At 46.3% G+C, this 144,179-nt stretch overlaps 3 protein-coding genes across 5 annotated transcripts; 1 reads left to right on the top strand and 2 right to left on the bottom strand.

Annotated features, from left to right (window-relative positions):
• Positions 1-9,100: 9,100 nt before the first annotated feature.
• On the bottom strand, positions 9,101-30,480 carry PTGS1 (prostaglandin-endoperoxide synthase 1). The gene is made up of 11 exons (XM_065879536.1): positions 30,387-30,480; positions 30,205-30,294; positions 23,635-23,751; positions 23,043-23,183; positions 22,567-22,710; positions 21,037-21,218; positions 20,842-20,925; positions 18,855-19,101; positions 16,490-16,776; positions 11,718-11,865; positions 9,101-10,232 (listed from the first exon to the last, which is right to left on the bottom strand). The coding sequence occupies exons 1-11, from the start codon at positions 30,391-30,393 to the stop codon at positions 9,877-9,879; spliced, it is 1,803 nt and encodes a 600-aa protein (XP_065735608.1). The 5' UTR covers positions 30,394-30,480; the 3' UTR covers positions 9,101-9,876.
• A 37,282-nt stretch (positions 30,481-67,762) lies between these two features.
• Positions 67,763-123,788, bottom strand: MRRF (mitochondrial ribosome recycling factor). 3 transcript variants are annotated; one of them, XM_065879108.1, is made up of 7 exons: positions 123,730-123,788; positions 118,787-118,998; positions 111,814-111,969; positions 107,567-107,685; positions 100,337-100,428; positions 77,640-77,799; positions 67,763-68,338 (listed from the first exon to the last, which is right to left on the bottom strand). In XM_065879108.1, the coding sequence occupies exons 2-7, from the start codon at positions 118,968-118,970 to the stop codon at positions 68,261-68,263; spliced, it is 789 nt and encodes a 262-aa protein (XP_065735180.1). In that variant the 5' UTR covers positions 118,971-118,998; positions 123,730-123,788; the 3' UTR covers positions 67,763-68,260. The 3 variants fall into 3 exon arrangements, with proteins under 3 accessions (XP_065735180.1, XP_065735181.1, XP_065735182.1); XM_065879109.1 differs by lacking the exons at positions 111,814-111,969; positions 123,730-123,788 and having other exon boundaries at positions 68,261-68,338; positions 118,787-118,970; XM_065879110.1 differs by lacking the exons at positions 67,763-68,338; positions 100,337-100,428; positions 123,730-123,788 and having other exon boundaries at positions 77,758-77,799; positions 118,787-118,970.
• A 63-nt stretch (positions 123,789-123,851) lies between these two features.
• On the top strand, positions 123,852-143,912 carry RBM18 (RNA binding motif protein 18). The gene is made up of 6 exons (XM_065879387.1): positions 123,852-123,947; positions 126,631-126,759; positions 134,011-134,137; positions 137,685-137,771; positions 139,471-139,556; positions 143,391-143,912. Exons 2-6 carry the CDS (start codon positions 126,647-126,649, stop codon positions 143,548-143,550), a joined length of 573 nt encoding a protein of 190 aa, XP_065735459.1. The 5' UTR covers positions 123,852-123,947; positions 126,631-126,646; the 3' UTR covers positions 143,551-143,912.
• Positions 143,913-144,179: the final 267 nt, after the last annotated feature.

The raw sequence follows: 144,179 nt of genomic DNA, 5'->3' as shown, positions 1-144,179 counted from the left end.
ACAGGAGAAGTCAATCTACGTTGTCCTGGGAACCAGGAGCCCAAGCTCTTGAAGAGAGATTCCTAAGTGACCAACAGACAAGAACTAGGCATCAGGCACTTGTTAGAGCCTTTCCCTTCATGGAACCCCTCAGCCTGGGGCACATTTGGAGTCCCTCCATTTCTTCTCATTCTGCTGCCTTGTGTGCTGTCCCAAGATTTGCAAAGGCAGCCAATAATGTCTTGGGTCACATTATCTGGGATCTTGCCACCGAGCTACTTCCCTTAAGCGAGCAACCCAGATCCTGGAAAATTCCTAAAGCATAAGTCATTTGTTTGAACATGTGCTTACTGCATTTTTTGTGACCGCTGACCTTCAGAATGCAAAGAATATGGGTTTAGGCGTCACTCAGACCTATGCCACGTTCGTCAGAGGAAAGGCCTCAGACCTTGGTCATCAGCAGGGGTTGGACACAGCACTTGGCTGTGGGTTCTGGTCCTGGTTCTGCCATTCACAGGCTTTATGACCTCACAGAAATCTCTTCTTTCTGAGCCTCAATCATTTCATCTGGAAACGCAAGGAAGAACCCCAATTTCACAGAGCTGCTTTCATGATAATTAATAAGATATTGTGTATGATGGGATTAGCACAATGCCAGGCATGTAGTGAGTGCACAAAACACTGTCAAACAGGGAGCAGATTTGCAAGGCAGAAATAGAGACACAGATGTAGAGAACAAAGGTACAGGACACCAAGGAGGGAAAGCGGAGGGGGTGGGGGTTGGATGAATTGGGAGATTGGGATTGACATGTATACACTAATATGTATGAAATAGATAACTAATAAAAACCTGCTGTATTAAAAAAAACAAAACAAAACAGGAAGCTGATTAACATTTGGCAGGGCGGGGTGGGGCGGAAGAGTAGGGAATGGAGAGTGACTACTTAATGGGTACAGGGTTTCCTTTGGGAAGATGAAAATGTTCTGGAGGTAAATATTGCACAACATTGTGAAGGCGCTAAATGCCACTCAGTAGAAACGGTTCAAGTGGTCAGCTTAATGTTCAAAAAAAAAACCACTGCCCGCCACCCCCCCCACACCCTTCTCCACCTCATAGAGTGAGTGGGGAGGAAGTAGAAACCAGGATCTGTCCTGAGTCCCTCCTACAGAGGCAAGAACTGAGCACCAAGACAAGAGCAGGCACTTGGGTATCCCTGTAGTGGGGGGAGGGAGGAGGGAGGGGTTGGAGCTTCACCCAATGTGGCCAGAGGTGGGGAGGAGGGAAGTCAGCAGCAGATGGGAGATATGTGGGCACGGCTTTTCAGACTTCAGGGAACCAGTTTTCAGTGAATATTATCATGGTGTGCAGAGGGCAAGTTACAGATCAGAAAGGAGATAGCAATCCTGGGAAATGTGAGTCACGGGGAGAAGAAAGAAAACGTCACTCATCTAAAGAGGAAATGAATGACCAAGAGGCAGCCCGATAGGGTGCACAGGTCTCCATCCAAGGCTTATTAACAGAATAATCTGGAAGTTTATTACCATCACCAACACCCACCACATCACCGCACCCTCCACCCTCCATCCCCCCCACCTTCCCTGCTGGGATCCTGGTTATGGAGGTCTTGAGCCTTGGGGCATGTGATGGAAATTGACCACACATTGGAATTTCACTGTTGCCGCCCACGACTTTCTAGCTGTACCACTCTGGACAAGTAACCTGATTTTTCTGCATCTTAGTGTAAGGCCAACTGGCCCGAGGCAGGGGAACACCATCAGATTCACAGTTTGCATCAGAACGAAATTCTCCGGACCACCCAGTTCCAGGAACTGCCCTGGAGACATTCCGGACCACCCAGTTCCAGGAACTGACCTGGGGACTTTGAACCCAGCCCAGGCTTCCCGCCTTTCGAGGGGCGGGACTAACGGTCCCCCAGGATGCCCGGAAAAGACCACCAAATAAGGAATACCCTGCGCCCTCCCAGATTCACCACACCCCTTTCCCTTCTTCCCCTATAAAATCTTGTCCAACCCTCGCCCGGGTGCGACTTCTCTGGCCCCCTTTCTCTCGGACCAGTGAACCTCGCCCGGGAGCGCTCCCTAATAAAGCTCACTTGAAGCTTTCCTGTGTTTCGTGATGCCGTTTGTTAAGATACGACCTTACAGTTAGTTTCCTTGTTTATGAAACAGGAAAATCTACGCATAGGCTGTTGGTAAGAGTTCATGAAATAGGTAAAGTACATGCCACAGAGTCGGCTCTTAATATTCATTCCCTTTCCCCTTCTCTAATGGTGCAAGTCACGCTCATGAATCCATCCTCTCTTTCCATCAGGCCATAAAGAAAAGAAGGAACAGCAGATTTTAAATAGAGAACAGGAACCAGTTCCTGTAATATATGTGTTTAAAAAATGACATTTTTTAAAGAGAGCCCTTGTGTAAGGGTTAAAATCAGCCCTAGAAGCAGCTTTATTCACAGTAGTCAAAAAAAAGAAGGAAAAAGAAAAGAAACAACCCAAATGTCCACGGACAATTGACTACATAAGTGGGGTATACATTAAATATTTACACAGCAATAAAGAATATAAAACAGCTGATACACACAGCAACATGGATGTCAGCAGACATGGTGAACAAAAAAGCCAGACACAAAAAAGTACATTCTGTATCATAGCAGTATTCTGTATACTGTGTGCCATATCTCTGCTCTTCTGTACTTCCATAATTTCACTTGTTAAGTTCTTTGCTTGCAGTTATATTGAGATGCTGCCAGGTCAACAGTTGTGCCATTGTGATGTTCTTTGCAGAGTTCTAGGGCTAGGGCCCTCAGGGGCAAAACAGAACTAAAAACTCAGATCCACCGAGGTGGACTGTCCCTGCTTCCCAGCCCTTTTGAACACCCTTCCCCGTGCGTGTATGGAGAATATCCCACACATTATGGGTCCCTCCTCCCCAAGGTACAAGCTGGAAAGCTTACTTACCCACCCTCTCTTGGAGCTGGAGTGCAGGCGTGTGAGCTAGGCTCTATGCATCAGACGTGAAATAAAAGTGACTTCAGGACTTCCCTGGTGGCGCAGTGGTTCAGAGTCCACCTGCCAATGCAGGGGACACGGGTTCAAACCCTGGTCCGGGAAGATCCCACATGCCGCGGAGCAACTAAGCCCGTGTACCACAACTACTGAGCCTGCGCTCTAGAGCCTGCGAGCCACAACTCCTGAAGTCCGCGCACCTAGAGCCCGTGCTCCGCAACAAGAGAAGCCACCGCAATGAGCAGCCTGAGCACCACAGAGAAGAGTAGCCTCTGTTCGCCGCAACTAGAGAAAGCCCGCATGCAGCAATGAAGACCCAATGCAGCCAAAAATAAATTTTAAAAAAAGTGACTTCAATTCTAAGTAGAGAAAACTGGGCAAGCAGGCACTGTGCAGAACGAATCCATTTTCTGGCAAGCGTGGCTGTAGAAGCTGCCGGCTTTCAGGGGCAGCAGTGATGGGGTTTTGTTAGCCGAGGTGCAATCTGAGACGCCTGTGTCTGATGGCTGCAGCAGAGACACCTCACTGGAGCAATAGCTGCTGTTCCTGGGCGTGAAGCCTCTGAGCCTGATTCTCTGGTCCAGCCAGTGTTTCCATGAGCTACACAATGTCCTTTAATAAATTCCTTCTTGCTGAAATGGGCTAGAGGAACCTATTCTGTTTCTCTGGAGAACCCCGACTGATACAGTGGGTGATCCACTCAGGGCTCTTAGCACAATAGGACATGTGTTTATGTATGCACATATGTATATGGGGGAGATAGATATAGATAAAGATATAAATAGCTTTAGTTTTAGGTGTTCGCTCCCACAATTGTCAGGGTTGGAGAGTGTAAAGTTAGTAGGGCCGGCCGGCAGGCTGGAAACTCAGGTAGGCGTTGATACTGTAGTCTTGAAGCAGAATTTAGGAGTTTGGGATTAACTGATACACACTACTATATATAAAATAGATAAACAACTAGGGCCTACTGTATAGCACAGGGAGCTATATTCAATATCTTGTAATAACCTATAATGGAAAAGAATCTGAAAAAGAATATATATATGTATGTATATATATAACTGAATCACTTTGCTGTACACCTGAAACTAACATAACGTTGCAAGTCAAATATACTACAATTTTTAAGATTAAAAAAAAAAAATTTCTTCTTCTCTCGGAAACCTCAGTCTTTGTTCTTAAGGCCTTTCACCTGATTAGATGAGGCACAGCCACATTATCAAGGGTTATCTCCTTTTCTAAAAGTCAACTGACTGTAGTGTTGACCATGTTTGCAAAATACCTTCACAGCCACACCCAGATTAGTGTTTGATTAAATAACTGTGGCCCAGCCAAGCTGACCCAGAAAACGAACCATCACACCCACCAAATTCCAGAAATGAGCATTCATATGATGAGCATTAAGATGCTTCACTCTGAAGAAGCCTTCATGGCACATTTGACATGGTTTCTATGTACAAAAGTTTCACACACAGTCGTCCATACGAAACAAAGTCCACCTAATCTAGGAACCTGCATTCAAGAGGAGACTATCTCTAGAATCCACCCCATCCCCCCATCCCCACAGCCCTTCACCTGGCACCCAGCTGCTATCCTCTCTCACCTGGACCACAGCCACAGCCTCATCACTGTTCTGCCACCCTCCAGATCTTCCTGCTCTACTCTGTCATCCACCCTCCCCGAGGGTACTCTTTCTAAATCTCTAAACTGATTGTGTCTCTGCTGATTCAAATTCCTTCCAGAGCCATCCTACTGCATCTGTCACCCCAGGTCAGCAGCTGTTAAGGTTTGGTGGCAAGCAGCAGATCCCCAAATCTGACCAATTTAAGTGACAGGGGAATCCATGGAGCATCCCTCCAGGATGGAAGTAAGAGTTAAAGTCTTGATTAAGAAGGTCAGGAATCCAGGTTTCCCTGGTGATCTTGGAAGCTAGAACTAATGGACAGTGTTTTCAGAGCCCAGCTGTGGGGATAAATCAGAGTCAGTCATCTCAATCTCCATGCAACTCTACTCGGGGAGCAGAGTATAGGAAGAGGGTGTTTAACCTTATTAACAAATTGAAGGAGAAAAACCATATGATCATCTCAATAGATGCAGAGAAAGCTTTTGACAAAATTCAACATCCATTTATGATAAAAACCCTGCAGAGAGTAGGCACAGAGGAAACTTTCCTCAACATATGAAAGGCCATATATGACAAATCCACAGCCAACATCGTCCTCAATGGTGAAAAACTGAAACAATTTCCACTAAGATCAGGAACAAGACAAGGTTGCCCACTATCACCACTATTATTCAACATAGTTTTGGAAGTTTTAGCCACAGCAATCAGAGAAGAAAAAGAAATAAAAGGAATCCAAATCAGAAAAGAAGGAGTAAAAATGTCACTGTTTGCAGATGACATGATACTATACATAGAGAATCCTAAAGATGCTACCAGAAAACTACTAGAGCTAATCAATGAATTTGGTAAAGTAGCAGGATACAAAATTAATGCACAGACATCTCTTGCATTCCTATACACTAATGATGAAAAATCTGAAAGTGAAATTAAGAAAACACTCCCATTAACCATTGCAACAAAAAGAATAAAATATCTAGGAATAAACCTACCTAGGGAGACAAAAGACCTGTATTCAGAAAACTATAAGACACTGATGAAAGAAATTAAAGATGATACAAATAGATGGAGAGATATACCATTGGATTGGAAGAATCAACATTGTGAAAGTGACTCTACTACCCAAAGAAATCTACAGATTCAATGCAATCCCTATCAAACTACCTCTGGCATTTTTCACAGAATTAGAACAAAAAATTTCACAATTTGTATGGAAACGCAGAAGACCCCGAATAGCCAAAGCTGTCTTGAGGGAAAAAAACAGACCTTCAAGAATCAGACTCCCTGACTTCAGACTATACTACAAAGCTACAGTAATCAAGACAATATGGTACTGGCACAAAAACAGAACTATAGATCAATGGAACAGGACAGAAAGCCCAGAGATAAACCCAAGCACATATGGTCACCTTATCTTTGATAAAGGAGGCAAGAATATACAATGGAGAAAAGACACCCTCTTCAATACGTGGTGCTGGGGAAACTGGACAGCTACATGTAAAAGAATGAAATTGGAACACTCCCTAACACCATACACAAAAATAAACTCAAAATGGATTAAAGACCTAAATGTAAGGTCAGACACTATCAAACTCTTAGAGGAAAACATAGGCAGAACACTCTATGACATAAATCACAGCAAGATCCTTTTGGACCCACCTCCTAGAGAAATGGAAATAAAAACAAAAATAAACAAACGGGACCTAATGAAACTTAAAAGCTTTTGCACAGCAAAGGGAACTATAAACAAGATGAAAAGACAACCTTCAGAATGGGAGAAAATATTAGCAAGTGAAGCAATTGACAAAGGACTAATCTCCAAAATTTACAAGCAGCTCATGCAGCTCAATATCAAAAAAACAAACAACCCAATCCAAAAATGTGCAGAAGACCTAAACAGGCATTTCTCCAAAGAACATATACAGATTGCCAACATACACATGAAAGAATGCTCAACATCATTAATCATTAGAGAATTGCAAATCAAAACTACAATGAGATATCATCTCACACCGGTCAGAATGGCCATCATCAAAAAATCTACAAACAATAAATGCTGGAGAGGGTGTGGAGAAAAGGAACCCTCTTGCACTGTTGGCGCGAATGTAAATTGATACAGCCACTATGGAGAACAGTATGGAGGTTCCTTAAAGAACTAAAAATAAAACTACCATACGACCCAGCAATCCCACTACTGGGCGTATACCCTGAGAAAACCATAATTCAAAACGAGTCATGTACCACAATGTTCATTGCAGCTCTGTTTACAATAGCCAGGACATGGAAGCAACCTAAGTGTCCATCAACCGATGAATGGATAAAGAAAATGTGGTATATATATACAATGGAATATTACTCAGCCATAAAAAGAAACCTAGAGTCTATCATACAGAATGAAGTAAGTCCGAAAGAGAAAAACAAATACCGTATGCTAACACATATATATGGAATCTAAGAAAAAAAAAAAAAGGTCATGAAGAACCTAGGGGCAAGATGAGAATAAAGATGCAGACCACTAGAGAATGGACTTGAGGACACGGGGAGGGGGAAGGGTAAGCTGGGACAAAGTGAGAGAGTGGCATGGACATATATACGCTACCAAACATAAAACAGACAGGTAGTGGGAAGCATTCGCATAGTACAGGGATCAGCTTGGTGCTTGGTGACCACCTAGAGGGGTGGGATAGGGAGGGTGGGAGGGAGGGAGACGCGAGAGGGAAGAGATATGGGAACATATGTATATGTATAACTGATTCACTTTGTTATAAAGCAGAAACTAACACACCATTGTAAAGCAATTATACTCCAATAAAGTTGTCAAAAAAAAAAAAAGAAGAAGAGGGTGTTTAATTGGCCAGGATTGATTCACAGGCCCACCTCTTGGCCAGGAAAGGGCCGCTGATGGAACCACCAAGACTAAAATTAACAAGAGAGGGAAGGATTCTCAGCAAAGTCGGCGTATTAACAGAAGAGAGGAAATAGAGACTGGTCCAGCAAGGACAAGACACAGCCACGCCATACCCACTTCTGTCACCGGAAGGATCCCTCCACATCAGCACAGTTAGGGGAGCAAGAAGGGATTGCATTCTCTGAATTCAACACGGCCAGGAAGGAATGATGGAAGTAGTCCCCAGCCAACTAAGGAGAAACAAGGGCTTTCTGGACCATAAGACAGTAGACACAGCCAGGGACCCTCAGCCTGGACCCCAATTTCCCCCGCTGTTTCTGTGCCATGGTTCTTCACAAGGAACTCTAAGCCTGGAGTCACTTAAGGAACTCTTTATGGGAGCATAAAGAACCTTTCCCAATCTCTTACCTTATCCCTCTGTCCTCTCCTCTCTCGTAGCTGGCTATTGGGATCTGTGTGGCTGGGCAAAGTGTCTCAGGGCTCTGCAGTCAAGCAGGGGAGGACAGAGCAGCATGAGTTAGAAGGGAGATCATACTTACCTGAGTTTCTCTCCTTTCATTGTTTTCTTCTTTATTGTCTGCTCTACCCCTACTGGAATGTGAGCTCCACGTGGGCAGAAGCCCATCTGTCTTTTTTGAGTTCGAACTCTATTGAAGATTTTTTTTATTGAGGTATAGTTGATTTACAATATTCGTTTCAGGTGTACAACAGAGTGATTCATTACTTTTATAGATTATACTATATTTGAAGTTTCTATAAAATATTGGCTACATTCCCCATGCTGTACAGTGTATGACATAAACTACAGCGATCTGTCGTGCAGCCGTATGGGTCTTGATCGCTCCCTGCTGTAGCCCCAAGCATATGACAGTAACTGGCATGTAGTAGGCAGCTAGGAATATAAATATTTGTGACTGAACAAATAGCCTGCAAGTAAGGCGGAGGCTACAGCCCACCTCTGCCTTTGAACCTGAGCTGGACAAGCAAGATTAGGCCTGGAAGTGAGTCAAACCAGGAAGCAAGAGGATGCTGGATGGAGAAAAACGCACAGCTCTAGATTCAGCCAGACCTGGGTCCTAACCTGGCTCTGGCACGTGTGGAGCACGTCTCTTAACCGCCCCGAGTCTCAGTATCCTTGGTTTTGAAACGTGGATTTACCACCTCTTTCACACTGTTGGGTTGAAAATAAATGAGAATGAAATGTGTAAAATTGGCACAGAGTAAATGCTCTCCGCCCCAGATGCCTTTCATCTCTGTTGTAAGCTCAGTAAGGGAGGAAGTTGTTTTAATCAGATGGTGGGAACTGAACACTACATTTCCTGGGGCTGGGGAGTTGTGCATTTTAGGAGAGCAGCCTGGAAAAAGCAATTCCTAACCCACAGGATCGGCGGTGGGGAGGAGGGAATGAAACATCAGCGGTGAAAGATCTAGACCACGACAGGCCCAGGGATCCCAGTGGAACATCTCCTGCTGCAAACCTCCAGCACATCTAGCCTGTGGCTAGGAGAAAGGTCATTTTCATGTTACCTCTGCTTCTGGGGATGGTATCAAAAGCGTAGCAGGCAATTTGGAAAAAGAACTTTATTAACTTCATGAAAAACAGCTGCCGTGAGTCAAGATCTGGACAAAGACAGAGCTCTGGTGGCTTCCAGTCAATGGCCTGGAAAAAGCCACTTGTTCTCTCTATAGCCTCAGACCAGGGTCTCAGTTGGGGTCCCAAGCAGAACACCCCACCTCCTTGCCTCCTCTGTGCAGGCACAGATTCAGGCAATGCATTCTCATTAGACATTAGATTCCCCTGCTCTGTGGATGTCTCACTGAACAGGAAAATGAATCATCAATGCTCCAGACATTCAGGACAGGACAGATCTATAGCACACCAGCTACTGTTCTGGATCAGCAACCAGGAACACCACATTCTGAATAACCAATCAGAAAGTCAACACTCCGGAGGACCACCCAGAATTCTAGAATGCAAAATAAGAACCCCTTAACTTTCTAGATGATTCCATCAGGAGTCCCATATTTTAGAATGCCTGTATTCTGGATCAGCCAGAAATCTGACATTCTAGGTGATCAACCGGGAAACCAGTGTTCTGGCATTCCGAAGGAGAACCACTCCTCACTTTCTAGATGGCTCACCAGGAATTCAGCATTCTAGATCGACAAACAAGACCACAGCGTTCCAGATCGTGGTGAGAGACCCAGAGTTCTAGACGTCCACCCTGATGCGCTCAACACCAAATCAGAAACCCAACGTTGAAGACTGTCAACCCTGGCCTCGGCGTTCTGGAATGATGAGCAGTAAGCTCTACCCTCCAGAATGCTGCCGCCCTGGCCCCTCAGAGCTCTGTGGATGGCCGCCCCACTCCAGGCCCGTCCTCCTGGCGGGGGTCCGGCACGTGGAAGGAGACGTAGGGACAAGTCTTGGTGTTGAGGCAAACCAGCTTCCTCAGCGTGGCCGTCTTGACAAGGTTGAAACCCATCTCACCACCAAATGTGCTCGACTTCCAGTACTCCGGAGAACAGATAGGATTCCCTAAGAGGCCCTTAAGGGAAAAAGGAGCCCCAATTTCTATCATACTCTCCCCAAAGATGGAGTTTGGAGGGCACTTCTCAAGAAGCAGCCCTGGGTAGAACTCCAAGGCATCGATGTCTCCATACAGCTCCTCCAACTCAGCTGCCATCTCCTTCTCTCCTACAAGGGGGAGAAGCCAAAGTCAGAATCATGATGCCATCCACTACGGTTCATCTGGGGAGGGAATCTTCTAGGTCCACCTTCTTCTGGGGAGGAGAATGGACTTCAGAAGAGCACCTTGAGCAGATGAGCACATGCCCTAAAATCTGGCCCGGCTGACCGACCCTGCTCCAGGGCTGCATCTAGGGAAGGAATTTGCTACTGCAGATGGAGTCAAGGGCCTGGATCTGCCACCAAACAGCGTGTGACCTTGGGCAACTCACCCCACTTCTCTGTGCCCTAATTACCTGATCATTACAACAGGCAGAAGCTACCTATCTTGTTTCCTTCACAGGCAGGTTTCAAGGGGCCTTATCCTGGTCCAAGACCCTGCGCTCTACCGGAGCTCAGAGATGCGATGTCATTTGTCCAAGATCACATAGAGACTTAGCGACAATGTTCTTTCTGTCTCTCTGGACTGTCATGGGAGACAGACATGGAGTGTCCCTACCTGTCTCCTCAAGTCCACCCTCCACAGGGTACCAGTACACAGTCAGGTGTCATGTCACACCCTGGTCAAAACCTTTCAGTGGCACCCCCATTGTCTGGGACAGGGGTCCCCAAACTTGGCTGCCCAACAACTGGGGATCTTGAACAACAAATATATATGACATATAGACATATATGTTACATATATTTATTATATATATTATACAATTTGTGTTTTATATATATATATATATACACTTACATATACATACGTATGTATATACATACACATACATATATGTATGGAGATATATATATATATATATATATATACACACATACAGATTCTTGGGTACCACCTAGGTCTACTGAATCAGAATCTCTGGAAGAGCCATCTCAGATTTGGTATTTTTAATTAGTTTTCTAAGTGATTCTCAGGTAGCTGGCCTATAAATGGGACTTAGGAACCACTAGACAGAATAAAACCCAAAATCTTAGCGTAGAATCCAAGATTCCACATAATCTGAGCCAGCCTCCTATCACTAACCTCCACCCAGCCACACCTAGGACTGTTTTCCTGAATAGGCTCACTTTTTTTTTCTTTTTTTTTTAGGCTCATTCTTTTTAACCCCTGTGTCTTTGTACTTTGTGTTCCTCCACCTAGAATGTTCTTCCCTCTATCCTTCACCTGGAAAATCCCTTTTTTTTTTTCTTTTTTGGCTGTGCCATGTCTGTGCCTCCTGCAGTGGAAGTGCAGAGTCTTAACCACTGGACCGCCAGGGAAGTCACGGAAAATCCCTTTTTATCCTTCAAACCCAGCTGAGAAGTCACCTTCCCTCCCCACGCAGAGTCATCTGCCATCCCTCGCCACCCCTGGCACTGTGCTCCCACACCCCTCAAATCCCACAGTCACAGTGCTGGCCATACGGATCACCCCGTTCTGTTTCCTCAATGTCTCCTTCACTTCAGCTCAAGTCCCTCGAGGGCAGGAGCCGTGGCCGGGAGACAGCTGCTCACCTGTGAGCTCCTGGAAAGAGGTGTAGGGCTTCATGCCAAACCTCTTGCGGTACTCATTGAAGGGCTGCAGCCGCAGCTCTCTCGATTCCTTGATGACTTCCACAGCCACGTATAGGACATGGTGGTCTGTGTTCCTACCCCCGCCGATCTGCCAAGAGATAAGCACAGCTGTGGTCTGAGAGCCAGGCCACATTGTCCTGGAGAAGAAATTCAGGTCAGGAGTCCTTTCTGAGCAGAAAGGATGGCTCAGCCTAGCAGCCACCAAGCTGGGAACCCGGCCCTAGGTCTGCACTGCCATGCTTTCTCAGGGACCCCCTCTGAGGCTCAGCTTCCTCATCTTTAGAGTGTGGAGTGGGCCAGGAGGACTTCTCTAGTCACTCACCAGACACACTGTTCCCCAGCCCTTTGAATTTAGGTGAGAACCCACAACATTCTGTTAAGGAAGGTTCTGGAACTATTAGGTTCAGCAACTAGGACTCTGCAGAGGAGATGGCCAGCACGGCCACAGTCCAGAACTCAAGCAGAGGGGACTGGCATTTCAGATCTGGAAATAAAAGGCAGAAAGGTTTCTGAGCTTTCAAGTGATGGAAACAGACGGATGGACAAATGTGGATTTGAGGGGCCAAAACTTTATGGCTTTCCTAGGATATTTTTTAAACTCTGCCTGGCAGAACTGACATGTGTCTGTCACTCTCCAAATCAGTTTTTATCATAGAACAAAGATGTTTAATCTTTTAATGGATTCTGCTAAGGAACCTATTTCTATTGCTTTCCATTCTCTATATCACAGAATTGAGATTAAATAAAATTTACTGAGCATCTAGTATTAAAAAGTGAAACCCAGGGACTTCCCTGGTGGCACAGTGGTTAAGAATCCGCCTGCCAATGCAGGGGACGTGGGTTCGAGCCCTGGTCCAGGAAGATCCCACATGCTGCGGAGCAGCTAAACCCTTGTGCCACAACTACTGAGCCTGCGCTTTAGAGCCCGCAAGCCACAACTACTGAGCCCACGTGCCACAGTTACTGAAGCCCATGTGCCTAGAGCCCGTGCTGCACAACAAGAGAAGCCACCGCAAAAAGAAGCCTGCGTACTGCAACAAAGAGTAGCCCCCACTCGTCTCAACTAGATAAAGCCCGCGCGCAGCAACAAAGACCCAACACAGCCAAAAATAAGTAAATAAACAAATAAAAAAAAAAAAGTGAACCCCTAGTAAACGGCCACCACTAGAAAAGAGAAACTGAGCTAGAAGGTAGGAACACAGAGTATCAAGTCACTCCATTCAGACCAGATAAAGCTACACACAGAGACAGGTGATAATATCTGTTTTTCTTTCTGTCAGGCCTCCTGGGAGAGGAATTGTTGTGAGCTAGCAGGGAGGGAACTAAAATCTTGCCATGAAAAGTGTAATATATACACACATTTAGTTTAACTAAACTTGTAGTTTTACTTTAAGACCAAGGTGGTGGCATAATATATCCTGTGAAGGGAGGGAAATAGGGTTCAAAGCCCAAGTAACCTGGTGAGATGAAGGCTCCAGAGGGAATTCCCTGGTAGCCCAGTGGTTAGGACTATGAGCCTTCACTGCCAAGGGCCCGGGTTCAATCCCTGGTCGGGGAACTAAGATCTCACAAGCCGCACAGCACAGCCAAAAAAAAAAATAAGGCTCCAGAAAAAAAAAAATCTGATTCATAACTGTTAAGGAGCATAGGTCTACTACTGTAGAGCACAGGGAACTCTGCTCAATACTATGTAACAACCTGAATGGGAAAAGCATTTGAAAAAGAATAGATACATGTATATGTATAACTGAATCACTGTGCTGTACCCCTGAAACTATCACAACATTGTTAATTGTCTCTACTCCAATATAAAATAAAAAGTTTAAAAAGATATTCTTAATGCAAAAGAATTTAAAAAAAAAAACCAAAAAGGAGCATACATCTAAAGAAAGATCTATTGCTCAGGGTGAATTGATAATGATAATGCTAAAGAAAGAGTTCTGTTTGGGTAGAACAAGGACAATTGGGTGAGAAAGAGGAAACGCATAGTTGGGTGAAGTTGTACACCCTGGGGCAAAGCCAGAGGAGGCTGGTGCCAATCTCAGCTGAACCATCTACAAGCTGTGGGGCCATTGTGGATTGACTTGCCTGTATCCGTGTTGGAGTCCTAACCCCCAGCACCTGTGAATGTGACCTTATTTGCAAATAAATATAATCAAGGTCATACTCCACTAGGGTGGCCCCAGATCCAATGACTGGCGTCCTGATAAAAAGAGGAAAGAGAGACACAGGGAGAGCACCACGTTGGAGTGATGCTTCTACAAGCCAAGGAACCCCAAGGATTGTCAGCCATCACCAGAAGCTGAGAGAAAGGGAGGGAACAGATTCTCCCCTGGAGCCTTCAGCAAGAGTATGGCCCTGCAGACACCTTTATTTTGGACTTCTAGCCTCCAGAACTGTGCAACAACAAATTTCTGATTGCTATTAATACCATCTGGGGGAGTTAACTACAAGGGCTTTCTAGAGAAATGTTTGAGGATTGATCTTTTTCATGGCCTAGATGTTAGTAATGTGTAGTAAATGTTTAATGGATGCTTGGATGGATCAGTGAATAAATGAATAAAAGGTGATACTTCTCAGGTGTAAGGTGGGAATATTTCTTTCTTTTTCTGGATGTTTCTTTGTCTATGGAGGAAACCCCAGTAGCCTAACACTCTTAGCATCTTTTGCCAACCTCTCCCCCTCCCTCCTTATTAGAAGCGGAGGAGTAACTTAGTATTATTGGTGAGCTTGAGTACAGTAACCAGGCATGCGTTGTTCAAGCTGTCCTCTCTGCCGCTCTTGAATTCAGTTGACACCAGGGCGTATGTTTTCTCTCATATTCCTTGTTCTGGGGGGACAGGAGGATGTTGGGAGAGACCTTCCTTGTTTCCATGCTTCCATGTCTTGGTAGCCAAGTTTGTCTATTTGGGGGTTTATTATTAAAAAGCCTGCTTTAGGTTTTCTAGAATCAGCTTTATCGGTAATAGAGGTGATATTTTGAACTTCCAAAAAAATAAAAAAGGAAAAGAATAAATGTCTGCTGCTTAAAGCCCCCTGGTCTGTGTTCCTTTTGCAGCCCTAGGAAACAAATACAGGGACTGCAGGCAAATGACTTATGCTAATCCTCTGTTTCTTCATCCGCAACAATGAGGAAGGTAGAAGCGTCAGTCTGATAACGCTTGTGAAATAAACATGTGGTGAAATAATCGAGATAAAGAATACAAAGCAGTTATCACAGCGTTGGTCACGCGGTAACCCCGAGATGGAACCATGGGTGGGGATTATCAGGGGAGGCCCTGTTTTATCACTTCTCACACTCTCTTTGATATCCTGAGAATCCACACATTTCTGTGACCCTTCTGCCTGGTACCAGGAAATACCAGGGCTTTTCACACACGTCACCAGGAACATTGCTTGAAAATTCTTTGGAAACCATGAAGCCCCGCACACGAGTTATTGTCTCTTTTCATGTCTGTGTCCCCACAAAGAACAGAGGCCGTAAACCAGCCAGCAGCCGCCCATTGGCGGCAGTATATGCTAATCGCAGTCAAATTACCAGGGGGAAACCTAAATCCATATAGTGCCACAGCTTCATGGTAGGGCTGAGGGGTAAGTATGAGAGAGAAGCAGGGGCTGAGGGGAGCTAGGGAAGGAGATGGGAGCTTCCAAACATGGGGAAGGGAAGATTTCGGAGGAAATTAGTTAGAAATTCCAGAGGGAAAGGCTGTATTATTTTGCTAGGGCTGCCATACCAAAGTGCAGAAATTTAAACAGCAGAAATTTATTTCCTCACAGCTCTGAAGGCTAGAAGTCCAAGATCAAGGTGTGGGCAGGGTTGGTTTCATTCTGAGGCCTCTCTCCTTGGCTTAGAGATGGCCAACTTTCCCCTATGTTTTCCCTCTATGCACATCTATATCCTAATCTCCTCTTCTTATAAGGACGCCAGTCAGAGTAGGGCTCACCCAATGACCCCATTTACCTTAATTAACTCTTTAAAGACCCTAGCTCCAAATACAGTCACATTCTGAGGTATTGGAGGTTAGGACTTCAACATGGGAATTTGGGGCAGGGGGCAATTCAGCCCATAACAGAGGCCTCTAATGTAATAAAGACCTACTATGTGCAGGCACTTTTGCATATATTGCCATACCCTGAATGTCTTCCTGGTCCTCAAATTGCCATGCCCTCTGACCTCTGGGCCCTTGCCACGCTGTCCCCTCCATCTGGAACACAGAGACCCCGGGCCACGAACGCTACCTCTTGCCCTGGGAGACCCCTATCCATTGTTTGGATCTCTGCTCAAACATCACTTCCTTATCCACAATCCCCAACTCTGGGCCAGAAGCCCCTCTCTGAGTTCCCAGAGCATGGTGGGCTTTCTATACTGTGGCTCTTAACATGCTCTTATAATTCTGAAAACATCAGAAAAGCCCTTGGTACAGTGCCTAACATGTAGTAAGTGCTCAAACGATGTTAGCTGTCACATGACTGTCGTTCCTTTCTAGGGTGTACGCACCAAAAATGCAAGGACCCAAGAATCACGTTGACCTGGTTCACCACTGTATCCCCAGCACCTGCAGTAATGCCTGGTATCGTTGAATGAACGAAAGAACGACAGAATGAATGATCATGATCTCCCAGTAAGGGGTGACACTCTCCCCTTTTCACAGAAAACTGGGGTTTGGATCCCAGAGCCCAGCGGTCCTCCCCAGCGCTCCTCTGAGGCTCACCTGGCCCGCGGGCTGGCGAGAGAAGGCGTCCACCAGGGCCTCGACCCCGTAGTCCACCAGCATGGAGGTGTTGAACAGGAACTGCTCATAGCTGTAGTTCTGGGGGCCCACCCGGAAGGAGTCGGGCATGAGCGGGTGCCAGTGGTAGAGGTGATTGAACTCCATGGCAATTCGGTTACGGTACTGGAACTGGGTGCCTGACAGCAGCTCTGGGTCAAACTTGAGCTGCAAGAAGTAGCCACTCAGCTGCTGCACGTACTCCTCGATCACAATCTTGATGGTCTCCCCTGGGACGAAGGATGGGGAATGGGGTCAACAGAGCACAGGGACTTGGCCACCAGGCTTGGGAAGTGGGCCAGTTCACGCAAAGGGCTTGGTTTGGCCTCTTTATCATCGTAATGGTTGTTTGATTTTATTTGGCCACTTTCACTTTGCCTTTTTGTCACGGGGTGTGAAAGTGGAACTTTCTGTCTCAGGACGCACTGATGTCCCAAGACAGGGGCCACCTGTTAGTCCCATGTTCCCTGGGGAGGTCACAGGCCGGGCTGAGCAGGACACGCAAAGGAAGTATCTGAGGATGGGTTTTGTGACCCTCTGGTGGCCACCTTCCCACAGCCCATTAAAAGAGGCTGGAGACACCACAAAAGGTGGGCACGTAGAGATTAACTTAGTGAGGGAATCTCAGCGTGCCTTAGATGATGGGGGTGAGGGGAGCTCCCAAGAGACCATTCTAAGAGCTGCAGCAGCAAACAGCAAACTGGAGACATAAGTGAATCTTGTCCCAAATATAACCCTCCTGTCTTCCTATGTATCAAATTCCTCTGCCCCCTCAGGGACAAGCTACAGAGCAAAGAGCCAGGGGAGACACAAAAGGAACATTCCATAACACAATGAAAACTGGTCAGCTAGATATCAGAAGAAACCGATATTTTGGCCAACTAACCACTAGACAAATTGACTTGTAGCAAATTGATCTGGAGCCACTGGAACTGCAATCAGCAGACCTGGGTTTAAATCTTGGCTTCACCATTTCTAGCCACCCGAGCTGGGGCTGTGCTACTTACTCTCTCTGAAGCTTACTCTCCTTATCTGTAAATGTGTGCTAGAACCATACCAGTATAACAATATTCACAGGGTTCCCGAGAGGAGTAGACAATGAATGCATCTGAACCGCTTGGCACAGGGCCTGGCATAACACGGAGGGTCAATACGTGTAGAAGTGGGAACACTACGTGGAGGTGTGAGGGGAGAATCCCCTCCCCATATGCACACATCACAAAAGAGTAGATTAAGACTCACACCCCGTCCCCACTCAGGAAAGCACTCCCCTCAAGATGTGGTGGAAGCAGCACAAACTCTGGTGGCAGCCAGACCTGGTTCAAGTCTCTCTGCACTGAATGGCCTTGGAGAATTCACTTACCCTCTCTGCCTCTTAATCTTCACAACAAAGGGTAATCCTATCTGGGTCATAAGGCTGTCGGGGAGGGTTGAATGAAGCACTGGAAGTGCAGGGCCCTAGGAGTCCCGCCTCTGGCCACAGCTTCATCACCAGTCAGTATGCTGGGCAGCCTGCAGACACAAACTTGCCCTCTCTGATCAAAGTCTCTATAATACTGGGACTTCTCCATTGTAAAGCAATTATACTCCAATAAAGATGTTAAGAAAAAAAAAAAAATACTGGGACTTCTGAACCAGCCCCTTCTCGTTCTTTAGGCCGTTCCTAACCCCAGTGCATGGCTCTTCCAGGCACCAATGAATCAGGCACTATAATTGGGAACAGTCACGCCCAGTGATGCTGAGGCGGGGGCAGAGGCTCACTGGTGACACAGAGTGAATATGGTCTGGACAGGGGTGTTGGGGGCCAAGCTCCCAGGCCAAAAACCATCTGACATTTTAGGCTGCAGGCTCACCCCTGTAGGGGACACAAAAATATCTTGTCCCTGAGGCACCCAGAAGCTACCAACCTCCGGGAAGGCAGATGCATGCTGGGCAGGAAACATAAGGATTCCCGAAGCCCAGGCAAGCTGGGGTATTTGCTGAGGATGTCCCTGAGTGCTCCTGGGATGATGGGGAAACTGAGATTTGGTGTGGCTAATCAGATTTGCTGCTAGTCACCCAGCTAATGATCAGCTACCACAGCCCTCCGTTTTCTGAAGGCCTACTATGTGCTAAGTACTTTCCCATTCATCATCTCAACAAGTCCTTACCACCATCATTATTCCCAATGTATAGATTTGGAAAGTGAGGCTCACACAGGGGAAGGACCCTGTTCAGAATTCGAATCTCTCTGTCCCCAAACCCTCCACTCCGCTTCTCAGGACAGAGGGCGTGACCTTCCAGGACAAGGCTGGCTTGGAGTCCTCACCGATGAGGATGAGGCGGGCCGTCTGGAAGAGCTGCTCATCGCCCCAGGTGGGGTGCTCAGCCTTCAGCAGGTCACACACTCGGTTGTGCTCACGCAACCAGAGTGTGGCGTAGAGCATGAGTCCCGGAAGCAGCCCGAACACCTCCTGGCCCACTGCCATCTGGCTCTGGGGTGGGATGCCCCGGGGGTAGTGCATCAGCACTGGTGCCTCTTCCACCGACGGCGGGTACATCTCTCCGTCCAGCACCTGCAGGATGGGGCCACCTGGTAACCTGGGGAGGGGCCGGGTGCCTGCATCTGCACAGCTGACAGCCTTCCACTCCTACTGACAGCTGCCCGTAACACGCAGGGTGGCCACCCGGACTCCCTGACCAAGGCCTGTGGATTCTACCTCCTAAAGTGAGTCCCTTTCTCTCTCCCCTCTGCCACCACCCTCTTCCAACCCACCCTCATCTTCCAGCCTGACTCCCCTTGTAAGTGGCTCCATCCCCCCAGACAGTCCGTTCTCGGCTCTGCAGCCAGAGCAAACACCCAAATCGAGCATCACACCCTGGCTTAAAACCCTTCCAACTCCTCTCTCTGCTCTTGGCAGAAATCAGAAATCCTTAACGCGACCCTCGCTCATCGGGACTCACTCAGGTGTCCAGCAGCATCTCCCTCATTTTCCTCCCTTGAATTCACTCAAGCTGACTTCCCCTCTCCAGCCTTGATGCCTCATAACCTGGCCTGTCCTGTGCCCTTCTTGGCCTCCCTAACTTCTCATCATCATTCATGCAACTCTTGGTTTATTCGTACTTCCTAAGGAAGCCTTCCCCATCCTCTGCACACTCCACTCTCGTGGCTTCTCCCTGGTGGCAGCTATCACAAGTGTAATTAATTATATGGCAGTGTCGTCATTCACTCAATGAATATCCACCGAGGACCTACCATATGCCAGATACTGTTCTTAGCCCAAAAGATTCAGCAATGAACTTTCTGTCTTGGTTTTTGTTTCGATTTGCATGGTCCAGTATGGTAGCCACTAGCTACGGGCAGCTACTAAGCTCTAGAAACGTGGTCGGTGTGAATGAGGAACTGGATTTTTAATTTTATTTTCTTTAGATTTAAATTTTAAAACAGATACCTCAGCTATTGGGAAGTCGTTATGATTAGAACAACTTGGACATGTGAATCTACTTTCTCAACTGTAAATTTTATGAAATCTAAATGCAGATCAGAATCTCCAACGAAAATCTGGCACCCAAATTGAGATGTGCTCTAAGTGTAAGATACAGGTCAGATTTTGAAGATTTAGCACAAACAGTGAGATATTTTATTGACAATATTTGTGTTGATTACATGTTGAAATGATAAGATTCTGGATATACTGGGTTAAATTAAAAATATATTATTAAAATCAATTTTGCCTGTTGCTTTTTACCTTTTTTAATGTGGCCACTAGAAAAATTCAGATAACTTAGATGTGGCTCACAGCAATGAAATAGGGCAAATGATACCTATTTTATGCAGTGGATTTGAGAAGTGCATGAGATAATTACCTATGTGGCTCTAGCACCGCTGAACAGTGTGAGTTCAGACGAAAAGTCCTCGTGGAACTAGCACCCTACTGTTTGTGTCTGTGGTCCCTGAGGAGCTTGAGGGTAGGGCCCATAACTATCACGGCCACTGCTCCCCTGTGCCAGGCACATCATAGTGCCCAATTAATATTGTAGAATAATTAAATGAATAAATGCAGGCTGGAAATGTTCATCTCCTGTGGAGCCCCAAAACCCACCTCCCAGGAGAACATGAGTGGCTATGTCTGCTCCTTGTCTGCGTCTCTTCCCTGGCACCCTTTCCCAGGGTTTGCTGTCTCTCCTCCGACCACACACCTCCAGCTTCTGCAGCTGGCCATCTCAGGACACCCTGGAGGCCCCCACCAACAGCTTCTGCCAGGGAAGACCGTGGAAGGTTCTTCCCAACGCCCCTTCCCAAGACCCAGTGCTACCTGGTACTTGAGTTTCCCATCCTTAAAGAGCCGCAGGTGATACTGACGTTCCAGATTGTCTCCATAAATGTGGCCAAGGTCGACCTGAAGACAGAGAGAGGGTCCACTCAGACCTCTGGGTCCTGCCCCACCTGTAACAACCTCCATGTGCCAAGTGTAGCCCAGAGAAGTCCCGAGCCCCTCCCATGTACTCACCCCATGGCCCAAAGCCTTGGTGAAGCCAGGACCCATCTTGCCAGAAGTTTTGAAGAACTGATGTGTGAAGTGTTGCGCAAAGAAGGCAAACATGAGGTTGCTGCCTTGGGGGTCAGGGATGAACTTCCTCCTGAGCAGGAAGTGACGGCTCAGGAGCTCGGCATCGGGCAACTGCTTCTTCCCTGGTTGGGGAGGTGGGAAAGAGCAGTAGCTGCTTCCGGTCTGGATCTTCCTGCCTCAGGGCCTTCCAGGCTCACCAGACCGAACTGGTCCACGCAGGAAGCCCAGAGTGGCCTCCGCAGGACCACCTCCCTCCCACCTGATGGCCCCTTGCACCTTCTCTACCAAAAGACTCTAGAAGTATTTATGGGTGAAATGGCATGATATCTGGAATCTGTTTTTAAAAACTCCATAAAAAGTAAGGTGAGAGGGGACAGATGAAATAACATTGGCAAATTGTGGACAAATCTTGAAACCCAGAGATGGATACATAGGACTTCCTTATACTTTTCTCTCAACTTTTGTGCGTGTTTGCTACTTTGTACAAGTTAACCCTCCTCCCCCTAAAAAAGAAAGAGAAAGCAAACAAACAGAAGAACTTGGATTCCCCAGCCGTGGAGCAAGGTAGCCTGTGTCTGAAATGGGTTATGCCATTTACTGACTGTGTGAATGAACATGGAGAAGTCATCCCATCTTTCTGACCCTCAATTTCTTCTTCTATAATATAGGGCAAATGATATCTATTTTATGCAGTGGATTTGAGGAGTGCCAATGTAAGCGGCAGAAAACTGGTGAGATGGAATCTTTTAAACCAAGGGTCAGCAAACTTTTTCTGTACAAGTCCAGATAGTCGATATCTTAGGCTCTGCCGACATGTGGTCTCTGTCGCATCTGCTCAGCTTGGCTGATACAGCAGGAAAGCAGCCACAGGTGATACCTAAGGAATGTGACTGTATTGTCCTTTGTGTACTTGAAACTGAATTGATGGCTCTAAACTGAGTAAACCCCCCTGTCTGAAGACAAGCACAGGAGCGGATAAGGAAGAAGGTCTTGGGAAGAAGACCCCTGCTAACGAGACCAAGTGGGGGTCTTGAACAGCTAAAGAAAAAGTTTGACTTTATGTGTAAACTGCGCCGATGAAGCACATAAGACTGTTTACATTAGTAAAGACCCAAACTCAGAGTTAGCACCCTGTAAATAGCTCACTATTCTTTCCTTCCTCCATTTCAGCTTTAAAGTCACCCCCATCCCAGCAGGATCCCACCCATCTAGTAGACAAGCTTCAGGCAAAGAGGCACCCTGGAAATATGGAAGCACTAGTCTGACTCTGCCACTGACCTCAGACAAGACCCCTCCACAACCTCTTCCTGTCCTCATCCCTGGTTCTGGATATGCATATGTCTTGTCTTGGTCCACCCACCTGTGAAATGGGTCAGTAACTGCTCTTCTGCTTGTTTTTTCCCAAACAGAAGAACTGAGCATCTCCTGTGACATAGCCCAGGCCCAGCCCCCTCACCCCATCGCCATTACCTTTGGTCCCCATGGGCGTGGGACAGTCTTGGGGCACAGAGGGCAGAACACGCGTATAGTAGCTCACGTTGGAGAAGGATTCCCAGCTGATGTAGTCATGAGCTGCATTGTAGGTGGGGGGGCTGGGGATGAGGTTGGAACGCACTGCAGAGGGCGAAAATAATAGTGACAAGGGGTTCCTGCCCCCAGTTACACACCCCCTTCCCCGCCTCTTCTTGGGTTGTTCTATTTTTGGTCCCCCCATGCGGCCAAGATCTTACTTCCCCGACCAGGGATTGAACCCTCACCTCAGCAGTGAAAGCACGGAGTTCTACCCACTGGACGGCCAGGGAATTCCTTGGTTTGTTCTTTTTTTTTTTATCTGGCACCCTAGAAGCCCCCCGCCCCCAACCCCTGCCCTTATCCTATGCCAAGAATTCCAGGGAGTGGCAGGATTCCTTGCTCCCCTAGATTAGGAGGGCCCCGCCCCCACCCACCTATGAGTACCAGACGCATGAGCACGTCCCGGATGTAGGTGGCATTGACGAACTCCCAGAACCAGCGGCCATGCGTCAGCAGGAAGTGGAGGAAAGAGGGGCTGGGCCGCAAAGTAGTCCGGAGCCAGGTCCATAGCTCAGCTGTGAGGGCAGTGGGAGCCATTCAGTCAGGTCCTCCTGGCAGGACCAGAAGCAACCAGAGTGGAAGATGGGAACGGGGGACGAGGGCCAGGATGGAACAGGGTAGAACCTCTGGGGCAGGGGTAAGGATGGAACCTTGGGAGTGATGGCACGTGACAGAACCAGAACCAGACGTGAGGACAGGAGACAGGACCAGGGACTGAGGTCAGTAAGGCCGGAGCTGGGCAGTGAAAACTCACTACAGAGCCCAGAAGCGGGGAGTGGGTTGTGCCAGGAGTGAGGGCTTGGGCTGGAGCCAGGTCAGGGGCAGCGTCAGAGGTCAGGGGCAGTGTCCGAGGTCAAAGGCAGGCAAGAAAAGAGAACAGGGCCACGGCCGGAGGCGAGGGTAGGAAATGGGGGTCTTGGAGGACGAGCCCAGGGGAGAAGGATTGGGGCTGGAGGCCCAGCTCACGGATGGTGCAGTTGGGGCCGGAATAGCCCGTGCGGGTGCAGTCACACTGGTAGCGGTCAAAGCCGAAGCGGACACAGATACCCTGGTGCTGGCATGGATAGTAACAACAGGGGTTCACTGTGGGGAGAAACAGAGATCAGAGACCACTCCAGGGCGACCTCTCATTGGGACCAGAAGCAGGGAGTCCAGTCACAGCTCTCTCCTAACTTACTGGACTCCTGTGTTCCCCAAGGGTCCTCTCTGTCCCCACAGCTATGATCAGAAAGCTCCTGGCCCTTCCGTTTCCAGACCTTGCTCTGGGTTTCCAGTCTTCCCCACATCAGGCCACCAGGGGAAGTCCCCCCCTCCCTCCCTGCTGTCACCAAAGTGGGGCAGGAGAAGAGTCCAGGCCCCAGGCTGTGACATCAAAGGCTAGGAAACAGCTGATAAGACACTGCAGCCACAGGCTTTTCTAGAGCATTCACTTTCTGCCAAGTCAGAGCTCAGCACCAAGGGCAGAGTTTGTGGGGTTCAGTAAAGGGAAAAGGATAGGGGTTCTCAGACCAACCCCCAACCTCTGGGCATCAGGACCTACCATTCCTTTGTTTTTGCAGAAGGGAAGGAAGAGCAGGTATCACAACGTCCAGTTATAGGCTGATGGGGGTGGGGGGTGACTGAGGCCAAATAAGGGGAAACCCAGATGGGTCACCCAGCAAGTGGCACCAGACCAACTGCCCATCCCTTCACTTCCACCCCACCCCCAGACACTCAGCCGTCAAGTCCAAGGAAAGACATTTCCCAGAACCCAGAAGACAGAGAATGGGTTTGAGGGGAGTCTCAGCTCCCATCCTGATAGACCCAGCCCCAGCTCACATAAGGGTGGAGTATGGGCTCCAGGATCTTGAGGGAGGTCAGGCACCACGAGAACAGGAGAGATGTGGCCGGAAAACTCTCTCCAGAGGGTGAGTGGAGCTCTAGCATCACCCCCACCAACCCCCTGGAGAACCACTCCCCCCGCAGGAAGTCCCTCCTTGTGTCTAACCCAGATCTCCCCAACCACAGCTTCAATGATTCTCCAACAGCAAGGTCAGAGTCTCCTTGGAGCTCCCTCAGTGCTCGTTCACAGCTCAGCGAGGGACACCGAGGCTTGGGAAGAGGTGGCGACTTGGCCAAGACCAGGGAACAGAGCCAGGCCTCCTGCAGACCCAGGGCGCCTGGCTCCTGGCAGCAGCTCCTTCCCTGGCCTTCCACAGAAACACCAGGTCCCTCCTGCAAACACACTTCCTTAACTGGGCTCAGAGCCAACGTTACAGGGAACTCTGATTCTTTGTGCATCTGATTATAGGGGGTCAAGAGGATAGCAACGGGAGGTAGGAGGCTGAGAAGCCACTGCAGGCAGATCAGCTGCTGTGGTCACAGGGCAGGACCCTCTGGTTTAGGGCTCCTCACATCGCAGAATCGTGCAAATAGTCTTGCTTAAGCCCTGGCAACTCCCCACAGCCCCACAATAGCACCTCTGTGACCCTTGCAGGGTATAAAAAGAAGGAACCCACGGGAAGAAGTCTGAACAAATAGGCCTTATCAGACCAACGCAGGCGGACCGGCCGGTGGGGCCCAGGGCAGGGGCCTGGCAGGACCCCCCTCCCCTCCTACAGCCACAGGCCCAGAAACTCCAGGGAGCTCAGGCTCAGCCGTGCAGCGGGCTCAGGGACCTGGGATCTCATCGATCCCTCCTGCTCAGGACACCCTGCTGTTCTGCCCAGGAGCTCCCGTGGCGCCACACTGCCCAGCTCCCGACCCTGGCGCACCAGGCCCTCTGTCACAAACGGGTCGCCCTACCACTCAGCGGGCACAGGGGCTGAGGCGCGGCCCTTCTCTGGGCTGTCTCCCCATCCCTCCCCCAGTAGGGATCCCAAAAGGAACACAGTTTGTTCTGTGGCAGCCCATCCCGTGACCCCAAAGCCGAAAGCTCTGCTCTGCTCCCTCCTTGACCCAGGCTGCGGCTCCGCCCTAGTAAATTCCCTCCAGATCTACCTGACCCTGCCCACTGCGCATGCACCAGAAAGCCGCCCCCTAAATGTCCACACTCCGCCACGCTCTCTCGCCCCTGCTCCACGTTCCAGCTCGACCTGCTCTGCTCCACCACAAGCCTCCAAGGAAAAGGGCTTTCCCTGACTTTCTCCTCCCTCACAGAGGCTGTGCACACAGCTGGGGCTCAACCCATGTCCTGGAGAGATCCAGCCACCCAGGGAATCCAGATGCGGTGGCCAGAGCTTCAATGTTTGCGGAATTTAAACTGCAGCGAGGAGACCAGCCAGCCCAGGCTTGGCCAGAGGGACTCCCTGATCTCCCCAGCACCCCCGCAGCGGGCTCTGAAGTCTGGCTTGAGGGCTTCAGCAGGCAGCAGAACTGTGTCCCCAGACGCAGAAGTTCCTGCCCGCATCCCTCTCCCTCTCCTGTCAGGAGAGTCTGTGTGCCCGGCGCGGGCAGAGGTCCCTCCCTCCCAGACCTGCTGCCCAACTTGCCCTCCCTCCTCTTCCGCGATCAGCTGCCGCTGGGGGCCCCATGATGTCAGGATGGGCAGAGAGACTAGGTGCTGCTTCCCCCCCTTCACCGGGGAGGGGAGCCTAACCACAGCTGGACGGTCATGATGGGCCCGGAAGCCAGGGCTCTGGCTGACCCTCCAACCTTGCATATCTACCTCGTTTATCTGCTCAGCACTCCCTGGTGGGTGGGTGAGACTCCCCCTACCCCTGCCACCCCCCCCCAACCCGCCCCAACCCTGCCACAGATGAGGAGACTCACCCAGGCCCCACTGCTTCAAAACTGCAGAGCCAAGATGAACTCCCTTTTCTTCCCTGCCCTTCCTCCTCCTGGAGGTGCCCAGGCCTGGATTTGGGGAAGGGATGCAGAGGGAGAGTCACTTTGTCCCACAGGCTGGGGATGACCCCAGGTTAGATAGGTTTGTCACCTTTCCTTCAAGGTGGACCTGAAACCAGGACCCCAGAGGGAGCACCATCCCCTACCGCGACCAGAGCTCTGGGAACTATTCACAAAGGAAGGCCTTCCTTCAGTCTAACTTACATCCCACATGCTTTCATGTGCCCAGCGGAGGACACCCTGTATAATAAAACATCAAGAAAGAGAACTAGGGAGATGCAGACACAGAGTCTAAATTGCCTTGAGTTCCCACACCCAGCACAGGGCGAGGCACCAAGTAGGTGCTGGGTGAAGATTTATGGGAGAGTGACTACTGTTTGTTGGCTGTGTGTCCTTGGGCAAGTACCCTGTACCCTCTGGGCCTTATTTTTCAGCGTTTTCCAGGAAGGGGAGGGAACAGACAAGCTCTAAGGAAAAACCTCCCTCTCTGCCTCCCCTTCTCTTCTCAACTCTGGGCGAAGCCAATCTGTCTCCAAATATCTGGGTTATTTGCATAAATAGGATTCCCTAGCCCCATCAGCAGAGAACCCTGCAGCTTGCTCTCACTGCATCTTCAAGCCAGCCCAGAGGTGGGGTTGATCAGCAAGCCCACACTGCACACATTCCCACCGTTGAGGAATTGTTTAGGACTTCCCGGCTCCAGAGCTTTCTGAGGATCTGGCAAGGAAATGTCCCCCAGCCCAGGAGTCAGGGCTCCAGGCACAGTGAGGGAACACCAAGTCGTCAGGACTTGGACGCACCAGGCAGCAAGAGGGCCCGTTAAAGAAGGAGGCTGGACTGAAATTCCCTAAGAATAATATTTAGAGAAGCTCCAGGAGCTTGGCAGCCAAAGAGAAAAAAAAAAAAAAAGGGGGCCCTGACCAGCCAGACCTGGGCCCCAGGCCCTACACCCTACTAGGTCAGCGGCCAGCCGCCAGGCACCACCACAGCTGGCCCCGATGGCTGGAAGAGGAAGTCCTCTCCCAGCCCACAGACTCCTCTGGTGCTGCAGATAGGAGGCTGCAGTCAGCAGGAAGGTTTGGCACAGGCGGGGTTCCTGCCCCACGTTCCAGGGTTAGCTGGCCTCAGGACCCTCTGCCTGGCATGGAGCTCCGGTTGCCAGGTCATGCCCTATCCCTAGCCAAAGAGAGAGCACTAAGCCCAGTCCAGGAACTGGAGGGGATGAACTTGAGCATTAAGGAAGCCCTGGCACATCCCTGTCCTCCAAGCCGGACTCCACCTCGTCCGTCACAAGAGAGGCAGAAGCAACATTCTCTCCCGCCACCTGCCCCCACGTAAGCTTGCAGCCCTTGTCTCCCCGGGGGAATCAGCCTTTGCTGCTGCTCTGGGGACAACACACAGGCTTTGGCTTTCCCGGGCAGATGCCTCCCCTGAATATCCAGGCATCTTGGATCTCAGTTCACCCAGAGACGTGGAAACAGGAAGGCAGACCAAACCTTCTGCCCCAAAACCCAACTGGTCCTCCGTTCTTTCCGTGACCCTTGCAGCAGCCTCCTTAATGGTTCCCCAGCCTCCAGTCTCACCTCCAAGTCATCCGCCCAATCTCACTCTTCTGTTCCCAGTTACCCTGAGGCCCCAGTCCCTCTCCTCATTCTGCATCCAAAGGCCCGTGTCCACCAGCAGCTGCCTCTGTCCTACTGCTCCCTGTGTGCCCTTCCACTCCCACAGTTCAGACATTTAGGCTTCAGCTCATGCCCTTGCTTCTGCCAGGAAGACCCCTTCCAGAGTTTCATAGTAAAACCCCACAGGATTTCCACCAACTCACCACCTCCTTCGGGGTCCCGGTCAAACGTCACCACCTCCAATAAGCCTCCCGAAATTCTTCACATGTAAGGGATGAGAGATAACTGCCCCCCACCCCCGAGCCCCACACACCCCTGTGCTTTTCTCAGTCATGGCCCTGACCCCCTTGGATGACAGTCTGTGGGCATTTCTACCTCCTCCACCAGACTGCGAGCTCCTCCTCCCAGCTCTGTCTCCAGGCTGCAGCCAAAGACTGGCATAAAGCAATCCCCTGGGGATATTTGTGGAGTGAAGAAAACAATTCTGTTTAAACACAATATAAAGATAAGTAGAAAAGGCTAAAAGCAAAGTGGCACAGACCATGGCTCACTAAGTACTGGTGAACAGACACAGGAGGACAAGGCAGGGTGAGCCCTGGGTACCCTGGGGGCCTGGATGGGGCTGAATGGGGCTTCAGAGGAAGTGCTGGGCTGATCCAGGGGCTAACAAAAGGGGCCACTGGGTCAGCCTAGTCAGCCTCAGCTCTGCTACTGGGGTGTCAGACAAATGGGCTCACCCCTCTGGGCCTCAGAGTTCCCTTCTGTAGAATGGGACTAACATCTCCCTGGCAGGCCTGTTGTGAACACCAACAACAGAGGTGCCCACAGCCTGGTTTTGTAAACTGTAAAGTGCTGGCCACGTGGGTCTTCCTCCTCTTCTTCCCACAAACTAGACCTTTGCTCGTGCCCAGCATCCTCAATCCTTTCCTTGACTCCCCAAATGCCATCCTCTCAAACCCTCTCCTCCAGGAAACCTGGTCTGATTCCCAGTTCACATAGGTATCCTTTCTCTCTCCTCTGAGCATCCCAACAGAAGGCTCAGATCCCCTCCCCACCATCCTCTGTTGACCCCATTTTGCAGATGGGAAATGGAGACACAGAGCTCACACAGCTATGTGATGAAGGAAGCTCTGTCCAGACCCTGCACAGACACAAACACACACACACACACACACACACACACACACACACACACACACACACAAGCAGTAAGCTGGGGGAGGGAGGCCGTCCAAAGGAGGAACTGCAGTCCTTCACCTGGAACCCGGTACATGCATGGTGGAGGGGGAGGAAGGTGTGAATTTTACAGGACCTGACTTTCCCCATCTTCTTTGGGGGTGATGAAACCAGGGTCCATTGGCAGGGGGTGAGAAGGGCAGGGAGGACTCTGAGGAAAGACCCTGAAAAACACCTAGAGTCAAGTAGATCCAGCTTCCAACCCTGAGCCCACCATGCACTGTGTGAGCTTGAGAGGGTTATAGCCCCTACCTGAGCCTCAGTTAACTCATCCGCCCAGTGGGGACCTCACAGGTGAGGATTTAAACCTCAGGGGAAGCAACCCAGCCCCGTAAGTGTATTTCCACCTCCACTGTCTCCGGAATGGCTGGTGTACCCCGGGTCCTCACCGAGGGAGCTCTTCTCCACTGGGGCTGGGAATCCGGAAGGGTACCAGAAAGTTAGAGGCTGGAGAAAGAGAACTCGTCAGCCCGCCTTCCCCTGGAGCCTGCTGCTTCCTCCGAAAGTGGCCCGCAGGGGAAACAGCGGGATTGTTGGGGATGAGCTTGGACCGCTGGGGGCCCAGAACAGGTGAGGGCCTGGAGAGAGGCTGTCCCTTTTCCCAAAGCCGGCCCGAGATCCCAGTCTGCCCTTTCCCCCCGAAAAGAACCCAGTGGCGTCCTAGCCAAAGCCACACCCCCCCGGGGGTCTGCAGAGAGCCCCCATCCCACCGACAGACTCAGCCCCCTCCCCACCCCCAGGCACCGTGAGCCGAAAAGGGGAAGCTGGGCCGGCCGGAGGGAAGAGGCGCGTGGGGGCCAGGCCAGGGACGCAGGACCTGGGGCTCTTCGGGGGCAGGAAAGGGGCCGCCTACCCGGCGCGGGTGCCCCGGGGGCCGCTGGCAGGACAGGGGACGGCGGCAGCAGCAGCAGCAGCAGCGGGAACCGAAGCGAGACACTCCGCCCTGCAGAGGGAGAGAGATGAAGGGCTGAGCCTGGCATTCAAGGCTCCACCAGGAGGCAAAGGGGATTCTGGGGCCACCAGGGCCGGACTTACGGCTCATGGTGCAGGGCGGTTGATGGATGCGGGATGCGGACTGCCTGCTCCTTGGGTGCGTCTCTAACTGTGCCCCGGAGCTCTGGCCCGCCTGGCCCGCCCCTCCCCACCCATTCCCTGGCTCCACCTCTCTAGCCAGCTGTCACCTCGGCCTCCGCCCACTTACTTCCTCTGCTCCCGCTCCAGCCAAGACATTTTATTAATTATTCTATGACGGACACTAAGGTGGTTTTTCACCCGAGATCCGTGAGACACTGGAGCCTTTAAAACCCGGTAGCACCAGAAGTGTGTCCATTTGGTTGATAAGAAACTGAGGCCCGGATATGATGTGCCATGCTGAGGGCCCCCAGGGCTTCAGGGCAGAACGGCTGGTATCTCAGCCTAGAAACGTCCGCTCAGAACCACATAGCCTCCCCCCACCCCCACCGCTACCCCCAAGCGGAAGGAGGATGGAAAAGGAGCAGTCCAGGCGGGCCTGCACACAGTCTCCGGGGTGGGAAACCCACTACCCTCAGATCCAACAGGGAGGATGGGCTTCCGCCAAGGGCTGGGCTCTGCCCTCTGAGGTCATGCATCTCTGTCCGAGCCTCTACTGCCGGAATGAAGAGCACAGACTCCAAGTCCGGGAGACCTAATTCAAATCCAGCCTCTACAGCTGACTAGCTGTGTCTCCTTGGACCTGGTACTTAACCTCTCTGGTCCTCAGTATTCTCTTCTATAAGACGTGGATGCTAATAAGACCCATCCCAGAGAACTGTTGTAAGATTCCATAAGGTAATGCCCACAAACTCCCTGATGCAGTGCCTAGCACAGAGTAGGTGATCCGTTATCAGGAGGCATTCTTTTCAAAGATCTCCTGACTCAGGTTCCAGCGTGGCCAGCGTGGAAGCTCCAGCTGGACTCACATCTATCTGCCTACTTTATAGAATCCCAGCACTCAGCTCCTCTTTTTTTGTAGCTGGGGAAACTGATCTTCGAAGGGGGATGCGCCCTGGGTCACACAGGGTCTCCTGGTCCCCACATCCACAGATTTTCTCCCTCAGTTTCCCCCCCACACCCAGCCATCCTGTGGGCCCCAGAGAGTGGAAGGGCAGGCAGGAGGGCTCAGAGGTCCGTATGTGGGCTCCCAGACATCCTTGGGTACAGAATGGGAACCATGTGAGATGGGAGAAGTGAGGCCTACTGGGGATCCCCTCCTATGGCCCCACCCTAGCTGTTCACATGCTCCACTGGGACAAAAGCCAGCTGCCCCAAGGAGACAGAGCAAGCCAGGGCAGATGCGGGCAGGAGTGGAGCAAGTGGAGGGCCTGGGGCCCTGGGGTGCTGGGGAAGTCTGACCCACCACCCAGATCCAGAGCCCCCGGTGACTACCCAGGCAGGGTGAGGAGACATAAGGCATGGATTATCAGGCAGAGGGATGGGGGCAGGGTGAGATTCGGGGGTCCAGTTACCCAAACTAAAGGGGGATTTCTGGTGATGAGAAAAGAAGAGTTTGGATGAGGCCCCATCTTCACTCCCAGGTCCTCCCTCCCTTCAGACCCTGAGCCCAGCCATTTCCCAGGGCTGTACCTCCTGCTGACTGCTCACTCCCAAGCCACTCTCCTGAACTCAAAGGAACAGCACCTGTGTGGCCCTGGCACTGAGAAAAAGAGCCTGCAAGTCAGAAGGACCAAGTTCAAGTCTCTCCCGCGGTTTGACCTCAGACAAGTGTCTGCACCTCTCTGGACTTCTGCTTTCCCATTTGAACAACGTAAAGATCAAATCAGATGGTTTCTGAGAACAGGCATGGAGGGATTGAGCCCTCACTGTGGCCAGGCTCTGTGACCAGTGCTGGAGATCTCACAAAGGATGCAGTGAAGGAGAGGCCAGAGGCTAGATGGTAGACAGGGTGCCTGTGCAGCCCCCCAGGGACAGGACCGCACCAAGAGGGGGCATGGGGGAGGGGAAGACAAGAGAAATGGTGGCAAGAGCCTGGTGACCGATTGGCACTAGAGCTTCAGGGAAAAAGAGGTGTTCAGGAGGGCACCTAGGTTCTTGGCTTGATGCTGGCAATAATACGCAGGGAGGGAAAGAGGGACGGGGCGCAGGCTGGAGTAGGCGGCATTTGAATTTGGACTCACGGGCTTCCCTGGTGGTGCAGTGGTTGTGAGTCTGCCTGCCGAGGCAGGGGACACGGGTTCGTGCCCCGGTCCGGGAAGATCCCACATGCCGCGGAGCGGCTGGGCCCGTGAGCCATGGCCGCTGAGCCTGCGCGTCCGGAGCCTGTGCTCCGCAACGGGAGAGGCCACAACAGTGAGAGGCCCGCGTACCGCAAAAAAAAAAAAATTTGGACTCACTGTCTTTGGTCTCTCTCAGTGGCAGGGTCTGCATGCAGCTAGATACACAGAGAGGGGTCCAGGCCAGCCCTTGCCCCAGCCCTGGGAAAGGCCATAGCATAGGGTCACTTTCCCTGTCCCTTTACTCCAAAGCCTATAGCTTCCATATCCAGGGAGTTTTCCTAACCCTCAGAATGGTGAACGTCCATTCATTGCTCAAGGCCCGGCTCTGTGTCCCCAGGGAGGCATCCTCTGACACACCTCTTCCTCTTTCTGTCCTCTGAGGAAACCCCTATGTCACCCCTGGTCACAGCAGGCAGCAAGCTGGATTGTGTGGTCCCTCTCGCTCCCTTCACTAGGCTGCAAGCATCTTGGTCACTCACATATTCCCAGGGCAGAGTGCAAGATCTGGCATATAGAAGGCACCCAGCAAGTGTTGGTTCATTGAATAAAGAAGTGAATGAGTGCCTGTATGAGTGATTGAATTCGTGAAAAAATATAGACCTTCTATGAGTGAGTAAGGGTCCAGGGCCAGCCTCATCAAGGTGACTGCCACCCCCATCCATCTGCTGTGACAACTACAAAAAGTGTCAGTACTCTGCCTCAGTTTCCCTGACCTTCCCAGCTGGGCCCTCGGCCAGCACCCTCAACACCCTCACAGGCCCAGCTCCACCCCAAGCCCTGAGCCCCTCCCAGCTAAGGTGGCCAGGACCCCCTTCCCTACACCCTGCTCCCCCCACCCAATCCCCCTGACATGGGGTGGGGTTTCCCTCTGCACACCCCCCCACCCTGGGCTCCACCCCAATCACATGCTCTCCAGGCAACTCTACCCGGGAGTTGGATTTTAAAGCTCCTGGAACACTCTCACCCCTGCTGTGTCCCACCCACTATTTGGAAATCCGGAGATGACTCTTACCTGAATCACTCAGGGGCCCAGCCCCACCCAGCCCCACCTCTGGGGACAGCTTCACAGCCAGACAGGAAAGCTCTGGAATCAGCCCAACATCTCTTCAAATTCCCCTCCCCATTTCTGACCAGTCTTCAGTGTGACCTTGGGTAGCCAACTGCCCTTCTTGGGCCTCAGTTTCCCCATCTGTAAAATGGAGTTCATAGTTCCATTCTCGTAAGAGTTACTGTGAGGACAAAATAAGATTACGTGCATGATTCTGACCAAGATTATAGGCATGACCAACCTCCAGTAGGAACTCAATGTTAATTCTTTACCTGCTCTCCCTAACATTCCCTATCTGAGCAGGAGGGTTTCATGCAAAGTTCACGTCCTCCTCTTTACCTCCTCAGTGCCAGGCTGAGGTTGGGCATTGGTGGTAACAATAATGATGGTTAATATTTCGAGTACCTACTGCGGGCCAGGCAGCGTGCTGTGTATTTCACATGCACTATCACATGTAATTTTCTCAACAACCCTACACAGTATTATCACCTCCATTTTACAGAGAAAGAAACTGAGGCCCAGAGAGCTGACATGACTTATCCAAGGTTGCACAACTAGTAAGGGATAGGTTTCAAGGCCCAGTCCCTTTATTCTGAAATACCAGGTACCACATAACCTAAGCCCCAGCAGAGCTAGCCAGTGTTTGGAGTTAGTTAAGAAGAAATGGGACTTCCCTGGTGGCGCAGTGGTTAAGAATCCGCCTGCTAATGCAGGGGACACAGGTTTCAGCCCTGGTCCGGGAAGATCCCACATGCCGCGGAGCAACTAAGCCCGTGCACCACAACTACTGAGCCTGCACTCTAGAGCCCGCGAGCCACAACTACCGAGCCGGCACGCCTAGAGCCGGTGTTCAGCCACAAGAGAAGCCACCGCAGTGAGAAGCCTGCGCACCCCAACGAAGAGTAGCCCCCACTCGCCGCAACTAGAGAAAGCCCGCGCGCAGCAACGAAGACCCAATGCAGCCAAAATAAATAATTTTTTTTTTAAAAAAAGGAGGAAACAGAAATGCACTGTTGGGGGTGGCGGTGTGGGGGGTTGGATGGGACAGAGATGGGGGAGGCTAGGGGGTCCAATTTAAGCAGCATAATTCAGCTGAGAAGCTAGGCACCTAGAATCACAAAATGTTTTCACATTCCTCACATTGAAATCCTCACAACAGCTACAAAAGGAAAGTATTAAGCATTAACCCCATTACGCAAAAGGGGAAACTGAGACACAAAGATTTCCCTAGACTGTGCGGTGAAGAGCACATGCTAAGGGGTTTTGGTACAACGTCTCCTTTATAACTTATAACAGCTCCATGAGATAGATTCTCTTCTTGTCCCAGTTTTTGTAAACAGGAAAACTGACCGCTAAAGGCCACGGGCTAGTAGATGGCAGAGCTGGAATCAGAGCTCTGGTCTGTTTGATGTCAAGTCTACAGCGTAACTCCCTGCTGCACTCCATCCCTGACTCTCTTGGATCCCAAGCCATCTGAGTAATCTTTGAGGATCAGACATCAGCTCCTGGGATCTGGGGGCCCAGACGCCTGTGACTGAAGAGCTGGAGGAGCTGGGAAAGAACCACTGTCTTGTGAAGGGACAATGAATGCTCCGGGGGTTGCTGGGGTGAGAAAATATCAGTCCCTGCGTCCCCCTCCTCCTCCACCACAGTTGAAGGGGAGCTGTTTCCATGGTCCTCCTTTGGTAGTGGCATACTCTCCTAACTCTGCTGAGAACCATCGGTCCCCAGCCCTTAGCCTGGCCTTCAAGTCTCATCTTTCCCTGACGTCATAGAAAGAGCCCTGGAATGGAGGCCCCGAAGGTGTGGTCCTTGGGCAAGTCACTTTTCTCCCTCCCGGACCTCAGTTTCCCAACTTACTAAATAAGCCTGTTGAATTAGATGTGCTGAAGGAGGGGAACAGGGGTCTCGGAGTCAGGAGGCACTGGATTTGGAGCCCAGCTTCCATATTCAATATTGCAGCCAGTCATAGTCATCTCTGAGGCTCAGTTTCCTCATCTGGAAATGAGGACCATAATAATATCTATTCCCCGGGACCATTGTGAAGATAAAACCACTCAACTCAATCTCTGGCACTCGGGAGATACTTGGTAAATGATGCTTCCTGGTGGAATTATTAGTAGTAGTAGTATTAAATAATTAATATTAATTAATAATTAATTTGATTCAGTCAGTGTGGTTCTAGATGTGAAAAAAAACTTGTTCTGGACACCAAAAAGAAGTTAAGAGAGAATGGTTGCAGGCAGGTGCTAGTTTAGCGTACTAGGAATGCATTTGCCTACCCATAGCAAAGTCCCAAATATGGCAGCTTAAACAAAAAAAAAAAAAAAAGGAAGAGAATTCTTGTTCTGGAATGACAGGCCAGAGGTAAACCGCCCAGGCCCTTTGGCTGCTGGAGAATGCCGTCAGGAGGCCAGGTTCTTTCCATCTTTCTGTTCACTCTCAGAATGCATTGTGTCTGCCAGCCTGTGTTCCAGGCAGGAAAGGATAGAAAGGGCAGAGGCAGCCCCAGCTGAGTTCCAACCGCATCTCTTTCACCAGAACTGTGTCATGTGACCTCGCTTGCCCACAAAGGAGATTGGGAAATTGAGTTTTGGAGATTAAGCAGGGAGAGATAGGGAGCTGGGAATGGAGATGGGGCCAGCTGTGTCTGCCAGACTCAGAAGAGTCTCTTTCTGGTGTGGGCTGTGGTTTCTGACGTGTGGCTTCTCCAGAGAACCCTAGAACAGGTACGTGCTGCTGACTCCAGAGGTGAGCAGGCCTTGCTTGGCCCAGAAGAGGGTCTGAGAATTGCAGAACCACAGCAGGTCAGAGACAGGCACTCCCTGAGACAAGGTCCAGCCCAGCACCACTCAGTGTCAGACTCGGAGGGTCAGAGCAAGGCAGGGGCTTGCCCAAACCGGCCAGGCTCTTTCCTCTGTGTCCTACGGCCTCTCATGACCAAGCTTGGAACAAGTCATCCATGAAACAGTGGTGCCCCAACGCAAGGACATCTCATCCTCTGAAGCTCTGCACCCAACGAACTGAAAACGCAGGGGGCAAGAATTCCCACTTCCAACCAACTCTTCGGAGTCAGGAGGCACTGGAACTTCAGTTCTCAGGCAAGTTCTCAGGCAAGAGCCTTAGAAGTCCATTTTCTGGAGCCTTTCAGATAGAACTGGACTGACTCATCACTCACGTGGAATGGGTGCTCCTGCTTTAGCACCTCAGGAATAACTTAGCATCATTCAGCCATACACAGCTTAGAAAAACATTTTCACTTACATCATCTTCTCTTTTGATCCACACAGAAACCTTCTGATGTAGGTGTTTTAGCCCCTGAATAAGCCAGGGTTGTCTCTATGACAACCTGACAACAAAATCAATTCCAACTGCTTTTGGCAAAAGAAGGAGAAGAGTTGGCTCCCACGCTGAAAAACTGGGGACAGGTATGGCTGCATCCAGGTGTCAGGCTCCCCCGCTCTCTGTCTCGGTCTGTCTCTGTCTGTGTGACTCTCTGTCTCTCTCTCTCTTTGATCTTTTTTTCCTTCTTATTGGCTTCACTCTCAGGCAGGTGCTCCCCAGGCACTCGGGCAGCTCCAAACTTACACGGTCCTAACGCTCCGATCTCATATGAAAAGAGGATCTCTTTCCTGGACACTTCTGATCGCTTCGGCTTAGCTCACATGCCCATCCCTGAACCAGATGCTGTGAGCAGGAGGACGGAATATCCGGATTCTAACTGGCCAGTCCTAGACCATGCACCCACATGAACTGAGAATGAGAGAGGGATGTTCCCCCAAAAGCAAACTGGATACAAAAGAAGAGGGAAGGGATGCAGGCCAGGCAGAGGCAACTGACGTCCACCAGCATTCCGCTTCCCCATGTGACAAACGAGGAAGCCAAGGCTCAGAGAGGTAAATGACTTTTGCCTGAAACCTCAGGGCTGGTAGGAAGGGAGGCTCTCTTGCCTTTGGCCGTGAGCCTGGATGGAGAGAAGAGGGAAGGGCTATGGGGGTGAGAGGTCCCCTGCCTTTCTGGAGCCTGGCAGGCTTCAGAGCTGCCCGGAGAGGGAGGGAGAAGGGTTTGGAGGGATGCTGGAATCCAAAGCTGCTTCTCCCCCTACTTCCTGGTGTTTGCTTGAGCAGGAAAGGATGTTCATGTTTGTTGAACAACCAAGGCTTGCCAGATACCTCTGGGCACTTCGCAGACCACGTTTTTCAGAGTTGAAGCGACTTGTCCAAGTCACAAAGTCTTGGAATGTCAGGGCTGGGACTCAGTCCAGGTCTGGAATGACTCCAAAGCCAGTACTGTTTTCTTGAGTGTTTCTCAACAGGGCACTATTGACATTTTGTGTAAGATTTCCCCACACAGGGCAGGAAGTTTAGCCGGCTAATGGTAAGCTCAGTCACGGCATCAACCAAAAATTACTCCATGCATTTCTAACCTCCTGCGCTCCCTCTAGGAGGCTACATCTGCCTCTGGATGAGAACCAGAGCACCACGCTGACCGAGCCTGGTGCTCTTCTGTGGACTCAGGGCCTGACACAGAGAAAGCACTTAATAAGTGTTTGATGAATGAACAAATGAAACATTCTGGAGTCAAAGAGGACTAGGTGCGAATCCCAGCTCTACCACTTACTAGCTGTATGGTGTCAAGCGAGTCACTTAACCCTTCTGTGCCTCAGTTTCCACATCTGTAAGATGGGGAGAACACCAGCACCATCTTCATAGGGTTGTTATAAGGATTCAACAAGTTAATTCTTTTTTTTTTTTTTTTTTTTTTTTTGCGGTACGCGGGCCTCTCACTGTTGTGGTCTCTCCCGCTGCGGAGCACAGGCTCCGGACACATAAGCTCAGCGGCCATGGCCCATGGGTCCAGCCGCTCCGCGGCATGTGGGATCTTCCCAGACCGGGGCACGAACCCGCGTCCCCTGCATCGGCAGGCAGACTCTCAACCACTGCGCCACCAGGGAAGCCCAACAAGTTAATTCTTATAAAATGCTTAGGACATTGCCTGAGGCTTAATGAGCTCTGTATCACTGTTTCTTAAATAAATGAGCTAATGAATGAATGAAGACTATCTCTTATACACACACACAGACCCAATCAGGAGTATACAGTCTATAAATACTTTCATATTCGTTATCTCATTTGACTGTCTCCCTTACTCTATAAAGGAAGGGTATGCACATTTTACAGATGAGGAAACTCACTTAAGAGGTGAGGCAACTTGGCTAGGGTCTTCCAGTTGTTCAGCTGTGGCTCCAGAATTTCAAACTCTGGCTTCTCTGTATTTTCCACCCCCTGCAAATACACACTTTTAAGCCATGAATGAACACGTGAAGGCTCTCGGAGGGCCTGGACAGGCAGGGGCCGACCTGCCCCCAAAGCTGTGAAGAACCACTTTCTCGTCTATCCAACCTGGGGCTCTCTCATGGGGCTGCCTATGCTGTGTGTGTGTGTGTGTGTGTGTGTGTGTGTGTGTGTGTGTGACTCACCAAGGGGTTGGGGAGCGAGGAGGCCCAGCCATGCGGCCAGGACTGCAGGACCACAAGAAAGAACTGGGTGGTGAGTGAGGACTGGCCAACTGCCTGCCCACCGCCGCCTATTCTCTGAGGAGAGGAACACTGGCTCTGAGGACACCCCAGAAGCCCCAAATCTAAACCCTCAGGACAGGAACTGGGTGTCTCCCAGGGTATCTAGCACCCAGCACACAGGAGTGACCTCACTGCCCTGTGATTCCTTTCAAATTCACTCCATCCATCCTACAGACACTCATGAAATGGCATCTCGGCCAACCTCCAGATGGGCTGCTGGAGACTTCTGCTCTCAAGGAGGTCTCAGATAATGGGATGAGCTTCAGAGGAACAGAAGACAGAGAATGGGGTACTGCTGGGGATATACACACACACTTGGGCACATACATACATGCAATGAGATTCCATTCTTTCCATGCCAAGATTCAAGTCACAACTTTAGGAGCCTCCACAGCAGTGGAAGTGTAGAGCGGTAGAAAGCTGGAGAAACACTGGGATGGACCACATCTCAGCTACTTCCCTTCACCAGGCCTCTCCTTGTTGGTATCTCACTTCACCTTTCTTCCCTGGCAGCAAAACTTACATTATGCTGGATCTGGAATCCTCCTTACTCCTGTCCACTTGGAACCTTTAACTTTCTTATCCGGACCAACCCAACCTAATTCAGCGCGACCCACCTCAATTCTCCTAAATGCAACTCAACACAGCTCAACTTATTCCACCCAATCCACCCAAATCCAACCCAACCCAATTCAACCAAACTCCGCTCCACTCCACGCAGCCCAAACCAACCCATCTCAACACAACCCAACTCAGTTTAACTCTACTAAATTCAATTCAAGGAACATCAGCTCGGCTCAGGTCCACTCAGCCAAACCCAAATCCAGCTCTATTCAATCCAACCAAACTAAATTTTATTCAACCCAGCCCACCCCAGCGTGACATAACACAACTCTACTCCACCCAAACCAAACAACACACTCAACCCAACTCAACAACTCAACTAAACCCTTCCCTACCCAGCTCGATTCTTCTCCTTTTGCATCTCCTCTTTCTGTCTGACACTAAATACTTGCTTCCCAATCCTCCCCCATTGGCAGATTCCCTATCCTTCCCTAAATAGTGAGACACTGAATTAATACCTGATCTAAAAGAAGATGGGAAAAGTTTCCTTTGGACTATCTACCTCCTTGCTTTTCTCCCTGTGCTAACCACATCCCCCTACAGATAATAACCTTCATTTCTGACTCCCCACCACTTACCCCTCCCCTTTCATGAAACCCCGAGGCCATGAAGCCTCAGAGACCTCAAGCCTGTGTGGGCTCTCAGCCCTGCACACCCTGCCCCCAGGGAGGTGAGGACATTTAGATTGGGCAGCAGGGAGGGTCCCGGCCCCAGAAGAAATTTGATGGGCAGAAGAGGGACCACCAGACCTGGGCACCTTGCAGGCAAAAGTAGGATCTGGCTTGACCCCCAGGGAGCAGAGGCTCTGTCACTGGCTTTCTGCCCCATCCACCGAGCTCTCTTTCCACTCCTTTATGGCCCTGCCTTCCTTTTCCTGCCTTATCGCTCAGTCTTCATCTCTGTATCTCTGTCTCTCTCTGTCATTATCTCTCTGTGTGGGTGGCCCTGTCTCATCATCTCTATCTTGGACGCTCTCTTCCTCTTTTACCATCTTGTGTTGCTAGCCTTCCTCTTGCTGACTCTCCTGTCTCTGTTTGTATTTCTGGTACAATCGGCTTCATGTACTAAGCTGTAGCTGGGGAGTTGTTTCTCCCTCCATCCCCTCTGCCTCTTCCTGAACCATAGTCACCCCAGGCTGCCTGGGAACCACTCAGGCTGCTGAGTCAGGCCTGAAGCTTCCCACGCATGAGCCAAAACTTCTTCCCTCAGAAGGAAAGAAATCAAGAACCACACACCCTAGAGTTGGAAGGGAATTTAGGCCAATCTTCCCGTTTTATGGATGGGGAAACTGAGCCCCGGTGGCTGCAGGGGGCTTGCTCAAGATCATTCAGAGTTAGTGGAGTGAGAGTGAGGCCCTCCTGAGCTGGAGACCCCAGACTCTGAACCTAGAGGAGAAAGGTGGGGGACCAGACTGGCTGGGAGGTGGGTGGGAGGACAGTAGCACCTACCCCAGAAGCCATCTTCAAGACCGAGAGAATTATGTGCCTTTCCACAGCATCTCAGAGCAGTGTCTCCCTGTCTGTCAGTCTGTCTGTCTCTCTCTTAGTAAAGTGTATTCCCTGGGGGGGGGGGGGGGGGGGGGGTAGAAAGGAGACAAGAGGCAACCGGGTTGCCCCTCTAGTGAGGGTCATTCACCACTGGTCCCGACCTTTGCCACCTCTTGAGGTCGGGACCCAACATGGCACAAAAGCACAATTCTGAGAGCACAACGGGGAAGGCTTCATGGGCCCAGGGGAGAGGAGGAAGCCAGGCTTTGGCCTCCTGCAAGAGAGCCACAGCCTGTGAGGGTCAGGACTGGGGTTTTAGCCAGACTGAATCCAGAATCCAGCCATTGGGCCCTCGGCCACAGGCTCCCCGCCCAGCCAGGCACAGCCCCCCAAGACCGTCCTGGTCTCCGTCAGGGTGAGACTACAGGCCCAGCGCCAGGACTGCATTCCTCTCTGGCCGCACCCCCCATCAGCCTCCTGGTCAGTCCAGGCTCCAGCAGGAAGCAAGCGAGGCCCAGCCAGGGAGACGGCCCTGCTCCAGCCCAGAAGTGAGGCCTCAGCTCTCTCCTCCTCAGCCATGACTGGCTGTACCTCTAACTGCTCTGAGATGCTCCCTTAGCAGCTCAGAGCTCCTGGGCAGGCACTGGCCAGTCTTCCTCAGAATTCTAGGTTGTCTGAAAATAGAAAGGAGAAGAGAAGTCTGTGGTCTGTGTGGTGGGCAGAGAGAAGCTGAGAAGGGGAGGCGTGGGGGAGGAATGAGTTTCTAGGCACATGGACAGACGCCACCAGGACTGGCTCTGACCTGACTTCCACCCTCCTCCTCGAAGCCTCCACTTCCTGCCTCTCTGTAGAAAGGACCCAACCCTCCATTGAACAGATCAGGGGACTGCGGCCCAGACGGGGAAGCAGTTTGCCCGAAGACACATAGCAGAGAAGCAGCCAGAACCCGGGGTTTCCTGGTCCTTAGACCCAGCTCCTTCCCCAGCAGGCTCTCAGGGTGGAGTTTGTTATGGGCTCCTAGCTCACCCCATCCGCACAAGAGGCCAAATTCAGGCAGGTCACTCCCCACGTGAGTTGCCCCAACCCCAGGAGTGCCCTGGTGCTCAGAACCCCAAGCTCGGGCACCTCCTGAACTTGCCGTTGGTGTCAGAAGTGAGGCAGTTTGTGGGCAGACTGTGGCCTCTGACCTTGTAGTTGGCCCCAACTTACTGCAGCCTCATTCACTGACTCCTCACAATAACCCTCTGAGGTAGGGACCGTCACCATCAAGGCTGTTTTACAGATTGGGAAACTGAGTTAAGTCACCTGACAAAGGTTGCACAATTGGAAAATGAGAGGCAGGTGAGATTTGAGAGCAGGCAGCCAGGCCCAACTGGGAGAGCCAGAGGGGCATCAGAGCGGGGCTGACAGGAGACAGTTCCTTAAGAGGGTTCCCCAGTAAAGAGGCTGAACTTTGTCCTGGGGTCAACGGGGAACCATTGCCGGCTTTAAGCAGGGAGCGATGTGTGTAGCTGTGGGTTTTAGCAGGGTCCCTCTGGACGCAGCGTGGAGAGTGGATGCAGACAGGTCCGAGTGAGAGAAGAAAACATACGTGAGGCCACTGCAACAGACCAGGTGAGGAAGATGGTGGCTGGAGCTGAGCCGTGGGCCTGGGAATGGAGAGTAATGGACATGTTCCAGGTCTACCTAGAAGGTAGACTTGACAGGATTTGGGGACAGACTGAATTTAGGGCGTAATAGAGCAGGGAGAGCCGAGGGTAACTCCCAGGCTTCTGGATTAGACAATTAGTGTGCTAAGTCCCCGAGACAGGGGAGAACAGAGGAAGAACAGCTCTGGGGTGGGCCATACCACCACTAATGGTCCTAGAGTCCTGAAGGGGTTAATGACCCAGAACAGGGCCGTCCCTTCCCCATAACACAGGGTCCCTTGTCTGGACCAGGACTGCAGCTAGCTCCAGAGCCAAAGTGACACCCGCCCCTACCCCAGAGTTGCCACCAGGTGGTAGCAGAGGCCGCCTTTTTCCGGGAAGGCTGTGTAGTGGAGGAAAAAGGGAACTTCTCTGCTGGGGATGCAGACTCACTGGCAAGACCTGGCAAAATGGGCCAGGGGCCTCATCCAGGGGGTTCTGAACCCGAGTTCCTGCAGGTACAGCATCAATAGAGCCCTGATCTAGGAGGCAGGAATCCTGGGTTCTAATACTGCCTGTGACCCACACCTGCCCCTCTCTAAGGCTCAGGTTTCTTGCCTGTAAAGAGTGCAAGCCCTTCAAGGGATCCAGAAGCTGGCAGAGGGACTTCTAACTCCTCCTCTGGCTTCTAGCCCTAATAGCTATGGCTTCCAAACATATCTGTAGAGGCAACATCTTCTTTTTACAAACGAAATCCTAAGCGTTCCTCATCCACCCCATGTACAAAACAGAGAACAGATTTATACAGATCTACTCTAGTGGGAGTAGAGGTTGGGGACCCTCCCAAGCCACACAGAGGATAGTCCAGGCCCCCCAACCTTGCATTCGAGGCCCTTCACTCCCACTCTCTCCAGTGCCTTCTTTCACTCCCCTCCCCTCCCCCATTCTGTGTGATCCTACTGTGTGGAGGATCAAGGTTGGCTATGTAATTTGCAGGGCCCAGTGCAAAATGAAATAGTGGGCCCTTTGTTCAAAATTTTTCTAAAATTTCACAGCACTTACAGTAGAGCATTAAACCAAGCACAGGGCACACATCCACGGAGCCACTCGTGAAGTTTGTGCATGATGCGAGGTGTCTGAAATCCAGCCAGCCTGTGCCCAAGTGCGGGGCTTTGTCTGCCAAGAAGATGGGCACCTTTTTCTCCACTCAAGGGCACTTTCTGTTTTCAAGCTGGGGTCCAGCAAGGCTGCATGTGCCCAGAAGGGAGTGTCTTTTCCAAGGTCACATGAAGGTATCGTATTGGTCAGCAGACACCCTGCCCAAATCCTCTAAGGTGTCACAGCCCTGGCACGTGAAATGGGCTCCCAGACTGCTTGTTGAATGAGGGAAGGGGACCAGAAGTTGGACACAAGACACTGGAGAGCAGAGATGAGTACAAATCCCGGCACCAACTGTGGCCCATTCATGTTTGATGAACGGATAAATAAATAAGTGAATGCTGAAGACCGGACAGACATCTAAGTAACAGCATTGTGGAATTATGAAGCTAAAAGAGACTGAGAAATCATTGAATCTGGGGTTTTCAAACTACAGGGTTCTTCAAGGCTGTAGGGAACTGCAAAGTTTTGTTGGGGACAACAGAAGGGCACATGACAAAAGCCAGGAACACAGGGATCAGGTCCCCTTCCTGCCTTTCACCCTTTTATGTCTCACATTCTGGGCTCCTATGTAAGCTTTTGTTTGAAGAAGAATCCTGCTGGCTCAGGAAAGGCAAGAGACTTGCTCCATGTCACACAGCAGAGGCTGGGGAGGGGAGAGCAAAGAAGAGGGATCAGAGATGTGAGGTCAGAGGTCAGCTGGGAGCTCCCAGATGGGAGGTAGAGGCAGTCAATGCAGGCAGGAGAAGTGAGATTAAGACACAGACAAACCAGCTCAGAGCAGAGATTCAAGGTCAAGTTCCAAGCTCAGAGGCCAACGGCAGGGGTTCAATCATTGCTTTTATTTACTGAGCGCCTGCTATGTCCCAGGCAGAGTTCTCGGCCCCAGGATGCCACAGTGAACCAGAGAAAGTCCCTGCCTTCACAGGGCTCACATTCTGGTGGGGGGGGGGGGGAGGAAATAAACATTATTATAAGAAAACATATGACCCCACCAGCTAGAGATAAGTGATATGAAGAAAATTCAACGGAGTGACAGGGGTAGACTTCCAGTAAGTGAGCTAGCTCATATAGGGTGGTCAGGGAGGGCGTCCTTGAGGAGGTGACATTTGAGCTGAGCTCTGAATGAGATGGGGCCTGTCCGTGCCCCTGCTTGGGGTGAGGGGGTGGAGTTGTGGAGTTGCTGGCCTGGAGAGCCTGCAGATCCACACTTGCAAGTTGGGCCGGCTGGGCAGGAAGTCTGGCCCCCTGTAACCGTATCCCCAGGAAGGAGGAAGCCAGGAAGGCGCTTTCAGCAGTCGTATTCATCAAGGCCGGCTGCACTAACCCCCAGGCAGCACCAGAGGTTCCTCGGGGCCTCTATCCACCTTCAGCCGCCTGGGGAGGAGGCAGTGAGGGAGGGAGGGTGGCCTAGAGTGGGTCCTGGACTCTCTTCCAGACAATAAATGCTTCCAGGTTCCTGGGGAGCATTCCGTGGGTCACAGCCGCATCTGATCTCAATTACCCCCGGTGTAGGATTCCCGGGCTGGGCGGGGGCAGGGCTGGAGGGAAGGCTGTTTCTTCATAATCAGAATCTCCTGGCCCAGAGGGTGAAGGCACCCCAGGACAGGTTTCCAAAATTTCAGGACTCAGGGAGAGGGTTCTCCCCAGAAAGAGAGGTCTGGCTGTGAGTGAAAGGCCTCTGCATCATAGCCATTTTGCTGTGTGACCTGGTGCAAGTCACTTAACCTCTCTGGGTCCTTGTTGAAATGAAGATTTCACCTTTTCCTTCAAAGAGGCAAGAGGACTATCCAGGCCTGGAGGGTAAAACTCGGTGCTGTGGGCTGCGGTGGGCTGGGCTGGAACAGGGTGGGGTTGCTAATCCCTTACTTTTTCTGTCCTGATTAGATCTTAGCCCCTCCGCAAATACATCCCCACCCAAGAGTATGGTGCCAGAGCCGTAGGGATAAACATCTCCTAAAACAGACCAGGGACAAGCCCCTCTCCCCCTCCCCCAACCTGCTTGTGCAAGACACTTCACCTCTCTGCACTGCGGTTTACTTCTGCCCACCTCTAGAGGGGATGGGAGGATCAAATGAGTAGCAAGTGGAAAGACGCTTTGAAAAGATACACACCAGTAACTGTTCATTTCATCAATCTTACAATCAACGACAATCACAAAAACGGCTGTACCAGTAAGCACTAGGAGAAAGACCCTTTATTTGTAAAAAGGCTGCTGGATACTGTCTCTGTAATGATCCTGAGCGAGTCTTTCCCCTCCAGGCCTCAGTTTCCCCATCAGTAACAGAGCCTGCAACCCAAGTTCCATCCTGAAGAGGGTCTTTTCGGGCCTTTGTCATGGGCAGCGCCTTTTGCACAAATGGGTGTTGCTCAAGCTACACTGGTGGGTGTTCTTTAGCAGGTAAAACATTCCCCGTGCAGCCCGGATTTCACCGCGTACCTTTTCTTCTCGAGGGACTGCGGCACAGGGCTAGGTTTCTAGTGGGACAAGCAAACTGGAGGGGTAGCGGGCGGGATGCAGGGAGCGCCTGGGGTGTTCACGGAGGTGGGCTTCCAGGGGCTTGTTTTCATTCACACGGGAGGAAACGCAGGCTCGGGAGGCGGCGGCGAGCCGGGATTCGAACCCGGGGTTGGCGGGCCGCAGGGGTGGGGCGCGTTCCCCGGAGCGGATGCCGGGGTCAGCGGAGCTCGGGGCCGCGCTTCCTCCGGCCGCCCGGACCGCTGGCCGGCCGGCTGCTCGGCGGGCGCTGCTTTCTCCTTTTATGTCCGCGCGGGGCCGGGAACTCCCTGCCCAGGGCCGCGGCCCGCGAACAATGCGCCGCTTCCTGCCGCCCGGCCCGCCGCGGCCCCGCGCCCGCTCCCCGCCCCGCGACCGCCGGGAAGTGGGCCGGAGCCCCGCCGGCCGCGCCGGTACGGCGGGTCGCGCCCCGGGATACGGCGGGGGCCGGGGAGGGGCCGTGGGCAGGGGCGGAGGCGGCCCGGCGCTGGCCCAGCGGCAGCTGGTGGGCGTCTGCCCCTTCCAAGCGCGCAGAGCACGAGGCTCCCGTGGGTCCGCAAAGGTACCCGGCCGTGCTGTGCACTCCATCCTGCACAGGCCCCCGCGGAGCTGCGCCGCGGGTCTCCAACGCCCGCGGGTCTCCAGCCCACCTGGCCCTGTGCTAGGCGCCGGGATTCAGCAGTGAGCAAAACCCAGAGAAGCCCTCGGCCTCCTGCAGCTAAGGCTTCAGCGAGGGAAAAAGCAGTGAACATCACACATCACTGAATCATATTGTGTATTTAAAAGTGAGACTTTTTTGGAGAAAATAAAGAAGGGACTGGCATGGGAAATAGGGTCTGTTTTAAATAGGATGGTTATAGATATTTCACCAAGGAGACGACATTTGAGCAAAGATGCACAGAACATGAATCACAAACAAATGTATACCTCTCAGAAGGATATGCAGTATACCCCCAAGTCTGTGCATCACACACACACACACTGTTTACATCGATGAGCCTATATGTACCCCATGTGCACGTACAAGATCACATTGTATCTCTACAGTATGTATGTCTACTACATGTGTATCTGTATCTGTATGTATCACCTCCCTGCACACACAAATGTGCTGTGTGCACATGTACACACCTACCACCATGCCTGGACCCAAACAGCCATCATTACACCATTCTACATATACTCTTCAACCCCCACATAGAGGGTCTGGTGTTCATGTACAGGCTCATATATATCACACACCTCAAGTATGTAATTTTTCTAATTTCATAAGCCACTTGTCAATATCATAAGTCATAACACATTTATTTATGTCGTGTTCATTATGTAAAATATATCACATAAGCATATACCCGAGTACATGTATCATAAACCTTGCGTAAATGGATGCCTATACTATCCCCTGTCACAAACACACCTACACAAGTCTCTCCCACACAAATATACTGTATGCACATTTCCCATATATTGCCTTGTACCTGTTTATACATCCAATACACATGTACCATGTGCAAATAATAGTAATAATATTTACAGGATACTTACTATGTGCCAGATACAGTGCTAGGTGCTTTACTTGGATTATCTTAGGACAACCGTACGAAATAGGTACTCTCTGTTTGACCCAGCAGTTAAAAGCTCACACTGCAGTCAGATTGCCTGGGTTGGAATCCTGGCTTCACCATTATTTAACCTCTGAGAGCTTCAGTTTCCCCATCTGTAAAGTGGGGGCACTAGTAGTACTTACTTTTAGGGTTATTGTGAAACGTCAGTAAGATAATAATGCATGAAAATAATAGTACCGTACGAGGCACATAGTAAGTGCTCAGTGAAAGTTTGCTGTGTTTATTGTTATTATCCATTTTACAGATGAGAAAAGTCAGGCTCAGAGAGGTTCAGCGAATTGACTGAGATCACACAACCTGTAAGTGGAGGAGGCAGGCCTGGAGCACAGGTCTGTGTGGCCACACAGTTCAAGTTCGGGCCCTCGAAGCATTCCACCACTCCTGCCCCCATATCACACAATGGGGACAAGTAACGCACACAGCAGGCACACACACCATGCAGACTCCATCTGCTCCTACTTTTAACACATGCATCACACATCTCCCATGTACCTATCACACAGATGTGAATTCACTCAGCATTTATATAATCAACACCTATCCACCCAGCCAGGCACCCAGCTAGGTGCTAAGCCTCCAGCAATCAGCAAGGCAAATTTGATCCCTGCTCTTGTGGCACTTATAGACCAGCACATACAACTGTGAACACACACCACATATAACCTGTGTAGCCACGGCCCTGCTATGTGCACATGTCCACATGGGTACCCTGTACATACAGCCCACGTTCATGAGTCACCCACACACCTCGGTGCTGGATCAGCTGCACGTAATCCACACAGACACATGCATCATTTACACAGAACCAGGATATCCACACTACCTGTTCCCTGTCCACTTCCTGCGCATGTGCCATTCACACATGGCCAGTGTACACACCCTCCTTAACCTGTGTGCAGGTATTATACACACCCAGCACGTGTCACTCGTGTACCTGTTCCTCTTTCTGCCCCGCACAGGCAACTTGGGAGACCCAGGCCAGCCTAAGGTCTCTAAGTGGGTCTGGAGGGGTGGAGGCCAGAGATGCAGGGCCTGGACCCCCATCGCAGAGGAGAAAAGGTGGCCCCTGGCTTCACGGCTGGTGGCCAGGAAATTATAGTCGACACCAAACCAAAGCGGCCCCTTCTCGGGCCAGGTAATCAGGCCTTTCCCGGATTCGGCCTGACAGCTTAAATGTTCTAATTCCGCTGCCAGGGGCCCAGCTCCCCACTCCGTCCACGGCTCGGGCCTCGGCCCTCCACCATAATTGGACCCATGTTTTCATTACCCTGAGATTAGACAGGTCCCCTCCGGGGCCTGGGGGGACGCCTGCAGCTGCACGGGAACCATCCCCTGCACGAACGCATTTACCTGATGATGGAGTTTATTTTACAGCAATTGTCCAGAGTGCTGGAGGCCCCTTCCCCCCGCCCCCTGCTCCCTGGGCTCCAGAGGCCTCTACCAACCCCGGACAAGTGGTTTCTGCCTAATGTACTGAAGCCGCCTCCCCGCCAGCCCTTCGATCCTGGGGGCCCTGCTGGCCCCCAGCATGGATTGGGTCCCTTTTAAAAAAATCATTTAAGAAACCTGGATGGGTGGGGGGAGGGAAGAACATTCCAAGAATCTTCTCCTGGGGTACGTATGGGGGTGGGATCCTCCCTCCAGAGCTGTGTTTCATCCATTCACTCAGCAAGCACGTATTCAGTCCCCGAGTTAGTGGCAACGCCATTGACGGGTGAGGAGGTTCATTCATTCACACAAACTGGATGCCAGAGAAGAATGTGCACAGGGCCACTGCTTTCCCAGAGATCACAGCCAGCGGAGGAGACCGGCGGTTCTCCTGTCACGTGACTTCTGCTTAGGTGAGGCTGCAAGACTTATAGGATGAAACAATTAAGAAAGGGTGTTCGGAAGGGGGGCATTTCAGGCAGAAGATACAGCAAGTGCAACAGCCTGCAGAGAGAGAGAGCCCGGTGTGTACGAGGAAGGGAAAAAAGCTGATGAAGCTAAAGTTTAGGGTATGCGGGGTCTGCCCTGAGGCTGGAGTTAGGGCTCCAGTCACAGAGGGCCTCCCTCGAAATTGCTTGCCCTTTACCCTGAGGACATGGGAGCCATGGGAGGGTTTGGAGCACGGGAGGGACCCACTGTATAGCATGTGTGAGCGCTCATGTGTGCCAGGCGTGGTTCTGAACACCTTGTGTGTAGTAACTGATCTTATCCACACGTCAGCCCCGTGACGCAAATACTCCAGGCCCACAATCCCTTCTCCACAAGGTTGACATCCTACAACCTTCAGTGATCAAAAGATTTTACATAGGTTTGGTGACCTGAACTAAGGAGAAACTATTTTGGTCTTCATTTCACTACCTGGTATGAATATTCACACATTTTGTTGAAAAAAAAATGTGAATAAATATCATTATAAGAAATGCCCCAGACCCCATGGGGAGGTTGTACAGTATATGGGGTGTGTTCTGTAATAGACTTTACAATCAGAAAAGCTTTGAAACCCTCCAACTTCACAGGTTTTAGATAAGGGCTTCTGGGCTTCTGGTATAATCTTTATTTTACAGATGAGGAAACTACAGAACTAGGTTAGAGCACCTAGCAAGAAAGAGGCAGGCAGTGTGGCTTCAGAGTCTGACCACAGCAGCACACACCCTGTCTTTTGGCTTTTGATGCTCTGAATTGGGGGTCTGGGGCTGCTCTAGGGGTTGGGGGCCCTGGGGAGGGGGTCAGGAGCTGACATGGCTCAGCACTTCCTCTAAACCTGGCCCTGTGCTAGCTATGCCCGTGTCTATGACCTGCAGCTGCACCCAGCTTGTGGGCACAGTTAGTCCCATTTCACAGGTGGAGAAAGTAAGGATCAGAAACGGGAGGCAGCTCGGCCAAGGCCCTGCAACAAGAGGGTAGCAGAGCTGGGAATGGGGCTCGGGTCTGGAGTAGTCAGAAACCTGCCCTTCCCACTCTCTTGGGGCTAGCAAGAGGAGGCCCCAGCCGGGCCAGGTGGGACCAAGGACATGGACTCCAGTAGAAAGCAGATCCGGGTCAAGAGCCCCACGCTGTCCGGTAGCAGAGGCCCTGTGCTCTAGTGTCACCCCTGTGTCAGCACGCCCACACCCCCAGCAAGGCCGCCTCAGCCTCACTTCCGGCCCATGACTCTTGCCTCCATGCTCAGCTCCCTCCAGGAAGTCTTCCCTGATTCAACGGCACCAAGCATCTATTTTCTGGATATCTGGGCCCTCCGATTATGCCTTCTTTACTCTCCTTCACTAACCAAACGTGTTTTTAAGCCTTTTTATTCACCTGGCCTCACCAGGCGAGAGATTGTGGGGGGCAGTCCTTCCTTTGGAAGGGGCCTAGGGACCAGCTTCGGAGGCAGACTAAGCCACATTTCAAATCCTGGCGGGGACTTGATACAGCCACTATGGAGAACAGTATGGAGGTTCCTTAAAAAACTAAAAATAGAACTACCATACGACCCAGCAATCCCACTACGGGGCATATACCCTGAGAAAACCATAATTCAAAAAGAGTCATGTACCACAATGTTCATTGCAGCTCTGTTTACAATAGCCAGGACATGGAAGCAACCTAACTGTCCATCAACAGATGAATGGATAAAGAAGATGTGGCATATATATACAATGGAATATTACTCAGCCATAAAAAGAAACAAAATTGAGTTATTTGTAGTGAGGTGGATGGACCTAGAGACTGTCATACAGAGTGAAGTAAGTCAGAAAGAGAAAAACAAATATCGTATATTAACGCATATATGTGGAAACTTAAAATGGTACAGATGAACCGGTTTGCAGGGCAGAAATTGGGACACAGAAGTAGAGAAAAAACGTGTGGACACCAAGGGGGAAAAGCGGCGGCGGGGGCGGGGGTGATGAATTGGGAGATTGGGATTGACATGTATATACTGATGTGTATAAAATGGATGACTAATAAGAAAATAAATAAACATAAAAAAAAAAGAAAGTTAGGGCTTCAACATATGAATTTTCAGGGTACCCAGTTCAGTTCATAGCAAGGAGTATTGAAAAAAAAAATCCTGGCAGGGACGATTAGTAGCTGTGTGACCCAGGAAAGTCACTTCTCCAGGTCTCAATTTCCTCATCTGTAAAGTGGGAATAATAATGGCATCTCCTTCACAGGGGTGTTGTGAAGATTAAATGAGCTAATGTTTGTAAGTGCTTCAGAGCAGGGCCTCTACTCCTGACGGCTGCTGCTACAGTTACTCTTAGCTGCCTGGTGCATCACTGACTCTCAGCAAGTTCCTTATCCTCTGGCCATTCCCATCCCTGCTACCTGACACTTCCCCTTGGGATTTTGGACTTTGCATCCGTACTGAGCACTCATGGCTCCCTGGTCCCTCTCCAAGACCTCTTACCTCCATGCCCTTGCCTGTGCCATTCCAGACACCTGGCATTCCCTCCGCACACCCCCCACTTATACAGGTCTCAATTCTACGATTCATCTGTTATTGACACATTTGTTTTTCCACAACAAATGCTTAACACTTGTCAACTTTGTGCCCAGCTCTGGACCAGGTACTTTCACATAAATTATCAGTCCTCGTGCCAGCCTTGCAAGGGAAGGAGTGTTATCTGCATTTTACGGAGGAAGACACTGGACTCAGAGAGGTTAAGTCGCTTGCCTGAGACAACTCATCTGGCAAGCGGCAGAGCTGGGATTCGGCACCGACCTGCCAGCCTCTGGAGCCCAGCCTTTTACTCTCTGCCCTGCATGTACCGAGGCACAGAGTCAGAAAGCAGGTCCATCAGAGGAAAGCACTCCTCTGTGCCTGGGTGAGACAGAGGTGAGCAGGAAAAGGTAGCGAGGTGGCTGCAAACCAGATTTCCACTGGGTTGGTGGACCACGTACACTCTGCCAGGAGGACCTGGAGGGAAGATGGGTAGTCATGGAGCTTCCACCAGAGACGGCAGCTGAAAGTTGGGGGCCTGGATAGGATGACCCCCACCTGACTGCGGAATCAATGGGAGCCCTCTTCAACACTGCCACGCCCACCTCCCAGCCCCCTCTCCCAGGCTGGCGTGAGAATAGCTCTGTGATGAAAGAGAGATGGCTGCTTTCCTGCTGTCCTTGCCTGGGAGAGAAAATGAATGGCCCAGTGCTGACCACTGCAGGAAGGCCCCAAAGAGTTCAGAAACCAACCCCCTCCCACAGGCTCCTCCTTCCAGGGACCACAGATCTAAGGGGGACAGCCCAGGGGGTCTCGGATCTTCCAACCCCAGACAGAGGCCAGCTCTGGTCACACAGCAGCTGAGAGCAAGGAGCGGATGTGGCCTGGCGAAGGGACCCGGCAGTCAGATGTAGAGAGATGGGAAGAGGGATGGGGGCAGAGAGAGAAAGGGGAGGAAGGGACATAGAGACAGACTCAAGGATGAAGACAGAGAGAGACAGGGAAAGAAACTGCACACAGAGATGCAGACAGAAAGAAGAGCCTGGGGAGACTGAAAAGCAGCAGACGGAGGACAACAGGCGGTGAGGGGTGGATCCATCCAGCTGGGGAAGAAGGGCCCTTCGTGACTGTGCACAGAAGGACAGCATGGCAAGGGGACCGTCCTCAGGAGCAGCCAGAGGGAGCCGGGGAGCAGCCTCAGACCGTGTCAGGAGGCCCTGGCTTCATGCTGTGTGGCTCTTTGCCTGACCTTCCCCTCTCTGGACCTCAGTGGACCCATCAGCAACATGGGAGCAGTACAGACTCCTGGATCTCTCTAACCCCACTCTGGGGAGCGGAGGGCAGTGATAGGCAAGGGCCTGAGCCTGGGGCTGTGGTAGCACAGATGTGTCCCATCCATGCCCACGGGTGAGGCTCTGGCTCTAGCCACTTCAAGGTTCCATTGTGTCCATGATGAAGACTGAAACTTGGGTCACATCCCTGATGGGATGGGAACCCTACCACTTGTGCGTCCACATGCCTCTCTCTGGGTCCCTGATCCTACACTGACTGTGACATGTCTGTGTACATGGGAGCTTTGAGAAAAGAACCTACCTGAAGGAAGTGAGGTTTGAGATGCACAGACCCCTGTCCTGGCCAACCCTCAGGCCCCAACATCCTGTTCCCTTCCTGGTTCTCCCCTACCCCCAGCCCGCTCCCTGAGAGGTGCACAGCTGTTGGCCCTGGGTCCCCTGACCACACACAGAGCTTAATCCCACGTTACCCTCCAGCCTCATGCCTGGTGTCGAGTCCAGGCCTGGACTATGAACCCTGACAGCCAACAGGAGCATCTGGAGGACAGACCTGGTAGGAGGCTGGAGGCTACCTCCTGGGAGGAGACACTGCAGGAGTCGAGAAGCCCAGCCCGTTCTCGGTGACACGGGTGACAGAGCACAGTCTGTACTGTAGACCTCAGCGGTGCCACGAGTCAGAGGGAGGAGGGAGCAGAGGTGGGCTGTGGGCCCAGGGTACGGGGTCAGGTTCACCTGGTCAGCAAGGAGCTGAGAAAGCCGGACCAGGCTCGCTGCAGGCAGGGAGCTCCTCAGCCCCAGGGGAGAGCAAGCACAGGCTGCCAGACGCGTCCACAGGATTCCGTCACCAGATAAGGGAGAGACTGGGAGCCTGCCCAGGCCCAATTATGAGACTATCCTGCCCCCTCACCCAAAGGAGAAGCAGAGAAATCATGGAAGTGAGGCAAGGGCAGCTGCCCCAGGCTCCCAAGTTTCCTGTGTGCCCTTTTTAGACTTCTGCTGATCGCCCGCAGGGCAATAGCTCGAGCCCTCCGGGAGAAATGATGATGATGATGATGATGGTACGACGACGACTACTACTACTAGTACCAGCAAAAGCAGCAGCCTTCGTCGGGTCAGAGCTAACATTCAGCTGGAATGCACTGTTAAGGTCCTGCCAGTTGTCAAAATATTGAAACGTGTCCACACCAGTTGTCAAGTAGACACCGCCCCGAGCATCCTGAGGGCACGCCTCCCCGCCCAGACGCCGGGCCTGAAACTCCACATTCCATTCTTTGCCCGGCTCTGAGCATCCCCGTGCCTCAGTTTACCTGCAGGAACGTCATCCGAAGGGGGTGCCCCGCCTTGGCCGCGGCGGCATCCCCTCCCCCCAGGCCCTTTTCCCGAACCTGAGCCATCCCGGCTCCCTCCCGGGCTGGTGTGAGTGCCCGCCTCCTGCAGGCCCCTCTCCACGGCTGCAAACCCAGCTCATTTGCATGTGGATCGTGCCTGCCACCGTGGGTGCTGGGGTCAATTGAAACTCAAGAAAAGAGAAGAAATTTATGCAAAACTGTTGATTGCATTTGTATGTAATGAAATCATCCAATATTCATCTGACTATAGAATCTAATCTGAGAAGAGAACTGAAGGACATGAGTGTCACTGCAAAACCGTAATGAGCCACTGTAGTGATTAAAAAAGCTCTTGAGCCTTCTGAAAATCCAGGCAGAAATAGCGTCTAATCAACTCTGAATATAGGAGGCGAGATTGGGCTGCCGCGTTGCGCACGGCCCGCCGCGGGGCTGGCGTGCGCGGTAAACCCTGGCGGCCGCGGTCTGTGGGTGTCAATCGCCCGGCCACAATCAGCCGAGTCCTTGGTGCACAAAGCAATCGCCGCCTCTCGCCACGCAGAAGGAGCCCAATCATGGCTGTTGTGAAGAGCAGCTCTGGGCTTCCACACCCGCCTCAAAACCTTGGCCAAAGTCCTCTTCTGGGTTCCTTTTGCTTCCGCCCTTGGGAGGCAGGGAGGGTTTGGGGATCTGGGACTGTCATGCCTGGACACACCTAGGGCCCACCTGCCCAAGGGAGGCAGAGGCTCTGTGTTTCTCAGGAGCCCTGGCTCATCACTGAAATGTCACCTCCTCCATGCAGCATTCCCTGACTACCCCATCAAAACTGGCAACCTCCCACCAAACCTACACACTGAGTGCTTTTCCCTTACCCCTGCTTTATTCCCCTTCACAGCATTTATGCCTGGCCTTGTGTTACTTCTTTATCTCTCTAATGTCTGCCTCTTCCAAGTAGACTGTAAGCTCCATGAGGACAGGGACTTTGTGGTGGTTTATTCACCACTGTGGGGTGTGGAGAACCATGCTTGACACGTAGTAGATGCTCAATAAATATTTGTTGAATGAATAAATCAATTTCAACAAAGAGCCAAATCTACTTTTTCAATCATTCATCAAATACTTATTGAGGACACAGCGTGTGCCAGGCTTTGTTCCGGCACTAAGCCCGTGCTGGTGAATAAGACAGACCCTGCCCACTTGGAGCTCACAGTCTGGGCAGAATACAGGCATTGAAGATGTTAGGTATAATCAAATGGGACGGTGCAGTGCTGGGGACAGACGACTGGCTGTGGGGAACCGCCAACGGAGGGTATGAATCCCATCTGGGGAGGTCAGGGAAGGCTGTCTGGAAGCGGTGACATTAGGTTGAGAGCTAAAGGATGTATAGGAGTGACCCAGGTGGGGCAGGGTCTGGAGTGCCCCAGGCAGGGGGAATGGCGTGTCCCTGAAGCGACAGGCACGTGTGGGCACCTGAGAGAAGCCACAGCCAGAGCCAGCTGGAGCCAGAGGAAGGGAGAGCCTGCTGTGAGGTGGGATTGGAAAGATGGTCCAAGTCAAACCTTGCAGTTAAGACCTGGGGGTGAGAATCTGGGGCTTTTGTCTGGAGGGTATAGGGAGCTGTGAAGGGGAGCAGCACGATTTGCACTTTGAACAGTTCACCATATGGACAATGGGTCGGAGGGGCCTCCACCGTAATGAAGGAACGAAGGAGGTGATTCAGTTATCCAGGCGATGGGGAGCTATCCAGCTCTTGAGCAGGGCCACGTCATGGCAAAGTCTGGTTTAAGATGATTAATCTGACAGAGGAAGGAAAACCAGGTGGGAGGCAGAAATCAGCCTGGCAGCCATTCATTCATTCATTCATGTATTCAGCATTTAACAGATATCTCGGTGTGGACGATGCTCTCCTCCATATTCTAGTTTATACTTTCCAATCTGCTCCGGGTTTGGCTACCAAGGTACCGGTTATTAAAATGGGCTTTAAAGTTGGGGTCAGTATGTTCGAGAACCCAAGGGACTGCGTGGGTCAGGAGGCTGGTTTCTTTGGCCTGGAGTTCCTGACATCAAAGAGGCCCTGTGAGTCACTTGCCTTCCTTCGGCCTTAAATTCCTTATCACGACAAAGAGGGAATCAAACAGGATGATCTCCAAGGTCCCTCCCTCCTCCCCAAACCCTACAGTTTTATGTCCCATGAAGGCATAATGACACTGCCAAGCCCAGTGGATTAAAAATCCTGCTATAGGGCTTCCCTGGTGGCGCAGTGATTGAGAATCTGCCTGCCAATGCAGGGGACACAGGTTCGAGCCCTGGTCTGGGAAGATCCCACATGCCGCGGAGCAACTAGGCCTGTGAGCCACAACTACTGAGCCTGCGCGTCTGGAGCCTGTGCTCCACAACAAGAGAGGCCACGACAGTGAGAGGCCCGCGCACCGCGATGCAGAGTGGCCCCTGCTCGCTGCAACTAGAGAAAGACCTCGCACAGAAACGAAGACCCAACACATCCAAAAATCAATCAATAAATAAATAAATTAAAAAAAAAATCCTGCTATATGGTAGACTCCACTGGGCAGCCTGGGGCAGGTGGGTGGGTAAGCGGTCAGGAAATCTGGGATCAAGTCCCAGCTCTGGCACTCACTTATGCTGTTAATGCATGAGTTCTTCCCTCTCTGGGCCTCAGTATCCCCTTTTGTACAATGAGGGAGCTGCCTAGAAGTAAGGAGCCCCGCCACCCAGACCCGAGACTGGAGTCTCAGCTCTAATCCTTACTGCCATCCTGTGACCTTGAGCAAGTCAGCCTTTCTAAGGTCTCTCCTGTAAAACAGGGGTTACTGTGAGAATTAAATTAGATAATGTAGCTCGGAATAGAGGAATCGCTCAGTAAATGGCGCTGCTGTGATGGATGGGCCCATGTCTGCCCCGGTGGGTGGGCCAGGACTGGGCCTTCCTGCCACCTCCACAATGGCTCCATTTTACCAGCAACTGGGATTCACTGGGTCGAATTCGGGGGCTTAGTGGGTAGATTTGGGTAGAAGGAGCCAAATGTCCCACTGCAGATGCAGGGGGGACTCTGCTGGGACTCTAGCTTGAGGCTCTGTTAGCAATGGTGCCACAGTCAGCTGACCAGGGTGGGAAGATTTTCTGGTCACAGTAAACGAGACCTCCTCCTTCCTCCATGAACATTTTTGAATGGCAGCTGCTCTCCTCCCTAGATCTCCATTCTGGAAGCCATGTTTTGACTTTCAGGACCCCCCCACCCACCAACACCAATTGTGTGTTGGGTCTAAGATGTGAGCAGAGCTTGGTGGGCTGCCTCCTATAGCGGTGGGAAGGAGAGTGAGGTTCAGTCTCACAGGCATCCCTGGGCACTACTTCTGCGCCAGCCTTGTGCTGACAGGAGCCCGGTGCAGAAGACAGTCCATGGGAAACACAGTCACAAAGGGAAACACAAGAGGGAAAGTGCTGTGAGCCTTGAGAGTTTGGCACCGGGGCAAAGGGAGACCACATCTGATTGGGAGGTGAGTTCCTGGAAGGCTTCCTGTAGGAGGTGTCTGGAGGATGGCCAGGATCTATCAAAAAAAATTTTTTAAGTATAGGAAAAAAAAAAAAAGACAGAAAAGAAGGTAACAACCACTTCTATTTTCACAACCCCAAGTTACCACACTGTCAAGTTTTCAGCTATATTTATATATGTGAGATGACATTAGGTATCCTTTAAGTCATCCCCCCACCGCCCAGTAGCAATCTACCATTATGAATTTGGAAAGTGTCCCTTCACAACCCTCCCTTTAAAAAGACAATTTTATAATGCAAAATAAAGACAGGCATAGTTTAAAAAAGAACTGCTTTGTGTTCCATTCTAATTTACATAAGTGGTGTCACACTTTTTATATGACTCCGTTTGCTTTTTCCGCTGCCCCTTAGAATATGTTTCGGGAGCCCTATTCTTATTGAAACATATGGCCCTGACTCATCATTGCATTGGATGGATGCACCGCATTTATTTATCCCTGGAATGGGTAGGGTTTCCACGGATGCAGATAATCAAGGGATAACACTCCAGGTAGACTGGAGCAACAGCAGCAAAAGCATGGGATAGGGAGGCTGGGGCCCATGTGGGGGCTGGCAGGGGTCCAGTGTGGGGGAGCACAGGGCACTAGAGGGGGGAGCTGGGGGAGGTCCCATGCCTCAGGCCAGGAATCTGCAGTTAGCCGTGCTGGACATCTGGGATTGTGGGGACAGGCCCCGCCTTAGAACCACCGCACAGCCTTCACAATAATTCCACTTATCCACTCTCCAAGTCCTCCCTGGGGAGGCCTCTGTTACTCTTTCCATTAATTGTCTCATTAATGACCCACTGAAGTCAAGTACCCATTGTTCTCCCGGGCCTGGGGCAGCCTCCCTGGCTTTCTCCCCCCGGGGATTCCTAAACGTCTTTCCTTCCCCTGCTTTCTTTTGGCAGGCGCCCTTATCTGGTCCCTGCAGCCCTGGCCGGGCTGGTGCTGCCTCTTCCTCCACCCACACCCTGCGCTGCAAACCTGGGAGCCCCGCACGGCAAAGCCGCCCGCCTGGCTCACTCTCTCCAGCTCTCTGTCTCTGCCTGCCTTGCTTAGCCCGCGTCTAGGTGTGTGTCTCTTTCCATTTTTCTTTTCTTTCTTTCCTTTTTATTTTTTTAAACCATCTCTCTGTGTTTCTCTCCCTGGCTTTCTGTCGCCTTCTCTCTTTGTGTGTACTCCTCTAGCTCCCTCTGTGTCTCTGTCTCTGCTTATCCAGTGTCTCTCTTTAGGAATACTTGTTAATGGTCTCAATGTCACCATCTGTTGCTGTTTCTGTGACTGTCTCAGTCTCTACCTGCTGATCCCTGTGCTTGTACATGTGCAGGGGTGCATGCGGGCGTGCGTGTCTTTGTCTCTCTCTGATTCTGCCCCTCTCCCTCCCTCCCTCTGGCCCTGCATGCATCTCTCTGTCTCTCCCTGTCTGTCTCTGTCTCCCTCTCTCCTCTCTCTGACTCACCTCTCACTGCTCATCCGTCCTCCCTGGAGGGTCTTTGAACCCTGCTGATTGACTATTGTCCTGTTCCAACCCCTGCCTCACGGCCACTGCTTGCTTACCCACTGGGTCCCTGACACCCACAAAGGCCAAACCGCCTCCCTCCCTCGCTTCTCTCCCAGGTTACAGCTCCGGCTTCCCTGGGATGACAGCCTCGGGGGTGTCAGCTCTAGGAGTAGGCGGGAGGTCCCACAGCTCCCAGATTTTGGGATTCATGTATCGGTACAGTTAAAAAAAAAAAAATGGAGGGGACCAACAGAAGGTGACCAACTGTTGAGTTTTCTAAGCAAGGATTTTTTTTCTTAGTATTACCAACTTCTTACCATTCCATTACAGAAAGAATATTTTAACACCAAAAACAAAAGTAGGAAGAGCAAGATGTAAAAATACAGAATAAGGGCTTCCCTGGTGGCGCAGTGGCTGGGAGTCCGCCTGCCGATGCGGGGGACGCGGGTTCGTGCCCCGGTCCGGGAGGATCCCACATGCCGTGGAGCGGCTGGGCCCGTGAGCCATGGCCGCTGAGCCTGCGCGTCCGGGAACTGTGCTCCACAGCGGAAGAGGCCGCAGGGGTGAGAGGCCCGCGTACCACAAAAAAATAAAATAAAATAAAGAATACAGAATAGTCCTTTAAGTTAAATAAATTTAACTTTATGGAAACATTTGCTACATTGCCTCTGTCTTACTTATTTTGCCTCAAATGGGTGTAAATGTTGTCAGGGAGCAGCAGCGGTTCTCTGGCTGAGGTGGAAACCACTGATCTTGTCCAAGCCCTTCCTTGGTACCCATAGGGAAGTGGCAGGACCTTTGCTGATGTTGGAAAGGGCAAAACTGGGACAGCCCACGAGCTCTCACTGGCCACTTCAGCACCTCACAAGGTCCTTTCTAGCTCCTCTGGTCTCTTACTTAAAATAATGTATTGAGGTGGGCAGACACCAGACTCCCTGTGTTCTAAGTCTTCCTCTGGTCTGTGTGTCTTTGAACAAGTAACTTAAGCTCTCTGTGCTTCATGTTTCCTCATTTCTAAAAAGAGCAAACTAATAATCTCTAGTGTTGCCTAATACATAGCAAAAGCCCAGGACTTGTTATTCTTAACAGCAAAGAGGGGGTGATTTCAGCTGATCCCGAGGGCAGCCTGGGATTAGGGAAGGAAACTTCTCCCCCTTTCTTCAGAGATCCCATCTAACATGCTCAGGCATCCCAAGCCCAGGAGCCAACACTCTTGTCACCGAAGCTGACACTCCCAGTAGGAGCACAGGCGAGCCTGCTCAAGTGGCATTCGTGGCCACAGGCGCCAGCAAGGGTAGCCTGGGTGGGAGAGGAGTATGGTGGGTGCCGGGGATCCTGGACGCTTGGGAGGAAGCCGTTAGGAGATGCCCAGAAACTCCCGAGGCGAGGCTGGAGGTCTCAGCAAGCAGGTGAGAGTAATTATAGAGAAACTTTGGGTGACTGATACAAACTGACTTCATTTGTATTCAAGGCCTGGCAGGCCCATTACAATCGGACAAACATTTCCTTAACACCTGCTCTGCGCACAGCACTGTGCCAGTCAGGGGACCGAAGGTTAAAAATCAGGGGGCTTCCTTTCAGGGGACTTACACAAGGCTCACCTAGTGCCAGCGGTGCTCTGCCTCAGAGGCAGGGCCAGAGAGCCAGCAAGGCCTGCCTGGGACATGTGCCACATCTGTTCCCGGGGTCGCACCACTCAAGGGTGGTTCACACCACTCAAGGGTGCACCCAGAAAGGAAAGCAGAGCACTTTGCAGCCAGAACTGACAGGACCTGGTGACTTACTGGATGAGGGGGTGAGGGAGGGGGATCACAGGTGGCTCCTGATGTCCCGGCTCGGCACCTGGGTGGAGGTGATGCCATTCCGAGGAAACGCAGGACAGGGAGCAAGCCTGGGGGGCACCTGCAATCCGAGCAGGGCCGGCGGAGTTCGGGTGCGTGAGGCCCATCCAAGTGGATGGCATACGCAGGTGGCAGGATGAGGAGGAATAGTTAAAGAAATGGATAGGTTGGTGCAAGGAAGGATGCGGGACCAAGGCCTTTAAAGGTTAGATAGAAATTTTGCCTACTGGGTTGCGCAGGGATTTAAAGGAGCACACACCAGGCAAAGAAAAGAGCCCAAGAAAAGACATGGAGGTGAAAAAAAGCAGCACAAAATATTAGAAAAGCTAATAATTCCATTCAGCGTAGGCACTAGCTGTATTATTAGAGTAGTCGTGGGAGGTGTATCACAGCTAAAGAGAGAGACTGCAGAAGTTACTGAATGCCAGGGAGAAGAGTTTGGACATAATTCAGCAGGCAATGGGGAGCCATGGAAGGTTCTGGGGTAGAAGAGTGACATCATAAAGGCTGTGTTTCAGGTTGATCTAACCTAACAGCACAGGATGGATTAAAACAGAGACTAGGGACTTCCCTGGTGGCGCAGTGGTTAAAGAATCCGCCTGCCAATGCAGGGGACACCAGCTGGATCCCTTGTTCGGGAAGATCCCACATGCCGCGGAGCAACTAAGCCCGTGCGCCACAACTACTGAGCCTGCACTCTAGAGCCCGCAAGCCACCAACTACTGTGGCCGCGTGCCACAACTACTGAAGCCCACGCACCTAGAGCCCGTGCTTCACAACTAGAGAGGCCACCGCAATGAGAAGCCTGCACACCGCAACGAAGAGCAGCTCCCATTCGCCACAATTAGAGAAAGCCTGCGAGCAGAAACAAAGACTCAACGCAGCCAAAAATAAATTAAAAATAAAAACCAAAAAACAGAGACCAGAAGAAAGGAATATAAGAGACAAGGATCATCACTCATTTATTCATTCAACAAACAGTAACTTCCTCTCTGCACAAGCAACCCTTCTCAACCTAATGCTAATATGTATAAAATAGATAACTAATATAGGAACCTGCTGTATATATATTAAAAAAACTAAATTTTTTAAAAAAGCAAAAAACCCCCACCAAGTCACCTAGTGTTAATATTGCACAGAAAGAAAGAGTAAATGGGTTCTACTAAACATATCAGTATTATCAATAAATATAAACGGGTTGAAGTCACCTATTGAAAGGAGTCTCATATATACAGACAATAGAACATTTTTCAGCATTAAAAAGGAAGGATAGGGGCTTCCCTGGTGGCGCAGTGGTTGAGAGTCCGCCTGTTGATGCAGGGGACACGGGTTTGTGCCCCAGTCTGGGAAGATCCCACATGCCGCGGAGCGGCTGGGCCCGTGAGCCATGGCCGCTGAGTCTGTGCGTCCGGAGCCTGTGCTCCGCAACGGGAGAGGCCGCAACAGTGAGAGGCCCGCGTACCACACACACATACACAAAAAAAAAAAAAAAAAAAAGGAAGGATATTCTGACACGCTACAACATTATGCTAAGTGAAATACACCGGTCACAACAAGACAAATACTGTGTGATTCCATTTATATGAGGTACTTAGAGCAGTTAAATTCATAGAGACAGAAGGTAGAATGGTGGTTGCCAGGGGCTGGGGGAGGAATGCGAGTTGTTCAATGGGTTCAGAGCTTCAGTTCTACAAGGTGAAAAGAGTTCTGGAAATTGGTTGCACAACAATGTGAATGTACTTAACTGTACACTTTAAAACGGTTAAAATTGGCAAATTTTATGTGATGTGTATTTTACAACAATTAAAAATAAAGATAAAAATAAGAAAGGAGTTTTAGAATGGTTCATAGAACAAAACCCAACTCTACAAGAGAAGTACACCTGAAATACTGATTCCAAAAGGCTAAAAAGAAAGGAATGGGAAAGATACACCATGCAAACTTAAACAAAAGGAAAGCAAGGGCTGTGATCTTGATATATGACAAGACAGAACTCAGACTCCTGGCCCTGAATGGGGCGAAGAAGATAAGAGTCAGGCTATCTCTGCAGCACCACAACACACCAGCGCCTTCACGGAGCAGAAATTACAGGAAATGCAAGATGAAATAGAGATGCTTGTTAACAGAAGGCTAAAACATACCACTTTCAGCCCAAGTCTCATCCGGGGTCAAAAAAATCAGTAAAAATACAGAAAATCCAAACAACATAATCTATAAAATACATTTCCTGTAGATGTAACAAAACTTGTACTCCCCCACCAAAATAGAGAGTACACCTTTTCATACACATCATGAAAACCGGCCATTATTAGAGCAAAAGAAATTGCAAAGCTTCGTCCAATGGTTTCTACGGGATAAAGGATGTAGAAGAACTTTGAAAATGAAAAAGCACCTAGCCAGCATTAGTTACTGAGGCTGTCAATACTATTGTTATTATCATTATTCACTGCTGGGTGGTCTTTCCGCTCTCTCCCTGGTTCTATGACACGTTCTAGAGGAGTCTGCCAAACGGGGGAGGTATAAATATGTAATCTTTACTGGCTCCATAAGAGCTACCATTTCTTCATTGTTTACTATGTGCCAGCCACTGTACTGTTTCACATGCAGTCCTTTACTAGAACGAGCTGTTTTATCAAAGCGAGCTTTCTGCTTCTCTTATATCACCGTCAGGGCCCACAAGTGTGCTGGGTGCGTTCTGAGTACGTGCTCAGTGAAGACTTACAAACTGAAGCATGCTGATCAAGGAGCCCACTTTGAAGTCAGATCTGAGTCTCAAACTTCACTTTGGCACTTACTACCTGTGTGACTTGGGCAAGTTAAATACCCTTTCTGAACCTCAGTTTTCCAATATGTAAACACAGATAGGAGTAATACCTACACAAACTAGGACTGTTCGGAAGTTTAAATGCAGTAATGCATGTAAAGTGTTCAGCATGGTACCTGGTCCACAGAGACACTTAATATACATTAGTCTGCGGCTGACTAGAATCTACCAAAGAGATAAAGAGCAGAACTTACCAAAGAGATAAACTTAGACCAGGGGTTCTTTTCTCTCAAAAAAAAAAAAAAAAAAAATTTTTTTTTTAAGTAGAAACATCTTCCAATGCATGTGAAATGATTTTTAAAAATATGAGTGATAGTAAAATAAGTTACAGTACATCCTTATTGTGGAATACCGTAGGAATACTGTATTACAATGAAAAAGGATGAATTTTATCTACTTGTTCATACATGGCTATATGGCCATGAGATGCTGGGGAAAAAAACCCAGCAAGCTTCAAAACAGGAACAGAATAGTTCCCATCCTTGTTTTTTAAAAATTATACATGCATAGAGAAAGGTCTGGAAGTATATACATCTAATTGTTAAAGGGAGTACGATTCAGGACTCGTGGTAAGTGTCTCTTTTAACTTCTCACATACCTTTCTTTTGTATTTTTAACACACACACACGTAGAAGAAAGAAGAAAAAAATAAACAGAAAAAAAAAGTTCTCAAATTCTCTTTGGCCTGTATTTTTCGTGGGACTTTGAAAGCTGTTGAACTGAATAGAGGAGGTGGTTCACTCTTCTGGCAAGTGTGAGAATTTCCATACCCAGCTTTTCTTTTTGAAAGAGAGAGACTGAAGGAGGGAGAATGAATTGCTCCAGCATTACTCATTCCTCAGCACATCCAAACAGGTAGTCTCACTCTTGTCCCTGCCACCACCGCAGGCCTGACACACAGAGTAGCAGAGAAACTCTCTGATAAATGTCAACTGAAATAGAGCAATCAGCTGAAAGCCATTTGCTGAGCTGACTGCCCTGGGCTCCAGGTTTTCCTTTATTCATTTATCATGATATACGGCTTTGGCCAACATACACACAGGAGAGAAATTGTTGACATGTGGAACCCAAGTACAGAAAATCTTTCATTCCCGCCTCCTCCCACACCCCTACCCCCCCTCCCCGGTCTGTTCACCAAATAAGTTTTTGTTTATTTAAAGACTACAGAGGATTTGGCTGTTAAGAACCAAATGCCTTTGGAGTGGAGTTACAACATAATTTATCATTTCCTCTGTTTATTAAAAAATCCTGCATCTTTGAGAAGCACATTTGCAGTGATTGGGGGATTTCGGCCACTCACAAAAGACTGCTGCAAAGCCCCTGCCATGTGGCTTACTCCAAAAAAGGCTCCTTGATTGCTATTTCTATCCCTGTCCCTCCCCCAGCTGACTTCCGATCGTGTGATGGCTGCTCAGGGCTGGTGAATGGGGTTGGACTGAGGACAGGTAAGCGGGGCAGGAGATTATGGTTCGCTTCTTTCATCTTTGACCTAATTCTGACCTTGAATCCCGCTGGCTGTCCTGCAGCTGCTCTGCCAGTACAAGCGGAGGGAGAAGTGCAACCCTTATTACCTCTCGCACAGGACAGAGTCTGAGAGGAGTCAAACAGCAATGATAACTTGGATGCTGCTTCGAAGGGAGGCAGCCAGGCCCTGCTGCTGCCAGAGTGGGTTCCTCTCTAAAGGCAGACATCTGGCAGAACTGGAATAAACTTCCCACCTTCCACCCAAGACATCATAGACAGCAGCTCAGGCCAGTGACCATGCACCTCTCAAAGACAGGGGTCACATCTCACCCGTCTTTGCATTCCCAGCACAGAGCACAGTACCTGGCACAAAGTTGGTGCTCACCATTTGGGACAGCGGCAGGACGAAGTGGGAGGAGCACAATTGAGATCAGGCCTCAATGTGACTCCCAGGTCTGCCAGTTGCTAGCTGTGTAACCCCAAGCACAAAATCTTAACCTCTCTGAGCTCTCCCCTCTCTGTAGAATGAGACTGACAATGAATAATGAAACCCTCTAACACTTTGGGCAAGTTATCTAATATTGTCAAGTCTTAGTTTTCCTATTTGTAAAATGGAGATAATACGCATCTTGTGAGTTTACTGTGAAGATTAAAAATATTACCTAGAACTGTATCTAGCTCATGACGGCTATATTATGAATGAATGAATGAACAAAAGAACAAAGGAAAAAAAATTACTGGGGGGGAAACCTAACTTAACCTAGTACCCAAAGGTGAGCCACAATAAAGCACTTGTCCATCAATAACAGGTAGGCTCTGGGGACAGGGATCTCATTACCAAGTAAATGCTGAGGACAAAGGCAAGAGTAGAAAATGACAGAATAACCGTGTTAAGACCAGAAAGAAAGGAAGAGAAGCCAGCATTTGTTGAGTAGCTACTACGTGCTATTCATTCACAGCACATGTGAACGCCTACTATGTTCCAGGCATTATGCTAACTTCTAAGGAAACTAAAAATATACAGACTAATTACCAAAAAGAACAATTAAGGTTCAGATAAAAGCAGTGGACAGTGCTAGAAGAGCCAATAACCGGCGTCCTAGGTTGGGGGAAAAAACGAAGACTTCCTCAAGGAAATGCTATCCAAGCTGAGAGCCAAGGATGAACAGGACCAGCCACGTGAGGAGTGGGAGAATGGTCCAGGCAGAGAGAAGAGCACGTGTGATGACTCGGAGGCAAAAGCACTGCTCTGGATGCTTACACATAGGTACTCAGAGATCATTAATTCAGACTGAGTCCATCCTTTCCTTTGCGGTTGTTATTCTTTCCAATCAATTTATTTAGATTTTATTGTTTGGTTAGAAAATGGGCCTCTAGCAAAGGTATCCAGGCACAGGTGAAGGCCCACATTGGCCCAAGCAGAGTTCAAAGGTGGGGACAGGGCCTGACTAATTGTTTGAAAAGGAGGCTACCAAGGTGAGGCGCAGGCAGTGCCAAGCCTGCCAATGGCCCTGACAGCTCGGTGATGTCACAGTCAAGGCAAATGGCCCGAGGAAAGGCCCTCTGTCAGCAACAGAGACTCTCTGAGGGCCACCCAGGCCAGAAGGTCCAGAGCAGATGGGGTGGACAGGGGACAGGAGGAAGGGAATCAACAGTGTCCCACTGGAAGGCTGGCCTTCCAAGGACTGACAAGTGCATGGGGACAGCCTTCCGTGTGGATGGGGTAGAGAGGTGCCAATTTGCCACCCATGGGACCCACTAGAAACTGGGCTTGGGAGCACGGCTGGCCCCTGGGGGATTTTCATCCAAGGAGTTCTTTGGTTTTCACTGCCAGATGTCTGTCCAGCTCTGCAACTGTGTCGTCGGCCATTTGGCTGATCTGCAGAAACACAAAATGAGACAACCTGATAACTGGGGCTGAGAAGGGGAGGGGAAGAAATATTCCAGAACTATGAAAGGTTATCTGGGAAATAATAATGGTGACAAAAGCTCACATGGATTGCATCCCAGCCAGGCACTCTACTAGAGAACTTTGTATACGTACTCTTAGTGACTCCTAACAGCAAGAAATAGATACCATGAGATAGTATTATCATTCCCACTTCACAGAGGAGGAAACTGAGGCAGTTAAAATCACTTGTTCAGGATACACAGCTAGAACGCAGCAATGACAGACTTTAATCCCAGGTAGTCTGACTGCACAGCCCAAAATAGTTAACTATTATTACAGAGTACAGAGAAGCCAGTCTTATCTGTCCCTTAATGAACATCTAGAATTTCCTACACCTCAGACACTCTGCTATATAAAGCCCTCATACCAATTAATAAGGAGAATATTAAGATCCCAAGAGACAAGCAGAAAAAAAGTACTGAAAAAAGCTGAAGTACCTCTGGTTAACAAACATGGAAAATTCAATAGACACTGAAGAAGTGCAAATTAAAACAAGACATAATTTAGTTACCATAGTTAACAAAATTTGATGTTGTGGTTTTTAATTATAATATTCAATGCCAGAGCTATGGTGAAATGGATAAACTCACATATCACCGATAGGAATTCAAATTGATGCAAATGTTCTTATTACCATTTTTTAACCCCAAACTCTCTCAACTGGGAAATTACCACATAAATGGAATCTGAGAAAATGTTCTTAAGTTCTATATGCAAAGATATATACCAAAGCTTATAATCATAAATCAGAAAATTTTAAATGACAGCACGTGTAATTGAATACATACAGCTGTTAAAAAGGGTTAAGACTGTCTATTTCTCATGGAGAGGGTATAAATATAAATAACATTCTAGTATATAGCTCTGAAATGTCTGTTTTATAACAAGCCTGGATTGCTTTTGTAATCACAGAAAAAGAAATAATGTTTCAAGATATTATTTATAATATCATGGAAACATGCTCATGTTACCCTTGAATTAAAGAAAAAGCAGAATACAAAATGTGTATATACATAGTAGAAATGATCTCAAATACGTTAAAAATACACGTTTTTTAAACTAAAAGAAAATGTGTCAAAATGTTAATCGTGATTATCTTTTAGTGATGGGAAGACAGGAAATGTATTATTCATGTCGGTATCTGTCACATTTAGCATAAAACTTAGTACATAGCAAGTGCTCAGGAAATATTTGCTAAATGAATCATTATTAGTTTTCTGTGCTTTTCTATATTCTCCACATTTTCTGCAATAAACATATACTCCCTCAAAGAATGAGAAACAAAACACAATACAGAATTTAGTGAGTGTTGCAGCCTCCCTCTCATGTCTAAAGGGACCTCAGGCAGGAAGCCTCAGGCAGGAAGCTTTGAAGGGGGCTGCGTGGTGCCCAGGATCTGTGTGCTCAGCCGCACAGCGGCTGTGTGACATCTTTATTTGCAGACCACAGGCCCTGGCCAGGAACTGGGAAATAAATGCACTGGAAAGGATTTGGAGCAATTGGTTCCAGGCAGGGAGACAGCCAGGTTCTTGCCATAGCAGCAGCTGCATATTTTGTAGTGGGGAGAACAAGGCTTTCCACTGGGGCTGTTGGGCACTCCGGAACAGGACCAGCTTGAAACAGCCGCTTGGGCCTCCTCACTCAGCCGACAATAACCCTTGGCAGGCTTCTTGTGCCCCCACCCCGAGCAGCCGCCTTGCATGGGGTGTGGCGAGGTGCCCAGCAGCACTTCAGCACCTGCAGGGTGGCAGCCTGGGATGGCCAGGAACGAGGGCTGCAAGCCTCCTCTGGAAAAATGGTGTTTGGGGCCAGAGACTGGGACTGGGGGGGAGGAAGAGTACCTACAGGAACAATCTGATAACATGCGTCATGGGTTAAATTCTCAGTGGGGTGACAATGTGCAAGTTCCCACTTTGAGTCTCAGTTTCCTCATCTCTCAAATGGGGATGCTACTCCCTTCCTCAGAGAGTAACTGTGAGGGTTAAACAAAATCATGAATATACAAGTACGTTTAAACTGGTTATTTGCTATGCAAATGTTGCTTGTGTTACTCTGATTTTTACTATCACTTTCTGACTTCTTTTCAAATTAATCAATTGATGAAAATATTTACTGACTCTCTGCCGTATTATAGGCACAAAGTGCCCTTGGGACAGTCCACCTGCAAGTTCATCTTCTCCATCTTAAAATAACGATGATTAACAACAACAAGGACACCAACAACAGCATCTATTTACTAGGAGCCCAACACTGGGCTAAAAACTTTACATGCATTATTTCACATAATCCTCAAAATGTATGAAATGCTATTATTGTCTCCCTTTAATATACTGTGAATATTAATGATTTTACCTGACAGTAGTTCACACCATGCAGAAATGTTTTGTCCTCTACTTCGTTCAAATCCAACAACGTTGCATACCTATACTATAAGGAAGGTGGGACAGGTATTATCCCCATTTTACAGAGGAGTAGACGAAGGCATAGATGTCAACTAACCTGCCCAAGATCACGTAAAAAATCAGGGGTAGGTGAGCTCTTGGCTCAGAACTCACCTACCCTGATTGCCAGTTTAATGCTGCTACTCCCTCTGGGGAGCCCACAGAACCTGGCCTAGTCCTTCCTCATTCAAGGGAGGCTGTGCTAGACTCATTAAAACAGTTAATCCCGTTCCCATATTCAAAGCCATAAGGCTGAGAGAGACAGGAGTAGGATGGCAAAGAGGGCAATTACTGAAGACCAGCAACCATACTGGCTACTTGAAAGTGTGTTGTGTCATTTGGTCCTCTTACCAATCCTGTGAGATACGCATTACTACTCCCACTTTACAGATGAGGAAACGGGCCCAGAAAGGTGAAGCCGTTTGCTGACCTTAACAGCTGAGAAGTGAAAGAGCCAGAATTCGAATCCAGCCCAGTCTGACTCCAGAGCAAGAGCCCTTTCCATTACAACGTGCTGCCCCGTAAAGATGATAACGTCATCATCATCATCATCACTGTCATGGTCATGACCATCATCATCATCACGCTGGCTCCTTATATGTTCAGGAAAACGAAAGGCAGAGACAGAAAAGGGAGACGGGTGACAGCACACAATACACCCCTGGGGCAGGCCTGGGTAGCAAAGCTCAGGACGCCCACAGTGCCGGTGGGTGCTGCTCCCACCCACTGCCTCACTCGGTCCAGCCTTCCTGCCTGCCTGCCTGCACAGTCTGCTAGGAGCCCTTCAGCCCCACTAGCACCCAGCTTCACTTCAGAGCGGCTCTGTTTCTCAGAAAAAAGCGGCAGTGAAAGGATCTTGGCCAGATTTACTGGTGGTTTCTGCCAAGTGCTTTAATGTTCAGCAGACCCATTTATAGCAAACTAAAGTGAAGGTGAAACAGCAGGCTGACAGATGTCAGAGTCCCAAGTGGGAAGACCCCGGTCCTTCTTCAGCAGAGCTGGCCTGGGCTGGGGGTTGGGAAGGTTGTAGAGGAGAGGTGGGGATCAGACGTGACTGCAGGAATAGGACCTACAGCTGAACCCTTTTATTCTTATATACCAAAGATGAAACACTTTTATAATACAGTTTAAAAAAAATCTGACTCAAAAGAATTTTGGAAATTAAAAAAAAAAGAAAATTTCACAAAGAATAAAATTATAATTGTTCATAATCCAAATGACCACCATTAACATTCTGAAGTAAATAAGCTGCCAACGTTTTCACATACATGATACTTTTTCATTATAAAAATGGAATATTATAGTGTAACCTACCTTAAAAAAAATATATTCCAAAAGCATTTACTGTATCTGTAAAGTATAACTGTCTATATATAGAGATTCCAGTGAATGGATGTAAAACAAGCTATTTTCCCACTATCAGAAATTTAGACAGTTTCTAGTTTCCTATTATACATAATACATCAATGGACACTGCTGTAGATAAGATTCTTGATAACTTATTTTATTTTACTTTATTTTTTTATTTTTATATTTTTTGCGGTACGCGGGCCTCTCACTGTTGTGGCCTCTCCCGTTGTGGAGCACAGGCTCCAGACGCGCAGGCTCAGCGGTCATGGCTCACGGGCCCAGCCGCTCCGCGGCATGCGGGATCTTCCAGGACCGGGGCACAAACCCGTGTCCCCTGCATCGGCAGGCGGACTCTCAACCACTGCGCCACCAGGGAAGCCCTTGATAACTTATTTTAAATAAATCCCTAAGTCAATGAATCAGAAATTGTATGGGTTTTGGTATATACTACATTATCCTCTAGAAAGGTTTATGGATTTATAGAAAGAATAAATCTTTTCTGCGGAGTGTGGAAGTAAAAACAATACTTCTAAGATGAGCAACATTTTAAGTTCACATTAAAAATTCTAGGTTCAAGTGTTAGGGATTAGAAAGGCAAAAAATTTTAAAAATATACATATTCTAAACACGCTGCAAGTGATTTAGACAGCACGTATCAAGAACCTTAAAAATATGTGGCCCCTTTATGCCATAATTCCACACATGAGACTCTACCCTAGGGAAGTCATTTCAACAAAGATTTATCTATAAAAGTATTCACTGCAACCTTATTTATAACAAAAAATGTTTAAACAAACTAAATGTTCAACAAGAGGGCTTATGAAAGCGAATTATGGTATAACCACAAGAGGGACTATTTTGCAACCATCAGGATGAGGCTGTTTACAAAGACTTTTTTTAAGGAAAAGAAAATGCTAATACTCAATGCTAAACAGAAATAAAAAGCTGGATACAAAATTGTACGTAAACTATAAGTTTTCAATCATGTTAACAACTATGTAGTTAAAAAAGGGGAAGGGGGAAGGAGAAACATCCCCCAATGTGGGACTATGGGGTGAATTTTTCTCCATTTTTAAGAACAGTCTTCTGAATTCTCTACATTTTCTACAATGAGCCTACACTGCTCAGAAACAAAGTAAACAAATACATTTAAAAAAACTTTTTGATAAAGTAACAATCAGCAACAATCAGCCCCTGTCTTGCCTATTTAAAAAAAATAAATAAAAAATAAAAACAAAAAAAATCACACCCAAAACTCCAGATCGGTGCCTTCTGTTGGGGAAAAAGAACAAAATGAAGTGTGCAAAAAGACAATTAATATTTACTTTACTCAAGCTTTTCTGTAAGAAGTTAAACAAAATGATCCCCATTTGAAGGCATTACCAAAAATGTTAACATTGTTTCACATATCCCTCCAGTGTGGGATGAAGAAAACACTTATCTGAATGAAAGAATAAGAATGACCATCATTACAGTGGCTTTACTCAGATATGTGGAGAAAAAAAAAATCCATAAAGGTTAGGCACAAAACAGTAATAGTATTCCCTCCCTCCCTCCCTCCCTCCTTCCTTCCTTCCTTCCTTCCTCCCTCCCTCCCTCCCTGCCTCCCTCCCTCTTCCCTTCCTTTCTTGGCCACACTACATGGCTTGCAGGATCTTAGTTCCTCGACCAGGGATCGAACCCGGAACCTATAAGTGAAAGTGTCGAGTCCTAACCACGGACCCCCAGGAAGTCCCAACTGAGTATTTTCTCTTGCAAACTTTTAACCATATGACAGTAAATAAAGTTATTAACAACAATGGTAAGAACTAATATTTAAGTGATAATATCTTAAATAATAAAGATTATTGCACTGGATATATCATGTAATATATATAGTATGATCCTTTTTCTTGTAATATTACATATGTGTTTACAGAGATAACTTGAAGGCCTGCAAGAATATGTTAACAAGGGTAATCCCTGGGTAATGAGATTCCAATTACTTTCTTCTTAATTTTTTTTTTTTTTTGTGGCCTCTCCCATTGTGGAGAACAGGCTCCGGACGCGCAGGCCCAGTGGCCATGGCTCACGGGCCTAGCTGCTCCGCGGCATGTGGGATCTTCCTGGACCAGGGCACGAACCCGCGTCCCCTGCATCGGCAGGCGGACTCTCAACCACTGCGCCCCCAGGGAAGCCCTTAATTTTTTAATATACACTAAACATCTATTAGTTTAGTATAAGAAAAAAACTAATAAAGTTGTTTTCATTTTGGAAAATAATAATAATCAACAGTAATAAGCATGGAATAAAAAATCTAATCTGAAGAGGAAGGTGAAAAGGCAGGTGCTAATGAGCGAAGGCTTTGGGTGAGATCTTTGTCAAGTAGGTTTTATCGAGAGTGCTGGTATAGGGGCTTCCCTAGTGGCGCAGTGGTTAGAAATCCGCCTGCCAATGCAGGGGACACGGGTTTGAGCCCTGGTCCGGGAGGATCCCACACGCCGCAGAACAACTGAGCCCATGCGCCACAACTACTGCGCCTGCGCTCTGGGGCCCATGAGCCACAACTACTGAAGCCCGCGCGCCTAGAGCCCGTTCTCCACAACTGGAGAGGCCACCCAATGAGAGGCCTGCGCACCGCAATGAACAGGAGCCCCCGCTCGCCGCAGGTAAAGAAAAGCCCGCGCGCAGCAGCGAAGACCCAACGCAGCCAAAAAGAAAAATAAATAAATTTAAAGAGAAACAAAAAGAGTGCTGGTGTAAAAAAATAATAAAACTAAAAACCCAAAAAACAAAATCAGTGAACAAATCAAACAAAACAACAACAAGCACACAGATAAAGAGAATGGATTTAGTAGTAACCAGAGGGAAGCGGGGTGGGAGGAGGACAAAATGGGTAAAGGGGGTCAACTGTATGGTGATGGGTGGAAACTAAACTTTTGGTGGTGACCACACTGTAGTGTGTACAGAAGTCGAAATATAATGTTGTATACGTGAAACATATAGTATTATAAATCAATGTTACCTCAATAATTTTTTTAAAAGTACAAGAAGACAGATTACAAAAAAAAGAAAAAGGAGGTTGCTGGATATCTGATCATTCTTTCTTTTTTCAAGGAGCGTGGGCTCTGGTCCCTGAGGCAGATGCCCAGACTTGCTGAGTGAGGAGTGCCTGACAGGCCCCAGAGGTCCACAGGCTCACCACCAGGAAGCAACACAAAGGCCAAGTGTCAACTGCAGCGATGGAATCCCCTGGGAGATAGACATGGAGCTGCCCCAGCTAGACTCTTCCAAGGCCTGGGCAGTGCTCAGAAAAGGCCGGGCTAGTCTCTGAACCTCTGTGAGCTAATGCAGGCAAAGAGGAGGGATCAAAGAGGTCAGGAAGGGCACTCCGAGGGGCTGGTGTCACCTACTCTAATGGTACTTCTAGCATCCCAGGGCAACCCTTCAAGGGAGGAATTACGAAGCCCTTTGTACAGAGGAAACAGACTCCAAGGAGTCAAGTAACTTCTCCAAGGTTATAAGACATCAAGTGCGGGACCACGTCTTTCTAACACTGGTGCCGTTACAGGGGTATGCTGCAATGCTTCCAGGTCACTACCTTTCCTGTCTGGTTTCGCGTATCTGGGAGTTCTTTAAAAATGCACATTCCTAGGCAGACCTACTGAATCAGAAAATGCAGGAGTGGGCCGGGCATCCATCTAAAATTCTCCCCTGGGTGACTGCTGGGCCTGGTCGACGACTAGCATTCTAAGTGCGAGTCTAAGAGAAGGGAGTAGTTAGCCAGTTAACGGCCCCCTCCTGATGAGCCCCCAACGGCTCTCCTAGCCTCCCGCATCTTCCCTTTTTACTCCCCATCCTGCCCACACTCCTGTTCAATCTGCCTAAGATAATGCTTTTATTGTGGACGAGGAGGCTTTGGGAAAGCCCTTGATATCATGCTGAACATTAAAATTTCTATCTTCTCAAGACTGGTAAATTCATCTTCCCATCTTAATTCCACTGGTACCACTCAAGTTCAGGCCACCATCATTTCCTGGTTGGATTTCTGCAACAGCCTCCGGGCCTCCGTTCTTGCCCTTTACCATCCGTTTTCCACCCAGCCACTGCAGTCATCTTTTGAACACAAGTGTGAGGCCCCACTGTCTGAAAAAATAATCGTTCAAGGGAGCTCCTGTTTCAGAATTACCTGGGGAGCATTTTAAAATGCATACCCCTAGGCGCCACCCCAGACTCACTGACTCAGTCTCTGGGAGTGGAGGGGGAGGGGAGGGGAGGATATACATATTTTTATTAGCTCCTCAAGTGACTGGAATGCTGTGATGATAGATTAGATTAGAATATTGTTCAACAAGTATTCACTCCTCCCCCCAGACCTCCATGAACATATATACTTCCCTGCCCCAGTGGTGCTGGGCTTGGCCCGTAAGATCTGCTTGGCCTGTGGGTTGTGACAAGAGCAGGTGCTTAAAATGTACTTGAGGAGCTGGGCTCTTGGCATCTGCCGTTGCCATGAAAAGATGCCCTGGGAAGCTTGTTGACTCCAGAAGATTGGAGAGATGTACAGCAGACTTGAGCCCCATCCAAGATCTGAAGGAAAGTAGTACACTGAGCCCAGCCTAGAACAGCTACATCCCAGCTGACCCACGGAAACAAGAATAAGAAATAATGCTTGATATATAAATCACTGAGTTTTGAGGTACCTTGCTACATGGCATTCTTGTGGCCACAGATGACTGATAAAGATGCAGAGCCAATGTGGGAACCTCTGGACGTGTTAAAGTTCAGACTCCTCACTCTGGTATACAAGACCTGCTATGAATTGGCCACTGTGTCTTCTCTGTCCATTCCCAGTGTCATCCCAGGTCCAAGCCTCGGTTATCTAACTGAATGGTGTTCTTTTCCATCACCATACCTTTACATATGCTGTTCAACATTTCCCCCTCGGCTCTCACTATTTCACTCCAGTAGCTCCTTTAAGACTTGTTGAAGTGCCACTACTCAGCACACTGAGAACAGGGCCAAGTCCCCAATTCTCCACACCAGACAACCAAGCATAGACAGGAGAGCATCAGAGTATAGCCTCTGAGATCAGTCTGCTGGGTTTGGATCCCACTGCTGCCATTTACCAGCAGTGTGACCTTGGGCAAGTTATCTACCTTCTGTGGACCTCAGTTTCCTCACCACCCACCTCACAGCTTTGTAGTGATGAGGATAAATGAAGTGCTGTAAAGCATCCAGCTTAGAGCCTGGAACACAGTGGAAGGTCAGCAGCTACCTCTCCTCCTCCTTATTCCCAGGGTCCAGTGAAGGGCCAGGTCTAGAACAGAGACTCAGCCCATACCGATCCCATCAGTGAAAGAACTAGGAGTATTCCATTTTCATTCTCCTCACTTCAGGCATGAACACGTGATCTTCTGGGTCAGATACATAAGCACTACATCTGTTGGCAACAGTACCTGTTTCTCTATGAGCCTAATGGTGTCCTCCGAGGCCTTATCCTTCGATTTCTTCAGCTTATTCATTGCGTTGGTACGAACCTTCCGTAAAGAGTCTTTGGCCTTGTTGGTGTTCTGTTTAGCCAGTTTCACCAGCATTTCCCTGTGCTCCCTGGTTACTCTGATAAAAGACAAAGAACATTCAACAAAATCATCCCACATGTTAACAGCCAGCCAAGAATTCAACATCACTTTGCCCACTAGCTCAGCAGTTTGTAACTTTACTCTCTGCCGGTGGAGGGTCTTCACGTTCCTGACACACGCCCATGGGGATGCTCAAGGTCAAGGAGAGTTCCTGGTGAGATAGCTGAGAACAGTCAGTAAGAAGAGTGTTGCTTAAAAGCATGAGCCAGGGAGTCTAGGCAGGCCTGAAGTCAAATCTTGGCCATGCCCCATACCAGATGCATAGCTGACTTCCCCTCCTCAGAGTTCCCATCTGTACAACGGGGATAGTCCGTACCTGACTTAAATGGGTGGTGTGAAGATTGATTATGCGATGATGTGTGTATATTGTTTAGCACTGACCTTGGCACATTTTAAGTGCTCAATAAAAGGAAGCAACTATTAGCTATAATTCCACCCTTTTGTCTCCAGCTAAAGAAAGCAGTGCTAATGGATGATGATGCTACAGAAACAGCATCATCTCTATACCTCTAAATCACCCAAAACAAATAAGCAGCAACCTTCAGAATCTTAACTATTATTATAGCAAATTACTTGTGAATCACCTCAACACTGGCCCAGACACAACATGTCAGACACAACCACTGCACCAGTTAACTTCCTTAAAGTACCCATGAGAGTGTCTGGCACATTAAAAATGCTTAATGTCAGTTATTTTTACTATTAATATCCTCATCATAGTAACAACAACGAGCACATTGAAGGGCTATTGTAAACACCTGCGACAGGCACTTTATAAGTTTTTGTAAGTTGACCCTTACAACTGTATGAGGCAGTTATTCTTCCCATTTCACAGTTAATCATCACAGCAAGCCAGCAAAGTGGTCTAGCATGTTCGTCCTGCCTTCATTTCTTGGTCGTGTGCGCACTGAGTGCCTACCACCTGTCAGAGTTCTGGTTGCACAGAGTGTGCTACGATGAAGGTGACAGACCTCTGTCCCGTTCTGAGGGAGCTTAGCTAGGGAGAGAGCTAAGTAAACAGACCTTTACAATAGAGCGTGTCTGAGTTTGGGGAGGGGTCAGTTTGGGGAGGGAAGGCTTTCCTGAGGAAATAATATCTAAGCATGGTAGTCATTAGGTTTGTTCACTAATATTCTGGTTTTTATCCCTTCCAGTGGGAATGCACTTCCCCATCCCCTCTGAAGTTCGGTGTGGCTGTGCAACTTGCTCTGGCCAGTGAGACGTGAGCAGAATGGGTGTCGCCTCAGGGCAGAAGGTTTATAAGCCAGCGTGCACTGCACCACATTTGTTTCTGTTGGCCGCAGTGCAAGTTGGGAGGGAGCCTCCATCGGCTTAGGCCCCAGAGAGACTATGATGAACAGTGCCCCATGCACCATGAGCAAGAAATAAATTTCTGTTGTTTTAGCCATGGAGATTTGGGGGTTGCTTGTTACGAGAGCACTGCCCATCCTATCCTGACTAATACACCACAAGGATCTAAAGAATGAGGGCAAAGTTGCCAATACAGGTAGGGATCTCCAGGAGGAAGAAAGAGCATCGTACAAAGGCTTTAAGTTACAACGAGATCATGTTCATGTGAGGGACTGACTGGAGCACAGAAACAGAGAAGGGAGTAACAAGAAAAGAGGCTGGAGAGCTGTATCACAGAGGGTCCTGTAAGATCATGAACTCCATTTCATGGATGAAGAAAATAAGGTCCAAAGAAGTTTGGTTATCTTGCACAAAGTCAAACCTAGGCTGGCCTGTCTCAGAAGCCAATGGTCTTAGTACGAAAAAATTCCTCTGCCTCCTCGGTCCTGAACTGGAGATCACTGGCATGTGGTTCTTGATCCTCAAATCTACGTGGTTTCGGCTTAGTAAGATAATCCCAAGTTCTGGGTATGTGTTCTGTGCGAAACAGTGGCAAACAGGTGTTAAAGATTTAGTGGCGGGCTTCCCCGGTGGCGCAGTGGTTGAGAATCTGCCTGCCAATGCAGGGGACACGGGTTCGAGCCCTGGTCTGGGAAGATCCCACATGCCGCAGAGCAACTGGACCTGTGAGCCACAATTACTGAGCCTGCGCGTCTGGAGCCTGTGCTCCGCAGCAAGAGAGGCCGCGACAGTGAGAGGCCAGCGCACCGCGATGAAGAGTGGCCCCCGCTTGCCACAACTAGAGAAAGCCCTCACACAGAAAACGAAGACCCAACACAGCCATAAATAAATAAATAAAAAAAAAAAAAAAAAAAAAAAAGATTTAGTGGCATTTACCTGGTATTTTTTTCCTGATAGGACGAGAAAAAAAATTAAAGAATTTTGAGAACGAATAAGCTCTGAGGACAAAGTGGACAACTACGTGATAAATAAATCCTTCTGGATCCAGCTATTTGAATTCTCAAAATTCTTAAAACATTCTCAAAATAAAAAGAATCCTGATGACTACCATTACGGAGCCCCTCAATGCCAGATGAGTACTTTACCTCGCTGAACCTCACAACTTATCAAACTAGATTCTAAAACCCTCATTTTCCAATGAGGAAATTGAGGTACACAGATGGGCTTGACTGACAGAACTGGGATTCAAATCCAGAATTTTGTAGCCTGTATTCTTCCCACGACTCCATGCTGCCTACCCCTTGCAATCTATTTCAAATAAATTATGCGCTGCTGTCTTAACTTCTGCTTCCAGGCACAAAGCTTTTTTCAAAGTCAGTAATATGAATCTTGGGACTGAAAAGGACAAAACCACCATGTCAGGAGTTTAGGGATTTGGATCAGATCTTGTTACTTTTATGGTTTTTAATTCATTGAACAAAAATCATGCTGACATGTTTAGGTCTCTTTTTTGTTCTGCCAAAGCATATGTCAGTATAAGGAAGGAACAGGAAAATTAAAACTTGATCCACTGATTCAAAAAACTTAATCCTGCTGAAATACTAGGAGGGGCAGAAAATAAATGCATCTAAGTCTGTAAGAAACCTTTTAACTTCTCTACAGAGAAGTATTTCAATCTTATATTTCATATGTAACTTGAAATAGGTAGCCTGCTTTTTAGACAATCTTTAATAAAATAAAAAAATTATCTGACCAACTTCTTTTTCACTACATTGTTATATTTAACGTGGAGAAAAAAAAATTCACACATTCAAAAATACATAAACTGGGACTCAAAAAACCCTTAAGAATAAATGGCTGTATAAAGAAAACAAATTCATAATATATGTGATTTGGCCTTAATAAAGTGTATTTTTTATATTTATTAATGTAAATGTGACCTTACTATACTATTAACACCAGTTTCCATATATAATAGTATTCAGTTATTGACACTGACAAAAATGTTTCAGTTTCAGGATGCAAATACAGAGGTAGTATTCTAAGGAAATGGAGAGGGGAGTGCAGTGGCGGGGGTGGGGGGGGAGGGGGGACAGGGGGGGAGGGGGAGGGGACACCAGGCACAGGAAGGGCTGAGAAGAAGAGAGGCATCTCTGCATGCTGGTTCCCGGTGTTGAGCTGAAGGTATCCAAATTACAAGATCAGAAGCAGTCAGGATGATGGAAAGGCACTGGTTCTGAAGTCAAGACAGACATTTTATTCCTGTATCTATCACTCAGAAGCTGGCTATCCTTGGGCAAGCTAATTAATCTCTCTCAGCCCCAGTTTCTTCATCTCTAAAATGAAGATAATAAGAACACCTTACAGGGTGATTGGGAGATGCACACACAACATTATATAAAGTACCAACAATAAAGATAGCAGCATATAGTAGCCTTGAATAAATCTGATCGTGTTTATGAATGTTTTAATCAAACACACTTAATTACTTCCTCATGAAACAACGAGGGCACATCTGTCTTAGAAAAGAAACATACTATATTATGGAAATATTTTAATTCCTTTCCAAACCAGTGATTAATACATCTGATCGTCTCCGTCTCGCATTCACAGGTTCTGTGAGCACAGGCTAGCTGTATTCCAGGCTCTGGGCTCAGCCGGTTGGTTCTGAGCACCGGCTCTGCACTTGGCATGCATTCACTCATCAAGCACTGGCTGAGGCCCCGGGGTTCCCTGCCAGATCCCGGGCTGGGCTGAGGAGCACCAGAGACGAGGTGGGCCTGGTCCAACTTCTCCAGAGGCTCAGTCCAGCAGGGTAGACAGACTTGTCAACCTCTACTTAGGAAGAGCACGACTGCTGCTAGGACGGATGGACAGGCCTTCTGCAGGAGGAGCATGCAGAGAGTACAGCTCATTCTGTCTCAAGGTTTGGAAAATGCCCCAGAGACGCACAGTAGCTCATCAGCTGCAGAAGAAAGGAAAGGGCACTCCAGGCAGAAGCACAGTGGAAGATGTAACGGCAGGAAGGCATGAGGCTGAAAAAGGTGCATCAGGGTCAAATTTGTTCTGTGGACCTGGAGTTTTCAAATTCTTCTTTAGCCACAAAACCCTGGCTTCAAAGAAAAGCAAGGCAGAGGCCCCATTTATAAAATGGATAAAAAGCTCTTTCAGTTAATGAGGGGAAGGGCACTAGGGGAGGGGATGGTACTCCATCCTACCCTGATGCCCCTCCACTTCTGCACCTGCCACTTACTGGCTGAGTGACCTTAAGCAAGCGATTTAAACTCTCTGCGCCTTGGTCCTCTCATCTGGAAACAGAAATTGAAAATAAACAAACAAAACCCCCAGCATCTACCTTTCAGAGATCTTGTGAGGATTAGGTGAGATAATATATGGAAAGTACACAGTACAAAGCCTGATAGAAACAATCAGAAAATGTAAGCTGCCTTTGCTGCTATTGTTGTTTATGTTTTGGCAACTATGGAGGCATCTTCAAATAATGAACAGTTTATTCATGGAAGTTTTTATCAACAGAGAGATGACAGGGCAAACAATCTGTGCTCCAGCAAGATGACTTTTTGAGATCTGACTAGTAATTTAACATCTTGTGTACATTTAAAAATCCAAATGTTCCCAGCATATAGCCATGAACTTTTCTCTTTCTGGTGTTAATTCATTCACTTAGTTTGTAGTTTCATTCAGCAGCTCTTTACTGGGCACCTATTGCATTCCAGCCACTATGTCAGAGTGAGTTTACAGTCTGGCATGGAAGGCAGTCATTAAACACATGCACAATTAATCAATAAGTTACAGTGGTAAGAAGCATAATAAAGACATGTTGAGCTCTATGAAAATAAGCAGGGGAAAGGAGGCTGAGCAAGCTCTCCTGTGGGACTCCAGGAGAAAGTGTGACGATATTTAAGTTAAGGGATATTCAAGTTAAGACGAAGAAGAGTGGAGAAGCTAGGGAAGATCATTCCCACTAGAAGGAATGGCCCGTGTAAAACAAAGGCCTTTTTCCAGGTAAAGTTCTGGGGGAACTGAAGAAAGGCAGTGTGGCTGCAGCACAGAAAGCAGAGAAAGACTATGCCCAGTGCGGAGGCCGGCAGGGCTGGCAAGGGCGAGACTAGTACGCAGGCCCTTCAATGCCGTGTTCAGGCTTAGCAGACCCACTGACGGATGAATGGACACATAAATGGGGTAGGTACACACAGCGGACTACGATTCAGCCTAAAAAGGCAGGAAGTTCTGGTACACGCTACATCATGGATAGACCTTGAAAAGATTATGCTAAGTGAAATAAGCTAGAATCAAAAGGACAAATATTATATGATTCTGCTTATATGACGTACCTGGTATAGTCAAATTCATGGAGACAGAAAGTAAAATAGCGATTATCCCGGACCTGGGGGATCGGGGACTGGGAAGTTGTTGTTTAATGGCTACAGAGTTACTGTTTTGCAAGACCAAGAGAGTTCTGGAGACTGGCTGCACAGCGATGTGAACGTACTTAATACCACTGAACTGTACATTTAAAAATAACTGAGGGCGCAGTTATTCCCTGGTGGCGCAGTGGTTGAGAGTCCGCCTGCCGATGCAGGGGACGCGGGTTCGTGCCCCGGTCCGGGAAGATCCCACATGCCGCGGAGCGGCTGGGCCCGTGAGCCATGGCCGCGGAGCCTGCGCGTCCGGGGCCTGTGCTCCGCAACGGGAGAGGCCACAACAGTGAGAGGCCCGCATACCGAAAAAAAAACAAAAACAAAAATAACTGAAGTGGTAGATTTTTAATGTATATCTCACCACGATAAAAAGAAAAGGAAAAAAGGAGAGAAAAAGACTTAGTAGATTGTTTCTAAGAACAACATGGAATATCACAGACGTCTGAGTGAGGCAGAGGAAACGTGATCAGACTTGTATTTTGTGCAGAAACCAATGTACAAACCAGATCTAAGGATATGGCGAAAGTCTGCCCAGAAGCCTCTAGGCCCGCGGATGGGGAGCTCAGGGCCTAGCCTGTAGTGGCTTCTCGGCTGGATGATGAAGACAGTAGCCTCTTCCGCCAGGGTCAGAGAGCCTCCCCGAATAAGGCAGGGGTTTTGGCTGAGCTGGGAGGGTCACACTTTGTTTGTACAAACTCCATCAGGCGGGTCTTCCAGTAACATCCTGGATGGGGGCTTCCTGCAAAATTCCTTGAGCATGTTCCCATGAACAACAAGCCGAGGCGCATGTCCCTCTGGTAACTCTCAAAGCAGAGAGTCCCCCCAGCTGAAATGGTACTTCCTATGGTTTCAACGAGAACGGGACATGTGCAAAGCCATTCATCAGGTGTACATCAGAGGAAGCTACGCTCAGCGTGGCAACTACAGTAAAAGCCAGTTACTGGGCTGGCCAAAAAGTTTGGTTGGGTTTTCGTTAACATCTTACAGAAAAACCCAAACGAACTTTTTGGCCTGCCCAATATAGTATGTCAGACTTCAAAAGGATCTTTGGTCACTTAAAGGGGACTTAAAAAGGTAGAAAGGACACGTTAGAGCCAGGAAGACCTAAGTTGGCATCTCTGCTCTGCCACTTGTTAGCTTCAGACCCGTGAGCGTGCTGTTCAACTTCTTCTGACTCAGTCTTCTCATGTGTAAAATAGAAGAATATTACCAAGAGGGTGGAAGCAAGGATTAAATGAAATGATGGTGGCAAGGGCTCGGCACATGGCCAGTGTGTATGCACTGCAGCAGCCCAATACGGGGTGGCCACTTTCCTTACTACAGAATCTCCAAGGCTGGGGGACGACAGGATGCGAGTGTTCGGGGAGAAGGCAGTCAAAAAGGATTCAGTCACTAGGAACTTAGGCTACTGAGTGGCTGGTGGGCAGTGAGGGGCAGAACAGGAAGAGCGAGGGCGGGCATGGGGGCCACGGGAGGCAGGAGGCTGAGGGAGAAGGGTGCCCCACTTCCAGGGAACAAACAGCCCGTGGAAGCGCATCTCTGACAGCTCCACCAAGAGAAAGCCTGCTGCCCGCCTCCACACTGGGCTGCTGGGAGACTCCCCGCCAACAGTGCATCGGCCTGCAATCAGCAGCAGACACATGCCCTGCTTTATTGTTTGCTGATGGGCGCTGCCCAATGCCTTGGGGCCGCTGGCCCCGAAGGAAATGTTTTTGTTTGTGTAGCCCAGCCAGACTTCCTATGCTCCTAGGGACACAATTCTCCCTCCCCTCTTTCCTCCTAGCCCCCATCCCCACCCTACCCCAACCCCCAGCTCACCAGCCTGTCTTACATGTCCCATAAAGACACGAGATGTCCTTCTAGCCCAAAGGAAATCACACACACACTTTGGAAGGACTTCTACCATCAGCAGTACCTTCGGTTTTCTCTGGGGACACAAGTGGGCACCTGCTTTCAAAGGCCTGTCCTGTGACTGAGGCCTGGCTAAACCAGACATGCCATCCTGAAATACAGCCCAGCATGATGGAAAGAGAGACGAGGTTGAGGTCAGGGGTCACAGCTCCACATTCCCAGCTGGGTGACCTTGATGAAGTCACTCACGTTCTCCTTCCCTGTCACCACAGAAGGCTGGAAACCCAAGTCCAGGGATATGTGGAGGTAACTCTTACCTCAGCTCTCGTGTACAGGACAAAGAGCACAGGTTTGGCGGTCAAGGTAGACTTGACTTCCACTCCCAGCTCTGCCACTCAGAGGCTGGGTAACTGTGGACAATTAACTTTTCCTCCCTAGATCACAAAGAAGGGTGTTTACTGAAGTGTTTAGAACAGTCTCTGAAGCTAGACTGCCAGGGTTTGAGGCCCAGATCTATCATTGCTTAGACGTATGGCCCTGGGCAAGTACTTTTACCTCTATGCCTCAGTGTTCCCCTCTGTCAAATGTGTATAATACCACTAAGTTAATGGGATTGTTGTAAGGATTAAAAGAGTTACTAAATGTGCCGGTCATGGTGACCTGCTCAAGAAACACTATCTGTTATTGTTTGCTCACCTGTAAATGGGGGCGGGGGGAGTAATAAAAATGTTACCTTTCTTCTTCCACAGTTAGTGTTAACAGCGAATGACAGATGATGGTTAAAGAATTCTGCATGTGTAGGTACTGACTATTTTAAAAGCTGTCAATCAGATCAGTAATAAAAATAATAGTGAAGTCTCCCACTAGAGAGAGAGAGCAGAGCAGAGTGGCTACAGGCCCAGGCTCTGAGAAAGACGCCTGTCCTTCCCCTTACTAACCGTGTAACACTGGGCACAAAGAACTCCCCTCCCCTGTGACTCAGCGTCTTCATCTGTAAATAGGGGTAATGACATACCTACCTCAAAAGATTGTTATGAATATAGCAGTTAGTATACAAATAGCACCTGGAGCAGCAGTGGGCACACTGACTGCATTACTGTCCTTACTACGCGCTAGCTCCTGTTTCAGGGTCTAGGGATACAGCAATGAACCAAACTGACGACGCTCCACCTACTCACATTCGTTTTTTTCTGTTTCGCAAACACACACTGTATTTTATTTTAACAAGAGATAAATAAACTGGCCTAGTCACATTCTAGTGAAGGAGAGAAAGAGTACACGTAAGTCTATAAACCGACACATAAGTGCTATGAAGAAAGTAAAGCAAGATAGGGAGAGAAGGAGGAAACATTATGATCACAGCAAGGGCCCACGGATAACTGCCTAGTCCTCTAGCCCCAGTGCCATCTGCTCCCCTTCAATCAGAATAACAATGACTAACATTTGCAGAGCTGTTCCCACGTGCCAAGCTCTGAGACGAGGAACACTTTGTGCATTAGCTGAGCGAACCTTCACATCATTCCTGTGACATTAGTGGTCTTATTACCTGGTGTTTGCAGATTAGGAAAGGGAGGCTCAGACAGATCAAGTAACCTGCCCAAGGCCACACAAGTTCCTGGTAGACCTGGGATCTGAGCCCAGTGCAGCCTGATTCGTGAATTCCAGGTCTCCCTGCTGGTGCTAGACAAATCTAAGCAGCCAATCTTACTAGCTGCAGTGACGTGGAGAGCACTGCTCGTTCACTAAGGCCTGCTTAGACACACAGTTCACTGCTACTCCGCCGGCTCCCCTACAAGTCTAAGCACAGCGGGGAGAAAGGAGAAAGCGAGTCCCTACAGGTGGGCAGTAGAACAGTGAGCTGATCTCCAGCGGCCAACTGCCAGGTACTGTAAGTAGGTGCAGGACACAAAGGGTGACAACAGAAGAGGGGCAGGGGGAGGAGGAGTCTGTCCTTTTGGGCGCAGCTTCTGCACAGGTGTTGATGGCAACTTTCTCCGCAGCCCACGCTCCGCTCTTGCTTCCTGATTGCACTTCCTTGTGTGTTTCAAACAGAACATCTGTGCAGGGAGGGGGCTCCCATTCCACACACTTGGGACCTGAATAGTAGGAAGCTCTCCTAAAAAGCCACAGGCTGGGTGAAGAGAAAGCAGCCATCCTAAAACTGCAGGGAGGCTCGCCAGGCTTGGAAGTCGAGAGAAACAACGTACTGTGCTGGAAGTCCTCCAGCAGAATGAATGAATGAACGGCCCTGGAAAGCAGCGATGGCGAACAGGCAGCGGGCATGAAAAGGGCTGGAAAAGCAGCTACAGTTGCTCAAATGCAGTTGGTGGCTGCCCCAGCCCAAATGAGGTCATTAGGCGGTCTCCTCTGATTTTTTTTTCTTTCACCATCACTAAAGGTTTATATGTATGCGACTTATGGAAGAAAAGGGTATTATCAATATTTCCTAGAATGTGCACCTTATACACACTGTCCCTGGTACGAGATCCACAAAGCGATACAGCAGCTAGACAAAGAGGCCACCGAGCTAGAAGGAGGGAGGTTCCAGGTCAGCAGCCTGTAAAGCAATGTGATAGTGTGGCAGGAATATGGGCTTTGGAAACAGATTCAATTTGAATAATGACTCCTCTGCTTACTAATCTGTGACCCTGAACAAAGTACTTAACTTTCTGAACCCCAGTTTCCTCATCTGTATTATACCCATCTCAAAACGGTACTTTTCTGCAGGCACAAAAACAATGAGATCGCCATGAAAAGATGTACAGAAGATTCTGTTAAGACAAAAAAAGCAAGTTGTGGCACTGCAGATACTTAATCCCATTTATGTAAACTAAATATGTAGGGGTGTGTGTGTGTGTGTGTGTGTGTGTGTGGTGTGTGTGTATGTGTGTGCATGCATCTTTTCAAATCTGGAAGGATATATATTAAACTTACCAACAGTTACTTATGGGAAGAATATTTGGGGAACAATAAAATAACTTTTTATTTTTCTGTAGGATTTGAATTTTTGCAATAAATGTGTATTATTTTTATAATTAAAGAGATGAAAATCATATATCTGATAAGAGTCTAGAATCCAGAACATATAAAGATCTCCTACACCTCGACAACAAAAGTACAAACAACCCAATTTAAAAACTGCGTGAAGGACTTGAATAGACATTTTTCTAAAGATGTACAAGTGGCAAACAAGCACATGAAAAGATACTCAACATCATTAACATTAGGGAAATGCAAGTCAAAACTACAATGAGATACCACTTCATACCCACTAGCATGGAAGTAATAATAACAATAACAGTAACAACAATAAGTACTGGCAAGGAGGTGGGGAAATTAGAATCCTTACATATTACTGGTAGGAATGTAAAATGTGTGGTCCCTGTGAAAAAGTTTGGCAGATCCTCAGAAAGTCAAACTTATCACATGACCCAGCAATTCCACTTGTATGTCTATACCCAAGAGAACTGACAGCATGTTCAGAGCAGCATTATACGTAATAGCCAAAAAGTGCAAACAACTCAAATATTCATCAGCTTATGAAAGGATAAATAAAATGTGGCATATCCACACAATGCAATATTATGTGGCAATAAGAAAGAATGAAGTACTGATACATGCTACAACATGGATGATCCTTGAAAATATTATGCTAAGTGAAAAAAGCCGTCACAAAAGACCACATACTGTGTGATTCCATTCATATGAAGTGTTAATAGGGAAATCTATAGAGACAGAAAGCAGACTAGTAGTTGCCTCGAGCAATCCCTAGGAGGGTGATTTGGGGCGAAGTGCGGAGCGACTGCTAGTAGGTTCAGGATGTCTTTGCGGGGTGATGAAAAATGTCCTGAAACTGAACGTGGTGATGGTTGCACAACTCTGAATATACTAAAAACCTTTGTATTATACCCTTTAAATGGGTGAATTATATCTCAGTAAAGCTACTGAAAGATGCCATATGCCCATCTGGTTCTCGTCATTGAACAGTACTTGTCTCCTAGGTGGAAAGCTTGATGGCAGGCAGCATGTCTCGATCTCCTCACCTGTGGGATGGCAGTGACTGCTTCCCCATAACAGTTAACAATCACCACGCAGAAAAAGTCATGGGAACACTCGGCAACAACAGTTAACTTGATAAGGAAGATTTTAAAAATAACACTATTTCTCATTTGGTGAATTTCTTTCCTTTCTTCACTGGTATCAGACCTGTATCACGGTCTAAAGGCTCTCCTTGTCTACTGCCGCTCCCTCTCCCCTTTATCCTCCACAAGAGTTTCTCCCAATAACTTTTCAGGAAAGCAAACATTGCTGCTACCGCATTTGACAGATGAGGAAACCGAGACTCAGAGCGTTGAAGTAACTAGCGTAAGGTCACACAACTCATTTCATTGGTTCTCTTATTCAAGTTGTTCTGACTGTAAGCCTGGCTCCTCCAGGTGTCAATTCCAGCTCTCCCTGGCTGCACAGCAGCTACCCCTCCCTGTTTAAGTCAGCCTGGGGACCCTACACCCTGCCGTACTAGCTGCTCGCCCTAGAAAATCCTGGTCATCATCCATGAGAGACCGTACAGCAGCCTGTGCTACGAAAATACACCTGTGAAAGAGAATCCAGCCTAGGAGAACCACAACCCAGGGCTCTTAACTGTAATCTGGTGAAACTGCCTGGTCCGATCCCAAGGAGAATTCTCCTCCATGCTGTCACCTTGGAACAAAGTCTGAGGGCAGGAGCCTGGCCTAGGCATAAGGTCTATCGTCACTAACAACGCCTGAAGGAAAAGTGGGAGCCAATGATGGCAATTATCCCACAATCGTGAGGCCTTGGGGAGCAGTTCAGTGTCAAGCTGAACTGCTGACACTGGGCTGAGGGTGTCAAGAAGAGCCGCGGTCCCTTGGCCTTTCCAGAAATACTACGCAAATCTCACACCACAGGCAGGACTAGTCAGCGGATTTGCTTCTTTGGGATATACCTTCCAGGAGGTCTTGGTCACCACAATTCATATTCAAAGAACAAACCAAGTACTCATTAACAAACAAACTACAGTGTTCCTGAGCAACTTAAATTCCAAGATAATTACAACGTAATGACTTAAGTCCTCCCACCCCTAAAAATGGAGGAAAAGACAGGAAAAAAAAATGAACATGGGGCTGGGGGAGGGGGTTAGTGGGGAAGAGAGGGAAAGAGAGTGTTAAGGACTGAAAGAGCAGTCAGCAAACAGAAAGAAAATATCGTTGGTTTTACTCCCAAATAATCAGAAAAAGAATGTTTCCAAGAACTCCTTAACCAGGAGAATCAGATAATAACAAATACTATAAGAAAAAGGAATTAAAGTTTATGACACACCAGGCCTCACACTAGGAGTATCACCTATAATATCCCATTATTCTTCAAAAAAATCATAGAAATAACGCCCATTTTACAGATAAGGAGGCTGAAGCTTCCAAAAGTTAATGACTTGCCCAAGGTCACTACAGTGAGCACACTCCCCAGGCCACTGTCAGCCAATGGCCACCCGTGGCACAGGGACTCCCCTGACGGGCAATCTTCGCTCAGGAACGCACCATCAGCCCGGCTGACCTTCTCAGAAATGCACTGCAGTGTGAGGCGTCTTCTACCCAGTCCTCCTCTTTTCCCTTCTTCACCAGTGGCAGACCTGCACCCTGTCTCTTTCACAGGCCTTTCTGCCCATAAATCTCTTGCACATCTAATTCTGTCCTGGCATCTGTTTTCAGAGGACCCAAGCTGATATACCCAGAGAATGAGAGAACAGGGATTTGAACCTAGGTCTGTCTAACCCCAAAGCCTTTGTGCTTTCCTTTATACCCAGAGATTAACTGATAAATAAATCATGTTGCTAAATCCAATGATCAATTCTTAGACCTTCTCCTCCTTGACCCGTCAGCGATACCTGGTGTAGCTGACGAGTCCTTCCCCTTTAACACAATTCCTTTGTTTCCAGGACGCCACACTCTCCTAGTTCTCCGGCCACTTATTCTCAGTCTCTCTTGCTGGTTCCTCCTTATCACCCTAACCCATAAACCTTGATGTGGACTGTCCAAGGCTCAGTTCCCAAGCCCTTCTCTTCATTATCGGTATTTACTCTCTAAAATAATCTCATCTAATTTCATGGCTTCTTCTACATGTTCATGCTTCCCAGATTTCTCTCGAGCCCACACCTGTCACCAGAACTCTAAACTTACATATCTAGCAGCCTACTTGACCTCTCCACTTGGATGTCTAGTAGAGTCTCACACCCAGCCTGTCCTCCCACATCTGCCCTAGCTCAGTAAATGGCAACGCCATCCTTCCAGTTGCTCAGGCCAAAAAACCTTGAAGTCATCTTTGAGTTCCTTCTTCCTAAATTTACAACCAATCTGTCAGCAAATCCTGGCAGCTTTTCCTTTAAAATGTACCCAGAACCTTGACCACTTCTAACCAACACCATTACCACACTAGTCCAGGCACCATACCTAGATTACTACAATAGCTCCTAACCAGTCCCTGCTTTCACCCTCGCCTTCCTACAGTATAATTCTCAAAATAGCAGGCAGAATGACCCTTTCAAAACCTAAATCAGATCATATCCCTCCCTAGCTCAAAATCCTCCAGTGACTTCACATTTCACTCCAAGTAGAAGCCAAAATCCTTATAAGGGTCTATTAGGACTATGGTGCTTAGTTTTATATGTCACAAGTGTGCCCAGATATTTGATAAAACATTATTCTGGGTGTTTCTATGAGGGTGTTTTTGGATGAGTCGAACATTTAAATCAATAGACTGAGTAAAGCAGACTGCCCTCCCTGATATAGGTGGGCCTCATTCAATCAGTTGAAGGCCTGCATTAAAACAATAATTATAGGGAATTCCCCTGAATGAGAAGGAATTCCTCCTGCCTGACTGCCTTCAAGCTGGAACAATGGTTTTTCCCTGCCTTCGACTCAAACTGAAACATCGGCACTTCCTGGGTCTCAAGCCTCCTGGCCTTTAGACTGGAACTACACCACCAGTTCTCTTGGTTCTCAGGCACTTCAGGCTCAGATCAGACCCACACCATCAGCTCTCCTGAGTCCCCAGTTTGTCTCCCAAGACTGCAGATCTTGGGACTTGTCAGCCTCCATATTCACATGTTCTCTTTATACACACACACACACACACACACATACATATATACATCTATCTACATATATGTATGTATACACGTGTGTGGATGTATGGAGATATATATATCCTGTTGGTTCTTTTTCTCTGGAGAACACTGACTAATAGAAAGACTTTACATGGTATTGGCCTCTCCATTTCACTCTGGCCTCATCTCCTATTTCTCTCCCCTCCCTTGTTCTGCTACAGACACATGAGCGCTCTCACTGTTCCCTGAACACCCTCGGTGGACTCTCACCTCAGGGCTTCTGCACTTGCTGCTTCCTCTGCCTTAGTGCTGAATATAAGCCTAGTCTGCTCTCTCATGTCCTCAGTTCTCTGCTCAGTTATCACCTTCCCCCGAAGCCTGCCATGAACACACTAGTTAAAACTGCACCAACTCACTAGCCCCATCTATGACGTCCTTTAATTTTTTTCACTGCCTTATTTTTCTCCACAGAGAGAAAAATATGGCCAGCTGACACACACACTCCCTGTGTGTTACTGTCCACTTCCCCAGTAGAAGTTCCACAAAGGCAGAGGCTTTGTCTAGCTTATTCACTGCCGTGTCCTCCATGTCTAGAACTATGCCTGACACACAGTAGGTGCTAATAAATACCTGCTGAATAAATTTACAAATACCCTCGAAGTTTCACATTTCAGCATAAAAACTTTATATTCTCATAAACGCAGTTAGGTGGTCACCTGGGGCCAGAGGACTTGCAAAGGGTCATGGGGAACTTTCAGGACAACCGAACTGGTCTATATCTTGACTGAGATGGTGGTTACAGTCAAGATATATATTTGACCTATATTTGTCAAAATTCATCATCACGTACACTTGAAATGGGTTCATTTTTTGTATGTACGTTACACCTCAATAAAGTTAACTAAAAAAAAAAAACAAAACAAATCCTTTATATTCCAGAGTGTTTCTCACACCAGAAAGTGGCATAAACTTACTTCAGGTTATGTATCCTGACTTGAGCTTTGGCCATTTATGCTCCACATGCTTTGGGTTGGTATATAACTAAATTTTAAAATACCAATTACTGCCCCTTATTACAAAAAGAAAAAGTGCTCTCAGAGGTCCATAGACGTTAAGAATAGACTTTGATGTCAAGCAGACCCATATTTAAATCCTGCACAACTCTACCCTTATTAGCTAAATGAACTTGAACAAGTTATTTAACCTCTCTCAGGCTTACTTAGCTCATGTATAAAAAATAGGGAATAACAGAATGACTTAAATATAGCATAAGGCCTAGAATATAGTTTGCACTCAGTAAGTAGTCATTTTGCTTAATAGTATTGCCATGCAGTGAGCCAGGAAGGCCCTTCAAATATCAATGGGGTTTCCTGAGACAGTGATGTCAAGTTTGGCTCTGAGGACCACTGGAGGGGTCACTCAGGTGTGTTGCAGATGGCTGTCTGGCCCTGAAGTGTCCATGTCTCCAAGAAGCTCAGCAATATGCAGCACACTGGTGCAAACAAGCACTGAGACAATCAAGGAACAAAAGCTACACCAAGGCCCCCCACATTCCATTCACTTCTTCCCCAGTTACGGTCCTGCCTCTACCACTTCCCACTCCCAGCAGAAGAAAAGGAAGATCCTTAGGAGATCATTATGACACTGTTAGTAAAAGAGAAAAAAATTTAAACGACCAAGATATTCAACAACTGAGAACGATTTAATGTTATACGTAACATGCAAGCACTACGTATCCCTTAAAAAGAGTAAGGAAGAACTCTCCTCAGAGAGAGCAATGACACATTAAGTTAAAAAAAGGAACTGCAGGGACTTCCCTGGTGGCACCGTGGTTAAGAATCCGCCTGCCAATGCAGGGGACACGGGTTCGAGCCCTGGTCCGGGAAGATCCCACATGCCGTGGAGCAACTAAGCCCATGCGCCACAACTACTGAGCCTGCGCTCTAGAGCCCGCGAGCCACAACTACTGAGCCCACGTGCCGCAACTACTGAAGCCCAGGCGCTTAGAGCCCATGTTCCGCAACAAGAGAAGCCACTGCAATGAGAAGCCCATGCACCACAACGAAGAGTAGCCCCTGTTCACTGTAACTAGAAGAAAGCCTGCGTGCAGCAACGAAGACCCAACACAGCCAAAAATAAATAAATAAATAAGTTTTTAAGAAAAGGAAAGAAAAGCAACTGCATAAGAGTGCGTGTAATATAATCCCATACCATCATAAGAAAGATGGAGAAGGAGATTTACACGTCTGAAGTTGCACAGAAAAAAAATCTGGAAAATCACGGTGCTAAAAGTAGTGCCCTAAGGAGAACAGGATGGAGGTACTTGTTTATTTAATCCTACTTAAAGTAAAACCAACGCAGATACTGACAAGAAATAATGAAAGAGGAGGACAATCCAGGAAGGATGCAGCTTCGCGGGGGGAATGAGTCAATCTTGAGCACTTTGATTTCTTCGGTGAATTCATGATTCCTTACAGCTTTCTTTAAAGCCAGACATGAACTCAGCGTTCTCAAACCAAAGCACCCTCATTCTACTTCGTGTGGTTTTCTCATCAATATTTGGTAAAACAGTAAGTAAGGGAGTATTTGTTTGTTTGTTTGGGGGCATAATGAAGATGTGAATGGGGTGGGGCCTCTGATCAAAATAAACTGCTCAAAACGTTTCAGGGTCCCTGATTAAGAAGTGGAAGACTGATATACCAGAAAAAGCTGCTATCCGGAGAAAAGAACAGGGAAAAAGGCAGTAAATAAGACCTGAGTTCGGTCGTGCTTCTGCCCCTTGGTAGCCCTGTGACAGCGGGCACTGACTCCTGGGAGCTTCAGGTCTTCCATTAGGCAAGTGGGCACAAGAGTAGTCTCCCAACCTCAGAGCGGTGGTGTGAGAATTCAGGGAGAAACCCCCAAGCATTCAGCACAGTACCTCCAGGCATTACACCTGTAGTGCAGGTGGTTTATAAATAGGACCCAGAACTTGATTACATAAATAAGAAAGAAAAATAGAAGAAACTATTTCAGTGAATCTTGATTAACAGGAATGTTCAAAGAATCCGTCCAGTTGACGGACTGCTCTAAACGGAAGAACACTGGCCAGAGAAGAAAACAAAAGCTATACACAGTGTCACTGCAGACGAATGTAACCCAGAGCCTGTAAGGTCCAATGTCATTTTACTGAGGACAGCCAGGAGAAAAACTTGCACACAGCCACACACACAGCTGGATTCGCAGAGGCTCTGAAAAGAAGGCTTGGTGCTATGCACCACCCAGGCTCCAAGGTTGACCTGTTATGGCTTTAGGATTTATTCTCCGCCTACCTCCCAAAATGATCAGAGGCAGATTATAGGAAGAGTCACGTACTCAGTTGACTCATTTAAATAAGAATATAAGAATCAGAGGAGTGTGATGAGGGTGAGGTACCAGCTGAGATCTGTTGCAACTGAAAATACAACTTTGCTCTGGGCAGCATCCAGAGTGACGGCAAAAAAGCAAACTTACAGACTATCCTCAGGCAGAGGAAGAATCACAATCAACCAGGAAAGGTAAATTTTTTTTTTTTTAAGATGTTGGGGGTAGGAGTTTATTAATTAATTAATTAATTTTTGCTGTGTTGGGTCTTCGTTTCTGTGCGAGGGCTTTCTCTAGTTGTGGCAAGCGGGGGCCACTCTTCATCGCGGTGTGCGGGCCTCTCACTATTGCGGCCTCTCTTGTTGCGGAGCACAGGCTCCAGATGCGCAGGCTCAGTAGTTGTGGCTCACGGGCCCAGTTGCTCCCCGGCATGTGGGATCCTCCCAGACCAGGGCTCGAACCCGTGTCCCCTGCATTAGCAGGCAGATTCTCAACCACTGCGCCACCAGGGAAGCCCAGGAAAGGTAAATTTTTATAGAACTAAACTTGAAATTTTAGCATCAGAAACTGATCATGGGAATCTATGCTTCTGATTCCCTCCCACCTCCCAAACTCCCACCATAAGCTTTAGTGTGTTATTTTCCTCCTTGCAGCTTTGCCAGTTACCAGCTGTGTGACCTGGAGCCAATGCCTCACCTCTTGGAATCTCAGTTTCCCCATCCTTTGAAGGGAGGGATGCGCCTATCTATTTATGAAAAGGAATGAAGGAACATTCGCTAGCATTAACTGGGTGCTTGCTAACCATCAAAAGCTTTGTGCACATTATCTCACTGAAATCTCCCAATAACTATATAAGGCCAGTCCCATAAATATTTTACAGAAGAGGTCTCTGAGATTCAGAGAGGTAGAGACAGTTGCCATTGTCACACAGCTAAAAAGCAGAAGAGTCAGAACTCAATTTCATGCTTTTGTGATACAAGGCACAAATTTAACCGTTAGACTTTTCCTGTACATGTCAAGCACCTAACAGTTCCTGGCACATAGTAGGTACTCAACATATCAGTCCCCGTCCTCACTCCTTTCTTTTCTCCTAAAGTAAAATTATGTATATATGGAAAAATTTATGTCTACTGAAATAATATTAGTATCTTACATTTATATAGCTTCTTTCCTCTAAGGAGATCATGCTACTTAATCTATTTTCTCTGCTAATCTCACCAAAGCTCTAGCTATCATTATGTATTATTTCATTTATTTTACAAATAAGGAGCTAGAAGGCAGCAAGCTGTTAGGGTGACGTGCCCAGAGTCATATGGAAGTTACTGCCAAAACCAAATAAAAACCTTGGTCCCCTTTACATCTAAATCAGCCTTTATCCTCTCACATGACACAGCCTCCATAATAAAGAACAGATCATTCATTTTTTATCTGGAAAACTACCAAACGTATAATTCAGTGAGGGGCCTCATGACCTTACCACCTTGTCAAAGGGAAGAAAGTATATAAAAAATGAGGTTTGCAGGAGCAGACGGTTTTGGTCCATCAACTTTCTCTTGGATTATGCCCATTAACCAATATAAAATAATGCAAAATATAATGTAACAGATCCCCGTGTCTTTGGAAATTCAAGTTAAACTCACTGATCTTTCAAACTTATATACAAGGCACAAGGGCAATCATTAACTCGTGTGGGGCTGCAGAGGTGCACATTATATCAACGAGCTCTTTGAAAGAAACATATGATCTACAATGGGCCACTCTAAGAAGAATCCAAGTCAGCAACGAGCATTTAGTGGCATAAATTCACAGCATCACAGCGTTCTGGAGCTCCAGAAGGGACCTGGCAGACCACTGAGAACAACCCCTCCATCGTGTGCATCAGGAACCCAAGGCTCAGGGAGGTTAAGTGGCTTTTCCAAGATTTCACAGACAGGAGAGCAAGAAGGAAAAGATAAAGCTGCTGACTACTAGCCATTCCACTTGCAAGTCTTGCTTCTGATGTCCATGAGTACACTTGGCACTTTCCAGAATTACCCATCTATATAGAGAGTGCAGGAGAAAGAGCCTGGACTTGGTAACAGAAAAACTCAGGATTCAAATCCTGACTGCTACTAACTGGCCATGTGATCTTCAGCAAGTCTCTTAACTTCTCTGAATTTCAATATTTTCATCTATAAACTATGGGTAAGAGTAAACTCCACAAGTAAGCTGCCGGTAATATAAACAAGGGGCCCGGCACTGCCTTGAATTCCACAAAGGCAAACATCAGGTCCACGTACGTCCCCAGCACCCAGCACAGAGGCTGGAACATTACACATCTGTAGAAAATTTGCCAAGCAAATCAATGAACTAACCAAGCAAGCAGGTACTGGACTTGAACTCAGGTTTATTTGCTTCTTAAACACTAGATTATATTGCTCCCAATTAACATGATTTCAAAGCAGAGTGTTAATTCTGACTTACAGAGTACCAAGTACACAATGGAATAAGGAGGCCATTTTCTGGCCATAAAGCGAGAAACAAGTTCAGTGGGAAAGTTCCTGGACTCTCAGTGTTGGTATTAATTCTTGTTGCTAGCATGGGTACATCACGAGGCGTTAGAATCAACTAAACCTGGGTTTAGGTCTCAGCTTCAGCATAAGCTGTGTGACCTCAGAGATATTACTTTACCTCTCTGAGGCCTAAATTTCCACACCTGGGGAAAAACCTACTTTACAGAGATTGCGTGACAAATGAGGCAATCTATATAAAGGAATACAGGATGATGTGTGGCACACAATGACTCAACAAGTGTCACACTCCACTTCTCTTCTAGTTATTTGGAAGCTTCATTCATTCATTCCACTTAGGTCTCTGCTCCAACGTCACTTCCTTCCTGAACCTTCCTGCCTACAATAAAACCCCCAACTCTCTCTATCCCCTTAGCCTGCTGATTTTTCTTCATAGTCCTTATCATCACCTGACATTACATTACGTATTTATTTGTTTTTCTTTTTACTGTGCCTACTCGACAATAAAGAAAGCCCTGGGAGGATGGGGACTTCTTGTTGTTTGTTTACTGCGCTATCTCAACAACTAGGAGAGGGCCTGGCATGTAGTTAGTGCTTAATAAATATTTGTTGAGTGACTGAATGAATGAATTCAACACTTATTTGGGACTTGCTAGATGTGAGGCACTGTGTAGGAACAGGGGTTTGGAAACAACTAAGAAATGAGATTACAGAAGGAGAAACTGATTCTGCCTGCTACTGAATCTGAGAAGATTTATATCTCACCTGGACTACTGCAGTGGCCTCCCGACTGTGCGCCCTGCGTCTGCCCTGTCTCCCTACATTCCACTTGTTAATTGGCAGCCAGAGAGACCTCCGAAAAGTCAACATCAGATCATATCACTCCTCTGCTTAAGTGCTTCCAATGGCTTCCCACTACAATGAGAGCACAGCCCACACCCCTCACCACGGCCTGTAACACCTGAAGCACCTCCTCTCACCAGCCCATCACCCCCAGCCCCACTCTTTCCCTCCCTCACTGAGTTTCAGACACAAGGGCTTTCTCTTCATCAAATATACCAAGGTCTTATCATTTCTTTTTTTTTTTTTTTTTTTTTTTTTTTTGGCGTTATGTGGGCCTCTCACTGTTGTGGCCTCTCCCGTTGCGGAGCACAGGCTCCGGATGCGCAGGCTCAGCGGCCATGGCTCACGGGCCCAGCCGCTCCGCGGCATGTGGGATCTTCCCGGACCGGGGCACGAACCCGTGTCCCCTGCATCGGCAGGCGGACTCTCAACCACTGCGCCACCAGGGAAGCCCTTATCATTTCTTTTTTAATTTAAAAATAAACATAATTTTATGCATTTGAAACTCTAAGTTCTATATATTTACGTAATTAACAATATTCCGTTCTTATGCCTAAAATTCTTCAACAAGTGAGGATTGATGGGAAAATGACTCTTCAGGGAACTTGGGTTAGAGATTACAAGTGTCGGGATCTTTCGGACTCCGGGCCTTTGGGCTATCTGTTCACTCTGCCTGGAAAGCTCTTCCCCTAGGCTGGCTCTTCCTCATTATTCAACTGTCAGTAAAAATGTGACTTCCCTTAGAGTCCTCCCCAGCTAAAGCTGTCCCTGCCACCATCACTCTCATGAAGGCACTCTCTACTGGATCACATTGCCTTTTCTTTCCTCACAGCATTTTCACTATTTGGAATGACTTTCTCTATTTATGTCTCCTATCTTCCCAATCAGAATGTAAAATACATGAGGACAAGAGCTTTGTCAGATTCACTGCTGCATCTGAATAAGTAAACCGGATCTCAAAAGATGCTGGAGTCTGCCAAGATGAGACGTACAGGTAAAGTACCCTATCAGTATAACAGGATCATGGAGTGTTGGTCTCCTTCCAAAGACAACTGCCCCATTACGTCAAAATATGCGAATTTCAGCCAGACGTACTTGGGAATGGGTACCCGAATTAGCGTCTCTTCCACTTCTGGGTTCAGATTCATTCCACTTTCTCTTATAGCCTTGATAGCTGCAGCTGTACACTGAAAACCAGATCAAAAGGTAAACAGAATTAGTAAATAATTATTACCAGATGCAAGCCCTCCATCGATAACTGGCAACCCATCTTGGCAGAACATGGAAACATTTAGTTCTGTTACCAGTAAGATCAGGAAGTTACATTGGTGTAGAGTGCTTTGATCAAGCTGAATAGCAAACTATGTCCACTCCTGGTACTAGTGTACTGCGGGAGGGAAAAAGCAAAGAGAAAGAAAAAAGAAAAAGAAAACAGCTCTGCTTCTTTGAAAAGATTTCAATGGTTTGAGGCAACACAAATCAAAACCACAATAAATCCTCAAGGGAGGAGGGCTGATCTGTGCAAAGACTGGTGTAAAGACAGCTGAAAGATTTTATACATTAAAAATTCCAGTTGACATTTTACACTCAAAATATACCAGTGCCGATTTGAAATGAGTAAATAAATTTAACTCATTTGCATCTATGCTCACACCAGCCTCACTCATGTTTTGGCATGAGCAACGAATCTCTGCTGGTGTGTGCACCAAGAAAGGTAGCGTGAAAGATCTCAGCTCAAATCCCGGCTCTGCTAACCATGTGACCCTGGGCAACAAGCTTGACTTCTCTGAGCCTCCATGTTGTAATCTGAGACCCTGCGGTACTGTACCTCAAAGAGGATTAAATGAGGTAACTTGAGCCATGCATCTTGTTCTGTGCCTGGGTGCCTGTAACACCCAGGCAAGGGGCGCTATTATATAAACGTATTCAATAAATGAAGAACGCATAAAACCCCCAAATAACGACGAGCTGATATCATCACTTAGCTGAAGCACTGCTGTCTTTTTTTTTTTTTTTTTTTTTTTGTGACTGCACCCCGAGGCATGCGGGATGCAGGATCTCACTTCTCCGAACAGGGATCAAACCCATGCCCCCTGCAGTGGAAGCGCAGAGTCTTAACCATCGCACCGCCAGGGAAGTCCCTCTTTTTTTTTTTTTAATTTATTTTATTGAAGTATAGTTGTTTTACAATGTTGTGTTAACTTCTGCTGTACAGCAAAGTGATTCAGTCATACATTTTCATATTCTTTTCCATTATGGCTTATTTCAGAATACTGAATATTATTCCCTGATGCACTGCTGTCCTGACATCCTCCAGGGTCTCTTCTGACACAGCCTTGCTCTCTAACGTGCCAGGTGGCACACTGGTACGCTGATTTCCCCAAGTGCCTCATCTCACCTCAAGCAACATTATAACCACACCTGGCTTGCAATCCTAAAGCATAAAAGAAAGCAGTGTGGAAGACAGATAATTTCACTGGCATGACAATGTGGAATTCATGAAAACAAGGCCTCTGACATTTTCAAAAGAATTTTAGGTTTGACCAGAGCCAATCCACATTGCTTGGATTCACAGAGCCAATTCCCAGCCTTGAGCTCCTCCCTAGACTTTCTGGTTTAAATAAATGGGGTTTGTTGCACACCTATTTTACTCCCAGGTTTTGTTTTGTTTTTTAAGGGAGTGCCTAAAAACCTCATCCATTTCATTTTTAAATGACCTGAATTCTACAGGGACATGACAGGTTATCATAAGGTCAAAAAGACAAACCGGCATTCCACATGCAGACAGATCATCCCCTCGGGCTACAGAATTTAACAGTGCGTCCACTGCTTAAAATTGTAAATTCTTAAAATGCACCTCTGACCATAGACTACTGGAGCTGGAAGGGACCTTGGACATAACCGGGTACAGTCCCTTCCTTACGAATGCAGAGACCTGCTGGTAAAGGTCACATCCCTCATACAGAGATACAGTCCCTGAAAGCCAAGAGCAAGGGAGTGAAGACCTCGTTCATCATGCTTCCATTTACCACTCTATCCAGTGATGTTACTTTGTCTCTGTTACCTTCCAGATCCCCTAGCTCAATGTATTCAGTAACTGTGGCACAGGGAATTTGATTTTTTTCTAATAGCCAAAAAGAATTTGGAACTAGGTCTGGTGTATAAAGGGTATGGCCAAGGTAAATAAAAGAGCTGGATGAAGAAATGAAATTTTCCTCTGCAAGAAAACTGCCATCTTCCATAATAAAATGAAACACAGATTTCTAAAGTTCACAATAAAAGGAGAATGACCACTTTGAAGGAGCGGCCTGCTTTCAAGTCTCCTAACCTTCCTTTTCTGAAGCTTCTCACTGACTGACTGATAACTCAGCTGGATCATCCCACCACCACCATCCTCCTTTCACACTCTGACCCAAGTGTTGCCACACAGCCTTCCCAGGCAAGCAAGGGAATACCCACTGCTGCTTCCAAGCTGGGCAGGAACTATGTCTCAGTACTTACATATTCCCAGTCCAAGGCTCAGGGCCTAGTGTGTGCTAAGTGCTCAGTAAAAGCTTGTTGAGTAAGTATATTAATGCACTGACTCAGACCTGCTAGAAAAACTCATCTCCTTACTTTTACTTCATGTTTATAACCCCCACACACAAAAAACCCCCCTTATTTTATACTATTTTATACATGTTCTGTGTCCTTTCACATGCAGAAAAAATGTGAACCAAGAGAGGTTTCATTTGCAAAGGTATCTACTAAAAGAGATAGTTCTAAAATACTCTAAACATGTATATTTTAGTTTGATATGGAAGGATACAGAAATTCAGGGAATTACAGTCATTTTTCCAACATGACTTCTGAACTACTCGTGGTTCAGACAAAAAGGCACATATTTCTATCGCATTTCCCTCTCCTAGCTTTTACCCCCTCTTTGAAGGGATGCCCACCAGTAGGCTGCTCTCCAGTGATAACACTGACTCGCTGGTTGCAGCTGCTTGGAGTACTGGGTCGAGAAAGATCACAGACCCCACCTGGGGTCAGTCAGGCAAGCGTGCTGCAATTAGCAATGTCTGCTATTACTGTTCTTAAACTAATAAATCTAACTCATTCGCGTCTATGTGCGTGTCTACGCTACAGGGCAAAAGATGATGAAACTTTTCTAGACAGGTGAACAAACCCTTGACAATCTGGGTTCCAGTCAACAGCTGACTTGCAGGGACTAAAAAAATATTTGTGGAATTAACAAATGGATGGTGAAAGGAGCACAGCCTTTAGAGTCCAACAGACCCATGCTCAAATCTTGGCTTTACCACAACAGCGTGAACCTGCAGAAGAGATTCTACTTCTCTGAGCCTCAGTTCCCTCATCTGTAAAATGGAATAAACTTTAATTTTAAAGAGTATCCATAAAAGCTTTTGCACAGCAAAGGAAACCATAAACAAGGTGGAAAGACAACCCTCAGAATGGGAGAAAATATTTGCAAATGAAGCAACTGACAGAGGATTAATCTCCAAAATTTATAAGCAGCTCATGCAGCTCCATATCAAAAAAACAAACAACCCAATCCAAAAATGGGCAGAAGACCTAAATAGACATTTCTCCAAAGAACATATACAGATTGCCAACAAACACATGGAAGAATGCTCAACATCATTAATCATTAGAGAAATGCAAATCAAAACCACAATGAGATATCATCTCACACCAGTCAGAATGGCCATCCTCAAAAAATCTACAAACAATAAATGCTGGAGAGGGTGTGGAGAAAAGGGAACCCTCTTGCACTGTTGGTGGGAATGTAAATTGATACAGACGCTATGGAGAACAGTAAGGAGGTTTCTTAAAAAACTAAAAATAGAATTACCATATGATCCAGCAATCCCACTACTGGGCATATACCCTGAGAAAACCATAATTCAAAAAGAGTCATGTACCACAATGTTAATTGCAGCTCTATTTACAACAGCCAGGACATGGAAGCAACTTAAGTGTCCATCAACAGATGAATGGATAAAGAAGATGTGGCACATATATACAACAGAATATTACTCAGCCATAAAAGGAAACGAAATTGAGTTATTTGTAGTGAGGTGGATGGACCTAGAGGCTGTCATACAGAGTGAAGTAAGTCAGAAAGAGAAAGACAAATACCGTATGCTAACACACATATATGGAATCTAAAAAAAAAAAAATGGTCATGAAGAACCTAGGGACAGGAGGGAATAAAGACGCAGACCTACTAGAGAATGGACCTGAGGACACAGGGAAGGGGAAGGGTAAGCTGGGACAAAGTGAGAGAGTGGCATGTACATATATACACTACCAAACGTAAAATAGATAGCTAGTGGGAAGCAGCTGCATAGCACAGGGAGATCAGCTCCGTGCTTGGTGACCACCTAGAGGGGTGGGATAGGGAAGGTGGGAGGGAGGGAGACGCAAGAGGGAAGAGATATGGGAATATATGTATAAGTATAGCTGATTCACTTTGTTATAAAGCAGAAACTAACACACCATTGTAAAGCAATTATACTCCAGTAAAGATGTAAAAAAATAAATAAATAAATAAAATAAATAAAAACACTTTTTAATGATAAAGGTAACAATAATAATAATAATGAAATAAAGAGTATCCGTGTTGATCACATGAAGCACAACATGAGAAAGCAGTGCCTGGTCACACCGTAGACGCTCACCACACATTTGCTTTCTTACTGCCACAAGAGCAATAATGGAGCGTGCAGAAATTTTTTTTTTCATTTGCCTTGTTCAAATCATGCTGTGGTTTTTTTACTCCCTTCTTTTTTCCCAATCATTAACTCTAGCTGCAGGCAAGTTTATGGAAGGCAGCAACTGCATCATTTATCAAGCAGGACACATGCTTAACAAATGCAACGCAGTTTTCTGTCCTTGATGTATCTGAAAAGATTCTGCATGTAAATCTGCATCATGTCTCTAGGGCATGACACAGAAATGCTCAGGTTTGAAAAGAAAGCCAACCGCATATGAAACAGAAAGGAATTATATAAACACAGTGAGGATTAGCTCAGCATTTTGAAGCTATAAACCTGGGTACTGCACGGACAGCTTCTAAACTGGAGGAAGGAAATGTTTAGTTAGAGTTATTTGTTTAATATATACACCAGATGAGATAAAGGAATTCAAAAGACAATGTAACTCACACTTCCTCACTCTGTCCTTGTAAAGAACCTCTCTAGTGAGATGACTGTAAATGTTTTTTTTTTTCAAAACCCACAGAATTTCAACTTGGAGAAATGGCAAAGATGCTTTGCTTGAAAAATGAAGATATACTCCAACTTCCTAAGAAAAAATTAAGCTGTTAATACCTCCTCCTGCCTCATAAGATGCTCTGGTGGCCAATCAGGTGCTTCTTCTGTGAATGCCATTTGCTATTTAATAACAGAAGTGGCTGGCTCTGAAAAGCAATCTGCCTGATGAGGTCTTCAAACTGTGTAATTAGGAGGCTATTCCCTAAATTGGCCCGCAGTGCCTGTGGGATTAGACGAACAAGGCAGAGAGGCCTCAGTGGTTCAGAGGGGCCAGAAAGGGAAAGAGCTGACAGTTCCCTTTTTGTCCATTACTCTGTTCCTCGGTAACACCAGGAATGAGTGTCTCCCTTCCATCAACCTAATGACAAGTATTCATCCATTTGAGGAAAACTTACTGAGTGCATCCATGTGTCAGGCACAGTGTAAGGCACTTGCATAAGTCAGAGCAAGTTAGATATGATTCCTACGTTCCAAGCTTACAATCTAGTGAAAGTGAGCTGGAAAATTAAGATGTAAAAAACTGTATAACTATTGATAATGACAAGTACAATGAAGAAAAAGAACTGGGCTGTATAAAAGTGGTAAATGTGGAGGAATAATTGGGATTGGGTAGATTAGGGAAGACTTCCCTGAGAAAGTAATATGTAAGCTCTGATCCAAAACATGAGTAGCAATTAGCCAGACAAGAGTGTTCCGAGCAAAAGAAAGAGCATGTGCAAAGGCCCTGAGGACGCAAAGGGTTTGAGGAGTTGAAAGGCTAGTGTGGCTAGAGCCGTGTGCAAGGGTGACAGTGGCATAAGACTGGAGAATCTGCAGAGACAGGCAGGGGCCATTTCATGCAAAGCCTTCTAGGCCACAGTCATCTTTTATTTAAAGATTACTTGAAGCCACTGATAAACTCGGTGCCTGGGAATGACATAATCCAATAGACATCTTTACAAGTTCGCTCAGGCTGCAGTATAGAGAATAGATTGGTGGAGGAGTGAGTAATACCCCTCACAAATGTGCCTAGCACATCAGCTACAAGAGCCCTCCGATTTGAAATAGCCTGCTCATAGCAAGGGCTTTCCCTTACTCACATCTCTAACCCAGTTTATCAAATCCAGCAGTTTCAACTTTGGTCTCTGTCTTTGGGCTAGAACTACTGAAACAGACCATCGGAATAGGGAGAGACTTCAGATTCCTTTACCTCACATTAACAGGTGAGGAAATGGGAGACCCAGAAAGTGACACAACCTACACAAGGTCAAACAGCCAGCTGGCGGGACAGGTGGGACCAGATTCCAGGTCCTCAAGGATTCCCAACCCAGGCCAATTCTTACTGGACCAATAAGGAAAAACCCATTTACCTTCCTCAACCAGACTTAAAATCATCGCCTCCAGGTTGCAATGATCTAATGCAACCCACCTTCCAGCCTTGGAAGCACTGTGCTCTGTGCAACATTCTGCAGTGGTCAGTCCAGTTTGAAAGGAATGTGAATTCCTGGAAGGTCTGCTCCAAATACTAATGCAAAAGTCACAGACTGGTGGCCCACAGAGCAAACGTGGCCCATTATGTTTTGTCATAGTCTTAAAACAAAGCACACAAAAAAGGGAATTAGTTATCAACATTTAACAAAGATCTTACATAAAAATCAGGGTTACTGGCTTCTTCTGTAAACAAACACCTTAACGCCTGGTAACATCTAATTACCAGGCCTGCATTTCTGCCCAGGAAGGATCAGCAATAGCTGGGCAAAGGCTGCTCCCTTCAGACAGGGCACGGGAGCTAGTTTACCCCGGCCCTTCCATCACTGCACTGCCACTACCGTTTGTCTTAGATGGGGCCCGTGTCAGTATTCAAATTACTTGCCTGGCCTCTATAGTGTTTGAGTTAAACAGAAAAGGAATTTACAAACAGGAAGAGAGCTTTTCTTATCCTAAAATTCCCATGCCTTCTCTCTTGGTTCATCCCAAACTAGAGGGAACACGTTCTCCTGACTCGACTCAGCCTCCTGCATTCCAAAAGAGAAGACGGAGAGGGACCCCTTTAGCAAGGCCACCTTACCTCTGGGAAGCTGGCCATATTCACCAAAATCAGCTGTGGCGACTTCATGGAGATCTGGCCAATCTGGTTTAGAGCAAGTTTCCCATCAGCAGTTACCACAGTGATATGATCAAGGGATCCTAAAAGAAAAATGAAATAAAGGGTCTTCGAATTCAGAAGGACTTTAGTAGCCCCAAATCTAAGTCTCTATCAATTCAGATTCAACTAATGTTTAGGGATCCCTTACTAATGTGGCAAGATGGTTCAAGGGGCTTCCACAGGAGCAGTGGTGCCATGTGATGGAAAGAGCTTTGAAATGTTGACAAAACTAGGTTGCAACTGCTTACCGGCACCAGGGGAGCCAACAGTCCTGGTCTGCCTGGCCCTGAGCGGTTTCCTGTGACACATGACTTTGAGAGCTGAGACTGGAAAGAGCTGGTCACCCCTCCAGCAACACTGCCATTTACTAACATGAAACCTCAGGCAAGTTAGTCATGTTCTCGGTACCTCGGTTTCCGACTCAATTAAAAAATACTTTACAGGATTAAAGTGAGGATTAAAACTAAATATAAACAAGCAAGTCCACCATAGGCACCAAACACTATCACTGTCTCCACTTGACACCAAAGAGACTTGGGGAGGTTAAATGGGCCAAATCACAGAGCTAACGAAAGGAAAAGGAGGAAGAGCCAAGCTCCAACCCAGGTGTGCTTACTTCCAATTCTAATCAAGGCTCTTTCCCTTATCAGTGGAATTCAAATTTGGTTGTGCGTCAGAATCCCCAGGGAGCTTTCTCACGTAGATTCCTCGGCCCCACCCCCAGACAGCCTGATTCTGCAGGGGCTTGGGAGCCTGTGATTTTGGGGGAGCTTGTAGTTTTTTTAAAGATCACCACATGATTCTGACATGCAGCCAGGTTTGGAACTGCTCCCTGATACCACCTTGATTTTGGCACTTAGATTCCCTTTAGGAAGAAAAACAAACAAAAAACATAAAACAAACAAAAAAATCCCCACCAACTATTACCACTTCACTGTTATCCTGGATCTGATCTTTGTCTCTATCTGAATTATGGAAAACCCTGGGCAAAATTTTCTTGTCAAGAAGGCAAGTATATAGTTACAGATGGAAAAGGGGTGTTATTCAAACTCCCTGATTTCCTATGCAAATGAAAACTAAAAGGAAACATTACCATTCACTTTAAGAACCACTCACAGATGGCTCATTCTGATACACAAAGAGTAAAGGGTCGGGGGCTGGAGGTCAATATTTTAAACAAATTGGGAGTTGTCCCAGCAAATTGTTGTTAGAATAATGCAGTACCATACCGTGGCCCAAAGATCTGATTTGAAGCACAGTACTCAATTCACCATCACAAGATAGAAGGCTGTTGACACCACTGGCTTCAATCTGGAAAAGCCCATGATTCTGAAAACCAGTGACCTGGGTTCAAATACCAACCCTGCCACTTCCTGACTGTGTGACCTTAGGAAGGTCCCTTCAACCTTTTGGGCGTCTGTTTCCTGATTTCTAAATGGGGCATTAAAATCATACTTCTCTCACAGAGTTGTTATGAGGGTTAAATGAAAGAGTTTATGGAAAGCACTTATAATTGTGTCCTGGCATATGTAAGTGCCCAATAGATGCTATTATTATTACTTTTCAACTTTCTCCTATATTTTAACCAAACTAACCTACTTACAATTTCTCTGATACAGCCTGTCCTCTCCTGCCTCAGGATCCTTCTACGGAGGACGCCCTTCTCTGCTCAGCTAACTCCTGCTCACCCTTTAACACTCAGCTATGATTGTATCTAATCTCAGAAATCCTGTCTGACCTCCTAGGCTGGATTACAAACCCTTTATGAGCTCCCGAGGATCTTATGCACACTTCAACAATAATGGCAACCAATATTTACTGAACACTTCCCATGGCAAGACGTAGTGCTAAATGCTTTGTGTAATTTATTTGCTTTCATTATCACAATAACCCTATGAGACAGCGCCACCATTTTACAGATGTGGAAACTGAGGCACAGAGTATAACTTGTCCAAGGTCACAAGAGCTGTTAACAATGGAGCTGAATTCAAACCCAGGTCTGATCAACTCCAAAGCCATGGTCTTCACCACTCTGCTTTGCTACATGGTTTTACACATGTTGGTTTACTTGTCTATCCCTTCACATTAGGACCTAGGCTCTTGGAAGGTGGGGACAATGTCTTTTCTCTCTGTATCTACAGCACCTATTAATCAGCACAGAATAAGTGCTCAATAATGCTTTGATGAATAAATGAATGTACGGATGGATGGATGGATGGATGAGAGGACAAGAATGAACAAAGAAATAAACCTGTATTTTAGACAACTTTTTGTTTTTTTTTTTGGCGGTACGTGGGCCTCTCACTGTTGTGGCCTCTCCCGTTGCGGAGCACAGGCTCCGGTCGCGCAGGCTCAGCAGCCATGGCTCACGGGCCCAGCCGCTCCGCGGCACGTGGGATCATCCCGGACCGGGGCACGAACCCGTGTTCCCTGCGTCGACAGACGGACTCTCAACCACTGCGCCACCAGGGAAGCCCTAGACAACTATTAAAAGCAATCAACTATCTTGGAGACAGAAACTGCTGGTAGATGGACGTGTAAGAGGAAAAGTGCCTGCTGGTTCAGATAGTAATGAAAGATGGTATGGAAGAATCTGGCAAAAAAATAAAATAAAATAAAAGACTGGCTAAGTCTTTAGCCTGTTTCACCCAAGTCTCTTCATGGCCCAAATTTCTACACAGAACATTGCACAGACATAACCCTGAAGAGAAAGAAGCAAAGAGGAAATACCAATGGGAGGCCTTCTGAAAACGGATCTTAATTCAGCCTTCCTGATTTGCCATAAGATCCTTTGCCACAGAAGTCCCAACATGGGCTTTTCAGTGCACAATTGTGGTGGTTCCCATTCCCTAAATCCGTATCGACATAATGCATCAAATCCTTTTCCCTCAATCTGTCCCCAGCGAGAATCTCCCTCAGCCTCATTCCTGCCCCTCATTTTCGCAGAGGTTAACATTTAACAAATTACACTCCCAACCTCTTTCCAGGCCCATCATCTTTTTAAGTTCAACAAGAGTGGAGCTTGCTGGCTAATTTTAAGTATCACATTTCTCCCTGAGCTCCTCTCAAACTGCTCTCTGGTTTCGGCTGCAGAATGTTAACAGGCCAGAAAGCACAGGGGAGACAAAGCACTTTATCAGCTTCATACCTAAAATAATAAGCAAGTTTAAAATAAACAGTTGGGAGAGATTGAATGGCACGCTCTACTGTCAGCAAAGGCAGAAATGCCCCAGTCCAGGGCTGACAAATGACGGAATGGTCTTCTGGTTTCACACTGGATCTCGTCTCTGAACTCTGTATGTTTCTGCTGGTGTTTATAAATGAAGCCGTATACTTTTCACTTGGTTTTCTTAAGAACAAGTTCATGAAATACTTTCTAGTTTCCTTGTGAACTACCCCAAGCAAGATGTGAGTGGGAGCAGTGCAAGCTCCCACAGATACTTTCCGAGGGGGTCCCGGGCTTGACTCTTGGATGATGATAATTTCCAAAAGGCCAATTTAACAGCAATTGGATTTTTCCTGCCTGCCTGCACCATTAGCTGACAACTCACTTCTTCCATCACATCTGCAAACAGTTCTCCTAGACAGTTCTGACATTTCCCACTTAGGAAAGCCACTTTCAGGAAGTTATTAACCCAAACGGAATCTTCCTGGTCAAGCTCAGGGGTACACAAATGCCTCAGGTGGGCAGGTCTGCAGCCAGTTGGTGCCCAGTAAGCGATAAGAACGGCCAAATAGGACAAATTGGAAAAATCAGAACAAAGATGTCAGTTACTGTGAAACTAAATACCTACAAGTGTAGAGAGTACAGCAATAATAAAATTTCCATTTTTTGAGAGTATTATTCCATGAGAGCAAAGACCATACCTATTTTGTTCACTTTATACCAGCACAATGCCAAGTTCATAGCAGGCAAGTATTTGCTAAATGGATAAATGTAGTGTTAATATGTGCTGGGCACTGTGCTAGAACGATTGCACATGTTACCTCATTTATTTACCCATCCCAAAGCTAGAAGGTAGGAATTAGACAAGGAAACTGAAAACCAGAGAAGTAACTGCCCATGGTCACCAATTAGTAAGTGATAAAGCTAGGACTAAAACCCAGCTCTGCCAAAGCGATGTTTTTGCCACTATGCCCCTCTCCAAAACACAGGTTCAGTCACTAACCTGGTGAGGTCCTTATATTGACAGTCTTATTGAAATTATCCTTGAGCGCTTCTATCACCGACTTCATTTCTTCATCCACCTCTTCCAAGCTGATTATATCCTCAACCAAGGCAGTGTTAAGATTCATTCTGGTTTGGGACTGTCCTTTCCCTTTGGCTAGAAAGTCAACATTCAATGAATAAAAAAAAACAGCAGCATAAACAGAGACAATAAACAATGAGTTAAGAAGTACCTACTATGTGCAGGGAAAAAAGCCAAGTGCTAGAAAATTACAGAACATTGTCACTAAGTGTAGGCCCTAAAAAAGAGCCTACACTTACTGTCAACCTGGGATCCAGCATCACACAAAGTACTTTCTCAGATATTAGTGAAGGCACAGGTTTTATAATGAGACACCCAGGTGAAAATATGCGCTATAATGCATACGACCTTTATGACCTTGAGCAAGTTACTCTACTTCTCTGATATCAGGTTCCTTTCCTATGAAACAGGAATAATATCTATACTGCCAGGTTGCTGCAAGGACACAAATTAAGTAATTCAAATACCTAAAAGAGCACTATCCACATGGCAGACACTCCATAAGTGAATGAATTCCTTATTTTTCAGAAAAATAAACAGAAGATGAGAAAGGTAGAGTGACTTTGCCTAATGTCACAAGGTCATGAAATAGTAAAGACAAGGTTTGGTCCCAGATGTGCCTAATTTTAAACCCATGAACTTTCCATTGAATTGTCTTCATAAAATGTAATTGGAGATACATAAAATATATTAATTCATTTAAAAATGAATCCTAAGACAAGGATATGCAAAGTATCTGATGGCTGGTACAGACAAAAAAACAACAGTAGCTTAGCAACATTAAACACCGCCGGTAGTAGTGACAATGGCTTTTATTTTAGAAAGCAACAATACTGAGAACTGAATAAAATTCTAATTTATATCTAAACCATCATAGCGATTTTTCATATGCATCTATAATGTGTATATGCATACACAGATCACTCCTGTGAGTATTACAAATAGTCTTGCATTTCTTTAAGGAGGGTGTGGGAAGGAGAAAAAGAATAAAAATATTTAAATAATATTATCCTACACTAGTTTATTTATTAAGAATTCAACAAATATTGATTGAGATCATTCACAACAAATTTTATTGAACATCTACAGTGAGCCAGATCCTGAGCTATTTATATACCATATTACAATTTGCAATGCAATTTCAAGTACATTCTTCTTTTAGATATTCAAAGCAGCTCTCTGACTTAGGAAGAACAGAGATTATTATTGTCCCCATTTTACAGATGAGAAATTTGAGGCACAAGCCATTTAAATGTTTTGCCCAAAGTAACCAACCAGTTAGCAGCAGAGTGATTTTTTTTTTGAACATTTATTTGCTTGTATCACCATCTTGCTTGAAATCTCACTGGTCTTAAGTTAACGGGCTAATGGCTTAGAATTGTCAGAACTGATGAAAGAGGTGAATCTTCAGATTTAGAAACACAAGTTCCAAACAGGATAATAAAATTCTAGGTAAATTCACACCTAGACATTTTGTGAATGCAGAAAACCAAGGACAAAGAGATTGTGAAAACAGCCAGAGAAAAGACAAATTATCCATAAAGGATCAAAATTTAGAATAATAGCGACAATAGAAGCTAGAAATAATTTCCAAGAGCAACAACAGAAGCTAGGAACAATGGAAATAATATCTTCAACTTTAGTGTTAAACCAAGTATGCATGTTAAAAATTTTAAGCTATGCCCATCAATATTAGAATGGATAAATATTCTTTATGAATGAAATACTATACAACCATAAGAAGAAAAGATCTACAACTACAAAGAAGAATTTAAATGAATCTCACAAACATGATGTTAAGCGAAGTGGCTAGACACAAGAATCCAGACTGTACAGTGCAAAATCCAGATACAATAACATATACTAAACAGTATAAGAGATAAAACTACATCATTAGTAGTTAGAATAATAGTTACCTGCAAGGGGTAGAAGGTGGTAAGTTACTAAAAGGGAGCAAAAGGGCACTTTTGACATGCTGGGAATGCTCTGGTTTTTGGTTTGGGTGCTGATTACATAAGTAAAAATTATATAAGTGAAAATTATCAAGCTTATTATTATTTTCTTACGATAGCTGCACTTTTCCATAGGTGCTTTATTTTTTATTTATTTATTTGTTTGCGGTACGTGGGCCTCTCACTGTTGGGGCCTCTCCCGTTGCGGAGCACAGGCTCTAGACGCGCAGGCTCAGCGGCCATGGCTCACTGGCCCAGCCACTCCGCGGCATGTGGGATCTTCCCGGACCGGGGCACGAATCCGTGTCCCCTGCATCGGCAGGCGGACTCTCAACCACTGCGCCACCAGGGAAGCCCTAGGTGCTTTATTTTTATAAAAACATAGAAAAGAAATTAAAAGTAACCACCAAAACAATAAGAAATAGAATGTATACCTTCCAAATCAACAGAGATGAAAAAAGAATAAAGAAACTTGATTAATTCAATAGAAAGGAGAAAAGAAGAAACAAAGAAAACCTCAATAAAGAGGTAGTACAAAATAATAGAAATACAAGTACCCAGACCAAAGAACCAGTTAAAAGTTAGAGACTCTCAGTAAGATTTTTTTAAAATCTAGTCGTATATAATATATACAAGAGATTTTACAAAAATATAAGCTCACAGAAAGTTTAATGTATGGGCATGAGAAAATTATAACCCTAGCAAATATTAATCAAAAGAAAGCTGGTGTGGTTATATTAAGACAAAATTGATTTTACAACAAAATGCATTATTAGAAACAATGAGAAGTACTTCATAAAAACAGAAAAAATTCACCAGAAAGATATAACAATTCTGAGCTTCAAAATTACTTATGGACTGAAGAAAAATGCACAGTGGAATTTTAAAATATTTAAAATGACAATAATAAAAATACTACACAACAAAAACTTGTAGGAAGTACCTAAAGTTGTATTTATAAATTTACAGTCTTAAATGCTTACAAGAAAAGAAGTAGAAAATTAATGAACTAACTGTCTAGCTCAAAGGATATAAAAAGAACAAGAACATGGGAGAAAGTAAACGATATAGAAGTCAATAAAGTTTTAAAAAAGAGAGATCAAAAAAATTAAAAGCTCTTTTTCTAAAAAGGTGTATAAAATTGACAAACTTCTGTCAAAAATAATTGATTAAAAAAGGGAAGTAGGGACTTCCCTGGTGGCGCAGTGGTTAAGAATCTGCCTGCCAATGCAGGGGACATGTGTTCGATCCCTGGTCTGGGAAGATCCCACATGCTGCAGAGCAACTAAGCCTATGCGCCACAACTACTGAGCCTGTGCTCTAGAGCCCGCAAGCCACAACTACTGAGCCCACGGGCCACAACTACTGAAGCCCACACACCTAGAGCTCATGATCCGCGACAAGTGAAGCCACAGCAATGAGAAGCCCACGCACCACAAGGAAGAGTAGCCCCTACTTGATGCAACTAGAGAAAGCCCGCGTGCAGCAACGAAGACACAAGTCAGCCAAAAATAAATAAATAAATTAATTTTTTTAAAAAAGGGAAGTAGACACAAATAAATAATACTAAGAAAGAAAAAGGGGACACAGTCACCAAAACAGTAGAGATTTTAATAATCTTAAGAGACTATTATGGACAACTTTATGCCAAGAACTTCCTATAAACATATAATTTACTAAAACTAACTCAAAAACAAAGAGAAAATTGGGGAGTTCCCTGGTGGCCTAGTGGTTAGGATTCTGGGCTTTCACTGCTGTGGCCTGGGTTCAATCCCTGGTCAGGGAACTGAGACCCTGAAAGCTGCATGGTGTGGCCAAAAAAGAAAAAAAAAAAAAGTATTCCTATTCACCAGCAACCAAATAGAACACACAAGTTTTAAAAAGATATAAACTTAAAACAATGAATCTTGTATAAAATAACACAGAATATATTTATGACCTTAAGGTAGGGGAAATTTTCTTAAAAAGGAAAAAAAGAGCACTACTCGAAAAAGATTGATAAATTGGTCTACATTAAAATTAAGAACTTCTGTTCATTAAAAAAACACTGTGAAAAGGCAATTATTATCAGCAATACATATATATATATATATATATGCAGAAGTCTTATCTTTAGAATACATTAAAATTCTTACAAGTCAATTTTTTTAAATGGGCAAAAGACTGGAAAGAGGATATCCAAATAACCAATAAGCAAATAAAAGGTGCTCACCATCATTATTCATCAATGAAATATAAATTAAAACCATAATGAGATATAAATGCACATCCATCAGAATGGCTAAAATTAAAAAGGCTGACCATACCAAGTGTTCACAAGCATACAGTGGGTATTTAGCAAATAGAAAGCTAAAACACTCTGGGAAGAAGTGTAACCTGACATGACTACTCTGGAGAACTGTATGTTCTGAAGCTGAACTGAAACTTAATATACGCATAACCGAAGGCTCAGCAATCCTCCTCTTGGTATACACCCAACAGAAAGGCATACATATGGGCATCAAAATGCATGTTCATAGCAGCATTATTTATTTTAGCTCAAAACTGGAAGCAATTCAAATATCCATCAACTATAGAAAACACACATAAATCATGGTATATGCATTCACTGGGGTACTATAAAGAAATAAAAATGTACCAACAACCACTACAGGCAACAACATGGACAAATCTCACATGTAGATTGCTGTCAAAAGAAGCCAGGCATGAAAGAATACATCTTGAGTTCAAAAAGGGCAAAACAAATCTGTGGTGGTAAAGTCAAGACAGTCAAGGGCTGTCTTTTGAAGGGTGACAACTTAAAAGGACATGAGGGAAGCTTCCAGAGTACAAGTGACGTTCTATATCTTAATCTGGGTGATGGTTACATGGTTGTGTTCACTTTGTGAAAATTCACTGAGCCATACACTTACAATGTATGTATGCACTTTTCTGTGTACATCACTCAAAAATTTACTTTAAAAAACATCATATACAAAAGTGACAAAAATGATGATAGCCTAGAAATAAACCTGATTAAAGAACTGTGCAAGATCTTTATGGAGAAAACCTGACAATACAAGTTTCATAGAGAAGAGCAAAAGGCCAAGAAGAAGAAAAAGAAAAAGCTAGCGTGTTCTAAGGGGAAAGATTTGTACCACTAGATTCAAGACTTGTGATTCAGGCATTAAGGAATTTAGTGCAGGGAGAGATGAGTAGTTCAACACATCAAGAACTCAGATATAAATCATACCTATAAAGAAACCTGACATATGACAGTGGAAGCATTACAAATCTGGGAGTAAAGAAGGGCTACTCAATAAGTGAGGTTGACACACTTATTATCCATTTTAAAAAGAAATAAAATTAGATTCCCTACCTCACATCATATTCAGAAATAAATTCCATATGGATTCAAAACCCAAATGTGGAAAGTAAAAACCTTTAAAAGATTTAGAAGAAAATACAGAAGAATAGCTTTATGACTTTCAGATAGCTGAGGGTTTGTTAAATAAGACAGAAAAAGCACAAATGATAAAAGAAAGAACTGAAAAATATGACTACATTGAAACTTATGTTCAATGAAAGACATCATAAAGTAAAAAGGCAAAGTAGATACTTGCAACATATACAATCAACAAAGGATTAGCATTCCTAATATAGAAAGAATCCAATAAATCTAAAGGAAAAAGTCAACCAACTTTTTAGGAGGCAATCAAAGAAGACAAAAACTGAACAGCCAATGAAATATGAAAAGATGCTGCTTACACGCTGCAGCTAACATCTAGTGCACTAGAATACTGCAATGCTGTGGACATCAGGAGACCTGGATTCCAGTTCTGCCACTAACTCGATATGATCATGGGCAAATGTCTTACATATGGACCTCAGTTTCCTCATTTGCAAAATGGTGAGATCTGTGTTTCACTAGGTAATTAGAAGAATTTCTTCACTGGATAATTACAATTCCTTCAATGGATAATTATAAGGATCAAATTAAATTATTAAATGTATGTGAATTTAAAAAAATATAATGCAACCTATAGATCAAAGTTATTAACTGAATATAAGGCTTCTATGCATTAAAGCTCTTTTGGCAACTTGTTGATTTTCCTATTAACAGAAAAGGAAAAGGTCTGCATGAAACCATAAAAGAAAAGCAGTGGGAAAAATATTCAGTAGGGTATTTCAAGCACCATCCTTAGGAGTGGAACCCCTGAGCCACCACTGCAAATAGCAGGTCTGCTTGACAATTTTCTGTCACTCATTCATTCCTTCAACAAAATTTTTTGATACATACTATGTGTCAGGCTCTGTTAGTTGCTAAACAAGAAAGACATAGACCTCACAGGGTCCAGTAAGGAAGACATAACAAACAATAATTAACTAATTAATGAGTGCTGTGCTTAAGTACATCAAAGGTAAAGTAACAGTGTGCACAAATGCATGTAACAAGGGACCTGACCCAGCCTAAGAGGTCAGGGAAGGCTTCCCTGAGGAAGCGACATTTAAGCTGAGACCTGAGTTGTATCAAGGTCTCATTCTTGGATGACACAAGCCATTAAGATCATCCATCTAAATCCACGGCTCTAATATCTCCTCACCCAACAACCTTCTGCTTTTAATATTATTTCCAACGCAGGTCTTCCTATAAGGAGAAGGCAGGTTGATCCCTGCCACAAGTATTCTGATTTGCTTGGCACTTATACCTCTAATTCTAAATCTAAAAGAAATTAGGCATTTTCTGAGCCATAATAACAAAAGAGGCGGCATGGCAATGACAAAACAGGTTCTAATACCAACTCTGTCACTGTGACCTTTTAAGCTAATCAACTGAACCACCTGAGATACCGTTTCCTCATGAGGCATGGGGAGAAATTCAGAACATCTCTGAGATCCCTTCCAGCTATGATAATTCAAGGGCTAAATATAAGACAGGGGTGAGGAGGTCATGCCTCTACCTTTGGCTTTCTTGGTAGCGAAATGACGGATTGGTACAGCTGGATAGGCCAGGTATTGCCCGTGGTCATTCTGTCTTCCACTCACTGTCTTCAGCGTAACTTCTGAAACAGGTCTGGTCAAGGCTGCAAGGAAGTTGCAAAAGGCAGGGTGGACCAAGCGGGAGCACCTTAAACCCAAGGCCATGACTGAAGACAATTCTTGTGAACACCCACTAAAAAGAACAAGACAAAAAGGAGATCAAAGTAGAACAGACCCTATTACAACTTCAGAAAATAATCTGTACCAGTTAGCAAGCAAATCCTCTCAGCAGAGTCTGTCAATCAGTTTTGAGTATGTGCTAGGGAACTTAAATACATTATCTCTAATCCTCCTCCCAACATCTGTACAACTTAATATGATTAGCCCCATTTTATACTACGAAGAAACTGAGGCTCATGGAGATTTAAGTAACTTGCTCACAGTCTGTAGGACTCCAAATCGCCACGCTCTTTCCACTACAGCAAATGCCCCTTAGCACACAGGGAACAGAGTTAAGTAAATGTAGAGCAGACTAAATCCTTAATGATGGTAATTAAACCCTTATAGGAGAAAAGGCACAAAATCTTGATAAAGTTATACTATAAAGAGGAAGGGCAGAGCACTGGAAGAAGACTTTAAACTAAATAAAATCATTTCAACAGGCATAAAATGACTGGAAAATTCACACAACAGCATTTAATTAAATTTTTCTTTGGTTCCTTATGCACCGATTACCAATTAGAATGCACTTTACTGTGAGTCTGAAGCATGGCTGAGGTTTGAGGTCTTCCATGTTATAGAACTAAAGCTCTGGGAAATGCCACCCTCCTTGGTGTTAACACAAGTTACACATTATACTTCTGAGGGCTGTGACCATGGAAGAGATGCTAGAGCCTACAGCTAGCTCTGGGATAGAACACAGCTCTAGCTTACTGGCAAATGTAGCATTAATAGCTTCTGCCAGGAATCTGGCTATTATTACTCAGCTAAAAATTAAGCACGATTAGCAGCAAATACCTGGAAGCTACCGTCTTTGAAAAACAGCCCCATACCTCATTAAAAAAATTAAAACTCTCATCCTAAAATTTTGATGCAGTATAACAGACTGAATAAGAGCATGGGTTTTGCAGCCATAAGACTTGGAATCCAATCCCATCTCCACCACTGACTAAATGCCCCTGAGCCTCTCCGCACCTTGATTTCCTCAACTGTAAAATGGAGATAATTATAGTTATTTCCTAGATTTGGGAAGAATAAATAGGTTAATGTAAGTAAAACACTTGGCACAGTCTCTAGCAGACAGGAGTTTCCCAAAAGGGTACCTATTGACAGCTGTCACCTTTCCTTTCAAAGACTTCCATGCCAGGGTCAGACACAACGAAGAAATCGTACATGTCATTACTAAAGTACAAGGAAGCCTAGAGTCAGTCACATCTAGATATAAATTTCAACTTTGGGCAATTCATTCCACTTACTGGGCATCACGTTCCCCATTTGCAAAATGAAAAAAATAATCCTGTTCTTAAAGTAAAATGAGATAGTGAATACATATTAAAAACCTAGTAGCGTGCCGGGAATATAGTACCTGTTTAATAAAAGCTGGCTATCACTATCACTATTTTTTTAAAGAAAAGCAAATGAGTTGCACAAAGGCAAATAACTTCTCCCGATGGAATTTTTAATAGCTAGAGATGCTAGATGTCAGTGAACAGTGTGTGGACGTCAGTAAAGACAGAGTTAGATAAAAAAATAAAGTTTTTCCCCTTTCACATTATTAATACCTACTATTAATGGAGGTCAGGCCTGGGCTTCCTGCTTTACCCATATTATTCATTTAATCCTCTCAAAAATGCCACAAAGAGAGTATAATAATCTCCTTTTTATAGATGTAGAAGCTGAGGCTCAAAGAGACTGTCACTGACCAAGGGCATGGAGCTAATAGTTCTGCCCTGTAGCAGCAAAACTGTTCACAGAAACGTGCCTCTAAGTGAGGTTTCTATATGTAAGTTTTTGCCTAATACAGCTAATGCCTAACCCACACTTATATCCAAATATGGCTGTATAATATAGTTGTTTTTTTTTAATCTACAGGGTCTCAATCTAGCTGTTTCACTAAGACAGGTTTCCTGGTGTTCCTGTTGCAGGTCATAATACCAATCCACAAAGCAACAGGAAATCAAAATGGGTTAGAAATAAACAACCTTTGACAGAAAACTCACCCCAAAGCAGACCCAGTACACGTGAACCGGAAGACGACTCTATAAATAAACCACACTGCTGAAATGCTTAAGGCGTAGATTTTAATTGCACAGAAGTCAGGAAACTTCAAAGTGGAAGGTCAATAAAGGCAATCCCTTGGACCCTTTACCTTAAGAACATGCATATTAACACTCAGTTCAGCAGAGAAGTAAGGTCTAGGAAAGGAACCATTATGGGAGCCCAAGTATTATACAACAAAATGAACCTACACTCAGAAAAAAAGAATGCAGCAGGAAATATCTGATCTTTGGATGCGGTCTTGAACTGGAATCTCAGTTTGCCCATTTACTAGCTGTGTGACCTTAGGGAGATCATCAGCCTCTCTGAGCTACAGTTTCCACTGCATCTTTCTCATGGTGATATTAATGAGCCTTTAAAAAGGTACAACAATAATGAAACAATAGCTTATAATCATATAGTTATAACTATGTGCCAGAAACAATTCTAAATGATATATTGCATATATTAACTCATTTGAGCTTCAAGATAACCTAGGAGATATGTACTTATTATTATACTCATCTTACGGATAAAGAAACAGAGGCACAAGATAAATAATTTGCCCAAGATTTTATTTCAGGCACTTTTGTTCCAGAGTCTGTGCTCTTAAACACTATCCTAGATTGTGTACATAAGGCAGTATAATTACTGGCATTATTTTTCCAACTGTTGAAACATTTTTTAAAACTACTTGAAGCACATATTCTTTATCCAAAGTCGAGGTTCTCAAAATTTGAATTTTCCTGTTTTTTCACAGAAGGTGCACTTTAATTTTGTAAAGAAATAGATGAGGAACACAAAATCCTGGTTTATCCACTGTCCCAGCAACCCCTACCAATCCAGCTGTATATTAGCTTATGATATGTAGACTTTTATAAATGTGGGTGTGCACACACGCAGGCCCTTGTTGTATATAAAATACTTTCATGGTTACCTGGTTCTCACAGTAACCAGGGTTGTGATAATCACCCACATTTTACAAATAAGCAAATTGATCTTTCATTTCCGTGAATATTCTTCCTGCTCCAGGGTCTTCAAAAATACTGTTGAATCTACTTGGAATGATCTTCCCTCACCTCTTTAATGGACTACCTCACACTTTTCTTTCAGATTTCAGCTTAAGCATCACTTCCTCAGAGGATGCCTTCCTTGGCTATCTCCTCTAGCCCAATAGGTCAAACATCCTATAGCCCACTTTCATAGCACCCTGTGCTTTTTCATAGCACCTACTTTAACAATACCAGTTAGTATTTGTGTAGTTCTTTGATTATTGTCTAATTCCCTCCACAAGACTATAAGCAGTACAAGGACTAATCTATGGTTGTCTTGTTCACGGCTGCATCCCCAGTCCCTACCACAGTTCTGAACATAGGAGACACTGTCTATAAAGATTAAGTCCTTCCTCAAGGTCACAATGCCGGCACCAGAACTGAAATCTAAGCCTCAGACAGTAGGTCCTAGGCTCTACTTCCCACTGCTTCCATTATCTCTTGGTTTGCCAGATTTTTCACTTAGAGATAATAGGGCATGTTCTCTAAATTCAGTGCCATGTGAAGGCATTTACAGTATCTGACTCTATGCAGGATCATGTCCCTGGCACAGGCAAAGGAAGGATGAGACACTTTAACAAGTGGAGAAAGAGCTTTTGCCTAAGAGCTAGGAGGGCTGGATTCCAATATTCCTATCTCATCACTCCCTGCCAGCCATCCTTTTTAGATTCATAACTACCTTGTATTCAAAAAGCACTTGTGTAAGCTCTGCTGATGACCTGAGACTTGTATCAAGTCATTTCTTCTACCTAGGTTTTCTTTCCTCAACTATAAAACGAAGGGTCAGACTAGGTTTTCATTCTTTCTAATTATAAAGCTCTCCAAGATTCTGAGAATGCGAGAGAGTGGGGTGACAGGAAAAAGGCGTCAGACTTAGAGAAGACCTGGGAAAGAGTGCTGGTTCCAGCACTTCCTAGGTATGTGACCTTCGATAGGTCAAAATCTCTGGGCCTCAATTTCATCTGTAGATGACAATAATATTTATCAGGGTTATCAGGACGATCGAATAAGATAAGAGCTGCAGAAGCACTCTGCAAATATAGAAGGGCTATTCAAATGACAACTGTTTTGCCACTGGGCCGCACAGAGTAATGGTTAAAAGTTGAGGCTTTGGAATTTGGGCGCCATCACTCACTAGCCACGTGACCCGATGAAGTTATTTCTCTGAGCTTCCCTTTCTCCAGCATGGGGGATTAAAAATACCTACTGCCCTGGGAGTAAGGGGCGTGGGTTCGATACTTGGTTGGGGAACTAAGATCCCACATGCCACGCGGCCAAAATAAATAAAGAAATAAAGGGTCTGGACTTAATTCTATTAAAAAAAAAACCTACCCCCAAAAGATTGTTATGAAAATTAAATGCTCCAGCCAGGTGGCAAGCTACTAAGTAGCTGTCCCTATTTAGTAAGCCCCGCCTCCCACCCTGGAAGTTCCTAGCTGATGAGATGAGCCCCGCCCCCAGACTCGCTCAGATCAGCAGGTCCCGCCCCCAGCCGTAAAGGTCAAGCCGGATTCGAATGGACGCGTCCGGGTGTTCAGTCCCCCAGAGATCCTTGAGTAGAGATCTCTGGCACCCGGGCCCCACGCGCGCCTCAAGGCCGTGCCGAGGCCACTCACCAGCTAGCGCCCAGTCTACTAGGAAGACTCGCACGACCACAGCGACGGCGGCGGCGCGGGCGTCGTGACGTCACGGGGCGGCGGCGCAGGCGTAGTGCGTCACGGGTGGCCTGGCAGCTGGCGGCGCTGAGGTGGACGCGTCTAGAGGGTTGTCTGACCGTGGAGTCGGGGCTTTGCTTTGGGGGCATGAGCCGAGGGGACTACGCCGAGGTGACGAGGTGAGTCCGGCCGCGACGCGCCTCTGCATCTTAGCGCCGGCCCCGCGAGGGGCTCCCCGAGGAGGCTGCCCTAGAGAGACGGCTTCTCAGGCCCCGCCCCGGATTGTCCCGCTGCTGGCCCGGAAATAACAATCCGAGTAATGACCCATCGCATCTGGGAATTCGCGGCCAGGGATCGGGAAGCCCGGATTCCAGGCTTGACCCCACCGTTACCGTTAGCTTTTAGGAACAAGTGCCTGCTTCTCTGCTCCTCAGTTTCCCCAAATGACTGTTCGTGGCTTCCAGGGTCGTTGTAGCTCAGCGGGGGAGGGCGGGTGGGCGGGAGCGTTTTGTGAATTCTGTGAATATAAGAGGTTGTCGCCATTGCGAACCCAAAGGATTCTGATTGTCATATGGCATCTTGATCACTTAACCACACTTTACCGTTCCTCAAAAAGTGCTGTGCCGAGCTGTCACGTGTATTGTCATATTTAAGCATCATAACAACCCTTGAGATAGGGATAATTATGCCCTTTATAGGAAGGAGGAAGAAACTGAGGCTCCGAGTGGGGAAGTGGCTTGTTTCATTCATTCATTCAGTAAATACTGAGTACCAGCCAGGAGCTAGGCAGTGTACTGAGTGCCGGGAATAGAATCATCAAAATCGGTAAGGCCCTGCCGTCCAGTAACTTACATTCTAGTGAGGGAAACAGAAGATAAAATAGTATGTGATACATTGAGCTGGTATTATGTGGAAAGAAAAAGGTAGCTGTCATAGAGACTAACAAGATGCTCTGCTCTATTAGGGAAAGCTTTTCTGAGGAGGGGACACTTAAGGGGCAATCATGACTTTCTAAAGTCACAAAATAACTGGGTGCAAAAGCCAGGATTTGAGTGCCTCTCTTTTGGCCCCATATCCTGCACTCTTCCCACTAAAAATGGTTCCCTTGTGTGATACTATTTCCTGTTGGTATTAGTATCAGAAGGTTTTATCATTCAAGTCTCATCTCAAATGTCATCTCCTATAGGTCTTCCCTTTCCACTAATTCTAAAGTAGCCCATCCCTAGACTTTGTCAAATCCCCTTGCTTAACTGTGTTTGCGGCACTTATCACAAATTACATCTTGATCATTTATTTTCCTTTTGTCTTGTCCTGCCCCTCTTCCAAATATAAGCATGCATAGGGCAGAGGCCTTGCTTGTTCACTGCTCTGTCCCCAGTACCTAGACACTGCCTGGAAAATAGAGGCTCTATAAAAATTTTTTGAATGAATGATCTGTAAGTAGAAGGAAAGGACAGGAAAGGACAAAATATTTCGCCTCTCCAGTTTCCACACCTGGGATTCTAGTTATGCCTGTTTTACCTTTCTCCCAGGAAGTAGGAGCAAGAGCTATGGCTTGTTCATCTCTCTATTTTCAGCACATAGCCCAGGGCTTAGCAGTTATTAGTTGCTTGTCTCACATTATGGAACAGATTGAACATGTGAATGAGAGAGGAAGAAAAATACCCTCACGTGTGGAGGTAGATAAACACATTTAACAAACAATTACCTTAGGGGCTGCTATGTGCTAGTCTGTATAAGCTGTGCTGAGTTGAATAAGAGGTAATGGCAGTGTTCAGTATATCAGCTGTTGTTATTAAGATGCAGTTCCTGCAACACTGATCTCGGAGGCACTTCTGGTTTTACAGGACATGTTTTCTCTAGCAGGGAGTTCTAAAGTCTGTCACAGCCTGCCATCTTCCCAGCCCTTTTATTTTTCTTCCTCTACCACATCATACATTAAAGCTTTATTTTACATCTGTTGTGTCATTTTTGGTCTTCTCAGCAACTCTAAGTTATAAGCAGGGCAAGGTTTATTATGTAGAGGTGAGGAGACTGAAGCTAAGAGTGAAGTGACTTCCAATGGAAATGCCAAAATTTGAAACCAGGCCTTCTGACCGCAAGGTTTTTGGTCTTTACATTACTGTCTCCATCGTAACCCTCATCCTCCTTTTGTGGCTGTGATATGAGACGTTTCAGGAACCAAGTCGGTAATAGTTTAAGCTAAAATTAATTGAATGCTTCTTAGGTGCCATGCATTTATTGTTCTTAATGTTTTTGGTGTATTAACTCAGTGAATCTGCATAGCTCTTTATCACCCCTATTTTACTAATGAGGAAACTGAGACACAGAGTGGTTAAGTAACTTGCCCACCGTTACAGAACTAGTAAATAATGGAACTGGAATAACTACGGAGCAAGTTAGTCTCTTCTTCCCAGTGTCTCCCAAAATATTAGACATGATAATAGCTAATTGATTACTTACTATTGTTCTTCCCCACCCATACCCTTAAGTGTCATTAAGACTCACTTTCTGGTGGTTTCCAAGGGTTATTTTGGGTGACGGTTGTTGAACTGGAGTATCATGTAGTAGTAGAGACTTTGGCCTCCTGCCCAGTCAGCCTCTGGCTTCAGAAGAGAAAAACTAGTTTCTACACACAGAACCACACCCCTTTCACCTTAAATGGAAGCTTTTGCTCTCTGGCTGCCGGAGGAGCTGTCCCAAGGGAACTGGTGCTGGGGCCCTGTTTGTGGAATAACTGAAGCCTTTGAAGGACTGCCCAGGGCATGCCCTCCTTGAATAAATGTTTGTTGAATTGAATTTGAAGTCTCATGTTCACAACATGTTGCTCCTTTCCTGTCTGAATATTCACAGTTCCTTTAGTATTTTGTAGAGATTGATGGAAGCAGAAACCAAAACTCTTCCCCTGGAGAATGCATCCATCCTTTCAGAGGGTTCCCTACAGGAAGGGCACCGGTTATGGATTGGCAACCTGGACCCCAAAATCACAGAGTGAGTCTAATATATTTTAATTCATTACCTACAAAATTGGGATGCTTGTGGTGAGGATGTTCAGAAGAATTTTCAAGGGACATAGGCTATATTTTGGCCCTTTTATTTATGTTTTAATTATCTTTGAAGGGAATATGTTGTTTTAGCATGTCATCTTGTCATTTTTCTTACATTTGGACTCTTCTACTGCATAGACACAGACTTGGATACCCTTTAAACCATATATTACTTGTTTTTCCTGCTTGCCTAAGATGTTCTCCTAATTTTCAACTATTTCAAATCCTTGTACCCAGTGACTAGGAAATTATTTCCTAAAACCAGCCATGGGCATACTTTCGTTCCCCAAAATGAAGGAACAAACAGAAGAAGTATCAGTATTTTCACAAAAAGGCAGAGAGGTACCACTTGACTCTAATTCAGTCATGGAACCAAGGAAAGTCAGAAGGAATCTTAGAGATACCCCAGTCACTTTGGTTTTCATTCATTCATTAAATGATTTGAGTGCCTACTCTGTGCCAAGTGCCATGCTAGGCAATTTTCAAAGTTTCTAAATCTGAGGAGCCTTGTCTTATTAAAGTACAGAACCTAGATATAAAATAAAAGCCCAGAGTTGCTCTGATTAAAGGAAGGACAAGGTGTACCCAGTGCCTTTGGGCTGCAGTCACCCTTTCTTTGGCAATCACTTATAGGACTCGTGGAGCACCCTTGAAAGACTGATATATTCCAGCTGTTTTATCCTACAGCAGAGGAAACTGAAGCCCAAGAGATAGAAGTGCCTTGTCCATGGTGACAAAGCTAATTGAATTGTCTTGACTCCCCACTCTTTCCTTTGTGGATATTATAGTGGAGTGAAATTTCTTAACAGAGAGAATTGAGAGGTTTTTCCTTCCCCCAGTCGTTCGGTAGGGGCAGGTGGTGGGTGGTGGCAGGATAGCCAAGCGTGGGTGGATTGAGCCATTTGGGGTCAACGCTTGAAGCAAGCATGGGTTACAGCCTCAGTCCTAGAAGTTACTCCCTGTGGAATAGTGTTAAAAGCAAGGAGAGAGGAAACAAAGGAATCTGCTTAGAGGAGGTGTATAACAGGGTTGGGATTATGAGAGAGGAAAGAGATGTAAACTAACATATCAGGATCATGACAGAATGTTCAGTTCCTTAAACCTGCTCAAGCTCAAATTGGCTAAGTGTAGACACCGTTGGGTCCCTCTAGAAATTAGGATGGTATTTAAGGTGTGTTGCCCCCTAATTATGTTACCTTGATCACGAGGGCCCTTAAATATAGACTGTGCATTTATTTTGGCTCTCTTTATGACTTACGGCTTTGAGGATGAATGTGTGGACCTGCCCAAGCTCTCAGTTAATGAGGGAATTAAACAGAGATGCTGTTTCCATCATCTATAACCCAGGCTGTGAGAGGATGCTTCCAGGAGTGGTTTCCATTCCCACCTCTTCTTGTCTGAATGGAAATCTGGAGTGTGGAAACAATGTTCATTGTTCTAGCTGGGGTTCCCTGTAGTGATATTCTTGTTATAATTGTATCCTGCTGCTTGACAGGAAGGTTCAAATGGGCATCTGCCACCTCAGTTTATGTCATAAGTGGGAGTATGTGGATGTTTTCTTTAGTTAGAGCATTAGCAGGAACATTGAATCAAAAACTCTCCCACTGGTATCTCTGCTCTTTCTCATACCAGGACAAAGGTGGACATCCAGTACTAGACTACAGATCAGGGCCTTGCTGGCTCCACCTGTGACTTACCACCTCTGTATTACCAGAGATCATTTCTACTGTATTTCATCTATGGATTCCTTATCTTAAAATATTTTCTCCATAAACAAACTGATTTATTAAATTGCTTCTTAATGACATAACTACCAGCTGTAGCTTATGGTTAGCATGAAATGCATAGTGTCACTTCATTTAATTTACTTAATTACAGCAAAGAAACCTAACATTATAGTAGGGTAGGTCTCATCTTGTAGAAATATGTGATTTTCTTCCAAGTTTTTGAAGTACATAAACTTCTAGATCCTGTTCCTTTCAAGATGTAGGTAACGATGGACCTAGACTAATTATTAAAATGCAGTCATTCCCAAACATTGAAGGGCTGCATGATGAAACTTGTGTGAACATGTGGTACCCAGCTTGTAGTCCAATCTCAGAAAATATTATTTGAATCCAAATCTCTAAAGTTCTAATGACTCTTGACAGAAGTTTTTTAAAGAAAAAAACCTTTTCCACTCAGTTTTTCAAAGTTTATTTTATAATAATTCTATTCATCTTATGTGTGTGTGCCTGTTACCAATCTGAGTTGTGTTCAAGTTATAGTAGGATGTCCATCAGCCTCTTCTCAACAGAATACGCATTGCTGACCGACTGTCTAGCACCCTGATACTCTGTTCACTTTGTAGTTGCAATACTGACCATTTTAGGACCATGTTACATGCCAGGAATATCTGTATAACTAAATAGATCTTAGAGATCTGGATTTAAGGGAATGATGATATACTCTTATTTACGGAGGTAGCAGATTCCAAGCCTATGTTCTTTCCACTATATTTGGATTCCTCTCAACTATATTGTACCTCATAATTCTTACCTATAAAGTGAGACTGTTCAACTAAATGCTATGGAAATGTCTTCTAGCTCTAATATTTCATTAGTTCCTCTTATTTAAGCTTGCAACAGTCTTGTGAGGCAGGTAGAACAGACAACATTTCCCTACTTTATAAGTAAAGAAAGGTAAAGGGAGTTGACTCAGTTCACTTCAGTAGTTAATGAGAGGACTAAGTTCCTGGCACCTAATATAGGGCTCTTTGCACAAATATTCTAACAATCCGTGTAACTGGACAGTCATAACCTAAAGTATTCTATTCTAAATTTTTCATTGTAAGGACTTCCTTTAAATGTTATGGGACCCATTCTAACTGTAAGAGTAAAAACAACAACTTTAAATATTATTACTAGTGCCTTCAGTAGAGAAGCTGAACAAATTAATGTCTTTATTTATTATTATTATTTTTTTTTTGCGGTATGAGGGCCTCTCACTGCTGTGGCCTCTCCCGTTACGGAGCACAGGATCCGGACGTGCAGGCTCAGCAGCCACGGCTCACGGGCCCAGCCGCTCCGCGGCATGTGGGATCCTCCCGGACCGGGGCACGAACCCGTGTCCCCTGCATCGGCAGGCGGACTCTCAACCACTGCGCCACCCGGGAAGCCCAAATTAATGTCTTTAGACATCTATTTTCCATACCATGGTTTCTTCTGAGAGGGTTAACACTGCTTTCTTTTTTAAATATTAAATGTGCTGTATAGAAAGCCAAATTAATAGCCACTGTGTTATGCATAAGGAGAAGTATGAGAGAGAACAAAGCCAGTAGAAACTCTAAAAGAAAGAACATTCTGGATGGAGGGTGAATCATAAATAAAGGAACATAAGTAGGAATAAGAAGTATTGTTGGGCTTCCCTGGTGGCGCAGTGGTTGAGAGTCCGCCTGCCGATGCAGGGGACACGGGTTCGTGCCCCGGTCCGGGAAGATCCCACATGCCGCGGAGTGGCTGGGCCCGTGGGCCATGGCCGCTGGGCCTGCATGTCCGGAGCCTATGCCCCGCAACGGGAGAGGCCTCAGCGGTGAGAGCCCTGCGTACCGCAAAAAAAAAAAAGAAGTATTGTTATGGATGAGTCGAATATCGGGAAGACCTTTTTGACTAAAAGGGAGGTTGAATACTAAACGATAATGAAAATAGTAGTTGGAGAGAGTGAATGCTATCAGATGAAGACAGGTTCTATAAAATTTATTCAGACAAGTTTGAATTTCACATAAAGAGACTCGTGAGTGTTTGGTGGGAGACCAGCATCATGAAAGTGATGTTTTAGTAGGAAAATCAGACATCCGTATTTAGGATGAATAGGAGGGGCAAAGACTGAAGATGAAGATTAGCTGCGGACCTGCCATTAATATCACCTAGATAGAGGCAGTGAACTTGGAGACCACGGGGTGGAGTCTGCGAGATGAAGGTGACTGAAGAGGAGCGGAGAGCTAAAGATGACCCTGATGTTTCTTGCCTGAGAAATGGAAAAGAATCATGTCCACACCAGCCAGCAGAATAGCTGGAAAGAGGCATAGTTTGTGGAGAGGAGGAGGTCAGGCCTGGCGTTATTAAGTAAACTTAAAAGCAATGGAGAGCCACCTGGGTGGAAATGTCCTTCGGATGTAGACTTTCAGAGCTAAACTCAAGGGATTATAAACGCATGAGCATGTAAGAACAGTGTTTCCACCTGAAGACACGCCCGCTTCTCTCTCAGCCCATTCCTTGTTTTTCCTCCATGACCTGTGCTGCTTCTCATGCTTTGGTTTGCGTAAAACAGCCTTTACTATTTGCTTATTTAAATTTGAAACAAAGTAAGACCATTTAAAAACATATAAGGCATAGAACATAAAGACCCACCACATAATAATTTCTGTAAATTTATGAAAAAAATTTTCTCTAAAACAAATTGTGCATTAAAAAGAATCTTCAATGTCATTTCGTTGGCTTCCCAGTATCTACAGCATCACATTAAAATTCCCTCCTGCACACATCTTTCCCAAACTGTCCCCTGCCTGCCTTTTAGCCTCTTCACTTACTGTCTAAGAGCCCCCACTGTCTGCCGATGGATCAGTCTTTTTCACCTTTATATCTTTACACAGGGTATTCACTAACCGCCTTCCCTGCACAGCTGGTCCTCTTCATCTGTGTGCTCACGTACATACCTCTGCGTGCAAGCTTCACACTTTTAAAATTGTTTGATTACATCTCTCTCTCCTCGAACCAGAACGTCAGGTCTTTGAAAACAGAGACTTAGTTGTATTCATTTGGATAGTCAAGTGCCTAATACTACAATTCTTGACACATTTGTAGGTGTCTATCTTAACCTAATCTAATTCATATAGACTAATTCCCTGTGTGCCATTAGGCAGGAAGGCCATTTTAAAGACCCATTACAGAAAACACTAATTATGTTGCAGAAATATGTATGGGACTGGTGTACTGTCTCCGGCTCCCGAAGGCTGCAGGGCCCCCGTTTCATTAAGTGAAGCAAGGCTCTGATGAGCAGCGAGCGCGCCCGTCCTTCAGCAGCAGATGAAAGTGCTTGCAGATGTGAAAGCAAGACTCTTCAGGCTTCTTTCACTATCAGAGCTTGCAGTCTCCATCTCCAGGAAGCAAAATAGTAAACATTTCATTCCTTTTGTTTCGGTGTTCCGATAATTTCAAGAAATTATCAAACAAGGAAAGAAATCCTGGAGAAGTTGAAAGACACGGACCTAAGCAGATGTTCCTGGAATCTTAAGGTCGCACTTCTTGGGCAGAACGCATTTGTTAGCTTTTCAAAGAATAATCTGTTGGAGTTTTTTTTTTTTTTTCCCTGAGTAAATTAAAATTCATTTCCTAGGAAATGCCGATCGCCTTACCTTCCTGCTATTAAGCAGAATGGAGTTAATGAAAAGATGACCGGCCCACAGTAGCCCTTAGGTTGTTTTTTTAAAAACAGATTTGACCCACCATTTATGGCAACTGGTGCAGTGTTGAGGTTTGAATGGGTATAGTAAGTGGAAGATGCAGCTGTGAATTAAAGACCCTGAGAGAGATTCTTCTAGCCCATCTGTGCACTTGAGAGACCCACCCTTGCTGTAAGCATATTCAGAAAACCAAGTAAAACCAGAAATTTGCACTTTAGGTGTCTTCCTTTCCCCTGAAGAATCACCTCATTCTTTCTCACCAGCAGCTGAGGTGTCGTGATAGGAATTGAGAGTTTGGAAACTAGAGGGTTATGGTTGTTTTCTTTTTCAAAACAGATCTAAAGACCAGATTAATATCCACTGTATGCCTTGGGATCCTTGCCCCCTGCCCCAGTAAAAGACCTGTGTTATGTCTTCCTTGCTCCACTGTGTCAGGACCTGATCCAGGATAATGGCTTGCTTGTTGATGTGCATTAGTCTCAAATTTAGTGTAGCTTCTGATCCATTTCATACCTTTCTGCCTCCCAAAGGAGATTCTTACTCAAGAATAAAATCTTGATGGGTTTTCTCCTAGAAAACAATGTGAATATGAATGTGGCTGTAAAGACAGCTTTACTGACTCCCTGTGGGGTAGAATTCCCAGTAATAACAGATTTAGCATGTGGGCTGATACCTTTTTAGTATCACAGGGACAGCATTGTTTAGAGAAAGCCTTGACTCCATTTGAATAGCGTGGAGGATGCCAGGAGGAAGGCCAAAGGAAAAGGAAACGGGAGAGCTGTTGGTTTGTCTCACCCTTACATCAGATGACAGGAAGTCGGAATTGAGATTGGCCACAGCAACCTGTTAAGGCCACATCTGTTTGAATAACTTAAAAGCTCTATAGAAACCAAGTAAGTTTTAGAGAAAGGAATCCAAGAACAGGGTGAGGGGCAGAGTGGCAAGAAAGAGCTTGGGGTAAACCTCCTGCCACTAGTAAATGCCTTCCTTGGCCAGCTAGATTCTTGATTCAGCCACACTCCAGAGCATAAATCGTATTGAAGCAACTGAGGTTGGGTAGTTACCTGCAGTGGGATGATTTATAGGACCGGCCAGGTTCCCCTGCCTGTGTGAGACCAGCCTCCATCACGTTGTGGTTCCACATTGTCCTGTCATTCGGTCACGTCAGGGATGGAAACTCTCAAGCACTTAGGAAGTGCCACTAGCTGTGGTTTGGCTTTTGGCAGAATTTGTCTTAAGTGCAATTTGGGGCTAATGATTAACTATGAAAGCTAACGGGGAAGTCTTCCAGGATTGTTTTGTTGTTTGTGTGAATGTATATGTGTTACTTTGTTTATTTTTGAGGTAGGGTTGGCCTTTTCATTTGGAGTGTGAGTGTGTGTTTCTGATGGAGTTGTAGTTATTCACAAATACTATTTCATTGCCAAGAAATTGAAAATAAATAAATTGACACAATTTTTGAGCTATTCTCCAAAAGAAAAACAAATGGTGCTTGTGGGCCAGACAGCTGTTTGTTAGGTGTGGCTTTTTTGTTTGGTATTTTTGTGTTGGACAGACGCATAGCCATGACAATTCTAGTCCCCATTCCAAATAGAGGCAAACAACTCTGTTTGCCAAATAAACTAACACGGCAGTTTGGAGGAAGGCAGGGGGCAGTGATGTGAGATTTTATCCCTGGGGTAAATTATCTCCTGCTTTTATCTCACAGGCTGACCAAATTCCCAGAGTGTCTCAGGGGCTGTTCTTTCTCCATAGATACCACCTCCTCAAGCTCCTGCAGAAGTTTGGCACGGTGAAGCAGTTCGACTTTCTCTTCCACAAGTCAGGTGCTTTGGAGGGACAGCCTCGAGGGTACTGTTTCGTTAACTTTGAAACTAAGCAGGTAATTGAACTTCTCCCCCTTTCCCAGTACTTATACTCTCATAATTATCTGTGCATCCCTCTTGACTACTAGAATAGCAGTTCCTTGTGGGCAGGAGCCATGTCTGATTCATCTCTGTGTGCTGTGCTCTGAGTCCTAAAGGAGATCCTCGGTAAACAACTGAGTTAGTGAACAGCTTTCAAGGTCTACCCTCCCCAGGCTGGCAGTCTCAGGCAGCTGACCTACTTTTCTGACCAGATGCTTTGGGATGCCCACATTAAGCACATGGACATGCCCCTCCCTGTTCTCTTTTGTTTGTTCCTTTAGTGGCTGGCCAACAAAGCCTCCTTTTCTTTCAGTAGTTTTGCCCCGTGGTGCAGAAGCCCTCCCTCTCTGTGGTGAGCCACCCACAAACTCTCTTTTATTTTTATTTCTTAAAAATGTATCCTTCTTCTCAATGTCTCAGAATAAATGCGGACAAATTTGAATATATACAGTGAAAGAGAACCTCCAGCTTCAACCATGATGTATCCATGTATCCGTATTAAAATTTAGTCCTTGGAGGGGACATGCATTGATAAAGGAATTGAATTTGAATGTTATTAAATATGGAGACACTGATTATAGCTCTATAACTTTATTAGTCATGTGTGAGAACATTGCCTAGTTATTGTTTTATTAATAATAGTTGTACTTGCATGTTTTTCTTACTGTAAAAGTGATACCTGTTTCTTACAGATGAAAATATAGATAAGTAATCTCATCTATTAGCCTAAAACCCAGAAATAATCAGTTTTTTAATATTTAGTTGTATATCTTTGTAGTCCCTTCTTCTTTCTTCACATTCATACACACATACACACGCACACAAACACATGTACACAGTTTTTAAAAAAACATGTGCAGCTTATAACACACAAGCAGAATCATATATCCTATTTACCCCGGAAAGAAAATTAAAACTTTTTCTGTCATCTGATACACATCAAGATAACATTCTGGGGCTTCCCTGGTGGCGCAGTGGTTGAGAGTCCGCCTGCCGATGCAGGGGACACGGGCTCGTGCCGTGAGCCATGGCCGCTGAGCCTGCGCGTCCGGAGCCTGTGCTCCGCAACGGGAGAGACCACAACAGTGAAAAAAAGATAACATTCTGTATCATATTGTGGTTTCACTGGTGTAGCTGTAGATATATGGAAAAATTCATTGATCTATATCTATAATTTTATTATTTAGACCTCAGTTTAAAAACTAACCAGTGTCATCTTTGATGACTGCATAATGTTTTATTCTGTGAACATATGATAATTTACTTAACTAATCTCCACACGTGTCAGCAGTGCAGTGAACATCTCTTTAGCTCTATGTACATATTTACTATATTCATGGAAATGGAGTGGTGTCAACAAAGGCCACAATTTTTTTCGTAATATGACTGCCAAATTGCCTTCAAGAAGTGATGTGTCGGGCTTCCCTGGTGGCGCAGTGGTTGAGAGTCTGCCTGCCGATGCAGGGGACGCGGGTTTGTGCCCCGGTCCGGGAAGATCCCACATGCCGTGGAGTGGCTGGGCCCGTGAGCCATGGCCGCTGAGCCTGCGCGTCTGGAGCCTGTGCTCCGCAATGGGAGAGGCCACAGCAGTGAGAGGCCCGTGTACCACAAAAAAAAAAAAAAAAAGAAGTGATGTGTCAGTATGTTCTGAAACTGTCTGAGAGTGTCATTTGTCCTTACCAGTGCTGGGAATTTTTTTTTTTAATTTCCCCTAATTTTTGCAAATGTGATAGGCAGTAAGTGATTCATTATTGTTCTAATTGTTCAAGGTTTGTTTTGAGGGAACTGAAAATGTGCTCTATATAGTTAGCAGTTTAAAATACTTTGTTCTTTCCTAATGATAGAGCACGTTGAGGATTTTTATAGACAACTAAAATCAATGGTCATGTTGAGGACAGATGCTGGGTTTTTGGTTTTTTTTTTTTTTTTTTTGCGGTACGTGGGCCTCGCACTGCTGTTGCCTCTCCTGTTGCGGAGCACAGGCTCCGGACGCGCAGGCTCAGTGGCCATGGCTTACGGGCTCAGCCGCTCCGCGGCATGTGGGATCTTCCCGGACCGGGGCACGAACCCGTGTCCCCTGCATTGGCAGGCGGACTCTCAACCACTGCACCACCAGGGAAGCCCCAGATGCTGGTTTAAAAACACTAAACTCGAAGTCACAAAGCCTGTTATTTTTGACTCTTCCATTTATTAACTTTAGGCAAGTCTCTTTAACTTATTTTGACCTCAGTTTTCATCTAAAAATGGGGATTAAAAACACACACCCTCCTTACCTTTTAGGAAGTTGAGAGAATAGGTGAGCGTTTATATGAAAACACATTTGGCATTTAATAATATTGTTGGATACATGAATTTTGAAACAAGTTACAGAGATGGGAAATTCTTTTTTCAAACATTTATCACCTGCTGGCATCTTATGACTGTTGATGCTACAGAATTAATGGAGAGTGTCATGTAAATTCTAATTCACTAAGTGAAACTTAAGAATAAAATGTCTCATCTGTCCTTCTAACTTTGCGTGCCATAGTGAGGCAAGGATGCCAGTGATGAATACTTGACACGTAGTAGGTACTCAGATATTTGTTGAATGTCATACCGGCAGGATCCAGAGGAATAAGAGAGTCACTGGGAAAACCAGACTGGAATGTCCTACACTGAGCCTCGGACTCTCCTTGTTCCTCTTCCTGTTCCTTAAGGGCTTCTTCACTCCCAGTAAACGTGGGTCACGCTTGGCCGAATGCCTCATGGATACAAATGGAGCAGAGAAGGCTTGGCAGGATGGAAAAGTACAGCCAGGCTTCCTGGGAATGTCCTAGAGTGCCTATTACCCAGCCTCAGGAATTCCTTTCAACCTCGTTGCTCCTATATCTGATGGGGACAGGGTCAGGGAAGTTCTGGCTCTGAAAACCAGGTGCAGAGATTGGCCCACAGAGATACCTTGCTCGTAGTCTCTTTGACTCACTCCTGCTTTTTCCGGCCTGGTTTCCTTCACTCCCATATCCTTTGAAGCCATTACTGTTTCTCACTTTGGATTCAGGGAGTATAAGCCCTAGTCCAGGATATAGTTTCAGAGTCCCTGGCGGAGTACAATTTCTTGACATAGTAGGTGCTACTCTAACTAACAGAAGTATGTAGAAAGATATCACCCAATAGGCCACACAATGGTCACCTAATAAGCTGACGTTGGTTGAGTGCTTACCATATGCTCCATGCTCTACATGCGCTCTTTGACTCCTCACGACCACTGAGGAACAAGCAACGTCCATATTTTACAGGTGAAAAAGATAATATCCAGAGAGATTAACTGACCTGCTAAATGTTACGCTGCCAGTAAGTGGCAGAGCCGAGATTTGAATTTTTGTTTGACTGAGATTACAAAAACTCACACCCTTTTTACTATTCTGCCTTTTTTTTCCCTTGTAAACCCTTTGCCACTTGTTTAACAAAACAGTTAGAAATTCAGCCATCACAGCTAGTGAGGCATTTGAATCTTTGACTAACATTCATCCCTTTCCTGAACAGGAAGCAGAACAAGCCATCCAGTGTCTCAATGGCAAGCTGGCTCTGTCTAAGAAGCTGGTGGTGCGCTGGGCACACGCGCAAGTGAAGGTAAGTCTAACAGGCTAGAAAGACAGCATCAGCTCATCCTAAATGAATCTTCCGAAAGGCAGTTGTCCACTTGCCCATTTGCATCCAAGCCTCTGCACATCTGGAACAGCCATACTCTGGTCTCCTACTTGTATTTACCATGTGTGTTGCCAGATTTTTCTTTTGAGAAACATCTCAGGAGGGATTAAGTTCCTTCGTCGTTTCTCTCCGCATACCCACAGATTCTGTTTTTGATTGATTCTTCCATGTGACTGATATGTATACTCAGACCTCTATCATTTTTTTGGTGGGGGTTGTTCTTTGGAGGAAAAAATGTATTTATTTTTAAAATTAGTTGCTTTAGGCGTTGTTAGACTCTTCCCAGCCTCTCAGTTCTTTGGAGAGTTTGAATTGTTTATTCTAAATGCTTGCGAAATGGGTAGTTTGTAAGAGTGCTTAAAGCACTGACATTTCCTTACTCCAGAGATTTTAAGAGTTATTTGTGGGACTTTGCAGTGTCTGTATTGACTCCAAGGCCCAAGCAGTGGTGAACTGCCGTGTTCATCTCCTAGTTGTTCTCTTGGGAAAATGCACTGGAAAAGCTACAACCACTTAAAAAAAAAAAAAAAAAGAACAGTCTTCTGTTACAGCCAGCACAGGTGAAGTATGTGCACTGCAGCAATCCCCAAAGTTGATTCTATTCCTCCCGCAGTGTGGTCTTTACAGACCTGTCTGCAAAAAGATTTGTGACAACTAGATTTGGAGCCTCAGTCTTCAGCTACATGAGCATGAGTTTTGATCAGAGACTGTATCCAACAAGCTTCCCAGTAAAGAGTCACAGAAATAGAACATTTGAGTTCAGTGTCCAAGCTGAAAAACAGAGCTCAGACACTTTGGATCTTTATGAGTATTCCAGGTAACCACAGAGCCTTCTCAATTTCTAGGACCCATTGCCTTAAAAATAGAAGCAGCAAAGAGAATTACCAAATGCTTTTTTACTCAAAAGAAAATCAAGTCTCATTTGCCAGACTGGCTGTCATTTTCTCATTCTGCATCTCATTGAAAAGACACGCAAGAGAAATAAATCATCCTTCGTTCTGTCTTTCATTTGAGAATCTCTGTGCCCTGCAGTTCTCTTCTCCTACACATCTTTTCGACCAGAGGCTCCTGATTGCTCTTTAATATTGTATTTACCTTTTAAAAGAAGTATATAATTATCTGACATCAAATAAGCTACTCTTCCTGGAGAATGTTTTCTATATCAGTGGCTGAAAGCTGTTACTACTTTTCTTCTCCACTTAGATCTGTTAAGGGTTGAATGTTATGATTGGTACTTTGCAAAAATCTAGCAAAATTTTAAAGTGCTTGGAATAAAGCAAAATAAATATTGTAAGAGGTGATGTATGACAGAATAAGAATGTGAGAGGGCAATCCTGCTGTGTGTCTGTACCATCTGTGAATTTAAAGGCTGAAATTCTTTCCCTACCAAATAAGGAGGACTGATGGCTAGATGGGAAGCCTCTTCTAAATTTCTCAGTTTATAACTTTTAGGCCAAAACTGTCTGGACGTCTACATTAATTCTAAACATAAAGCAGTCTTAAGATTGTCGAAAAATAATCTAACAATACACTGATGGGATTAGGATTTCTGAACACATGCACTGCAGTAGAGGGCTGGTTTCTGCCCCGGTGAGGTAATTTGCCTTTTTCTTACTTGCAGAGATACGATCATAACAAGAATGATAAGGTCCTTCCGATTAGTCTTGAGCCATCCTCAAGCACTGAGCCCACTCAGTCTAACCTAAGGTAAGAAGGTGTACTATAGGAAGACGCAAGCAGGTATGCAAGAGCTTGAGCCATCTCTTCATTCTAACCTTCATTCCGGTTCTAGTAAACCTTCGGACTCTTAACTTAGAGTAGAATCTACTAACTTTTGACACGCTGAGAAGTGTGTTCAGTTAGTCTCCAGAATGTATACATTTCACCTCCTCCCATACCCCTAAGAGTGTGTACCAGCCATTTACAGAATTCATACACTCAAAAGAGGCTGGGTGTGCTAACCATGTACCTGCCATTGTACTTGGCACTGGGGATACAAAGGTAAAGCAGATTCAGTCCTTGCCATAAAAACAGGCATTTTAATAAGGCCTTGATTATCTTCAGCATTTGTCATCATACACGAATTCCTCCCCAGCTCTGAGTCCCTTTATACAGAATTCGGGTTTGTAGCACTTTAATTTTATCTACCATTTCAGCAAATATAACAGTTTTGGTTCTAGTAAGTACAAATTATCATTTCCTTCCTTGGAGTTAATTCAAAACAGAAGGAATTGAGGGTTGAGTAGAGAAAGCGGAAGTTAAGTAGATGGGTGAGCAGAGGTAGAGGGGTTTACTTTGCATCGTAGCCTAGGGAGAAATGTTAACAATAACAAAAGCCAGGATTTATTGAGCTCACTATGAAGCAGGCTCTGTGCTAAACACTTTACATGCCGTATGTCATTGAATTATAAAAATTCTGGTAAAAGTACAGTTGTACTCATTTTACAAATGAGGAAACTGAAGTTTAGAGAGGTAAAATATCTTGGCCAAGATCACGCAGGTAGCAAATAGCAGAGTCCAGATTCAAAGACAGGTTTACTGGACTTAAACATTCCGTCTTTTAATTACTGCTTTAAAGAAACTCCAGGCTGTAAATGCAGGACTACTGTTCTAAAGCCTGTTCCAGGGGCGGGGAAGAAGATATGTGAAAGATCATCAGTGTTCCATAAGGATCAGAAATCCACATGTCTATATGGGGAAAGAATCGAAAAAAGAGTGGAGATATATATATATATATATTTGTATAACAGATTCACTTTGCTGTACACCTGAAAGTAACACAATATTGTAAATCAATTATACTCCAATAAAAATGAAAAAAAGGGCTTCCCTGGTGGCGCAGTGGTTGAGAGTCCACCTGCCGACGCAGGGGACACGAGCGCGTGCCCCGGTCCGGGAAGATCCCACATGCCGCGGAGCGGCTGGGCCCGTGAGCCATGGCCGCTGAGCCTGCGCATCCGGAGCCTGTGCTCCGCAACGGGAGAGGCCACAACAGTGAGAGGCCCGCGTACCGCAAAAAAAAAAAAAGAAAAAAAAAAAGGAAATTAACAATGTCATGAAGTCAGGAAAGTGATGCCTATTTGGACAGAGGGCAAGACAGGAAAAAAAAAACCTTTCCTGTATATTTGCACCAAACAAAACAGATGTACAAGCATCTCATTAAACTGCAGGGGAAGGTGATCCTGAAATGTTTTCAGGAGCGATAAAATTGGTAAATTAAAATTAATTTTATAGTTACTAATTTGTCTAATATCATTGATATTTCTTAATTTTGTGCTGCTTTATTTTATACTCCCATTTTTTTTTTTTTTTTTCCCGTAACCAATGACTTCTGTAGATTCACTGGGAACTTATTTCGGCTATCCTGTTTTCCCCACGAGATTAAACCTCCTTGATCACAGATTGGTTTCATGGAGGTTTTCATAAATCTAACTCCTGTTAGGAAGGGACGACTGCATTTATGCTTGGTGATCCCCATGGTACAGTGAACATGTCTTTAGTTTCTTATTTTCACTGTTTGCTCTTTTTACTAGATAATCTAGCCTGGTGTTTTCCATTTTTTTTTTTTCCATTTATTTTTTAATTCACAGAACCTCAGTTTACATCTTTCGATTAACATCTTTGCCTAATTAGAGAAGGTTGTTTTCTCTGTGACTCATACAGAATGAATGGCTGGCTGTTAATTTTCCATTAATGGAAAAAGGTGCTGGAATGCATCTCAGTGAGACCTCAGGGTTCTTGTTTTTGGCGGTATGCGGGCCTCTCACTGTTGTGGCCTCTCCCGTTGCGGAGCACAGGCTCCGGACGCGCAGGCTCAGCGGCCATGGCTCACGGGCCTAGCCGCTCTGCGGCATGTGGGATCTTCCCGTGGGATCTTCCCAGACCGTGTCCCCTGCATCGGCAGGCGGACTCTCAACCACTGTGCCACCAGGGAAGCCCAGGGTTCTTTTTTATTGCAACTTAGTTTTTTAATTTTACGTTGCCGGTGTAAAATCATGAGTATGTGCAGATGTATGCCTTTTGAGGATCTCTAAAAGGCCATGTGCACATTCCCTCCCAAGTTTCTGTCCCGGACTGTAGACCATTGACAGCATCAGAATGGAAAATAAAGGGAGTCGTGGGCCAAAAAATACTCTGCCTAAGTGCTTTGCATTCTGGTCCAGGGATAGCAGTGACCTTGATCAGAAGGGAATTCCTCACAACTTCTGCAGTGTCTCCTCACCCCTTCTCTCTAATACATGGCTACTCAGCTCCCAACCTAATGGAGAGGAAAAAACAAGGACTTTGATGATAAACTGGGCTTGAATCCTGGCTCCACAATTTCTTAGCAGTGTGAACCTTGGGTGAATCCCTACCTCTGTGCATTTGTTTATCTGTAAAATGTGGATCAAAACCCTTGCAATATTGTTGCAAGGATTAGAAACAATATAAGTAAAATGCTGGACCACTGCCTGGCTCATTGTAAGCACTCTAAATGATAGCCTAAACACACATTTGTCAGTAAACAGGGACTTTGTAGGAGTTCCAGGATTTTTTTCCCATTATTATTTAGTGATTCAGAAGGTGGTACAGTATAATATAGCTCATAGTATAGCTCTGGAGTCCAATTGTATTCAAATCTCAACTCTGCCACTCACTAGCGGTATAACACTAGCTAAGTTAACCTTTCTATGCCTTGTTTTCTTTATCTGTAAAGTGAAGAATATAACGTACGTGAATCATTTTCGTTTTTTCTAATTGTGGTAAAACACGCGTAATGTAGCATTTACCATCTTAACCATTTTTAAGTGTACAGTTCAACGGTATTAAATACATTCATAATTTACAGCCAGCACCACCATCTGTCTCCATAATTCTTTTCCTCTTGTAAAACTGAAGCTCTACACCCATTAAACATTAACTCCCCATTCCCACCTCCCCCAAGCGCCTGGCAACCACCATTCCGCTTTGTGTCTCTGTGATTTTGGCTACTCATTTAAGTACCTCATGTAAATGGAATCAAGCAGTATTTAACTTTTTAACGTTTGTTTAACTTAGCGTAACGTCCTCCAGGTCATCCACATTGTAGCATATGTATATACCATATTTTGCTTATCCATTCATACTTCGATGGACACTTGGGTTGCTTCCACAGTTTATTGTGAATAATGCTACCATGAAACAAACAATGCTACCATGAACATGAGTGTACACATCTCTTCCAGACTCTGCTTTGAATTCCTACACAGATTATTTTTGAGTGCCTACTGTCTACAGACACTAAGGTGCTGATCATGTTGGTGTCTGAGGTTTAAATGTAGCAATATGCAAAGTACTTCTAACAGTGTCTTACAGAAAAAACTTAATAGATGGACCAGACTTGATCTCTTTCCTAAAATGAGAACATTAATTGTTTTTATATGTGTTTTCTATGAAATGCTTGCATGTTTGTGTTTGAGTATCTTGTTGCTACTCTGATATGCTTAAGAGGCACAAAGAAGATGAAAGACACTGGTATTCTCTGAACATACCCACTCTGATCCTCTGCTGTCCTTTTTCCAGTGTCACTGCAAAGATAAAAGCCATTGAAGCAAAGCTGAAAATGATGGCAGAAAACCCTGATGCAGAGTATCCAGCAGCACCTGTTTATTCCTACTTCAAGCCACCAGATAAAAAAAGGACTACTCCTTATTCTAGAACAGCTTGGAAATCTCGAAGATGATGGTTATGAATTACCGTAACAGCAAAAGCAAATTGGTGTCCACACCTGAAATCCTCTGCCTTTGTGCTTGTAGCTGTGAATGGTACTATCCGACAGAGCACAGTCACATGTTAGAATTTGGTAACATAATGTCTTTGGATGTTCTTATGGATGTTTCTTCCCCGAAGTATGTGTGGAATTGAGCATCATCCAGAATAAATAGGATTGTATCCAGAACTGTGATTTGAACACTGGGATGCTCTAGTTGGCTGGTTTGTTTGGATTTGTAACTCCAGAAACAGTATATAGTGTGCCAGAGAGAAAGGCAAACATAAAAAATGTTACTATTTAAATCAGGAAACTTAAGTTATTAATATCCATCTTAAAAGAAACAAACAAAACATTTTTCTGTACTCAAGTGTCTTTACAACATAAAGAAGAAGTAAGAGACAGGGAGGGAAGAGAGAGATTTTTGAATCATGTTCAGAACTGCTGTTCCAGAATTCTCTATGGAAATCCCTCCAACTGGACTAAAAGAAAAGGTTCTTGGCAAAAAGAGCTGTTTCTTAGAGCAAATGTTGTGGTAATATGTTTAAGAATTATGCTTATTGTTTCAAAATCCCAACTAGGAAAACATGGTGTATATCTTA

This window comes from Phocoena phocoena, chromosome 6, assembly GCF_963924675.1.
Source record: "Phocoena phocoena chromosome 6, mPhoPho1.1, whole genome shotgun sequence".
NCBI lineage: Eukaryota > Metazoa > Chordata > Mammalia > Artiodactyla > Phocoenidae > Phocoena > Phocoena phocoena.
Note: the sequence above shows the minus strand (reverse complement) of the source record. Positions and strands in the feature narration are given on the sequence as shown.

Coding starts and splice junctions, on each gene's coding strand:
- PTGS1 (XM_065879536.1), bottom strand. Junction 20,926..21,036: donor CCAAGGCTTTGGGCCATGGG/GTGAGTACATGG, acceptor CTCTGTCTTCAG/GTCGACCTTGGCCACATTTA. Junction 10,233..11,717: donor CTCTTTCCAGGAGCTCACAG/GTGAGCAGCTGT, acceptor TCCCCCTTGTAG/GAGAGAAGGAGATGGCAGCT.
- RBM18 (XM_065879387.1), top strand. CDS start 126,647: ATGGAAGCAGAAACCAAAACTCTTCCCCTGGAGAATGCATCCATCCTT. Junction 134,138..137,684: donor TTAACTTTGAAACTAAGCAG/GTAATTGAACTT, acceptor TTTCCTGAACAG/GAAGCAGAACAAGCCATCCA. Junction 137,772..139,470: donor GGGCACACGCGCAAGTGAAG/GTAAGTCTAACA, acceptor TCTTACTTGCAG/AGATACGATCATAACAAGAA.
- MRRF (XM_065879108.1), bottom strand. CDS start 118,970: ATGGCCTTGGGTTTAAGGTGCTCCCGCTTGGTCCACCCTGCCTTTTGC. Junction 111,970..118,786: donor CGCTACCAAGAAAGCCAAAG/GTAGAGGCATGA, acceptor TTGACTTTCTAG/CCAAAGGGAAAGGACAGTCC. Junction 100,429..107,566: donor ATATGGCCAGCTTCCCAGAG/GTAAGGTGGCCT, acceptor TCTGGTTTTCAG/TGTACAGCTGCAGCTATCAA.